Raw genomic sequence first — 134604 nt, 5'->3', positions numbered from 1 at the left:
CTGTCCCTTCATGCCCCATCTGCCTAATTGGTTTGCTAATAACCACTTTGTCTACCTTAGGGAATCACTATGATGCTCAGGGTGGCAATAATTTTCTATTGTTTTCTGACTGTAATTTCAAATCCATTGTCACAGAGTTCATGGTGTGGGGCCCATGAGGAAGGCTAGGCTTCCCCCCTGTGGTTGATTGTCCACTGTTGTCCCACAGAGGAGTATCCCCTGTTTGGGCCAAGCAGCACCACCTGCCTCAGACATTTATCCAGACTATACCAGCATACACTCTCTATAAAGATGGGGGCAGGCTTCAAGGGTCAAGCAACATGATTCAGCACAGTAAGGATCTTCATTCTGGGAAGGCTTCATCAATTCTTGGCCTACCACCTGCTCTTACCCCATGATGTAAACTGGGCCCAGCCATGGCACCATGGGACTCTGTACCCTAGGTCTAGCCAGAATGCTTTTTGCATTTTGATTTGGAGCTGCCTAGAGTTTGTAAGCACTGGACTGAGGTCCCTGAACACATTTCTTCAGACCAGGACATGACATTTTTTTTGCATCTTCCAAATGAGTGCTGGTCACAGGCTCCCTTCCTCTGGATGTACTCTCAAAATCCTTTTGCCTATAATCAGGCTTTCTTCTGGCCTGCTCTGAGCCTTGAATGACCCTAAGGGTGAACCCATGGTTGCCTGAGATGAGCCAGGGCATGACCCTGAGTACCAGCATGGTCATCTGACTTCCCCTTCTAGTGTCCTATGGGCCTCTTTTCCAATTTGCTGTATCCAGGAGCGGTATCTAGCATCTTTAATGCTCTCCAACATCTCTCCCATCACCATAATACTTACCACACTGGAAACTGTGTCATTTACTCTTTCTAGGGCAAGATTCCAGACTCAAAGTTGCAGCACCCTTCACTGGGGACATCTCATCTCTTTGCCTGCTTGGCTTTGGAGGAGAGGGAAGGGGTTTTAGTTATCTATGGAAGGAAGCTGGTTTGGTACATCAAGAGAGGAGGGAGAGGCATCTTCACTGCTGCCATGTGTATGGGAGAATTCCAGGGAATGACTCTAGGCCCTGTCCACCCCACAGGTAGCAGTGCTTGCCAGGTTTGGAGGCTGGAAGGAAGACTTGAGTTCCTGGAAAGTACATGGACCTTCCTCTGGGCTTAGTCTCCCACAAAAGTCATAGGATAGGTCTGGAGCTGGCAGTGAGGTATCTATAGTGTGCAAATGCCTACAGGCTCCAGGATAGAGCACAGAAATGGAGTTCTGTTCTCTCTTCTAAAATGCTTGGCCTGGGGACAGGTCTTGGCCTTCCTGGGCCCTTCTCCAGGGAAGCTTCCACCTCCCAGGCCATTTCTGTTTAAGCTTGCTGAGGCAATCGATAATCCTGTGTATTATCAGCCTGTGTGGAGGCGACTTGGAGCCTTCCAGGTTGAGATTGCTGCCGCAGGCTGGGAAGTCAAACCATCAGTGGCGGAGGGCGGCGGCTCGGTTCCCAAACCGATGGGCCCAGAATGCTTCAGCACCGCGGGCTGGACAGCGCCTTAGGGGCTGCACTGTCTACACCTCAGCCAGAATTTCTTACTGAGAGGACGAGGCAGAGGTGATAGGTCTGGCCCTGAGCCTGGGGAGATGGCTGGTCGGGTGCCTTGCCTGGGAGCTGGCGGGACCAAGAGGGGGAGACTTTGATGACAGCAGTGCGGCTCAGGGAGGGCTAGCGCACGTCGCCCAGGAACGCTTAACAGGTTGGGGCTGCCTTCGGGATCGGGAAGGAGCCCAGGGCTCCGGCTAGAGCATCGGTCTTTACAGGTCTCCCATCTCCGAACCTGACATGTCTAGGCCAGGTGCATCCCGCCTGCCCAGACTCATTCCGGGCGGTTCCACGCCCCAAGGCTCCTGTTTTCCAAATCTCCTGGACTTGCTCTGCTTGACTGGGAGTTCCTCGTCCTGCGCTACTGTCCTTTGGTGCAGAGGCCCTGCTCAGTCTTTCCACTCCCACTGCACGGCCCCAGAGCCTGCTCAGGGCTGGGCACACAGTAAAAGGAGATCCATGGTTATCCGTCTGAGGACGAGTCTCATCTTTCTTTCCTCCAATGAGGATGACTTGAGTGGAAAGCAGGGCGGAAGGGCGGATACTTGAGCAAAGCAAGGCCTGCTTCGCTGCGAAGCCCAAATCCTTATCCGTGGTGCGGATCTGGGTTTGTAAACGCAGCACAGGGTTGTGCAGCTTGGTGTTATGCAAATGACGTGGGCGGGGAGATCCCCACTCCGCCCAGAGGCCACACCGCTACTGCAGAGCCAGCCTTTCTTCCCTAGCAATGCCGTAGAGGGGGCCGCAGACCCAGAGTCGGGCTGTGAATCGCCTCACGCTGTCCAGCGAAGTAGGGGAGGGTCCGCGCGAGATGGGGCCTGAAGCTTTGGGGAAAACCTCAAGGAAACATGGGCGAAACTGCACATCAGCTTAGCTGAGTGCATGGCCTCAGATTGTCCTCCCGCTACTGTCATATGGACCCTAAATCAGTGGTCTCTCTCCCCTTCCTGCCTTTGGTCACAAGAATCTCCAAACAAACAAACCATATATATATATATATATATATATATATATATATATATAATTTTTTTTTGGTACTGGGGATTGAAGGCAGGGGCACCCCAGCCTTTTTGTTTATTTTATTTTATTGTTTGTTTATTTATTTTATTTAGAGACAGGGTCTCGTTGAGTTGCTCAGGGCATCGCTAAATTGCTGAGGCTGGCTTTGAACTTGAGATCTTCTTGCCTCAGCCTCCTGAGCCACTGGGATTACAGGCTGCGCCACCTGCCCAGCTCCAAACAAACTCTTAAGGTTGTAAAACAAAAACAAACTCAAATCACCACAAACTTAGAGATCTAATTGACTTTTATTAGCGATTCATAAAGTGGGTAGAACCTCATCTAAAGATTTAGAGAAGATGTTCAGATTAGTTGAACAGAGGAGATTGGCTTTATAGATAGGAAAGGGCAGAAGCAGAAATAAGGAACAAAAGGCAGATTTTCAAAGTTACTTGCCTTAAAGGATTATAACAGGATTTCCTTATCATGCCAAACTGATTGGTTACTATGAATCTCTTGTTTTTTTCCCCCCCTGGGGGTTCAGGGAGGATGTCAGGGACAGGGTGGGAATTAGTCCTTTTCAAAGTTCATTTTGAATATATGGCAGTTAGCAAGAGTTTGGTCTCATTTCCTCTGGAATGGTGAGACCTACTTCAGGGGCTCAGTCTGAAACAGTGGCTTCCCAAAATTTTTTTTTTTTTGAGGGGAGAGGGGTACCAGGGATTGAACTCAGTCAGGAGCACTCAGCCACTGAGCCACATCCCCACGCCTATTTTGTATTTTATTTAGAGACAGGGTATCATGAGTTGTTTAGTGCCTCACTTTTTGCTGAGTCTGGCTTTGAACTTGGGATCCTTCTGTCTCAGCCTCCAGAGCTGCTGGGATTACAGGTGTCTGCCACTGTGGCCAGCTTCCCAAAATTTTCTATCTGTGGTTGTTTGGATCCATGGATGTAGAATCCATAGATATGTAGGAATAACTTTATTTCTCTAAGCTCTGAATTGTTGGAGGATTGTTCTTAAACATAATTTCTCTCTTTTATGCTGACTGTAGAATTTGTTTAACATTGAGAAAGCATAGACTATTTCAAGCCTTTTCAAGTTATTGATTCCTTTAGTAACACTTTTATTTTCCTCCTTTTCCTGTTTGAGACTGAAATGATTAGAATTAATTCCTAGTTAACTTGGAAACATACCTAGGGGTTTTCAGGAGACCACCACCTTGACAGAGGAAAGTATGGGACTGTTAGGCTAGAGGAGGCGGAGAGGGCAGCGAGAGACTGGTACCAGCAGACCTGGGTCAGAGCGCTGGCTCCACCACTGCTAGCTGGGTCACTTTAGGTAACTCATTCAACTTCTCTGAGTCAGACACTACCAATAGTGTAGTGTCTTCTTTTCAGTTCTCCTCTATTAGTTATCTTCAGATCCTGAGGCTTCTAGGACTTAGACTTAGTGTGGTGTTAGCCATTAACATAGACCAAACACATTTGTGCCTTTCCATAATATCAGAATTTATTGAATAACAATCAATTCACAAACTACACCACTGTCAGTAGGAGCAGTTCACTGAATGCTTGTAGGTCACCTGATACTAATAAGCCGGGCAATCACAAGTCCTTTTATTCCATTACAATTTTAATTTCTAATGTCTGTGACATAGCATACACCCCACAATGATTGTGTGTGTGTGCGCGCATATATATAGTTCACAGAAAGATTAAGAAAGGGTTAAGGTGGCAGCAGTATTATAGGATGCTATGCCAAAAGCACAAGCAGAGAGAAATGAATGCAAAGAGTCAAGAGTCACTGTAGTTGGTCATATAAGGTCATATAGGGATTTTGTTTTGTTGTTTGTTTTCTTTTTTTTTAATTTTTATTGTTGGTTGTTCGAAACATTACATAGTTCTTGATATATCATATTTCACACTTTGATTCAAGTGGGTTATGAACTCCCATTTTTACCCCGTATACAGATTGCAGAATCACATCAGTTACACATCCATTGATTTACATATTGCCATACTAGTGTCTGTTGTATTCTGCTGCCTTTCCTATCCTCTACTATCCCCCCTCCGGATTTTTAAAAAATATATATATTTTTTTATTTTTTAGTTGGACACAATACCTTTATTTTGTTTGTTTATTTTTTATGTGGTGTTGAGGATTGAACCCAGGGCCTCACACGTGCTAGGCAAGCGCTCTACCGCTGAGCCACAACCCAGCCCATATAGGGATTTTAATGAGCCAGCTTCATAGAGTTGTCAAGGCAGAGGGTCTGGACAGACTGCAGTTTCAGTTTTAGAGAAGTGTCAGCTTGGAATGGACTTTGTGTCCTCATTACAGGCTAGAGGAATTGGCTGTGCTGAATCCCCAAGGAACAGGAATGGAGTTTTGCCACTGTGGAGATTTTTCTGGGCAAGGCTCATGAGGAATGACCAGGTGATGGGGTCAGGGTGCTGCTTTGTCCAATCTTGGGGTGTTCTTCCTTTTATGGGCCTCTGGTGAGGGGGTAGCTTCATTTGATGGTCTGGTATGTTGGATAAGCTCATGGGCCTGGTTTTTCCAATATCAGTTTGATACGCCCATGCATCCATGTGCTTCTGATTAATTTGTTAAGTTTACAGGTTGTCATTTTTACTAGTATAATTAATCTATTTATCAGTTTGTTCCTTATGGTTGGACTAGGCTGATGGTGGTTGTTTACTTGTAGAAAGTTTAGAGTCACTCTGCCTTAGCACTTAGACTCAAAATGGAGTAACTCATGGCAAACTACTGCTTCGTAAAATGGAGTAACTCAGGGTTCGGCACAACCTGAAAACTACTGTTCTCTACCTCGTGGAGCAGGGCACAGTGTGCTTACCACACTTAGGCTGCATCCTTTTCTTCCTGGGCCTCTGTCCACAGAGCTCTGATTGAATCATCCCAAAATCTGAGGCCTAAAGTGTGACTAGACTTAATCCAGAGTAAGAAACACAGGCCCATTCAATGGCGATGGTGCTTCCTAGTCAAAGACTTTTTATGGGAACTTTTTTCTCCCCGGCAGTGATGGCAATCTAACATAGCCTTGTGAACTCTAGGCATGCCCTGCCACTGAGCTACACATGGGGACATTTTAAAGTTTCAGACAAACTGGAGGATAGTTAACATTTTATAGTATGAATGACTGTTGTTCCATACCTCTTTAAAGTTTTTCAATTATTATATAATTTCCTTGACAAAATTTTGGAATAGTATTTCTAGATTCCCCCTCAGGAGTACTTTGGAAGGGAACTGTGTAGCCTCTTGGACAAAGCCAGAATGGATGGGAGAGGAAGTAGAGATTAGGCATATTGTTACCTTTTTTTTTTTTTTTAAAGAGGTACCAGGGATTGGATCCAGGACTTGGCTCATGCTAGATAAATGTTCTACCACTGAGCCACATCCCCAGAACTCCCCAACTTTGCTCTATAAAAAATTTTATTTTGAAGCCAGGTGCAGTGGTGCACACCTGTAATCCCAGTTGCTTGGGAAGCTGAGGCAGGAGGATCACGAATTCAGTGACAGCCTCAGCAACACTGAGGCCCTAACAGTGAGACCCTGTCTTTGAATAAAACACAAAATAGGGCTGGGATGTGGCTCAGTGTTTGAGTGCCCTGAGTCCAATCCCTGGTACCCCCCAAAAAATTTATTTTGAGACAGGGTTTCACTAAATTGTCCAGGCTGGCCTCAAACTTGCGACCCTCCTGCATCAGCCTCCCTAGTAGCTGGGATTACAGGTGTGCACCTCCATTTCCATGTAGTTACTTTGGAAGCAGAATCAAACCTTAGTATTTTATAAATAAAAGTTTGCCAAGTGATATAATCTTTTATGATGTTTATCTTAACCCTATCTAAAAACCAAACATTTTTAAATGATCACTTGACAATAAATGCATGTCAAGTTTTCCTTCCACGAGGTATTTGTCACCATGAGTACCCAATGCATCAGAGACATTATCTGTGCAGAGAGAGTGAATGCCTGAATTCCCTGAGTCAGCCTGTCTACACCTCTGCAAAGCAGTCCACCTTGCTTAGGGCTCTAGTAAGCCTCTCCTGGTATACCTGGGCCCTGGGAAAAAGAGGCATTCAGGTGGCAGGAGTCAAGCAGAGGCTGAGCAGGCCTCAGGAATTCATTTTCAGAAGCCTCATCCTGGGGTGAGTCAACACTCCTCACTGCAGCGTGCAGGTGCAGGGTCCAGACTCCTGATGGTGTGCTCTCATGAACTTTGTTCTATTCTCACCTGACCAAGGCTGAACATCTCCTGTCACCATGCAGATTGAGCAGTAAACTTCTCAATCTTGTAGATTCCTCTTAAAAACAATTAACAGCAAACAATAAACTGATCTGAATCAACACAGGAACAGGGAGAGCTAGGTGATAGGTCACTATTTTATCACCTGTAAACAGTTTTCAAGAATGTTATGGCCCCTGAACATTTTTAATGCACCCTTCACCTACTGCTTCAGTCAACAACAGGCAGTGGCTGCCTGAGGCAATTTCCATGTTAAATGCAGTTCCAGGCCCAGGTTCTGTTCTTTTCTTTCTTTCTCTCTTTCTTTCTTTCTTTCTTTCTTTCTTCTTCTTCTTTTTTTTCCCAGCACTGGGGTTTGAGCTTAGGAGTGTGCTACCACTGAGCTACATCTTTGGTCTTTTTTATTTTATTTTGAGATAGAATTTGGCTAAGTTGCCAGGACTGGTCTTGAACTTGTGATCCTCCTGCTTCAACCTCCCAAATAACTGGGATTACCAGCGTGCAGATCCTATTCTTCATGTTATTCTAATTATTGTGCCATTGTAGCTGAGGATAACTATTTAATGTATTCATCCCTTATAATTATCCTGAGAATAGCCAGCTATGGTAGATGGTAGTACATGCAAGTGGGGAGGCGGAGGCAGGCGTATTACAAATGTGAGAATTCAAGGCCAGCCTCAGCATCTTAGTGAGATCCTGTCTCAAAAATAAAAGGGGGTGGTAGTGCTGGAGAGGTAGCTAGTGTAGAGTGCTCATGTGTTCAATCCCCAGTACTGTGAAAATAGATAGATAAATAAACTCAGAATGAAAAGCATTTGATTTTTGGCATGCTGTATTTCCTTTCTTTATATAATAAATTAAAGTCCTCTGTGCTGAGGACAATAGTATCCTAAGTGGTATAAACAGTAATCTGGCTGGGCAGATATATGTGGTATATGCCTATAATATAGTGGTAAATACCTATAATCCCAGCAAACGGGGAGGCTGAGGCAAGAGTATTGCAAGTTTGAAGCCAGCCTCAGAGACTTAGTAAAGCCTTAAGTAACTTATCAAGACCTTACTTCAAAATAAAAAAATAAAAAAATAAAAAGGGCTGGGGATGTGGCTCAGGTAAAGTGCCTCTGGGTTCAATCCCTAGTATAAAAAATAGTAATCAAGCTTCAGGCAGAACTAGTAGCAATGAACTAATAGTAATATTTGTAACTGCTTCATAGTTTATAAAAATGTTCACACTATTTGCTATGTGTCTCAAACTAAAAATATCTTCTGCTCATCTCCATCCTTAGTCTTTAAATAGTCACTAACAGGACCCGGGGCAAAGCTCCATGGTTCAGCCTGTCTCAAAGAAAATACTGTGTTTACCAACCTCAGCTGATAGCCAATTGAGATGAGCACTGGGGATGTGGGAATAGATGGAGGTCTCTTCCCTATAGCTACTGGGGGAGACAGATACCTAAGTTACTATGAATTGTAGGGAGTTGTGAAATAGTAATAAGCATGCAGAATCCAGAAAATGTGCCTAATTTTGCCCAAGAGGACAAATTATAGGATGTTTCCCTGAAGACATGAAGCTTGTACTAAGACTTAAGGAGGAGCAGGAATTTTTCAACCCAATAAGGAAATAAGAGAATTCCAGGAAGAGGGAATAGAGTATAGGGAGGTAAAAGGATTGTAGAAGACTGGCATGTGAAAAAAGGGTTTGACTGGAGAGAAGGGCAGCCCAGGATGGCCTCTGTGTGATATGCCAAGGTATTTGAGACCTTTAAAAACTCATAGTCTAGGGCTGGCAATGTGGCTCAGTGACAGAGTGCTTGCCTGGCATGTGTGAGGCCCTGGTTTCGATCCCTAGTACTGAGGGGGGAGGGAAGAAAAGCTTAGCTTAGGATAAAAAATTGTAATGCATCTAGACAATGATATATTGTTCAGCACTAAAAAGAAATGAGCCATTAAGCCATAAAGAAGACAGGCTTGGTGGCAGGTACTTGTAATCTCACCTATTTGAGAGGCTAAGGCTGGAGGATTACAAGTTTAAAGCCAGTGTGGGCAACATAGTGAGACCCTGTCTCAAAATAAAAACTAGAAGGGGCTGGGGATGTGGCTCAGTGTACAGCACCCCTAGGTTCAATCCCCAGTACTGCCACATTTTTTTTCCTCATGAAGAACTGTGGAGGAAACTTCAACACCCCCAGACCACAGCCATGACCTTTCTCCCCTCTTCCTCCTGCCCCCATGTTTCCTCCCCTGCAGGAAGTGTCAGGCTGAACCCTCAACACCACCCTTGGTGATTCATGCCTTACTCCTGGGGTCAGGGTTGAGGGGGCTGCTGCTCCCTAACAAGCCTTCTCCACTCCCTACCCAACCAGCCTGTGTCCTTTCTTCTTTCCATTCCTTTTATTCTTTTTGAACCACTCCTCTTCAGGTTTGTGACTTTTGTCTTCAAAGTCTTTGTCTCTTCTTTCTTTCTCCCCCCCACCAAAGTACTGGGTTTGAACCCATGGGCTTGTGCATGCTAGGCAAGTGCTCTACCACTGAGCTACATCCCCAGCCCTTCTTATTTTATTTTGAAGCAGAATCTTGCCATGTTGCCCAGCTGACCTCAAATTGCAGTCCTTCTGCCTTAGTCTCCTGAGTTTCTGGGATTATAGGCATGTACACTTCTTTTTTTTTTAATATATATTTTTTAGTTGTAGATGGACACAATACCTTTGTTTCATTTGTATGTGGTGCTGAGGATCCAACCTAGCACTTTCCATATGCGAAGCCAGCGCTCTACCACTGAGCCACAACCCCAGCCCAACATGTGCACTTCTTTGTCTTCATTTTTAAAAGAAGTGGAAAGGAAGCTTAGGCTGTCGGTTCCCCTTTCTTAGCAAAATTTCTGTGGATCTCCACCATGTGGAGGTAGAGCTGTGTTAAGTTTTCAGGAAAGCCTGGGGCTCCACTCCCAGTCCACCTGGGACCCTTAGTCTCTTTGGAGACGTGTTGGGACATTCCTGATTCCTTTGACCCCTATGTGGCCTAGGGAATGTAGGTGGGAGATCTATATAAATTTGTAAGACAGATAAAGTGTGAAAATTTCAGGAACCAATGGTGACCTCTATTATCTCTGGAGTGGTAGAGAATGCAATTATTTTCCATTTCTTTCATCTTTTGGAAATTCCCTCTCAAGTCTAACTGTAGGTTATGCTGTCATTGTCTAGAGTTGGAGGATGGCTATAACTTCATGATTATGAAAAAACACACAAGGAGCTGGAAATCAATTACTTGAGTCCACCTTACCAGAAGTTCAGGTCCCTCAACAACATCCTTACTCACTTTAATCTCTCTTATTTACCAGATGAGAACACGTCAGCAGTCACTAAGAACCCATCACAGACACTTCTAGTGCTGATCCTGGGCTCCCCCATATCCTGGGAGGGATTGAGGTGTTGTAACTGCAGAAAGGAACTGAAATTTAACAGGGCTCAGCCTTATCGATCCCTGGCCTCCAATCAGGGCAACACTTGTGACATATGTAGGGAGATTAGAACCATCTGCTCTCCCCATCAGGGCGACAGTGAAGGTACCAGTCACTGGTACCTTCTGACTGTGCCCTAGTTATTAACCCAAAGGCTCCTGAAGTGCATTCAACTGTTATTAGGCTAATGTGGGGGGGCCAGTTTCCAGTTGAACCTCTGCCCTCCTGGGACTGTACGGTAACTCAAGGTGATAGGGTGGGGCACCGTGGGAACCTGCTCCTGGACAGCCATTTGCTTTGGGAGCCCTAGGTTGGGGCACTGCCTGCTTTCTCTCAGGAGGCATCCCTGCCCATCAGGTCACCAGCATTGCCCTCATACTCTCGATGCTCTTTCTCACCACCTGGTGATGTTCGAGGTGCCAGCCAGCACCCACAGTTGTGGGTCAGACAACCTAGTCACCTGCACAAGGGGGTGTGTCACCTGGGCTACATTCCAGCAGTCTCTCTACCAGAGCCAGTTGACCTGCAGTGCCCTCTGGTGGTGCTGGGAATGGGCCTGGGACCCATGGCCATTTCCAGGAATTGGTATTGGCTCTGGGTTTGGCTCCCTAGAATCCTCTGTTGGCCAGGCCAGGGAGCTCTGAAAAACCTCATCTCTCTTCAGATGCCATATTACATCTCAGGTTGATGCCAAGGACTACCTAGGCAGCAGGTAATTGCTGGGCCTAGAGTCATACTTGTCTTTCTTTTCTGAACTGGTTGTCACCCAGGGGAGTTGTACTGGGCTTTTGGCATCCCCCAACCTCAAAGCCATCACAGCTGAGCCCACCTCCTCTTCTGGACATTGGAGGAATAGGAGGGGTACAGAGGTCAATGCAAACTGGGGACACCCAGAGTAGAAGGAGGGATATCTTCACAGTAGGGGATAAGTATGGGAGGAATTCCAGGAATTTTCTCTTTTTCTGCACCATCTGTAGACTGACACATAGAGGAGTCATGATTTGTATGTGGGTTGCGGGGTGTGGTCAAGCCTTTGAAAATTATGGAGATTCTCCCTGGCCTCAGTCTTTGCACATAAATCATAGGAAAAATCTGAAGGCATCAATAAGAAGAAGCAATATCTTCTTAGCAGGTAAATTTCAACAAGTGCCTATAGGACACAGGATTCAAGTGTGGCCCTGGACAAGTCACTGGGCTTCTCTGACCCAGATAAACTTGGATCTTCTGGGATGCTGCAGGTTCAAACCAGCAGTTGTTCAACTGTTGAGGGACATGAGGAACTGTGAGTTATTGGGTCAGCGTGGAAGCATCTTGGATTCCCAGTGGTTCTTGGGTGGGGGTTGGAGGCAGGGAACCCTGGGCTGCCAGAGGGGTCATGCTACTTCAGCACTGAAGACTGGACAGCGTCCACAGCAAGTCCATGATGCTGAAGATCATCACTCCCCACTCAGAGGTAGAAGGCAGATTGGAGCTTCAGGACCTGGGCTGTGAGTGAGTTGGGCCCTGTCACCTGTGCTCATAGGGTTTGGTCTGGAGATCCAGGGGAGTTAGACTCTTTCCAGGTATCACATAAATAACACTTTAGAGTGCTTCAAATTACAAGACTTTTTACACACGATCTCTTTACCTTACATAGTTCAAGAAAGTAAGCCTGAACATCCTCTTTAATAGAAGAGGGAGCACAGAGGGAATAACCAATCCATCTAAGTCACACAGCCAAGGACAAGTTTGAACCAAGAAAACTTCAGCACCTGCTGAAGTTGTACCAGATCCATCCCCACACATGCAAACTATGGTGAGAATTCCTTATTAAGGGGGGCACCAGAAGCTGAACAGCCAACATAGAAGAAAAGTCCCTTGGTGGGGATGAGTGTGACTTAAAGCCCTAGGAGGGCCAATCTGAAATTAAGGTGAGAGCCATGGTTAGGCTGGGGCTCACACTGGCTTTGAGGAAGAGGACCCAGGCTCTTAAAACAAAACAAAAGAACCCCATGACTGTCTCTACCTGAAGTCTGTGATGGCATTCAAGACCCATCATAGTCCATCCATCCAGACTAAACTTCCCAGCATCCACTCCTTTGGGCCAGAGGTCATCTGCTTTCTGGTCAATCTACACTGGGACTGGGGTGAGGCAAGAGAGGAGTCGAGGGGCAAATTTCAGAAACACTAATTCTCAGGTTCATGCAAATGCAGATCAGAGGAGGCAGGAACCCAAGAATGAGTCTCTTCTCTCCTTCCCCCAGTTTTGCCTTCATTATAGGCCTTAAGCTCCTAGGGAACAGAGACCGTCTTCTAACCTCTGAAGGTCCTCAGTGCCTCCGCAGAGAAGGTCTCACAGTTAGAGCCCTAATAAGCATTTTTCAGGGCCAAGCCTCAAGAAATGTCTTTTATTCCTTTAGGAAGAGTGGCCTAGGATGGGAAGGGCAGTTTCCTGTGTGCTACATGAACCAGTCGATTCCGGTTTGATTCCCAGAGATGAGATGGACAGGAGAACCCAATGTTTGTGTAGGAGGTTTAGTTCTATTTCTTTTTATACGCGTGCAACAATCCTATAGAGTGATGGTGACTTGATCCAAGCCACACAGCCTCGTAAGGATAGGGATAGGGCTAGATAATAAGTTCTTTGACGACGAGACCTAATCAAGACAAGACCTGGTGATAGCTACTTGATGCACATCGAGTATATCGACGCTCTACTAATGAGGACTGGACGAGTGAGCAGGATCCATCCATTGCTTTTGACTGCCAATAAGTGCCGAACGCTGATTGGCTCTGGTTTAGAAAACGAGCGGAAGGGCGTGCGCTAGGAGCTGCTGCGTGAGAGGGGCGTGAGCCAGTTGGTCTGGCGCCATGGCGTCGTTCAAATGCAGCACCGTGGTGTGCGTGATCTGCTCCGAGAAGCCCAAGTACCGCTGCCCGGCCTGCTGCGTGCCCTAGTGAGTGGGGAATTCGTGGGGGTCGGGGAGCGCGAGTGTCCGGCCGGGTCTGGGCCGGGCTTTGCGGGAGGGGCCGTCGCCTTCTGGGCTGACTCGGGCTGTGGTCTCTGTCGTTGCAGCTGCTCGGTGACCTGCTTCCAGAAGCACAAAGGTAAGGCCCGGGTGTCCCCGCTTTAGCACCTGGCCTCCTCGTGTGTGGCACCCCCTCCCCACCCCAGTGCCTTCAGGGGGACGTGGGCCTCAGGCTGCGCCTCCTCCAGGCCTTGCAGCGCCGGATCCGCCCGGAGCTCCTCAGACCTCCCAGGCAATTCTGTCTCACTCGGGTCACCATTTGTTCTGTGAGAGCCTTGCGTCCTCAGTCTGTCTCTAGTGTCCTGTACCTCTCCTTGTGTGGGGGGACCCCTGTAAATGCTTTCTCGGTTTTTAACAGTCAACCTACTTCTATCCTGGCTTTATTCCTACGTGCCCACTGTCGTTTTCTTTTTAAAAGAGTCGACTGCTTTAAATCTCCAAAATTGTGATCTAAATAAACCTAAGTAAAAATCAAACAAAACCCCCTAGACTGCTTTCGTAGCAAAATCCTACCTAGCTGTTCTTAGCATGCTAGCGTGGCCTCTCACCGTTTGGCAGAAGCTTCTCTGCTGAGGTTAACTAGAATGTTTCACTCTCGCTCTTTTTTTGTGGTTCCGGGGAGGCGAGCATGCAAGGCAAGCACTCTACCAACTGAGCTTTATCCCTAGCCCCAGTTTCTCTCTTTTAAATAGTGAGACATTGGTGGGGGAAGACAGACTTCCTATGGGGGGCATTCTTTTGCTCTGGCTTCCTCTTGTGCTCCAAGTACCTGCCAGGCTGCCCTATCAATCAGCTGGCAATTGCTTATCACTATCTCCTAATTCCTGACTCTGCTCTTTTCTGCCTAGGCATAGACATTTTCCTCTGCCAATAATGCTCTTCTTTCCTCCTAACGCTTCTCTAAGAGTCATCTTGGTGATGTCTGTTGGTTTTCTCAGGTGGACTTAGACCAGACCCTTGTTCTCTGTGTCTAGCTATCTCCCATGACTAAAGCCTTCAAAGGTGGGAGTGGTGACTTTCATCTGTGTATTCTCAGTGGCACTGGTACATATAAATTTAACATCTGAAATTGCTGAGAAAATCATGATGCTTATTGAGGACACTGAGCCACTTATCATGGTGAAAACCCTGTAGATTAGGGAAGGAGAATGAGAACATGTTCTTGAAATGTGTGAACACAGCATCCTTAAGCCCTTCTGTTAGGCTTAGGGTTTTTCTCATCCTGTCCCTCTGATGTCTCCCTTCTTCCACATCCATTTCCACCCAGTACACATGCTTCTCCCTTGGCTTGGTGAGGAGGTGCAGCCTTATCACTGAAATGGAAGGTGTGTATGTCTGAGATTTGTCTTTTTCAGAGCAGTGCAACCCTGAAACTCGTCCCATTAAGAATAAAAGATCAGCTGCTCCTGTGAAAACTACACAGCCTAAGGAAAACAAAGGTGTGTTGTTTGGATGATTGATTTCAAACAAACCTAGAGGAGTTTTCAAAGACAACTAATGGAAAGAAATGAATCTAAGACATGGGCTGCAGAATGACTTTGTTAGGGAGCAGCAGTCTTCTCATCCCTGACCCCAGGAGTGGGTCATGAGTTGTCATGGGTGGTGAGAGCAGCCTGACACTTCCTTCATGGGAGGAAACCCAGGAGCAGGAGTCAGTGGGGAGAAAGGCCATGACTGTGGTATAGTAATGTGAGGTGGGTTCTGCTGGTAGAGGCCTTTTCTTGTCACAGCTTTGGGTTTCCCTGCCTGAGCCGTCAGTTAACCTGAGCTAGGCTGAGGCAGGTGGTTTCCTTTGGTTTGGGTCACTTCACTGCTGCTTGGGACTCCTCCTGCTGTGGTAATGGGCTGTCATTCCATCTATCCTATCCATCCATGTAGAATTTCCTTCATATGTCCTGGGTTATGCATTGTTCCAGGCCTCTGGTTCCACTAAAGAGGTATTGAAGATCATAGCATAGGGATGGGCCATCTCTGCCCTTTGGGAAACTTCTAGTTGGGTTTAGGAAGGGCCGGTAATTTCTGCCTACGTGGAAGCTCAGGGACTTATGTTTGGCAGGTTTTTACACATCAGCTAGTTCACTGGCCCATGGAGGTGGGGTGTTAAGAATTAAAACACCAGGTTCCAAGCTCAAAGACCAGAGGGAAACATAGTTTAAGTGCTAGGATACATTTAAGTAAAACCACCAATTTTTCTTTCACCTGCTTTTCCTTTTTTATACAAGGAGTATAATTGTGAATTCCAGAGATATTTTTATTTATAACTACTTGTATACCCCATCACTATTGGGTATGCACTTTTTTTTTTTCCTTTGGGAGTATGTGTTAACGTCTGATGAACTGGCTTCGACTGTTAAACAGATTATGCTGTGTGTTTCTTAGATGATGACTCCTCTATAGCCGATTTTCTTGATAGTGATGAGGAAGAAGACAGAGTTTCTTTGCAGAATTTGAAGAATTTAGGTAAGTCTGTTCTGTATTTATTTCCTTGTTAATCATTGAGATAATTTTACTGTATAGAATTTTTTTGTTTTTGGTTGTGCTGGGGATCTAACCCAGGGCTTGTGCATGCAAGGCAAGCACCCTCCCAACTGAGCTGTATCCCCAACCATCTACCCCCCTTTTTAAAAACGCATTGGAGATCAAACTCAGAGTGCCTACCTGCATGAGTGAGTCCCTATCACTGTGCTACACCTCCTGCCCTAATTTCCTTATTATTTTTTGAAATATGACTTAAGCTATTAAAAATGGTGTGGCATACAGGGCCTTTCCTTTCCTTTCCAGCTGTACAGTTCTGTAAACCTGAATGATTTCACATTTCCTGGCCTGTCCACAATGCCCATTGTTTCTTTTGTCTAGAATCTGGTATTGCAGGTTGGCAAAATTCTGTCCTTCCTTCAAAGTACAGTTTAAGTTTTCTTGGCTCAACTAAGCTTTTCTTGACCCATGTCTCTCAGAATTAGGCACTTGTCTTTGCATATTGCCTTGAACTTATCAGTTAATGTACCACTCATATTTTATCTTATACATCAATTTGTAGGGCAGGGACCAGTATTTCCCTGTGCTGGATTTATAATCCATTCCTTAGTGCAGGCTAGTAATCACAAGATTAAATTTTCAGGGGGGAAACAGGTGTTAATAATGTACATTTTGGGGGGCTGGAGATACAGCTCAGCAGAACACTTGTCTAGCATGTGTGAGGCCCTGTGTTCATCAGGACTATACACATGCAAAAAGCGTGTAAAAATAGCACATTTTTGTAGTACTTCTTAGTCTACTATTTGTATGAGTTCTATGTATAATTAATTTCATTCTTTCCAGTCAGTCAGGCTAATGGGTTGGCCTTAGCACTTGATACCACTGTAGTGATGAGACAGTTGTAGGGCAGGGTTTGGTTCCAGCAGAAATCATCTCTAGGCTAAATACAATAAGTATACATCTCTAGATTACCTAATACAATGTAAATGCTGGATAAAGTTGTTATGCCGAATTGTTTAAGGACAAGGAAAGTCTATATATATTTGTATAGGCAAAATTTTGTAACTGAAAAATTTTAACATTTTCAACCTGATTAGTTATATCCATGGATGAGAAACCTGTGGAGCTTGGGGTATGACATAATGGTTTACAGGGATGCAAGAGTTTATTACATTTAAAACATTTAGCTTTCAGCCATCTCTACATGTTCCTACTTGAACTTAGGCTTTTTTTTTGTTCTTTTTTTAAAGGGGAATCTGCAACATTAAAAAACTTATTGCTCAATCCACACCTTAGACAGTTGGTGATCAACCTCGATCAGGGTGACAACAAAGCAAAGCTCATGAGAGCCTACATGCAGGAGCCCTTGTTTGTGGAGTTTGCGGACTGCTGTTTAAGAATCGTGGAACCACCACAGAATGAGGATTCTTAAAATGCATTATTGTGCTCCTTAGTCAAGCACATGCCTGACTCCCACAACTACCTAGTCTTTGCAGGGGGGTGGGTCAGGAAGCGGCTAACGTTGTTGGCCTCCGAACATGGAAGGTGGCTTCCCAGATGCAAGCTGACTGCTGAGGTTGTGCAGGTATCTGTTTCTTGACAGGTGTGTATGTTTCAGGCCATGGGGAGTACTCAATGTAGCAAATCCTTTATGAAGAGAGCTTGACATTCATAGGGTTGTTTTCAAATGTTTTATTTTTGGTACATAACTTATTTGTCATGTTTCATACTTATTTCAGTTGAAAACTGATCAGTGTTACTAAGTAAAATCAAGATATGGTGGTTCTCTTGTACATTGCATTGTTCATTGTCCTTGGTCCCTGCTTTGATTGTTTGAAATTAAATAAGTCAACAACTTATTAAATAAGGTTGTTCCTTTGAGGAACTAAATGCAGTTTTTCCCAGCCAAAGTTCTAAAGCCCATGTTCGTTTGCCTGTTTTCTAAAGTGCTTGTGGGTGATTGGGTGCCCCACTGTAGTGACAGATCAAACTCCAAAACAGCCTCATCTGCTACCGAGTTTGATCCATGAAGTAGTGAGTGAAATGGTAAGTTCTCTGTGGCCTGAATCCTGGAGTTGTTTCACGTGCGTACATTTACAGTTGCTGTGGGATAGTTTGGCAGTTGTGTGCTGATTAAATGTCTTTGGCAAGGCATCTGGCAGGAAAAGGCCTCATGGAAACAAAGGCACTACAGATCACTCAGCCAGGTAAAAGCAGAGGGTGAGAAAAGGTCACACATGGATTGGCCTGTGTTTTTCTAGCAGAATCTGATTAAAGCCAGTAATACTAAAGGGTGAAGGTTCAGGGCAGGTGTCGGCGTAGCGCAGTGGAGACTTTCTGCAGTGAAACCTTATCGAGCCCTGGGGAGAAAGAGATTTAGCTTAGCCCCAGCTCCCAGGAGTGCCGGGGCTTAAAGGTACCTCACAGAGCCAATGTTAGAAATGTGAGGTGTGGACAAGTACTGGTCTGAGGGCCATACCAGTGGCAGGACTTCGTTAATGTATTTTTTTTTTTAAATTCTGAAATAGAGTCCAATATCATATTTCACATCCATTCAGTATGGGACAGATGAGGAAACCCTAGGAAGGGGTAGAAGTTATCACTTGTCACATTCCTATGACTGCTTCCAGCTGGAAGATCAAAACATTTACACTTCTGTTTACATTTATGCTGGCCTGTGAGTTTTCATGGGAGTGAAACTCAGGCATTCAACCAGTGAGCCACATCCCCAGCCCTTTCTTGTATTTTATTTAGAGATGGAGTCTCACTGATTTATTCAGTGCCTCTCTTGCTGAGGCTGGCCTCCTGAGCCACTGGGATTATAGGCATGTGCCACCATGCCCAGCTTCATGGGAGATTTTATTCAGATTATGGCCTATAGTAATTCCTCTGCTTTGGAAATTGACAAAGCAGAAGGAAGGAAACAATTTCGCTTACTCCTTGCTGTGGCCCATTCAACAGAGTATTAACCATTTATAGATGAAGAAATGGAGGCTCTCAGATTCACCCAGGTCATCCAGTGAAAGGGGCAGAAGAGCCAAGACCCAGATCCTGAGGTTCTGCTTCTGAGCGCTAACACACCTATCAGCTTTCCTCAGCTGATTTATGAGGCTAGGCTTGCTAGGGTGTACTAAAAAGCTGTGTGTGACATGGGCTTCCTGAATGCTGGCTCACCCTCTTCTCTAGCTGCTCATATTATAAAAGCAGAGGACTTGGACCATTAATACCCATTTCTCATTTCCTCAGCTGGAAAAGGAGAGATGAACCAAGTAATGAGGAAAACATGGTGCCAAATCCAGTGTTTTGTGAAGTGACAAGTCAGTCCACTTGGGATTAAGTAAAAGGACATTCAAGCTGTGTATGGTGGCACATGCCTATAGTCCCAATGACTTGGGAAGTTGAGGCAGGAGAATCAAAATTTCAAGGCCAACCTGGGCAACTTAGTAAGACCCTGTCTCAAAAACTAAAAAAGGCTAGGGGTACGTAGCTTAGTGGTAGAGGACTTGGCCTAGCAGTAGCAAGGTCCTGAATTCAATTTCTAGTACCATAAGGGGTGGGGACTAGTGAAGGTTCTGGAAGATAGATTCCCAGTTTCAATAACGGAAATAATCAGAACTTGCAGCTGGTTGGGAAGCTCAGGCTTCGGGGTTTACCCAGTAGGGTTAGGGAAGGGTCTCCTCCCAGGCTTAGTCTCCCTGCATTCCCTAGACAGGTGTGAGGAGCTGGACCTGTGGTAGAGTAGGACTGCTATCCCATCACACATCTTACCTGAGGTAGTGCTCGGATGGACCTGACACCAGCCTGGTCTTGTTGTGCTGTCTGGACACTGGAGCTGCTGGAGCTGCCTGAGGGAAGCTGGAGGCAGGCATGGACTACCAGTTTTCTCTGAAAGCTGTGTGTACCCACAGCTGCATTGGCCAGGACTAGTCCTAGAGGCCAAAGCCGGATTATTGCCCCTAGGAGCCTGGTCTGCATTGGGGGCAGTGGAGAGGAGTTCGGGGAACCATGAGCTTGGGAAAAGTGTTTTTCTTCCAAACCATCCAGTTCTTTAGAAGCAAGGAAGGCCATTCTGATCTTAAAAAGAAAAAAAAAAAAAAAAAACTTTTTTAAACTTTAGATTTCTCTAGTCCTTTTTTTTTGGGGGGGGGGAAGACAGCGGTGGGGGGGGTACCAAGGATTAAACCCAGGGGTGCTTAACCACTGACCCTAGCCCTCTTTATACTTTATTTTGAGACAGGGTCTTGCTAAGCTGCTGAGGCTGGCTTTGAACTTGGGATCCTCTTGCCTCAGGACCTACTGAGCCACCGGGATTACAGGCGTGCACCACTATGGCTGGCTTTCTAGTTCTTTTAATGGAAAATAGAAACCAAACTATTTTTAATAAATCAGTTTAACAAGATGAATTGAAGGTACCTGATGTGAACAGCTGGATGCCAAGAACTAGAAGGGGTCCATGTGGCAGAAAGTAAGGCAGTTGCATAAGCAACAGCCTTTCTGATAGGCCATAGAAGTTATGCATTTAAAGTACACAAATCCATGGTTTAGTATGTTCCAGGAGTTAAACTCATGCCACTGTTTATCATCACTACCACCACGGGAGGAGCTGCCTCTGCCTGTCTTGCACAGGAGGAACACAAGGCTGAGAGGCTGAACATCCTTTCCGACACTGGCCCCCACCCCCATTCCCACCCACTTGGGTCAGGTGCCAGAATCTGTGAGCTGCCCACCCTGACTTCTCAAGTCGTACTCACTCTCCACTTCTGCCATGCGTGCTTGATGACTGTGGCTGCTGTGTGCAGCCTCTGGATGTGTTTCCGAGTTAACCAGGAACGAACGGCTAAGAGGTTTGCCCAGAAACAGCAGAGAGACAACAATGGTCATTAGAGCACTTGGCAACCTGGCTGTGCCAAAACATCAGAAATGCGTTTTATCTGAAGTATTGGTTACCGTGTATTATAGAATATATGAAAGTCAACACATGAAGCATTTTGCTTGTTTTTGGGCTTGTTTTTCCCTGCTAGTACTGGGAATTAAACTCAGGGGTACTTTACTACTGAGCTGTATCCCCAACCCCATTTTATTTTTATTAAAAAAATTTTTTTGTAGTTGTTGATGGACAGAATGCCTTTGTTTACTTTTATGCGGTGGTGAGGATCAAACCCAGTGCCTCACACTTGCTAGGCAAGTGCTCTGCCACTGAGTTACAGCTCCAGCCCCCAGCCCAATTTTAAATGTTGAGACATGATCTTGCTAAATTGCCCAGCTGGTTTAGAGTTTCAATCCTCCTGTGTGGCTGGGATTATAGGCACATGCCACTGCACCTGGCTCAAAATGGGTTTTTAAAAACATTTCACACAATGGTGGAATGAGATGGACAAATATCATTACTTAGACTGCACATATGGTGTGATGCTACATCATGTACAACCAGTGAAATGAAAAGTTGTGCTACAATCGTGTACAATAAATCAAAATGCATTCTGCTGTCATATATACCTAATTAAAATAAATTAATTTGAATTAAAAAAACAAAAACTTTATACTTAGAGCCTACACACTCAGTGATACTTGGGAGGCTTTGACTGGCCAGGCCCAGAAGGATCACCTCCATCTCATACTCAATCCCTGGCAATGCCAGGAATGGGAGGGTTTTGGATCATTTGTACCTTTTAAAATATTTGTTTTGGGCTAGGGTAGAGCACTTAGCCTAGCATACACGATGCCCTGGGTTCCATCCCTGGTGCTGCAAACAGGAAAAAAAGTCTCTTTAAAAAAAAAAAAAATGAGAATGGTACTACATGCCTGTAATCCCAGTGATCTGGGAGGCTGAGGCAGGAGGATTACAAGTTTGAGGCCAGCCTTGGCAACTTAGACTGTCTCAAAACAAAAAAATAAAAATGGATGGGGATGTAGCTTAGTAATAAACTGCCCCAGGTTCAATCAGTATTTACTTATTTATACTAAATAAATGGATAAATTTTTTAAAAAAATAAAGTCCTCAAATTTTCTTGCTTGCTTTGAGTGTAAGATACAACATCATCATATGCCCAAATGCTGATAAAATTAATTACTGGCTGGTTTCAGCATATTCTAATTTCTTTTGGTATGATTATATAGAGAACAAAGGATACTCCATTAAATAGCATTAAAAAAAACTTTAAAGACAAATATAAAAATCACCTGTTATCTCCCCAATCCAGAGAGTTCTACAGTATTTATTTACCTTTACAGTTCTTTTTATGCCTCTATACATAAACACACCTTACAAGGGATCATCCTTAATCTATAGTTTAATATCCAGGAAGTGGTGTTCCAATAAGTGTATAATAGTCCTCAAAAACATTTGCTGTGTCATAGGGATGATCCATAATTTAGCCATTTGGGCTATTTCTACCATTTTTTCAAAATAAGACTGGTATGAATCTTTTCTTTTGATGAATCAAATGCTGTCACTTTTACCTTCTTCCAAGCCCTGCAGCCTAGCAGGTATTGATTTACGAAAAAGGAGCGAAAAAGACAGTGGCATAAACAGCTATGTTGGCTGAGAAAAGGGAACTGAAGGCAAACGTTTAGCCTAGGTAGGAACGATTTGGTTTCCATTAACCTGCGGACTCTGGGCGAGGTGCACAGGGGGTTCAAATCCTAGGGCACCCAGGGTTTGCCATCCACCTACCTGCCTGAATGAGGGTGGCAGCTCGCCTCTGCCTCTTCTGCTTTCTATGCTGGTGTTGTCTCCAGCCACACTGGATGCAGCGGGCACACTGCTCCAGCACCTGCGTACGTCCATTTTCCAGAAGCTCTAGCTGGAAGGAATTACGTCCACTGAGGTCCTCAGCCTCTCCTCCCACTGTCCCCAGGAGGGCCCAGACTGTCCTGCTGTGGACAGCCTGAAGCTGGCAGGCATAATCTCATCCCTCAGCCAGCTTACCATGAAGTCAGTCATGAACACCTTGGTCCTGCCACACTGCAGTGGAGCTGGTGTGCACTCAGCTGAATCAACAGGTGTGGCTGCTGTCCCAGTTAGTGCTGGCAGAATGTGGAGAAGGTCCTGGAGGAGAGTCTGCAGTGTGGCCGCCTCACCCTGTGGTGGCTGTTCTGGGGGATGGAATAGAGAGTCCATCAGTGCATGGTCCACTCCGCATGCTTTGGTAGCCCTAAAAAACTGGCTTTGGTCTCTTCAGCATCTTCCAAGCCTCTTTTCTGCTCTTCTTACCTCCAGCCTTTCCTCCCTCCTCCCATTTTTTGGGGGAGACCAGAAGCAGTGGCTCTGTTGTCTCTCAGGGACCTGCTGTTCTGAGGAGTCTTGGAGTCCCCACTGTGGCTATGCCCTAGAGTATCCTGCAGCCTCCATGACCACAGGTCTCTTTGGACAGGCTAGCAAAGGGGGTGATGCCAGTAGAGCAACTCCTTCCAACCTGGCACCCCAGGCCACTCAGCCTGCATTTATTTACATGGTCCCAACATCCTGAGAGGCAGAAAGGGCAGCTGGGCCACTACTGCAGCTCCTGACCCCTTACTGCTTGCCATTTTTATGGAAAAAGATAGAACAAATTCCAGTTCCACGAAGGCCCAACAGGTCCCACTGTTGCCCTCCCATGTCTTATGGGGCTAACTCCTGTGCAGGAGGATTTACCTGAGGGCTCTGAACACCTTTAGCTGCTCAGGGCCTCCCTGGAGACACAGGCTACCAAAGCAGATGCCAGCGATCAGAGACAGCCGCAAAATCAAACGGCCCACAGGGGCTTGGGCAAGAAACATGAAACAGGAGAGCTAACCAGACAGAGGAGTAAGAAATGAGAGAGTGAAAAGAAAGTGATGAAACTGCCCAAGAGGGGAGAAAAACAAAGCAGAAATGTCTTATGAAGTACCATGGGCACTAGGGGAGTAGCTGTGGCTGGGGACCTTGGGTCCCATTCCTGGCCTCCTTATTCCTGCAGCCTTGGTTCTGTCTACATGCCAGATACCTACAATCAGCCATGGGCCAGACTTCCCCTGAGGTTAAAGCTTGCCCAAGTGCCTTCTGACAACTCCTGGGACCTGGAGCTCGTCAGTCTTGGAGGGCTTTTGAGCTTCCCCAGACCTCTCTGGCTCTTCCTGTCTGTATACCGGTCAACGCCTACCAAGGCTGACCAGTTTCTTCCACACATCTCTCACCTCTCTGGCTTCTCTCCCCTTGGCAGCTTTGCAGCCTCACTCCCGAGACCTCCACAAGGCCCCCCGGCTGATGGAGCTGCTGGCTTTCTTCCCTGCAGTGCCACCTCTTCTGTCCAGAGAATAAAAGTCTAGGTTCCCTGAGTAGATCACCTGTCACCACTGTCCTGATGAGCCAGCAAAACTGCAATGGCCTGAAGTTCCTCACACCCACACTGCTGTCTCACGCCTCTGTTCAGATTAGCCTATTCACCTGGCTACCCAACTTACCCTCACCTACCACCTGCTTTAGGAAGCTTTCCCCAGTTCACACCTGCCCAGCACTTCCCACAGCATCCTGCTCACAGCTCTGCCTTCCTGCATTCCACAGCTGTCTTTGAATTTGTTCCCTGTATTGAACGAGGAGCCATAAGGGCAGGGCTATGTTGTATTCAGTGACCTGTGTTTGAACAAAGGGCCCTCACTCACCAGAGTGCTCTTTGGCAGAATATGGGTTATGGAAGCTTGAGGATGCGCGAGGACAGAGCCTTCTCAGTAACTCATATCGTTCCATAAAGTTCTGGTGAGAGACCCTGCAAGCCAAAGCAGGTGAAAGAGAATGAGTTCATCCGTGAGCCAGGTACATCACTCAGGGCTCAGTTCCCTTCAGCATCTCTCAATTCCTGACCCTTCACTTCTCATAGGCCTGAGCTGCTTAGAAGGGCCCTTCCCCGTTGGGTTATCTAATTAGCATTTTTCTGTTTCTTTCCTAGCATCAGTGGCACTTATTTTTCCTGACTCCATAGGAATGTATACCCCAAGAGGGAGAGACTCACCTTCCTTATTCACTGATACATTACCAGAAACAATGCTGGTAATTTTTATTGTTCAAAACAGTGTACAGTAAATGAATGGATAAATTAATTAAGTGCTGCTCCTTGAGTTCCAGGTGGACTTCTATAGACCTGCCTCTTTTTCTTCATCTCTACCTCCAGCTCTGTCTTGGGCAGGCTCCTGTCTGGGCCAAGTCCTGTAATTCACCCCAGCAATGCCCTGTTCCCTGTGGTGGTGTGACTCACTCACCGAATGGGGAAGCCAGCAGCACTGATATGAATGGTCTCTACAAGGCCACAGGCCTCCAGTTGGCTCAGGACCTACAGGGTGGGAAGATAGGGTAGGTACTTGTGGGACCAGAAATGCCATTCCTTCTGGCTTTTTCTTGGGCCCTAGCCTGTGTGGTGCTGGAGGCTCTCCTGAGCCTTGGCTGATGAGGGTATCTCCTTGGGGTGGCAAATCAAGGAACCCTGAAAAAATTTCCTCTGTAGAAAGAGGGCCCTGGTAGTTCCAAGTCTCCCCAGATGCCTGAGTTTTGATACAGTTTAGGGCTTTGATGGTCCTGGCTGTCTCATCCCTTCCTTTGGGGAAGACTCACTATCTCAGAATGCAGCCCAACCAGATTTCTAGTTCTAATTGTTTTTGCAGGTAGCAGAGTGGTTCACAGCTGAGGGGCTGGAGGTCATACTGTAAAGATTCTCCCACAGTCTGAATTCCAGTCTTTACCACACAGCCAAGTAGTCCTGGCTACCAACTCCAAGGCCACATCTATCAGATGACCCTGTGTTCCTTTTTAGGTCTGTCCAGCACTCACACCTCATCCATAGCCCTCAGAGCCTGGTACCCTGAGCAAAAAGGGCACCTGCTGGCCAAAGTGCTTTTGCGTAGATTAGACAAAAAAAAAAAGATACTCCAGTCAGAAATGGCTACATTGTACATGGACTAAAATGACACAGAGTTTCAACTAGTCACAAAAGATACCTACCAATCCTTCAATCCCTCCTCAAGGCACCTAACTTGATGAGCAGAGAGCAAGAGACACTGGAGTCCCTACTTGCCTCCTCGCCTAAGCCACTGCACAGTACATGCCACACAGCCACAAAATTGCACATGACTGCCCTGCCCCAGCAGAGAAGAGCAGCCCTCCCTAATGTTAGGCCCAGCCTGAGACTCCCAGACACTCTGTTTGGAGATGTCTTGCCCTGCATCCTCCCAGGGCTTGCCAGATGGGGATCAGTGCAAAGCAGCTTTGGTCCAGTGTTTTTACCTCCTCTTGGAGGAAGCTCTGCGGCTGGCCCTGGCTGTTGGGCTTAATACATCGAATGTAGTGGGGTGTGGTGTTCTGCAGGATCTGCAGGAGCTGCTCCAGAGAAGCCTGAAGATGGGAGAGATGTAGGGTTAGACAGGGACTGGGGCTGCTCAGGGCCATAAGCCAAGCCCTGGTTAATAACTGTAGCCAATGCCTCCAGCAGCCTTCTCAGCCTTGAGACCAAGATCCTCATGTGCCCTGGTGACAACTACCGGAGGATCTTACTGAATGGGGAAGACAGCAGCACTGATATGAATGGTCTCTACAAGGCCATTCTCAAAGCACACCCCCTTCGTACCTACTATTGCTCCTCACCCTCGTCTCCAAGGAACTTTTGGAACTATGACCTTCATCTGATCAGTTTGCCTACATCTGATCTCAGCTTCCTCTCTTGCCCCATCTCCCCAGAGCAATCTTCTGGAAGAGAACAGTTTCAACCCCCCCCCCCCCAACCCCCGCTGCCATTCTTTCAGGCAATAGTTGCCATTATTAAGCTTGCCCTGTGTGATGGAGGCTTGCAGGGACCAGGACCTAGGCAGTCTGCTGCTGTCTCAGAGCTTAGTCTCAGGGGCCACACACATATAGGACACCCTCTGTGGTGTCTGAAGCTGGGGTAGAAAAATGCTAATCAAACTGGGTACTACAGGGTGCCTCCTCAAGGAGGAGCTCTCTCCTCAATGACAGAGCAGAGGTTTGATGGATGAGTAGAAACAAACTAAGAAAATTGGTGTGGGAGCTGAAGGGCAGTGGTCAAGAGATCCCAGGTGTCAGGTGTGGTGGTGTATGCCTATAATCCCAGCAATTTGGGAAGTTGAGGCAGGCGGATTGCAAGCTCAAAGCCAGTCTCAGCAATTTAATGAGGCCCTAAACAACTTAGCAAGACCCTATCTCAAAACAGAAAGTAAAAAGGCTGGGATGTGGGTCAGTGGTTAAGCACCTTTGGGTTCAATCCCTGATACAAAAAAAAAAAAAAAAATCCCAGGAAGGTACATGCAAGGGCAATAGCAGAAAACTGACAATACTGAGAAAAATGACAAGCCTGTGCCTGCTGAGGACAGGTTTGAGCAGGACCCACTCAGAGAGGTTCACGTAACTACTGTTCTCCTATTAGCATCCTATCATCAGTGAGCAAGAGTCCTTCCACTCCCCCAAGATGTCATATCATTACATCTGATGGCCTGTGTGTCCCGTCTTTGTTTCTACCCTGAAGTATAAAGCCCATGGGAACAGAGACCACATCTGTTTGACATATAGCAAATCACTGCACCACTGCTCCAAGCAGATAGCTCCAGTCTTGGGAGGGGCTCAATAAACATTTGAGATTATCATGTCAGAACCACCAGACCCACCTTGAACTTGGACACCACAGTCAATGCAGGGGTCCTGTTCTGGCCAGAGGGTTTTTCCTGGGTCTTCTCTTTGGGGTCAGTAGGAAACAGCACAGTGAGTAAGGAGTGCTGGGATTGCTGCAAGAGCCCAGTCAGTTCAGGGGGGACGGGGTCCTGTAGAGAAAGGGCAAGGGTTGCAGGTGAGAACAGGTGGACGGCTTCGTAGAGCTGTCCATATGCCCCCCTGGATGCCCAAGACAAGGCAGGGCTTCCGGGAGGGCAGGGCCTGAGTCCAGGCCAACCAAAGACCCAGACCCAGGGCAACAGGTCATTTCCAGGCAGGTCAGGCTGGATTTGCAGAGACCCAGATAGTGATCCTGGATTCTGGGTGGACATTTGAGAGAAAAAGGATGCCTAATGGGAAACCACATGCATGAAGCACAGTGTCCTGCTTCATGCACCATCTCTTCCAGACTCTGGTCCAGGCTGAGCTCACCTTGTTCTTCTCCACCAGGCCTGCTGTGTGGTACCGCACAGGCCCTGCAAAATGCACCACCACAAAACTGGGCTCCCGGCTGAGCTTATTGTGGCCCAAGCAGGGGCTGCCTGCCAGGGCACTCTCAATGCGTGTCTGGAGCTGGGCTGCACTGCTTGGCCGATTTAGGCGGCACTCCTGTGGGGTTGGGAGTGGGCAGTCAGTCACAAAAACAAGAGGATTTCATAACCCTCATAGTCCCTACTGTCTGGCTTCCATGACAGCAGGGTTGTCACACAGGAATTATAGTGACCCCAAGAGGGAGAATAGAAGAATCAGCAAACCCATTTGGCAGATGGAGAGATAGAGGCAGAAAGAGAACACAGAATAGTTAAAACCACAGAAAAGCCCAAAGACCAATTCTGGTGCTCAGTTCTAGTGGACCCTCTCCACCTCGTTTATGAGGGAGCAGATGCTGATAGGGCTTCCCTCGATGAGATCCAAGCAGGTCTGGTTGTCCTGGTAATTGACAAATGACCACTCCAGGCCTTCCACTGCGTATTCCTCCTAGGGGACAGACAGGGAGTAGGATAGAAGGCGGCCTCCCACAGTTGGCCTTGGTACCTCAGCATGTTCCAAAACAGCACCAAAGAAGGAACATGAGTCTATCAAAACATTACATTGGCCTGGGAGTGTAGTTTAGTGCTATAGCACTTGCCTAACACGCATGAGCTCCTGAGTTCCAAAAACAAAACCCACCACATCCTACTTCATATATATAACTTTTACTTGTCAAAAACAAAATGAGGAATAAAAGGCTCCCAGTCAGAGCTGGGCTGAAGGACCAGGTGAAGTGAAGGACCCAGAAGAAGTACCGCCCACCTTGCCCTGCCGCACCTGCTGAGCCCTGAGGTAGTGAGCCACAAAGTGTTGCTGAAGCTTCTCATTGGCATAGTTGATGCACAACTGCTCCAGACTGTTGTCAGGAAATGACTCAAATCCATACACATCCAGCAGACCTGGGAGGAGGGAACTCATGCGGTCACTGCAGGAGTAGTGGGATTCCAAGACCCCAAGGTGATTGGGTCCTTGATAAGGCCTCTTACTTGGTAGCCTGGGGATGAGGTAAGTGAGCCTGACACCTTCTTGGTGAGCTAAGAACACCACTTTTACTCTCTGCACCCCACCCAGGGTGGTCCCAGCTCTACTCCATGTGCTCTCAGAGCAGGCAAAGAGCCAAGTGAAATATGAGGAGCAGTAGAGGGCATCAGGCCCATTTTTGAGTCTGAATCCTCTGGTTCTGAAAGGCACCTTCTGTGAGGAAACCAGGTACCAGGGAACATTTTCAGTGTCAAATTTAATTCAGAAGGCCTCAGTCTCACCAACCTAGTTGGTGCCTAGAACACCACTATTCCACAAGCAAAGTGCACTGGCACCTCTAGGCTTTACTTCCTCCATTCCCTGACTATCCACCCAGGGTTAGAATGATGTTGACCTGTCAGGTCCCCTGGTCTAGCTTTCACCCATCCCCCACTTCTCTTCTGGGATTAGAGCTGGGTGTCTGGAAGAAAAGGGGCCCTTACAGCCAAGACACCAACCAAGTCTGTTTGGAAAGACATGAATGGTTAGATGTGAGCATCAGAAAGTACAGATCTCACCCAAACGCTGGATGAATGAAAGAAGAGATGGGAGTATGGAGAAGGGATGGGCTGCTCAGAGCCTCACAGGGGACCCAAGCCTCTCTGTTCATGGCTCTACTGCTTTTTTCTGGAGGGTTCCTGACAGGGTAAGCTGCTGCTACCTATGAAAGTGGTCCATGAGTCGGGGTCTGCATAGATGCTACTGTTGATCACCAACACCAGCCAGTCAAACAGCCTGTAGGGGAGAAGAGTTGGACTGTGATGAGGGGCTGAGGCTGAGCCTGGGGATGACAAAATTGCTCTTCCAGCCAGGGAGCCAACCCTCAGGGGGCCTTGTATTCTGAGCCCAATAGACCAAAGGCTAAAAATCATCTTCCTGCATATCCTGTCTTGACCTACTATAGATAGAGACTCTGGACATGCATGTTCCCAGGTACACACAGACCTGGCCTGTCTTCCCAGTAGACAGAGCACAGGACAAGCTAGGTTCCAGGACAGAGAGGGCACAAGTCTGCATCAGTCACATGTCTTGACACCAGTTGGTGTCATGACTAGAAGGGGCCATTGGGCAGGCCAAGGTGGGCTTCCTTAAGAACTGAGTTCATAGAATTCCAAGTCTACCTGCAGAGCCAAGAGCTCAACACCCCGCCACATCCTTCAGCTCAGTCCTGCACAAGCAGACCCCGAGCGACTTAAGGCCAACAATGGCATCTTCCTTCTGGAACCATCACCAACCCAGAGAAGGTGAGGTTACTGTAGAAGATGGTGGCATGTACAACACTGTTCAGGGTTTCTTCTTTACAGTTTTTCTTAAAAGTTGCTCTGCAACTTTTCCCCCCAATTCAGTAAACAGATCCTCTTTTACAACAGGGCTTTAAACACCCATTTGAACTGCTAGAAATGAATAACCTAGTGTTGCAATGACTGATGGTTTCTATGTGTAAAATGTTCTATGGTTAGGAGCTCACTTTGTGACCTTCATATTTTAACTGCTCATTTTGCAGTAAAGCAAAGGTTTTCAAAATCACTGACCTGAAATTCTCTTAGAGGCAGTGGTATCTGAGTCTCTTGTTGAAATGGTTTTAGTCTAGGCCCAGCTACTGGGGACCATTTTCAATTCAGAGGATCTTTTCCCTCAATAGTGCTTCTCAGGCTCTTGGCTCTTTGAGAAGTTCATGGAAAGCACAGGGACCCTCTCTCCAGAAGACAGCCTGAGGTCCCAAATGCATGTGTGTGCATATATATATATATATATATATATACACATATATATATATTCATTCCATAATCTCAGAGGATTCTGGGTCCCTGGAAGAACTTACAAGGCACCCTGAAGCTTCTCAGAGCCTAAGGTGAGACCGTTCTTGACCACATGGCCCAGGACTGGGGATGCTCATGTAACACACTGGGAAAGGCCAGGAGCCCACCTTCCCCATTGTGCTGCCCACACCTGTGGGCTGAGCCTCTGGCTCTACCACCATCTATCAAGCTCCCCAGATAAGTAACACAAGGTCTTAAGTGTCAGGGTCCAAGAAGAGAGTGGAACCTATCCACCCAACGTTCTAAACCTAGAACTGTGAAGATGCCAGTTCACCTCTGAGGCCCGCTTTGCCAGCAGACAGCTAAGCAGGCTTTCCTTGCCTGTTGCCCATGACAAAGCAAGCTCCTGTAGCTGAATTGAGGTCAGGAATATGGCAAACTCTCCTTCAACCCTCAGAAACAGAAGTGAAAAAACATGGGAGGCATTCCCTGCTGAGAAACCAGTCTGCTTTATCTGACACCCCCCAACCTTGTGCCTGCATCTACTGCCTATCACCAGTGTCTGGTCCAACATTTGTAACTGCTCACCGTGCATAGACCAGTTTGGCCAGACAGTCTCTGCGGGTGTCACACTCAGCTCGGGAGCAGGCCTTCCGGAACACCTGCTGCTGCCTGCCCGCCCTGATGGTTCTAATCCGCAATGTCTCCAGCAGCATGTCCTCTGGGAGCTGCAGTAACGAGGCTGATGTCCTGACAGAGCCTGGGAGAGGCAAATCCTCCTTAGGCAAACCACTCTTCAAACTACGAAGCACTGTGAAGTCCTCGCAGTGGAACCATGACTCACCCAACTGGACAGAGGAGACCTAGGCTTTGACAGGCAAAGAGACTTGCCAAAGGCCTCCATAAGTGGCAGAGACAGGACATGAACCCAGGACTTCTATATCCCCACCCACACTGCCATCTGTGGAACAATGACTTTATTAGACCCTTTTACTCTCGTTTTCTCATCCGTAAGATGGATATGATCATGTCCACCTCCCCAGAGACAGGGTGAGGAGTAGATTACAGCAGACAGTTTCCATCCTCTAGTTTCCCTCCTAACCCCCAATGTTGTAGTTTCTAGCCAGGGCCCACCCTACTCTCCTGTTCCCTCGCCCCTCACACTTGGCCTCTTCCGTCAGTTGGCAGGGCTGGGCTTCATCCTCTGAGTCTGCAAATTGGACATTGCCAAGGTGCAGCAGTCCAGCTAGGACCTGAGGGGGCAAAAAGGGTTGGTCAGAAACAGGAGAGGACTGAAGTGAGCCCTCCTTCTGAATATAATCAGGACAAGACTGAAGAATAGCTCTCGACTACACCCAACCATGATCTGTACAAGGTATATGCATCACCTCCATTTTTCCAGTGCCCTAGAAGGCATGTGCTATGATGATGCATGTGCTGGAGATGGGAGAGATGGACTGGGAGAGGCTGACTCCTAAGCCCAAGGATACTCTGAGGGGGAAAGGCAAGATTAGAACCCAGGGGGGCGTCTGTCTTCAGATGCTTCACAGAGCAGCCAGTGGGCCCCCATGTGTACCAACCACCTGTCCCTCTGTCCTCCACTCTCTAAACCAGACTGTGTGGGAAAACTGATTGTCAGTTATAGGCCAGGATTACTTCTGTGTCTGCTGGGGGCTTGGCTCTGGCTTCCTGGGGCTCTTTCTCAGCCCTGTTGGGTTTAGGATTCCCATGCTGGAGAGCAGCTGAGATCTTGGTCTCCATAGCGTGTGCCACCCTTCTGCCTTTGAACACAAATACATGGACAAACCCACAGGAGCTATGGAAAGAAAACCCCTCCAGGCCCAGCAACTTTAAAACCCTCGGACTAGAAGAAAAGGGCCCTTTCTGCCGTTCCTAGGCAAGTCACCTCCTTTTACTACTGGCCACAACCTATCCAGGTGAGAACTGTTATGCCCAGTGGGCAGTATGGCTGTGGTAGAGGGTGATATGATACACCCCCAAACCAGCAGCACTCCTGCCTGGACTCCTAGTGTTGTCCACTCCTGGTCTTGTTCCCATATGATGTCTTTCTCTCCAGCCTCTTACCTGGCAGTGTCCATACTGGGTATAATACCTTCCCTGTCTGAGCAGCCCCCATCTGGAGGTAGTCAATTTCCATTGCACTGTCATCTCCCTGAAGTAGCTTTTCTGTCCCTGCTGTCCCCCTATCCTATTTAGCCTGTCCTCTTGCTTTGGGGGCTGAGGATGTGAGGGGGAGGGAGGCAGTCAGTCTTGTCAGCAAAGGTGAACGTAGGAGGAAGCCACTGTGGGGATACGCATGGGGTTAGCACATGACCAAGAGGGAGGAGCAGAGATGGGAGTGGAGAGAGGAGAGGAAAACAAAGGCTGGACTTTGGAATTACTATGTCTGAATAAATTTATGACAGGTAGGGCACGCCTATAATCCCAGTAGCTCAGAAGGCTGAGGCAGGAGGATCGCAAGTTCATAACCAGCCTCAGCAAAAGCGCAGTGCTAAGCAACTCAGTGAGACCCTGTCTCTAAATAAAATACAAAATAGGACTGGGGATGTGGCTCGGTGGTCGAGTGCCCCCCGAGTTCAATCCCCAGTACAAAAAACAACAAAAAAACAAATTTACTCTATTACAGAGTGATATTGACTTTAGGTAGGTCATTTTACCTCTCTGGTTTTCTTAAGAGTAAAATGAAAATAATCTCCACACACAAGGCACTGTTGAAAAAAAACAAGTGAGCTAAGAAGTATGATTATGATTTTTAAATTTTAAATTGTTAAGACAAACATGTGGTAGGATTATTTCTCTATTCTCATAACTGCAGTAATAACTGACCCAAGCCATCTTAGGTCACATAGGTCACTGTACTATGTTCTGTACTCAAGCACTATGTACTATCCTGTCCTCTATGGCCATCTAGCCCCACTACTCATCTCCCTGGAGAGGTGACCGACTGGCTCCTTGCAGACTGTGTGGTAGGGCCCAAAGCCCTAGATGTTCAGGGAAAGGCAAGAGTTTCAAGTCCAGGGAAGGATGCTATGGAAGGGGCTGCTTGGCACCTCTGCCAATATGAGCAGCATGGCTCTCTTCTGACCTTAAAGATGTTGTTCTGGGTGCAGGTATCGATGCCCAAATGGAGCATGGCCTCTCTGGTCACCTCAAAACAATCCTCTGAAAAAGAAACCCAGTGATGAGCAGGAGCAGCAGGAGGGCAAGGGAAGCAGACCCTGTGCAGAGTGGGCATGTGCTGTTGGGCTAATCCAGGGTGTGGAGTGAAGCTCCACTTACCTTCCAAAGTCCTCTCTGGGTTGGGCAGCCAGGAGAAGGTGGATCCCTTGGGGAGGTGCCACTGGACCCTCTCCTCCTCACTGGCTCCTTTGCATATCTGTGGAAGGGTGGGTAGGTGAACTGGGAGTGCAAGGGTAGCCCAGGCTCCACAGGCCTGGGGTTGGGATAATAGGAGAAATGGATATAATGTCACAAAACTGAGAGAGCCCAGGGTAGGAATGAGAACAAAAGAAGAAGCAAATGTCATCCTGGATATCTCCCATCTGATGCACACACACAAAAAATCCTGCTCTGGGAAAGCCTTTAGTTCAGTGAAGAACTACAGCTCCTGCCTGGTGAACCCCTATCTTGACTGGAGTGGTACTTCTCTACCTAAGGATGCTCCCTTTCTTAAAACAAGGAGACTTCCAATCCATACCTTGGGGTCTAGTAAAGGGGCACAAGTCTAGGGAAGCCTCATTCTAGTAAAGGACACAGTTCCCTAAAAACAGACTACCTTGAAATCTTCTAGTCTGACAAAGAGGCAGAACATACTCTTCAGCCAAAACTGTGCTGGAAGCCCAGGTCTCATATGAAGCAGAAGTGTTCCATATTAGTTTATGGGAATAAGCTGGGCACAGTAGCACTTGCTTATAATCTCAGCTACTCAGGAGGATTGTAAATTTGAGGCCAGCTTCAGCAACTAAGCAAGACTGTCTCAAAAAACAAAACAAAACAAAACAAAACAACAAAACACAAAAAACAAACAAACAAAAAAACAAAAGGGGTGGGCATGTAGTTCAGTATTAGGGTACCCCTGAGTTTAATCCCTAGTACATTAAAAAAAAAAAAAAAAAAAAAAAAAAAAAAAAAAAAAAGAAAAAGAAAAAGTTGAGGAATAAGCAGCACTACTAAAAATCAGATGAAGGAGCCAGGCATGGAACATTATGGAGACCTGGAGACAGACCCAGCCCTGCCCTGCAGGTGGGCACTATAGGTCCCTCTTGGCACAGACCTGATAGAAGATGTGGAAGTTCCTCTCACTGGAAGCCTGGCAGGCCACACGAGTTTTCTCTAGGAGGTAGGTCTGGACTGCAGCTCCTGTCATCTGCTGGGCCCTGGCACAAAAAGGTAGGAGCCCATTAGTTGTCTATTTATTCAATAGCCATCTATTCAGCACTTAATGTGTACCAGACTGCCACCTAGCAACTCCCTGCCAACCTATTCTTCTTAGTAGGCTGAGAACCACTTAGAATGTCCTTAGGTATTCTGGGAACTTCCCCTGCATCTAGCTTAGGTGGGCAGGGCCATGGCTTTTGTATATGGCTTTTGTCCCATCCCAAGGCATGAGCAGAAGCTGTAGCTTAAAGCTCAGGGTTATGGCCCAAAGAGGTAGCAATTTATTTAGAAGTCCCTGAGCAAGGGTATAAGCTGAGGAATACAAAGGCCATGTCAAGAACACCACTCCAGTTCCTAAGGTGAGAGCAATTATGATTCTCAAGGTTCAAAGATCACTATAGAGTTTATTGATCCTAAATATTCTCATACACATACATGACAAATTCTGCCCAGAGAGGTGGCCAAGGCTGGTGATAGCCCCAGCAGTTTCCAAACCCTGGCCAGTCCCCTCAACCCCCCCCCCCCCACCAGGGCCAAGGAGGCAACAGTAATTACCTGTTCAGCTGGAGCTGGATGAACTTCCCAAAGCGACTGCTGTTGTCATTCCTCAGTGTACATGCATTCCCTACAAATAACACCTATGTTTGCATAACTCCCCTAGGTTTTAGAGTTCCCAAAGGGACAAAAGGATGGGCATGGCTGCCCATCCTCAAGTCACCTAAAAGCCCTTTTGTTGGTTTCTACATCATGGGGGACAGGACTAGGGAAAGGGCACTCAGGCCTTGGCAAGCAAAATGCAGAAGAGTTAGAACTTCCTGGCAAGGAGGTGGAATGAGCAAGCCTACGCATCAGGAACTTTTTTTGTTTGAAGGGAGGTCAAAAACAACACACTGTCATTATTGGCTTCAGACAGCAAGATATATCATCTGGGCTTCAGTCTCATCAAGGACACCAATAGCTATGCTTCCTTAGACAAATCTCCTTTAAACCATCTGGAGACTGAATGGAAAGATAGGATTTGGACTAGATGAGTCACCAGGTCTTCTTCAACACTGTTACATGTGTCTAGGATGAAGGCAAGATGACCAAATGACATCCCCTTTATTGGAAGGAGGTTGGGGGGAACTGGGAGAAGGCTGGGGGTCCAAGGCAGTGAAGAATACACTCATCCTCCAACCCCCAGAGAGGGTCTTAGAGCAGTGTTCCTCTTCATGCCAGGTGGCAAACCCTAGAGAGGAAATGGGACTGAAGTATAGTACAGAGGTTGCTGAACTCACCAAAAGCTTCCATGACAGGGTTGGAATTCAGGATCCGCTGTTCGATCCTCTCGGCAATCTTGTGGTTCTCCCAGGAAGTGGGTGAGGTAGCTACGACAGCATAGAATTTCATCAGGCAGCGGGACGTCCATGTCTGCAGGAAAAAACAGCCTCATGGGAGCTGTGTCCATGTTCTTTCCTATTACCAAGCCTGCCTGAGGAAGTGGTGTCCACCAGAATGCTCTTCTAAGAACCACTATGTGTGTTGCTGACCAAATGAATGACTACTGAATTCAGCTCTGGCCTTGGCAATGCATTATTATAATTGTGAAATGGGAGGGTGCATCTCAGTTCCAGAGAATGCACTAAGAATGAGGGGACCTGGGCAGTGTCACAGCTAATATTGAATACTCCATGGAGGCCCTGAACTACAGCGGTTTTCTGTGTTTTCTTACAAACCCTAAAGAGGCAGATATAATTATGCACATGTTTTTAAAATGATAAAACTGCAGAATTAAAAAAAATTTAATTTATTAAAGATCAGTAAATGACAGAGCTCTGATTAAATGCAGGCAGCCCAAGTATAAAAATTCTTTAGTTTCAATCAGTTGAATGAGGTAAATTTTCACTTTAAATTTCCAATTATTTGTTGCTAGGACATAGAAATATAATTGATTTTTATATATTGACCTCATGTCCTATCATTTCACTAAACTCTCTATAATTTTTTAGCTGTAGTAGTGATTTTTGTTTTTTGCAAATTCTTTAGATCTTTCTATGAGGCTGGAGATGTTCCCTCTTTTCTATTTTCTGAAAGACTTTGGGTAGATTTAGTAACATTTCTTCCTTAGATGTTTGGTGAATACAAGTAAAGCTGCCTGGGCCTGAAGCTTTCTTTGTAGAAAGTTTTTTTTTTTTTAAACTGTGACTTAAGGGGCTGGGGATGTGGCTCAAGCGGTAGCGCGCTCGTCTGGCATGCGTGCGGCCAGGGTTTGATCCTCAGCACCACATACAAACAAAGATGTTGTGTCCGCCGAAAACTAAAAAATAAATACTAAAATTCTCTCTCTCTCTTTCTCTCTCTCTCTCTCTCTCCCTCTCTTTAAAAAAAAACTGTGACTTAAATTTCTTTCATAGATATGTGCTATTCAGGTTACATTATTTCTTCTTATGTGAGCTTTAGTAGTCAGGTGGGGGGTCTTCAAGTAAATTTCTCCATTTTATCTTAAGTTGCATAATTTATTGGCATAAAACCAGTCATAATTTCTCTTATCAATCTAGGATTTATAGTGACAGAAAGACAGAGAAGCTTTCTTTTTGGTACTGGGGATTAAACCCAGGGACACTGAGTCACATCCCCAGCCCTTTTTAGTGAGACAGGGTCTCATTAAATTGCTTAGGGCCATGATAAATGGCTGAGGCTGGCCTCAAATTTGTGATCCTCTTGCCTCAGTCTCCCAAATAGCTAGAATTATAGGCATGTACCACCATGCCTGGCTTAAAGCCCCCCTACCTTTTTGTTTGATACTGGGGATTTAATCTAGGGTACTTTATCACTAAGCTACACCCTTGCCCTTTTTATATTTTGAGGCAGGATCTCACTAAGTTGCTCAGGGCCTTGCTAAATTGCTGAGAAGACTGGCTTTGAACTTGCTATCCTCCTGCCTCAGCCTCCCAAATTGCTAGGATTACAAGCAAGCGCCAGCATGCCAGTTTGGCTTAAGAACCTTTCTGATGTGCCCATAACCATTATACTGGAATTCCCATCAGCTTACTTTATTTTCAGTGCTGGCACAGAACTTCAAGAAGAAGGGGAAAGTATTTTACCCCAGGTGACAGCAGAGCTAGTAGGAGAGCCTGCATTGGAACCTGTCTCTGGAATTCTGGCCCAATGCTTACCCACTATGGTATACTGACTCTGTGTTGGCCAGCCTATCTGTGAATGACAAGGCAGCAAATGACTCCACAAGGAAAGACCACTGCCTCTCTACAGTTATGAGTTGACAAGGTAGAAAAGTGGTCCTCCTACCTTTCCAGCACCACTCTCTCCACTGACCACAATGGACTGGTTAACTGGCTCAATCAGGCTCTTGACATTCCTGTAGGTCTGTTCACCCACAGTGAAGATGTGGGGTTTCAGTTTCTGAAACATCAAAAAGGGAATGGTCATGTGAGAAAATTTCTGTTTTCAAGAAGTAGTTGAGCCAATGATGGCTGAGATGGGGAGGCTGCCAACAGAAATGCCAGGATACTTTCTCCAGAAAAACTTCCTGGATTTAACAGTGTTAAGTCCAACTGTGGAACTTCTATAGTGACTTCATTCACATTCTCTCTGCCTGGAAGCAGTGCTGGTCTCAAGCAGTTAGCAGTCAGTGACATTGACACTTTATGTTCCCATCTTATTATTATTATTTTTTTTTTTGGGGGGGTACTAGAGATTGAACTCAGGGACACTTGATCACTGAGCCACATCCCAGTCCTATTTTGTATTTTATTTAGAGACAGGGTCTCACCAAGTTGTTTAGCAACTCACTGTTGCTGAGGCTGGCTTTGAACTTATGATCTTCCTGCCTCAGCCGCCCAAAGATGCTGAGATTACAAGTGTGCACCACTTCACCCGGCCCTTATGTTGTTTTATTGTCTTATTCTGTTGCTTATTATGTTATTGTACTTTGTAATCTATAAAAAAAAAAAAAACTTTCTTACAAGTTACTAAGAAATCTGTACATAAGTAAGATTGAATAGCTAATATTTCATAGATGTGGCATCTGAGGTTCAGAGGAATTAAATAACGTTCCAAGGCCATTCAGTAAGTAAGTATTTCCATGTGATTTGAATTCCAAAACCATTGTTCTCCTTTCCTTCAACAACTATTAATTTTCCTCAGTGTGCTGGGTACTGGGGAAACAGAACAGACCATGACCTGACTTTTCCCTTTGAGACAACGATGACAGTATTTAATATCAGGACAGACTTCCCTGGATTCTACCTGGATGACTCCCCATGCATGAACTTCTGGAGAGCCTGGCCATCTACATGATGCCTGGCCAGTCCAGCCAGCAATGGTCACTTACAGCCTCCTGAAGGAGCACTGAGGATGCTTTCAGAATTATCATCAGCCACCAGTCTTTGTCCCAGCCACCTCTCATCTGGACTATTACAAAGCCTCCAACTGTTTTCTCTGCCTCCTGTCACCTTCCTGAACTCAATTCCCAGAGTAATTGCTTCCCCAGTGGGCTCTGTTTGCAGTCTTACCTCCACCCAGATGAAGCAGCCATGTGGACTCTGCCTGCTGTGGGCTTCAGACTCTTCACAAACAGTCCCCACTTTCTCCTAGTCCTACTCTCATCTACTGCCTCTCTCCCACAGCCTCCCTCCTGCCAGTAAGTTTGTTCTTGCCTCTCCCTGAACATATTAAATACTTCAACAACAAGGAGCCCATTCTCTGTTTACACACCCACCCCCCCATTCCCCAAATAATTTATTATTATAAACATGGGCTGAATTTTCTAGGGCAATCTTTTTGTGTATGATTTTATTCTTTTCTAAAAAGATGGTTAGTTAAATATATGTCTTTGAAAATCCTTTCCTATGAATAAACCCAAAATTAAGGGAAAAAACATCCTTCAATCTATATGCCTATTTTAGGTTCCAAATTTAGCTAAATATTTATTCCCCAACTCATACCTTCTTTCAATAGTCATTTCTTTTGTGTCCAAATTTCTGAGAGTGCCTGTTGGGCAGAGCCATGGCACCCAGTTTTGAATGACGATATGGCTGGTAAATAGATAGATAAGGATGGGGAATCTGCAGATAGGTCTAAGAGCCTATCTGCAGATAGGCTCATAGGAGCCCTGAGGCCATAGGAAACAGCTGAGCCTTACCTGGGGTTGAGATGCAGCATGGTACTCTCTCATCATTTCTGGAGAGTAGAGCCCAGGGACAGGCTTGAAGGGATTCAAAGCTACCAAGGTGCAGCCAGCATTGGTGTAGAATGTGTCCACCATGTACCGGGCCTGCAGGCACCTTAGAACTGAGGTGGAGATACTTTTAGCAAAGTCTGCCTCAAATACAGATAATTCCACACACATAGACAGACCCACATCTGCTTATCAGCCCTCCCTCTGTGATTAATCAAGTTCTATTAGATCCTAGTAACTCCCTGATGAATAGGTACAAGATCTAATTAAGACGAGCCCCAAATCTGGACCAAGCCTGCCCTGGGGAGCCCAGGTGTAGCTGCCAGGCTCCCCTGGGCAGAAGTCTGGAGTGGCCTGCCTGGCTCCAGGTCAGAAGCCTTGCTTGTTTTGGTCTGAACTGGGGAAGCTGTGCTGGATACTCTCACTGCACCTCTGCCCATTGGAGACTGCACTCTACAGGAGAGGGAGGCCCATACCTGTCTCCAGTGTCACAGGATTCACCTTGGTGAGGTCATCTAACTGGTGCAGTGGGGCCTCCCCACTCAGGAACTCCTGTATGTCTTCTCTGAGGGACACTCTGCTTTGGTCATGAGAGCTGGAACTGTGGCCATTCAACTGGAAAAGAACAATGTAAGGACCATGAGAGCTGGGACTCAGACCAGCTAGCAGCTAATATGTTGAGAGCTTCCGGAGTAGAAAAATAACAGGACTCTACAATCAGAGTCTAGCAGGGTTCAGATTTCAATTATGCCACTTACTGGTCCTATGAAACTAGGTAATTTACTTAACCTTGCCAAACCTTTATTTGTAGATAATGTAAAACAAACTCAGGGCTCTGGGGAAGAAGAGACATACATTTAGTCAGGGCCTTGCACACAGTAAATGTTCAATAACTACTATGCTATCTCCCCTGCTAAAAGCTTTAGCCAAGTCAGCTTCTATGGTATCAGACTTACTGAGTCTGTTTGGAGAAGCCAGAGAGGGGCTGCTGTAGGAGTATGGAAAGAGAAATGAACATGGATGGACCTTGTTTTAAAGAGACCATTCAAAAAAGTAGCCTCATGCCTTTGTCACCTGCCTCTTGAGACTAAATCTGGCCTAGTCAATGAATTGGTTCCCTCCAACCTGGGTCTGCTTGAGCAGATGCCTGGCTCAGAAGGCTGCAACAGGTCAAGAACCTACACCAAGGGGAACAGGCTCTATCTTTGCCTATCTTTGATGCCAACACTTTCCACATGTTTCATCTCCCTACTTTCCTCCCTTGTCATTCCTGTCTGTCACCTGGCGGAGGGTGGTGGTAAGAATGGAATAGAAAGGATGGAGTGGCAGGAGAAGACAGACCCTTGGCTGAAATCTGCTTCTGAAGGACAAGGTCTGTGACATGACACGTGTGGGTTTCCAATGAGACTGGTGAACCCCAGAAGTTCAAATCCCTCAGGGAGTCAAGCCATGGTGGCAAGTTTCATCTGAGAAGCCCAGCAATGAGTTTCTTCCAAAGATGCTGCCAGTTCTCTGAACTTTGGGCCCACCATAATCTGCAAGGCAGTTTCATTCCCTCTAGGGTAACATAGTCAGCACAGCTGAATCTATGCAAACCCCTCTCTCTAGTGAAAAACAAAAAACCTCACTCACAAACATAGCTATAAGTTATGAGAAGCTCTGATCCAACCAGAGGCAGTGGAGTAAAATGATCAAGAGCCTGCATTTGAAAGCTAGATCACCTGGGTCTGAATCCTGATTCTACTTAGTAGTTATACAATCTTATGTTTCTTAAACTTTTTCCATTTTGATTTTCCTTATCTGTAAAATGGAATGGGGACTGAACCTACCTCATAGATACTGATAAACATAGAAAAGTGTTTAGAAAGGCATCTGAAATATGACACATTTGTTATTGTTATAAAGGTTGGTCTTCTAATTAGGCAATAGAGCAAGGGCCCTAAAACTATACATGTCTTTTTTTTTTTTTCTTTTTTTTGTACTGAGGATTGAATACATGGGCACTTTACCACTGAGCTGAATCTCCAGTCCTTTAATTTTGAGACAGGGTCTTTCTGAGTTGCTGAGGTTAGGTTAGCCTCAAACTTGCAATTCTTTTGCCGTAGTGAAGGAAAGGGATTTGCTGAGTTAATAGGCGTGTACCACCATTCCTAGTTAGAATTTATGATTGTAAAAAATGGACAGTAATCACAACATCAAGAGGGTAGACTGCTTAAATTTTGGAACACCATACAATGAAATAAAGCAGGTTACAAGAAAACACAATACCTTATAAGTTTTAAAATATATATATACTTGAGGGGGAAATCTAGAACAGTCTCTAAATGTTAATTATCTCTAAGCTTATGGACAATTTTAATGTTCTTTTTCCTTATCTTTATTTTCCAAATTTCTGATAAAGACATTTAACTTCTTGGAGTCTTAGTACCAGAATTGGGATATAATACCATTGTATAGTATATAATACTATATCTTTCTCATGGAGATGTTATTAAGAATTAAACAAAATTGCATGTAGCACAGTGCCTACAAGTGTTGAGCACACAACAACGGCTCAACACAGGGCAGATGCTAGAATGGTTACAGTGAACATTACTCCTTTTTTTTTGGCGGGGGGTACTGGGTATTGAACCCAGAGGCACTTAACCACTGAACCACATCCCTGGCCATTTTTATTTTGAGACAGAGTCTCCCTAAGTTGCTTAGTGCCTTGCAGTTGCTCAGGGTGGCTTTGAACTGCCTCAGCCTCTTGAGCTGCTGGGATTATAGGTATGCAGCACTGTGCCTGGCCCATTACTACTTTTTAATAATGGAAAAAAAAAAATTAAAAACCCAGAGCAGACAACGGTCCTGCCTGCTTCTTTCAAACTTCAAGCCTGTCTCATGAGCCAAACAGCAGAAAGGTCAAATGGCAGTATCTACTATAGCTTCTTTGGCTGGCCTGCCCCACACTTGGTTATATTGCTGAGTCTCAGGCATTTATCTACCTAGACCACCACTAGACCATAAATTCCTGAACAGGTACCATTTTAAACATCTGCCTCAGTCTAGTGCTGTGCAACACTTAATAAAACAAAATTTCAGCAAATATATTCTGTCATTCTCTCTGATCAGGAACTATATATGAAGAATGATACTAGTATGAGAAGACGCTTCACAGTGAAGGGTGATTTGGAATCCTATAGGCCAGAGGTGACAGTAGCTTTTTCAGAGAAGCAGAGGCCTGGAGTAAGAGGTTTCATGCACCCCATGATCCAGTAATCAGAATCCTTCTGGGGCTGGGGATGTGGCTCAAGCGGTAGCGCGCTCGCCTGGCATGCGTGCGGCCCGGGTTCGATCCTCAGCACCACATACAAACAAAGATGTTGTGTCCACCGAAAACTAAAAAATAAGTATTCAAATTCTCTCTCTCTCTCTCAAAAAAAAAAAAAAAAAAAAGAATCCTTCTGTATATCCACAGTCATTGCCCACATTTTTCACACATGCTAATCCCTTTGCCTGGACTGCTTCTTTTCCTTTTCCACTTACCTAATTCCTTCTTATTAAGACTCAGTCTCAAAGAACACTCCCAGAAAGCCTAAGGCTTCCACTGTTCTTCAACAATACATGCTGGTAGAGGCATCTCTCAGGATTCCCTCTCTGTTCACCAAAATGCCTAAGGAGTCCCTAAAGAAAAGAACTAAAAACTATAACAGAACTGATTCAAATGAGTTATCAGGAAAAGCATTAGAATACTATCTGAAGACAGAAAAGAAAAAAGGCCTTCAAGGGATCTTTCCTGTTTTTCCAGGTTAGGCCAGTGGAAGCTTCATTTGGGCAAACAAAAGATGGGAAGGTGTCTTAAGTGTGCAAAGGCCTGGGTTACAAAAGATTGAGGTTTTACCTGCTGGAGCATCCTGCTTCACTGTGGTGAGCCAGGGTCCTGGGTCGCAGGCACACGGAGTGCTAATCACCTGGTCACTGGGCCACCAGCATGGCTCTAGCAAAGGGCTCAGGTCTGGAGGGATCTCAGAGAAGTCATCCCAAAGTCTGTGGCATGAGAGAGAAGACAAGGGCCACGCACAGATGAGAGCTTCTCCAGGGTGACTCATTCCTTCTCTTCCCTCTGAGGAGGAGGAATCAAATGAGAACCAGGGCAGGTCTGGGCAGAGAGTGAGAGTCTGTCCTTTCCTTTTGCCAATTAGGGAACAGGAGAAACTTTGATGAGAGCCTCCAGAGATTCCCCAGGCTAACTGCTGATGCTTCCTTTCTAGTAAAATGTCAGGGCCAGTTTTATTACAGCTTTAGGGTTAGAGTTGTGGTGGGGATGTAAATCTTCTGGGTAAGTATGCCACAGAGGATGAAGATACGTGGGTGTCAGAAAGCCTCATGCCCTATTTTCTTCACTCTACATGGAAACATCCAATTTCAGCTGGTACGGAGGAGAGAGACTGGAGTCAACACCTGAAGCTCCAGAAAAGCTGCTATGTGAAAGGGAAATCACAGTTCAGCCATTTTCATTGGGTGTGTGACCTTGGGTAAACTATAATACCTACCTGGAACCCCCAACTTGAAAATGGGGATACATCACAAGTGGTTGTGAAGGTCAATAAAATCATGGTTTGAAAGCACCATTCAAAGTGCAAATCTGAACACACACAGAGGATAAATATTGTTAGCACTGCAAATGAGGGTTGATAATGTTAATTGGGTAGAATTCAGGTGGAATCAGTGTCAACTTCAAGGTGAGAGGAGTGTTATAAGGCTAGGCCTATGTCAGTCTCTGAAGAAAGGTAAATTATCTTCAGATTTGGAATTTCCCAGGCCTCAATACCTCGGACAAGAATAGATGAGGATAAGGGGCACCTGGAAAGGATTAATCCTGGTAGAGAGTTCTGAAGGCTCTGGATACATCTAAATTTCAAAGAACCTAGAGATAGAGACTTCCTTGGAAACTGGAAAAAGGGGTAGAAAGGGGCAGCATGATTATGTTGGACACCTTTACTCTGAACACTGACAGTACCCCTCCAAGAGACAGCCACGCACAGGTCTCTAGAGGCTCAAGGAGAACAAAGCTCCCTAAACTGAAAGCTCATCTTGAGAGAGCTCCATTGGGGGAGCATACCAGGGTGTGGGGTTGGAATCCAAAGCTCACAACCCCACTACTGCAGATCACAAGAGCTACCTTATTATTTTCATTTGCAAAATGAAATAATAATAATATCCAGACCTCACAGTGCTAACTTAAGGCTCAAATAAGCTACTACCTATGAGAGCACTTAGCAAATGTTGGTTATTACCATGTAGCGTCAGCTTTTAGCTGGAGTCGTCAGATTAGAGCGGTTTTCTCCAGTTCTGCGGGCTGCTTCAGCTTGCTTGCTCAGTTCGTGGTTACCACGAATTTCTGAAAAGGGCGTGACCACAGTGGGCAGAAGGGAGTAATGAATAGGTGAAACACCAAGTCAAGGCAAGTGGCAACTTGATCACCAGCTCCTCCTCCTATCCAGCCTCAGTTTCTTTCTTGGCTCCAAGAGTAGTGGGAGGGCAGCCGCGGAGAACAGCTGAGTAAGGGTCTTGAGAGACCAGTTGGCTCCGCCCCAGGTTCCTGGCGGGAACTGGGCAATATGCCCAAGGTGCCACGGCTAAGATGCCGCGCCGAAAGCACCTGGCACCGGCAGAGTGTGTCCTTCCCACGAAGGTGGACGCAACCTCGGCCAGGGCGTGGCTCCCTTGACCCCTCCCGGGACCAAACGCCCCTCCCCAGTGCTTGGATAGGGCTGGGAGAGGAGCAGGCGCCGGGACCCAGTGCTGGGACTCCTCCCCCGCCCCGCGCAGGCAAGGTGGAAAGTGACCGTGAAAGGTCCTTGTTTTGGGCAAGGACCGGGAGAATTGGGCTGCCTCCTCCTGGGACACGAGAATGTCAAAAAGAAAAGGGAAGATGGAAAGAAAACGGCGATTTAGAGAAGAGAGGGGAAGATGCCCCCTCTACCATGGCCCTGTAGGAAAAACTGGCCTCCCTGACCTTTCAGGGCCGCTAGAGATTTCGGATCTGGGCTGGGGGTGGCACTCACCGATCCCACGGCCCGACTGGCGAGCGTGCAGACCCCGCCCGGGCCGACTGGAAGGACGGGCGGGCTGGCGGGAAGATCCCGGGGAGGGGAGGGGAGGGAGGGAAGGAAGGAGGGGGAGGGAGGAAAGCCGGGAGCAAAAGCCCGGGAGAGAAAGTCCGCACCGCCGGATCGCAGCTGGCCCGCGGCTCTTCTGGTTAAGTGGCCGGGAGCCCGCCGGCTCCTCCCCTGGGGCGGGGCGCGCACACGCGACGCGGGGCGCACGTGGCCTGGGGGGTCCCGCCTGCGGGCTCCACCAGGGACTACTCGAAACCCTAGGGTAGAAGCGGGTGTTACGGCAGCCTCCGTTCCGGGGGTCTGGGCATGGGGAACACGTGTGCCTGGGCCCGTTTGGTGGAGGTCGCCGTAGCCAAGCGTCACGCGGTTTCCTGGAACCCGATTTCCCTGACAGGGCTTCGCTGTGGGGTCTGAGGGGCCGGGATGAGGCGCATCACGCGCCTTTCCCGCTCCTCTCACTGACCCGCCCATGGCCACGACTCGAGTGTCTGGGCTGCAGAAGCCCTACAGAGGACAGGCGTAAGGAGCCGGCGGGGCGGGGAAACATGCGACATCCGGCTGGGCCGCGCGGAATTTGCCGCTCGGAAGAGTAGGCCCCGGCCGGAAGCGCCGCTCGGAAGGCGGAAGCAGCGGGCTCCATGGGAGCCTGCTTCTCTGGCGGCGCGGACGACCCTCCTGCAGGGACGCCTGCAGCACCTGGAGCAGGTGAGGTAAAAGGGCAGGGCATGGCGGTGGCGGGCGTCTCTCAGGAAAAGGACTTGTGCAGGCTGACCGATTCGGACCGGTTAAGGTGATACTGTTGCAGGACCCGACAGGCCTTAATGCGCGCATATACCCATTTAATTAATATGGTTCTTGTTTGGCGAACAAAAGTGTTCTTCCAGTGTGCCACCTTTGAGACGTTGATAAGTGGCAGAGAGGTGTTCTTTATGCCTTTAAAAAGAAGCCGCTAGGGCTGGGGTTGTGGCTCAGTGGTAGAGCGCTCGCCTAGCATGTGTGGGGCCCTGGGTTCGATCCTCAGCACTACAGAAAAATCAAATAAAGGTATTGTGTCCACCTGCAACTAAAAAATATATATTTTTTTAAAGCAGCAGCTAGCCCTTGTATATGCAGCGTGATGCATCTTAACCTGAAAATATGGCTGCCCGTTAAATGAGGGAAGGAGCAACCTGGGGCTCAGGAAGTCTCGCCCTTTGTTCCAGAGGCTGTAGGTACAGAGGTTCTCAACAGAAACTAGTGACCTCAACTACAAAGTGTACTTACAGCTTCTCTCCCTCTTCCTGTGGTTTAAAGTGATTAGTCATGTGTATACAATGTTCATTAAACAGTGTAGAGTACTATGCGCTGTCCTAGAAATTTCTGCCTTTGATGCCAGTCTTACAGTTTGATCCCCAGTTCACCTTTGTGAGTGTATACTGAGAAGAGCTTTCCACCAATAATTTCTCTCTTGTATGACATGCCTATCCTACTGCATCCATGTTGGCAACTTACCACAGTCCTTGGAAGGGGAATCATCACAAGTCTTAGGTTCTGCACCTGATTTGAAATCACTAGGGCCTAAAGTTTGGCTCTGAAATCTGGAAATGAGTAAAATTAAATTGGGTACATATGTATGCCGATTTCTGAAGAATGTTGCTTTCCACAATTCTATATCTTTGCTCTTGTTTTCACAGGAAGGGAAAAATGTCTCAAAAACAGATGAAAGAAGCTTTTGTCAGTAACCTCAATGGAACCAGCGTGTTGGAAATCAACCAGGGCTTGTGCTTTCCTGCATTCTGTATCCTGTGCAGAGGGCTCCTGCTCATTTTCTCACAGCACTTGTGTTCCTTTTCACATACCTGGAGAACTCGATTCTTCATTGACTTTGTTGTCTTAATAGTTCCCCTGGTGTACACTTTGACCATTTTGCCTTCAATTATCCTTCCTGAGCATATCACTATATTGATCTGTTGCGGAGGGCTGCTGCTCTATCAAATTTACCAAAGGAGAACTTGCTATGCCAGAATGCCTGCCCAGAAAATCCTTGAAAAATTCATGAAAATCAGTCTAGAATCAGAATACAATCCAGCCATTACCTATTACCGTGTAATTAACAGTATATTTACAGCTATTGCCATTTTGGCTGTGGACTTCCCACTTTTTCCCAGAAGATTTGCCAAAACTGAGCTCTATGGAACAGGGGCAATGGATTTGGGAGTAGGCAGCTTTGTTTTTGGGACTGCAATGGTTTGTCCAGAGGTCAGGAGAAAATATACCAAAGGGTCCAGATTTTATTATCTTACAAAATCATTGTACTCTTCTTGGCCATTATTCTTCCTGGGACTAGGACGGTTAATTGTTATAAAATCCATAGGCTATCAGGAACATTTAACTGAGTATGGAGTTCACTGGAACTTTTTCTTTACCATAATAGTTGTGAAACTGATAACATCATTGCTTTTAATGATTATTCCCCTAAGTAAATCCTGGATGGTGGCAGTCAGCATTGCCATGTTATACCAGCTAGCCCTTGACTTTACCCCCCTGAGGAGGTTAATTTTATATGGCACTGATGGCAGTGACTCAAGGGTTGGTTTCTTAAATGCCAACCGAGAAGGAATAATCTCTAATTTGGGGTATGTGGCGATATATATGGCTGGCGTACAAACAGGGTTACATATTCTTAAGAATAGAACACATATCAAAGACTGGTTCAAAGTAGCATGTTGTCTTCTACTAGCAGCTATTAGCCTCTTCATCTCTCTCTACATACTTCAAGTAAATGTAGAAGCAGTGTCCCGAAGAATGGCCAATTTAGCCTTTTGTGTGTGGATAGTTGCTTCTAGCCTGATCCTTCTTAGTTCTTTAGTATTGAGTGATATAATTTTGAGTTTTGCCAAATTTCTAGTTAAAGGGGCTCTAGTACCATGTTCTTGGAAACTTACCCAAGCATCTTCTACAAATAAAAAGCATTCAGACTCTCTAGTCCCAGAAGCTGAAAGAAAAGAATCCAGTCTTTGTTTAATCACAGCTCTGAACAGAAACCAGCTGATTTTTTTCTTGCTGTCAAATATAACAACTGGTCTGATCAACCTAACAGTAGATACATTACACAGCAGTACCTCATGGGCCTTATTTTTACTCAAACTCTATATGTTTACTAACTGTTTAATTATATATTTACTTAATTTGCAAGGTAAAACTATAAAATTTTGGTAATCAGTAGTGACAGGATGATATTTGAGCAACATGATTTTAATAGGGAAGAATAAGTGTGGAGAAAATCTGCTGTTAGCAACCCAGTCTTAATCATACTTTGTTATAAAGAATTCCAATCCTCTATGAAAGTATTTTTTTTTTCTTGTATTGGGGATTGAACCCAGGACATTTTTACCACCGAGCTACATCCTTAGTGCTTTTTAAAATTTTGAGACGGGGTCTTGCTAGGTTGCTAAAGCTGAACTTGAACTTGTGATCCTCCTGCTTCATCCTCCCAAGTTGGGATCATAGGCATGTGCCACCATGCCTGGCTTATATTTTTTTTATTTGTACTTTTTAGAGATGGGGTTTCTATGTTGCTTAGGCTGGGCTCCAATTTGAGATCCTTCTGCCTCAGCCTCCTGAGTAGCTGGGTTTATAAGCATGTACCATTGCACCTGGCTGCTTCATTAATGCATCTCAAAATTACATAAAACACCAATGAGGAAGAAATACAGACTTCTGATTTGTTAGAGTTTATTTATTAAATGCCAGTATTTTAAAGAAACTTCACAGTTTTGACGCTTGGAAGATTGGACAGTGAGAACTTATTTTCCAAAAACTTCGCATTTGCCAGTCTATTTTTGATTGTACTACTTTTTATAGTGTTTGTTAATTGAAATGTTTATATTAAAATATTTCAGTATGAGCTGTGGACTGTCAATACTCCTTTACTGCTTAACTTTAGTCTTTTAATAAAGCCTAGGAATAAGAAGTTTAAATCAAATACTTATGAAATCAGAAAATAAATGCTCCAAAGAATAGACTATATTGTATGATGTAGCTTGCACCATAATTATGAAACAATTTTTGCTTTCAAATATTTTAGCCTAGTTTGTGCTTGGGAGACAATGATAAAACATTTCCTGGTGTCTTGGGGCTTGCAATGTAGTTGGGGAAAACACATTAAACAACTGAACTGTTAAGTGATTTTAAAAAAAAGTATAGGTGGCCTTGAGTATCAAACCAAGACCCCATTTAGTACGGAATCAAAGTTGATGTGTGGGATAAATTTATCTGTGTCTGAGGGATGGGGGTGGTGTGGGGGACAGTAAAACAGCAGAGAGTATTCCAGATAGGATGAATCTTTCAGCAAAAGTCCATGAGGAGGAGGGAATCCAGCATATCAATAGAAAGAAGGCTGGAACTCAAGAAAAGGGAAGATGTGGGCAGTGAGCTGGAGAAGGTAGCAAGGAAGATCACTGACTATGTTAAAGGGAAAAGAACCAGTGGGAAAAGCGAAAGTCATCAACTGCCTGGTTTACTTTAGTAAAACTACGGTTATACTGTTCTAATGTCTGAGATTTGGAGTCATGTTCATAAGTCTACTCCAAGTAGACCTATGCTCAAAATCTAAAATTTTAAGAATCCTAAAAATCCTTAGTTTCCAGTTCTAATGTTCTATGCATATCATTTAGAGGGGGCAAAAAATCAATTACAATTTGCCTATAATTCCATTTTCAAGTAGAAATCTGACTACTACAAAAATAGCTAAGGGATGGTCAGAAAGAAGTTTATATTTGGTAAGCAATTTGGATTATTTATATAGTGTAGAACAGCTGGAACTTCCCCTAACATTAAATTTTAGATCACTGTTTTAATTTGTTGCTTCTGGAATTAGTTAAAAAATGTTTTACAGTGCTTGGGATTGGACTCAGGTCCTCTTGAATGCTAGGAAAGTTCTCTTACTGAGGTATAGCCCCAGTCCCCAAATTTATTTTAATATATGTTTTAAATGTGACTATCATACTATTAGTTCATTTCAAATTGTTACATGTATGGCTAATTTAACATTAAGGTGGCACTTTATATTTGCTAATTACAACCGATTACATTTGGAGTTAATGTATTATTGAGATGAATTTTCCCCAAAAGAAATCAGTATGTGGAATAGTTATAGAGCTATTAAAATAAAAACCAGATTTTATTTTCAATTAAAAAGTAAGACTTTTGAAGTTCAATCAACAATATTACAGTATGTAAATTAAGCAGGACTAGGAAAGGGGACTGGTTTTCCTGCTAACTATGTCACAGAGCCAATACTCCACAATTTATCTGCTCAAGCAATCAGAGGAGGGGAGAAATGCTCAACCATATTATTTGCTCATTTAGAAAAAGTAATTTAAAGTAAGTTGTAACTTTATGAGTATGTTTTATAATTGGTCTGTTTCTTTTTCTCACTAATTGGTCCTTCATACTTTTCTAGGTCTTACATGTCTCTAGGTTTAGGTCTCCCCCCTCCCCTTTGGTACTGGGGATTGAACTCAGGGTCCCTTAACCATTGAGCCACATCCCCAGTCCTTTTTTTATATTTTATTTAGAGACAGGGTATCGCTGAGTTGCTTAGGCTGGCTTTGAACTTGCATTCCTCCTGTCTCAGTCTCTGGCTTCAGTTTACATCTTGGTTGTTACATATACTGAATCATACAAGAACAAAGTGTACTGTTTTTTTCCACCACACTTTCAGTTCTGAAAGTCATGTAAGAAAAAGCTAATGAAATAGCATTTATAAAAATGAGAATTGGTATGCAAAGCCACATACCTGATTCTAGTTTACAGAAGAAAAAGATCAGCAATGATTTACTGGGTTCTAATGTATCAGGATAGATGCTTATGATACAAACAGAAAATAAGACAAAGACCCTGCCTTCAAGGAGCTTACATTCTAACTTGTGAATATTATTTTCCTTAAAAATTATTTAAGGGAAATTGTTTCTTTTCTTTCTTTCCTTTTTGCAGTACCAGGGATTCAATCAGGGGTGCTCTACCACTAGCATATGAACTATATCCCCAACCCTTTTGTAAAATTTGAGAAAGGGTCTCACTAATTTGCTGAGGCTGGCCTCAAATTTGTGATTCTCCTGCCTTTGCCTCCTGTGTAGCTGGGATTACACATATTTGCCACTGCACCCTGCATGTGTTTCTATTTTTGACAGGACATCCTCCTAATGTCAGCGCATGAAAAAGAAAATTTATAAATCCTCAGATTTGGACAACTAGTAATTTAAATGTATTTGACATTTACTACCACATCAAACAATGTAGATATCAGTGAAAACAATACAAAGTATTCTAATCAACTATCATTTTTTTTGCTAGTATCTGGTGTGTGTTTAGTAATGAACATAATTAAAATTGGCTACTACATCTTCAGCTTTTCATTCTCAAACATAATCCAAATGAAGTTTAACATTAATTGGTAGTGTCTAAAGGAGCACTTCTAGAAAAGCCACAATATTTTTCTTGAATGTTTTTACATAAAACACGATTCTCTAAAAATGTCCAAATTTTGACTATGTTCTCTGAACTGTCTGAAGCCACACTCACATCCTATATGCTTAATGGATTTAAGCTAATGATCCACTGTTCTTTCCTAACATGGTGAAGGTATAAAATACCTTTGGGACTTAACAATGGTTCTTCCAGTTTATTATGTCACCTACCTTAACAGTGACCACACAATGTCATTAAGTCAACATGGCTAAGGATGCATTATGGGGTATTTTTATTGTTGTGAATTTCTTAGACTTCGTGTGATGACCAAAATACTTTTTAAAGGTCAGTAACAGCTCTAGCTCATTCTACCAGGACGCATAGATCTGTCCTAAAGATTAATCAGTTGTAATTGTAGCAAATGGCTCTATCCTTAAAAATCATCAAGACTTTCATAGGCAAGATACTTCCCAACAACTATTCTGGCTTTACAACAAGCATTAATGACTGCAAGGTAGGAACTGAGTACATGGCAGTGGGCTGCTTCTGGAAGATGGTAAGGGAAGGGCCTTTGGCCATCACCGGTACTTTGCCCAAGGGAATCCCTAAGTTAACATTAACTCAGCTTAATTAGTTCCTTTGGCCAGGCCACCTACAAAAGCCACTGTGCAGTCTAATATGCTTCTAGTGCAACAACAAAAAACCTGTCAGCACATGAGTATTTTTCGTTACTCCTCACCCCCTGGCAGGATTTCGATGAGTCCGTGAAATAGTAATGCGGCTGCCCGGGATGAATCAGGGTTGGCAGGGCCCTTTCCTCCTCCGATCTTCCTGTCGTGGAAGGCGACCTAGTGGTCAAGAGCCTGGAAACCAAGGCCAGAGTTTGTCTCTGAGCGCCCATTTGCTTTCCCTCACTGTCGTTGTCCGCTTTTGCTGGCCAAGGAAGCCTCAGTTTACCACTTACCCAAGTCCTCACTGGGTCTCGACCCGTGGGTCGGCCTGGAGTCTGCTACATTTGGCTCCCTTTACTCCAGGCCCCGGGGAGAGCTGTTCCCAGTACCGCGCAGAAGGGGACTGAGGTTTAGATCTACATAATCCTCGTACCAGCACTATTTTGGGTTTATTTAAGTATCTAAACTCGGGGAGCACCCACCGTCTCTCATATCGTCTCCTCTGCGAGGATTTCGAAGTCAGCGACCAGAGAACAGCGGCCTGTAGTCTCGCGATAAGAGGCGGGGCCCCGCCCGGAGTTCTGGGTCCCTCCCTGCTCCACTCTCCCCACGTCCCCCTCCTTCCTCCCCCACTCCCCGTGGCGCGAGCGGCTGACTGAGCCTGGAGAGGAAACGGCATTCGGAGCCGCACTCCCTCCCCGGCCGGCCCTGACGCGGGCCTCGTCAGCCGGTAACGGGGAGCAGTGGGGGTCAGGGAGGCGACCGCGAAAACGGTGAAGGTCAGAACCGGGAACCTTCCTCCGCGAAGGGTGAGGAAAGGGTCTGGGCCTGCCCCCACCCCGTCTCCGCAGAGCTGAGGCGGGGTCGACCCCTCCCAGGGGCGGGGTCGCGCTGGGCAACTGCAGCCTGGGGACTGACTGGGCGGGGCGCAGCGAGAGGGGAGAAAGGGTCAGCTGTGGGCTGAGGGCATCCCTGCGGCGGGAAGCGGGGAGTGGGCTGTGGAGCCGAAGCCGGGTGTTAAGAGTCCTGGAGCCTGGACTCCAGTGACGGGCAGGGAAGCCCCCTGGCCAGCGGATCCTTTCCGCCTCTCCTTTGGACCCTGACTGGAGGCCGGCGGGCGGGGGGGGGGAGGGAGGCAGAGCGGCGCGAGGGGGCGGGTCCCGGTGCTACTTGGCGCTGATTGGCTGAGCACGTGTGGAATCGGGTGATGGGAAACGCAGCGCGGCTCTCCGGTCCCCTCCAGCTCCGCGCCCTCCCCCCCGTGGCGAATGTGCTGCGCGGCGGCGGGTGCTTACGCTCGCGGGGTTTGGCTGTTGCAGGCAGGAGCTGGGAGGAGGCGGAGGCGGCAGCGGCAGCGGCAGGAGCAGCAGCGGCGGCAGCTGGGAGGAGGTGGTGACGGTGGCAACGGCAGCGTCGGGGACGATGGCGCGACTGGTGGCAGTGTGCAGGGACGGGGAGGAGGAGTTCCCCTTCGAGAGGAGGCAGATTCCCCTCTACATAGACGACACACTCACGGTGAGCGGGCCGGGCCGGGCTGGGCCCGCTGCTCCCCTGGCAGCTGTTTCCCCTCCTTCCCCTCCCCCAGGCCGAGCGCTGCGCACTGGAGAAAGAGTGTGTTGCAACTCCTAGGCGAGGCCTTCTCTCCGGCAGGCCCCGTAAACTCGCCTTTGCAGTGGGTCTCTTGGCACCCTTTGCCTGCCCCAAGCCTAGTGTTCCGAACGCATTTGGAGCCCCTCTTCCAAGGTTTTCCTTCCTTTTTGAACCTTCTCGCGTTACCCTTTCCTTTCAGGAGACGCTGCTTTTGGCAACGCACGCTCCTTACAGAGGGTTTGAAGGATCTTAGGTGTTTAGGGCCTATCCCTTACAGAAACCACCTACCCTCAGGGAGACTTAATTATCTGGAAATGTCGCAGCTGCATTGCTACCTGTATTTTTTTAATTTTAATACCATAGCTCTCACTATATGAGCATAATTACCGAGGGCAGACTGACATGCTCTTACTCAGTGTAGATTCCACTAGAATGATTCGATGTCGTTGTAAGTAGTCTCGTTGCCTGATACATGAAAACTCCTGAAATGATTGTGTTGCTAGGCCATGACTCTTCAAAATGGGTTTTCTTGGCATTAGTTCTTTAGTTTACAGGTAGATTAAAAAAAAATTTTTTTTTAAAGCATAAGACTAATATAAAAAAGCTGATTGCTTATCTGGAGTATAAAGACTCGGTCCTGGGTAGGTGTTTTTTTTTTTTTCTTCCCCTCCTCTTTCTTTTTTTAATAGGAGTTGTTGGTGGTATAGCTTTGCCCACCCTCTGCCCTCTATTTCTATACTATTTCCTTTAAAAGGAAATGGCAGAAATTTGAATTGAATCTGAACAGGAAATGAGTGCAGTTGCTTGTCACTATTAAGAAATGAAATGAACCTTTTCTGAATAGCTCTTGAAATCTGCACTTTGATGATGCTGAAGCCTTGAATTAAACATTTGCCTATTTTGATAAGACTCCTTATTTTAGCACCTTTGACTTTTTTGCCATTCAAGGGCAATTGATCAGTTTTCTTCCTGGAAAAATATTTTTTTTCTTTTGCACTTATCTACTGAAGGTTTTCACATTTTATATAAAATGCAAGTCATTGTAGAGATGCCAGTCTATGCCTTTCTTTTTGCCAATATCAATTAAGACTTGTTAGAGCTGCAGTACTTTTAAAAGAGCTATTGAATGACTTTAATTTGTTAGAACTTTTCAAGCAAAAGCATCTATAATTATCCAAGTCCTTTTTTTCCCCCTCCCTTCATGGAGAAAGCATGATTTGGCCTGACATAAAGTAAATAGAATTTGTGTTGATGCTTTAGAAATTACTTGTATGTCCTGGTTATGATGGTTTCTGCATTTTTTGCATTAGGAGTGTAATGGACTTTTATTTTATTCTTTTTTTTTTATTTTTATTTTTTTGAGCTGGATGTCTCATTGTGTTGCCTAGGATGGTCTCAAACTCATAGGCTAAAGAAATCCTCCTGAGTAACTGGGACTACAGGCACATTCACCCCTGCCAGCTCTGGACTTGTATTTTAAATAGTTAAAAAAGAAAAATAGCACTTTTGATCAAATTAAATGATGCCTTTCTCAGTGTGAAAACTCTTGACATCAAGAGTTTATTTGTTGATAATTTTTTTTTCCTAATCGCCCTCTTCAACATAAACACTTCAGAGGCACAGTTTGAACCTTGTAGGTTTATTTCCCAGAATGGCTTTTTTAAAAAAAAACAAAACTTTTTTTTAAATCCTATGGACTTAAATATAAGATACTCTTTTGGTATCTTGAGTATATAATGTTAAAACATGGGGAAAAATATTGTAAATTTTGAGTATTTATAAAATTCTAAGATACTGTTCTCTCCTTATGATCACTCTTAATGTGAGTGCAGCACATTAATACACCTGTCATCTAGCACTTTAAAGTAACCAATATATATGATGCATTTTCCATAATGATATGAATTTCAAAATTTTCCGTAGAAAAAAGATGTAACCTTGCACTGTGGTTTAGTATGATGATTACTTCACATTGCACTGGATGGTTGAGTTTTGCTTTTATTGTTCTGTGTACTTGTAGCCAAGACAAATAAATTTTAAGCTTTTTATAAAAATGATATTTTATTTTGGGCAATTATTTTTTGAATAGGTTTTTATCCCTAGGGAATGAGTTAAATTTTATTTGTCTTGGACAATTCTACAGTCTTTGAGTGCTGTTGGTAAATGAATTTTAGGGAACATTTTTGTCAAGGACATGGTATTTAGGAAAACAAGTTCCTTTCAGGACCATTCTACCAAATATCACATAAAGAGTGAATGCAGGGCAAAACACCTGTTGGTAGAGAACTGTGAAGAGGAAGTGAAGACGTCTTGCCTGAGGTTTATGCTCTGCATTGGCCCGTTGATAGTTTGAAGGCAGTGTGTGCCTGAATTTAATGTTTGGTTTGATCTTTGTTCCTAGGGTCTAGAGGTAATGCACTGAGGAAACATTGTGTTTATTTCAAGCACAGTAGTCTTAGACTCTTGTTAACAGCTAGATGTTATTCTAGTTACAATGTTTACAGATTACAGGCAGTTACAAATTTTATCATTTTAGTAACCAGCATGCTGAAAATTCTAGCCTTAATAAACTGGTGATTTTAACTTGTATTTATAAAATGAAATTAAGAAACTTGTGTATGAAGAAGTCTCCTCTTTTATGTTATATCCACATTAAAAAGATTCCTGTGGTAGTTTAGTGGTTTTGAACACTTGAGTATAGTACTGATATAAATGTATTGGAGAAAAATCCCAAGTAAGTAAACTGGTGGAATGCTTAGGAAAGTGTTGACGTAGGTAGCCAAATGCTGTTCAGTGTTACTAGCTGATTAGAGATACCTTTGAAGAATTATAGTTTCTTAAGCAAATAGTTTTAAAAGAACTAGTGTAGTCAAAAGGCACTCTCCTTATAAAATCTTGAAAAATAACCACAAATTACCCTTAATCCTACTCCCCAGAGATTAGCAGCATTTGATAGAATTTCACTTTTATGAAATATAGATACAGAGTTATCTTTTGTAACATTCTGTAACTTTCTTTCACTAAATGTAATAATGAGAGCACTGTAGTTTCTCATTCTTTTTTTGTTTTGAGATGGAGGTCTTGCTGTGTTACCCAGGCTGATCTCAGACTCCTGGATTCAAGTGATACTTCTGCCCCCCAAATACTGGGACTATAGGCTGAGCCATCACACTAGGCTTTTTGTCATTTTTAAACTTTTTTTTTGAGACAGATTCTCACTAAATTGCTTAGAGCCTCACTAAGTTGCTGAGGCTGGCCAGGAACGTGTGATCCTTTTGCCTCAGCCTTCCAAGTTGCTGGGATTACAGGTGTTTGCCACATACCCAGCTTTCTTTAACATTTTTAATGATTGTGTAGTATGTTGTATGATATTCCATAATTTAATCATCATTCCATTATGGAACATAGAAGAGGTTCTAGTTTTTGCTATGAATAATACTGTAAGGATAGAAATAATGAGTTAAATCTTTGCATTAAAGTCCCCCCACCCCCTTAGGCTTTTGGAAGCAGAATTACTAGATTGGAGGATAAGAACACAAGGTCTGGGTGCATATTGTCCTGGTGCTATAATATTTTTGGAAAACAGTTTACCATTCCAATTCAAATCAGTCTAAATAGGCTAAAAACCATGATAAGAATTTTTTAACTGTCTGAGACTTTAAAAGAAGGGTAGCATATGGGGAGTCATGGGGATAAGGTGTTTGGCAATTGTTAAAAGTTTAGTAGTTAATTTTTTTCAACACTTGATTTAATATTTAATTTTACCAGAGGTATTGGATATTACAAATGTTTGTGAATGCAGAAGTAACAGTGAAATCAAAGTGACAATTTTGATAAATACAAACTTAAATACTATTGGTTAGAGCTTGTGAGAATGAGCTAAAAACGGATTTTTTTTTTTTTTTTTTTATGGTCAGGAAAAACCAGGACAGATACTTAAGAGTGAAAGTGGATAATGGATTCAATAAACTTTACAAAGTGGTAATTGCAGCCCAATGACTTGTTCTATTTTTGGCTAGCTAGGATAGGCAACCTCATCATGAAGCTGAATATTAGTGATTCCTCTGTGAAACCACACCTGAAATACTTTACAAGACACTTTTCCTTTAGGTAACCAAGAATCTTAGATTGAGTCAAGGAAGTAGTTTTAAATAGTGAAGAAAAATAGTGCTACTAGTCTCTTTGCCTTCCCTGTTTTCTTATTGTCATTTCTTAAGCCATTGAACAGCATATAGTGATTGACTACAAAATAGTAAGGTAAAAAGCCATTGTCCTAAACATTTGAAAGGCAAGGACAGATCAATTATTTAGGTCAGAGTCTCTAGCCAGCATGGTGTAGAGTAAGTTCAAGAACAAGAGAATATTTGGTATTATCCAAGCCAATGAAACCCAAGTGAGACACATAGTATTAGATAAGATTTGGATATTCATACTAGTTAGGTGAAAATAAAGTGATCTGAAATGAGTTTTTTTTAACTCTTACCTCTTAACAAAGGTAAGAGATATTATCCATATAATTGTAATTCTTTAAAGGTCAACTGATAAGTCTCAATATGTTAGATGTGTTCTTTGACCTATAATTTTTAAAATAATAAAAAAAAGTTGATCGGAATAGAAATAGTTCATTTATACTAAATCTAAAGTTAGAATTTCACTTAAAACAGGTTGGAGAGACTTTTGTGAGGTGGGTGCTAGAGATCAAATACTACTTCATGCATGGTAGGCAAACAAACACTCTACCAGTGAGTTATACCTACAACCCGGCCAGAGAAGTTTCAGTTTGGTTAAAAAAGTAATATTCTTTGTTTCTTAAATTGATGGGACTTTCATGTTAAAATAGTGTAGGTAATTGTCTTAAATTTTTTGTCATAGTTGCAATTGGTTTGTATTGAAATGGTATATATTTGGATTTAGTGAGTGAAAATGCAAAACAAGTGTTAGTTGCTTAAATGGTAGGTTTGGAGTGACTTGGTATGTTCTGTTGAGTTATATGGTTCTGTGAATTTAATCTCTTGCTCTTTTTTTTCTTTTAAGAACGTCTTGCTTGGGCTGGGTTTGTGGCTCAGCGGTAGAGCGCTTGCCTAGCACGGTTGAACCCGGGTTCGATCCTCAGCACCACATAAAAATAAAGGCATTGTGTTGTGTCCATCTACACCTAAAAAATAAATACTAAAAAAAATCTTTAAAAAAATTAAAGTTGCAGAGGCTGGTCTCAAACTTATGATCCTTCTGTCTCAGCCTCTCAAGTAGTTGGACCATACCTGGCTTATCCTACACCTTTTTATGACTTTATAGTTAGATTTCTTTTTTCTTTTCATGGTGCTGGAGATCAAACTAGGCGCTCACACATGCTGGGCAGGTGCTTTGCCACTTGCCTGACAGTGCATTTCTAAGTACAGTATTTGTTGTTTTGTTTTGCTTTTCCTGTACTGGGGATGGAACCCAGGACCTTGCACATGCTAGGCAAGCGATCTACTACTAAGCTATATCCCTAGTCCTTGGACCGGGATTTCTAATACCACTATTATTAATTTTTTAAAAAATTTGAGTAGGTTGTTACCTATAATAAATACATTGAACAATGTATTGTTTCGACCATTTATTTATTCAGTCTTCCTCTCCTGAATATTTAGAGCTAGAGGATTACACTAGTGACTTCAATTTTATTTGATAGTGTTGGTTTTGGTAAAACTAATACATGAAAGTGCTTGAACATACCTAGTGTGTATGAAGCTGTATTAAGTATTATTATTACTTTCATCCTTTGGAGGTGTTAATGAAGATTGAGAAAGAAATCTAGAAACAACATATTGGGATTGATAAGCCTGAAAATTGGATATTTGGTTCTTCAGATAGTGAGATTTGGACAGTTTATCTATATGTATTGAAGAAGAAACTTCCAGAACAGTAAAATCTGTTGAGATGGAAACATGTCTCTGAACATGGGATAACAATTACAGAATTGGAAGCATGGAACACTGATTTTTCCCCTAATAATAAATAGTACATGTGCATTGTAGTGAATTTAGAACACATAAAGAAAAAAGTCATGTATTGGCCTACTATCTAATCACATATATTTATTTTCTTTCTCTGTAAGATAAAATATACACATATAAAAAATGACTCATTATACATGCAGGTTTTGATCCTATGAATTATAGTATAATCTTTTGGATTGTTAAATTGATGTTTGTATTATTGTCCATTCTTTCAGGTGTGGTGTGCACCTTTAATCCCAGCAACTCAGGAGGAAGACCCTGTTAAAACAAAGAATAAAATGGTCGCTTGCCTAGCACGTGCAAGGTCCTGGGTTCCATCCCCTGTACAGGAAAAGCAAAACAAAACAAAATAAATACTGTACTTAGAAATGCACTGTCAGGCTAGTGCTCAATGGTGGAGTATCTGTTTAGCAAGTGCAAGCTTTGGGTTCAATTCTCAGGACTGGAGGGGTAAAAAAAGAATCCACTTATTTCAGTCTTCTTCATTCCTTAACAATTCAAGAAAAGATTTTGTATTTATTGCTTACATTTTCCTTTGTTGTTGATGAGGTCCTATTTATTGTTAGAACAGGTATATTTTAAATCTTTTATTTCTAATGTGGAAGGAAGAGAATGGTCTCATCCACTGAAGAAGCAGGTTTTCATGGTGTTGGATGGAGAAGGGAGAGAAGACCACATGCAGCCAAGTGGGATTTTTGTTTTTGTTGTTTTTATTTTTGATTTTGCCTTAAACAGGTCTCTCTGTCCTGATTTCACTCTTTGGGTATGTAGCAGTTTGAGGCCCTTGTCATCTGGAAATAGTTTGTTCTAGCACAGTATGTTCGATATCTTTAAAGTTGTTTTAGTTAAGATATACATGTGTTATTTTATTTCATTGTTATGAAGGTAGAAGTTTTATCCAGATTGTGTCTCTGGATTTGGGATGCTTCTGTAACTGATGACATCTTAACAGTTAAATGACTCTTGGTTGTACATTAACTGTGATTCTTCTTGAAATGTGTAGCATTACAGCACAGTGGAATTTACTAATTACTAATTCCCTTTATGTGACATACTGAAACATCCTTAAACTTTAAGCTTTATATCCTCCTTCCCCTGTTAGTGTTTTGATTTTTTTTCCCCCCCTGAGCACATCCCCAACACTTTTTATTTTTTATTTTGAGATAGGATCTCACCAAGTTGCTTGAATCTTGCAGTTGTCCCGCCTCAGCCTCCCATATCGCTGGGATTACAGGCCTGCACTGCCATGCCTTGCCAAATTTTGATATCTGAGTAACTACTTCAGTGTACGCTTTTAGTTCATGTTTAGAGCAGGCATTTACTATGCATCAGATACTGTTCTAAAATATGTAGGGTATTTTTTTAATATATATATTTTTTTAGTTGTAGATGGACACAATATGTTTATTTTATTTTTATGTACTGTTGAGGATTGAACCTAGTGCCTCATGCATGCTAGTCTGGTGCTCTACCAATGAACCATAACCCTAGCTCCACAATATCCTTATATATTTTTAAATATTTTTTTTAGTTGTAGTTGGATGTAATACCTTTATCTTATTTATTTTTATGTGCTGCTAAGGATCAAACCCAGCACCTTGCACTACTATGCGAAGTATTCTATCCCTGAGCCACAACCCCAGCCCCTATTTACTTATTTTTATGTGGTGCTGAGAATCAAACACAGGGCCTCACATATACTAGGCAAGCGCTGTACCCACTGAGCTACAACCCCAGCCCTATATAAGGTATTTTGTGGACAGGAGGCGGGCAGTTTTTCACTACTGGAAACTGAACCCAGAGCCTCTCATATGTGAGGCAAGCACTATACCACCGAGCTGTATCTGAATCCTGATATATATATATTTTTAAAGTATTTAAAAAGATTTATTTCATAATCATGAGGAGTTAACTAAAAACATCAGGTAATTTGACTTTTAAGTACTGTTATTGGCTACTGCAAAAACAACAATAATTTTTTGCAATACTGGGGATTGAACCCAGGGATGCTCTTCCACTGAGCTACACCTTCAGTCCATTTTATTTTATTATTTTATTTTTAAAAATATTTTTAGTTGTAGATGGACACAATATGCCATTATTTTATTTATTTATTTTTATTTGGTGCTGGGCATTGAACCACATGCGAGACAAGTGCTCTACAATTGAACTACAACCCCAGCCCCCATTTTATTTTTTAATTTTGAGACAGGGTCTTGGCTAAGTTTCTAAGGCTGGCCTTGAACTGAGTTGTTGGGTTTTACTGGCATGAACTATCTTATATGGCTACAAACACTTTAAAATATAACTTAACCTCACAACTATTCTGTGAGAGATAAATATTGGAAATTATTACTTAATTTTCTTTTGCAGATGAGGAAATTAAGAATCAGGTTAACTCATGAGTTATAAAATAAATGTTAAGTGACATAACTTGAATTTGAACTCATGTCTGTCTGACTTCATTGTCCATGCTTTTAATGGTATATACCATTCTGGGTTTAGAAGTTTGTATACTGCCTGGTGCCGTGGTACACGCCTGTAATCCCAGCAACTCTGTCTCAAAATAAAAAGTACTAGGCATATAGTTCCGTGGTTAAAAGTCTCTGGGTTCAATCTCTGGAACTGAGGGGTCGGGGAGGAGATTTATTTACTTATTTATTTTTGTGCATGGAATTGAACCATGGAGTGCTCTACTTTTTAAAATTTTGTTTTGAGATAGGGTCTTGCTAAGTTGCTGAGGCCGACCTTGAATTTGTGATCCTCCTGCCTTATTCTCCCAGTTGCTAGAATTACAGGCATGTGCCACCAAGCTGGTAGTATATTTAGATTTTTTAAAAAACCTCTTTGTGTGGGATGGGATTTTGAGGTCTTATTTCTGTCTAGGAGTTTATAAAAAAGGCTGTATAATGTGTTTGAAGAGAATAAAATATTTGATTCCTGTTCTTTTTGCATTTTAAGATGGTGATGGAGTTTCCTGACAATGTGTTAAATCTCGATGGGCATCAGAATAATGGTGCACAACTAAAGCAGTTCATTCAGGTAATAGTTTTTAAAATCGATGTTTTCAGTAGTGTGTGTATTTAAAGAATCATTTAGAATTTAGCTGTAATAAATAAAATTAAACTAAGTTTAATTGCTGTGGTGAATATGTTTACATAACTGATATATGTGCCTGTCATGTGAAAGAGACACTGTGGTGCTAACATTTTACATGTCTGTAAGGTTCTGCTTCACCTGGCCTTCTTTCCTGTTTTTTTTTTTTTTTTTTTTTTTTTAAAACTCAGGGGCACTAGACCACTATTTAGAGATAAGGTCTCACTTAGTTGCTTAGTGCCTCCCTCTTGCTGAGGCTGGTGATCCTCCTGCCTCAGCCTCCTCAGCTGCTGGGATTACAGGTGTGTGGCACTGTGCCCAGCTTTTCCTGGTTTTTAAAGATAGGGTACACAGCTTTTCATCAAGAACTTGTTGGGGGCTGGGGATATAGGTCAGTGGTGGAGAGCTTGCCTAGGATGTATGAGGGCCTGGGTTCAATCTCCAGCACTGCACACACACAAAAAAAGAATTTGTAGGGTTTCTTCAGTATGATTATTTTGTTCAAGTTCAAAAAATAATCCTATTATAATGAGCTTTCTGATTTTTATTCTTAGGAAATATGATATTTTATAAATGCATTTAAATATATAACATATAATTAAGATAATGGAAGATTACTTGTTAGTTTACTTCAGAACTCGATTTCTACCTTTAGAGAAAATTTTAAATGAAAAGTTAAAGGTAAATGTGAGAAAGTGCTTTTTGTTAATTGTCTTACCCCTCCATCTATTTTTGGTAAATCTGAAAGTGTTATTGTAGAGTAGCTCTTCACTCCATTTGGTAGAAGTTATTTACTAGCGTTTTGCCCATTTCTGAACAGCTGTGGTTTTTAATCGTTTTTCTACCTTGTCATAATCATCAGATAATATTCGTATGCACCAGCATATTACTGCAGGCTCCCTCATAAGTAAGATGGTCCTGTTCTCTCCCACTAATTCATAACACATGTGTCTATACCTCCAGGTTGTGAATTGCTGCTCTTCATGATCACCATGCTAATTTGACTCCTATAGCTAAACATAGTGTGTTGTTTAAAGTTGAAGAGAAGATATGGTAAAGCTGCATTGTCACCTTCTTCTTCTTATTATTATTTTTAATATTCACTGAACAAGTCCTCAATTTCCAGATGCAGCAGATGCAGGGCTTCTTTTTGTTATGTCAGGGTGCATACTCCTTAACCTTGGCATACTTGCTCAATGGTATTTTAGAAGTTTGTATACTACCGTTTTTATACTGTAGATTGAGTTCAGTTCTTTTCACTCTGGATTCTAGAGCAGAGTGGTTTGTGGAGCAAATTCTGTGCAGCACAGACAAGGCTGATCACTTTGCCTTTCTAACTCAGTTGTAGATAAAAGTGGTAAGCCCTTGGCAGGTTGTACTTACTGTACAAGGATAGGAACCCCAGTAGTGGTGAAACAGTACATTTTATGTCTTAAGGATTTTTCACTTTACTTTTTTTCTTTTTCTTAGCGACACAGTATGCTTAAGCAACAAGATCTAAGTATTGCCATGGTTGTAACATCACGTGAAGTCTTGAGTGCACTTTCTCAGCTTGTCCCATGTGTTGGTTGTCGTCGCAGTGTGGAGCGCCTCTTTTCCCAGCTTGTAGAGTCTGGAAATCCTGCCCTTGAACCCCTGACAGTAGGACCCAAGGGAGTCCTATCTGTAACTCGAAGCTGCATGACTGATGCAAAGAAGCTTTATACATTATTTTATGTACATGGGTAAGTATAATAAATTAAGAGAAATGATTTTGTTAACTTCTAAACAATTTGTTAACAGTGATGGTAGCTTTTTTCCTAAATTTGGTTGGGGCAGAAATTAAGAGAGGGATACAATAAACATATAATTTGCAATTTATAAGTTACGTAGTAGAACCAGTAGAGAGGGATAGAGAATGAGTATGTAGAATTATTATGAAAGGTGGTTAGGGAAGGCCCTTCTGCTAAAATGCATTGAGTATGGACTTGAATGAAGGAAGTGAGGGAACCATATAGATATCTAGGGGAAGGAAGTGAAGGAACAGCAAATAAAAAGGTTTAGAGGTTGGAGTTTTCTTGTCATGTCTGAGGAACAGCAAAGAAGCCACTGTGGCAGCAACCAGTCGAATGAAACGAACAGTAAAATAAAAGATGAGATCAGAAGAATAATAAAAGGTCCTATCATGTAGTACCTTGTAGATCATCCTAAGGTCTTTTTACTTTTAGTGAGGTGGAAAGCCTTGGAAGGTTTTGAACAGATGAACAACGTAGTCTGACTTGAAGTTTGGCCTGCTGTGACCTCCTTATTGAGAATACAGTGTATATGTCGGGGTATGGTACAAAGGTAGGAGTAGAAGTAGAGAAATGGTGGCTATTTAATAATTCATGAGAAAGATGATGGGTGACTTGGGCTACAGTAGTAATAATGGAGATTGTGAGAAATGGTAGGATCCTGGCAGTATTTTGAGGAAATAGTCAGCAGGATTTAAGATAGATTAATTGGAAGAGACCTTTGGGCATGTAAGGACTGACTGACTGTGTCCCTTACTGAGATGGGCAAGTCTGCAAGGAACAGTTTGATGAGAGCTCACTTTTGGATTTGTTAAGTGTGAAATACAATTGGATATCCACATACAGAGAGATGGTATAGAGCTATAATAGTGGGTCATTAGTGAGAAAAGAGGTCTGAAGGCCAAACCCTAAGGTTTTCCTGTTTGAAGATGGTGGTGGGTATTTCTTCTCCAAAGAAGCTTTGGAGAGTTTTTGAACAGATGAACAACATAATCTGATTTTATGTTTGAAAAGGATCACTGGCTTGCTAAGTGAAACCTAGAATGTAAAAGGCAAAAGGTGGTAGACCATTTAGGAGGCCAGCTATTTGCAGTTGATAAACTAGAGGTGGGTGGGTTAGACAAGGATAGGGGGAGTATTAGAATTCTAGATAGGTTTAAAAGTTAGTTGACAAGTTGGAGGTAGGGTATACACAATAGCGTTACCTGGCATTCTGTAAATTACATTAGAGATACATTCTGTATTTGCATAAAATTTTTGTTGATGGATCTTCATTTAGGTTATGTATTTAGACAACATTTGGACAGAGGAAGATAGCTGAGAGTCATGTTGTAGCAGTAATAAAATATTGGAGTGCCAAGCACATTGCTAGATAAGTAAAACAGGTATAGTCTGGGGGAAGCATTGAATAGAGCAGGTTTATTTCAACATTTTGACTGGCTGGGAATGGAAAGGGGAAAATGAGTGTACAGACTCTTTTTGGACTAGCATATGTTTGATGAGAAATTTTCAGAGTAAGTGAAAGTATCTCTCACATTGCCCTTATTATGAAACGGAAGTAAGTAGAGATTTCTAAAATTTGAAAGAAAAATGACTATTAACCTTTAAACATTTATTTTTCATTAGGTCCAAACTAAATGACATGATAGATGCTATTCCAAAAAGTAAGAAGAACAAGAGATGTCAGTTGCACTCCTTAGATACGCACAAACCAAAACCTTTGGGGTAAGTGGAATTAAATACCAAAGTGCTTCATCATTGTTAATATTATAAATGTAGATTATATTTAGTAGAAAGAGTAAATACCTTGCTAGTTTCAATTCATTAATTGGTTACACTCTAATATTTGTCAAAATAAGTATGTCCTCTGGTTCTGTAGGTCTTTCTGCATTGAAACCATATAGTGTCTCTGTAGTTTTGATTTTTAAAATTTTTTTCCTTACATTAAATATATTTTAGGAGAACGAGATTGAGATTTTTGAGGGATTTTCTGTAACTAATATTAAGATTCTCAACATAGTGGTATCATTCTTTGATCAACAGTCATAATGTATAAATTATTTTTCCTATCTTGTTTTTATATCTCCCTAATAAATGTGTCAAGAATTTAAAAATGTGCCTTGTTATGGCACATACGACAGTTATGGCAGTATATATCTATGTAACTGATGTGCACTTTTTTTCATGGTGTTGGATGCTACCTCATCCAATGGTGCTTTCACCCCCTATCTCCAGGCATATTAGCACAGTTGTCTCTCACTAAATTCTTTGGGGTGGGATTGTTAAGGAGGAGACACAGAATTTGAAGGGAGTTTCTAAGAAGTAACTTTTTGTTTTGGAGAGAATGGGATGATATAAAATTCTAATTCTGAGTTAGTTTTTGAAGTTAAGTTTTTAATATCTCAGTATCATTGGTACTACTGTATAGACATTTTCCTCTCTAATATAAAGACCTGGATGGTCAGGTGATGGTAATGTTTATATAGTATATTAGGAGTTTTTTTTTTAATTGATGCATTATAATAGTGGGATTTGTTATGCCACATTTGTACATGCATATGACATAATTTGATTAATTTTACTCCTCAGTAACTTTTCTCCCCTCCTTCCTCTTCCTGATCTGTATTAGGTTTTTTTTTTTTCTCTCTATACTTGGAAATGAAAAGTTTTAAAATTTTTATCATGAAATCCATCAAAAATTCAGAAGAGAAGACTATACAAGTAGTACCATATATTTTTTTTCTTTTTTGAAACATGGGCTCTCTGTGTAGTGTAGGTTGTTCTTACACTCTATATGTTCAAGTGGTCCTCCCACCTCAGTTTCCCCAGTATAAGTAGAGACTGTACAAAGACTCCCCAACCCTTGTACCTTTACCCAGATTTAATAGTTGCCAAACTCTACATTTGTTTCATTTATATACCTTTTCCTTTGCTGATGTATTTTAAAGGAAGTTCAAGGCATCATGGTACTCGGCTCTTACTATGTGCATTTCCAAATACATGGACATTTTCTTTTATAATCACAATGCCATTATAATACCCATAGAATTAACATTATGCAGTCAGTACTCAAGAGTTCCCTTAGTATTGTTAAGTGTCTTTTTGCTTTGGTTTGTTTGAATCAGTATCCATATAAGGACTACACATTGCATGTTATCTAAACATGGGAATATGCTAAAAGCAGCAAAGCTTTATATAGCCTAAAGTAGTTCCTAAGGATACTTGTTCTTTTACATATTTATCAATATCTTTAGAGAATTTCTGATTTTCTAAATGCAGAATTTTGTCAACGTTTTCTCATGTAGAGAGTGATCTTTTGACTGAAGGAACAGAGTAGTATAGGATAGTAAAAAGCCTGCTTTCTGCTTCTTTTTTTTTTAAATGCATATTATATTGGTTTTTGAACCTTAGGCTTTACACATGCTAGGCAAGTGCTGTACTGTTGAGCTACACTTTAGCCCCTTTATGCATATTCTTCATTGAGGAACTAAAAAGCAACAGGTACCCCATATCTTATACATCTGTACTCATTGCTGCCTTCCTTTAAAGACCAGTCTTTCCAGTTTTGCTTTGGATTTCATCTACTCTTTTGTTCTCCAGTGACTTTGCTTTGTCAGTTAATCTTTTATTTAATTGACATATAGCTGTTTTCCTATATTTTAGCTTATAAACAAAAAACCTCCACAGAATTCATATCCCCCTCTAGCTATATCCTCAATATATGGGAAGTCAGATGTTTTTGAAAGTTGTTTGCTAAGTATGGAATCAGTTGAATAGAATTAATTGATCTTAAGCAAAATCTCTCCACTCAGGTAGTTTTTTAGTTATTCTAACATGCTATGTGGATACCAGGCCATTGAGTGAGTATAGTCTCTTTAATCAAATCACCCTCTCTACTTTGGTTGGTCACCATCATTTTATGTATTTTCATCGTTATACCTCCCTGATTTTTTTAATGCTTTCTCCAGGGAAAGTATAATATGACTCATTAGGTTTTAGCGTAATAAATGGCAACAATCTATGTCATCTTTTCTGAGAGTGTTCTCATATCCATGCAAGTAACCAGGTTATTGTCTATCTGGGAGTAAGTTTGAGATCTTAAAGAAAGGTTTAGTCCAGAGTTCTTGTATGTCTGTAGCTGAGGATTATCTTAGAGAATGATATGTAAAATCACCTGGAGAAAGAGTAGGTTAAGAGAAAAGAATATCAGGGAATTTGATTTAATGGTAGAAAAGAAGAAGCTAGTAAAGAAACTAGAGAAAGAGTGGCCAGAGCCAGGTGGGTTGGTACATATCTATGTACATCCTGGCCACTTGGGAGGCTGAGGCACGAGGGGAGACTGAGGCAGGAGGATGTCAAGTTCAAGGCCAGTCCCAGAAATTTAGGAAGGCCCTGTCTCAAAATTAAATAAATAAATTAATTTAAAAGTGAAGGTATTGAGGATGTAGCTAAATGGTAGAGCATTCCAGGGTGGTCTGGTCAGCTGTGCTGAAATGATTCATTGAGGGCCCCAAAGTAGACACTGGATTTGGGAACTGATAAGAAGAGCAGTGGTTGAGTGAAAGCAGAGTCTATATTGGTGTAGGTGGAAAAGTGAATACACTGTGAGCTTGTGATGGATTAAGCTGTGAATGGAAAAGATAAGAATAGAACAAAGTAGAAAGAAGACTACTTTTTCTAAAAGTTTTATTTTATTTATTTATTTTTTTTACAGGGGATTGAATCCAGGGTTGCTTAACCAATGAGCCATATCCTCACCCTTTTTATTTTGAGATAGGGTCTCACTAAGTTGCTTAGGGCCTCACTAACTTGATGAGGCTGGCTTTGAACTCATGATTCTCCTGCTCTCAGTCTTTTGAGTTGCTGGGATTCCTGGCATGTGCCACTATGCCTGGCTTGAAAGTTTGATCTTGAAGAATTGAATTCATAGGACACAATAGAGAGATTATGGCTAATTTCCTGATTTGAGCTGTGGGTCACGAAAACATAATTAGAAAAAGAGGAAATATTAGGGCTGTGAGTAGAAGGATTTAACATAGAAAGTAGAGCAGGAGTTGAGGTTTTTGTTGAACCTTGGCCTGAGCCCTTGTGAGGGAGTAGGGAGCTGAATTATTTGTGTGAACTTAGTTGGGCTGGGGGTTGAGAAATACCTATTTAGCTATATAAAGTATTTTAAGTAAATACATATTCAGAGGTTTTTCTATCATAAGTATCTAGGCAATGAATTTCTAGAGCATTCCAAGGTGGTCTGGTCAGATGTGCTGAATGTGCTTCTGATTTAGGCTGGGGGTTGAGAAATAGGACTGTAACAAGTCCTGCAGAAGAGCTGCTAGTTGTTCAAGAAAAATCGATTCTCCTTAAGTGGAATATAAGACGTCCATTTCTCTTGGAATGCACACATGTGACAAAGCAAAGTTCATGACCAAATACTACATTGAAACCAGTGGGGGAGGGGGAGGGGAAGTTTTAAGTCGATTTTAAAATAATTATCATATAGTACTAATTTAGACTATGTAAAGTATTCATCTTAGTATACCATCTTTATTTTAATAAGTGTAAAGCTTATTTACTATAATAAAATTAATCTATGACTTTCTCTCTAATTGTAAATATGAAAGTAGATACAAGTTTTGTTGCCATGGACTAGCTTTTTTAAAAAAATTCAATCACATTAAGTAGATTAAAACTTATTAGAATTTTCAATTTGTGGAAGGTTGATCCATGTTTATAGGTAAAAATATAATTTTTTCAGCCCTTTCATCTTTAGAACATACCAAGTATATTTGCTCATAAAATGCTTAAGTTTATAAACCAACTGCTATCTTGATGACTGTAAATATTGTTGTTAACTTATATTAGGTAAACTATAGTCAAGCTCAAGTTTTTATATAAAGATGTGAGCACATATTTAAATAACATTTTAATATGATTAAGTATGTAATCATTATACAAATTTGTAAATGTACCCTACTAATACTTAAATATATTAATGAGTTCATGCTTTTAAGACTGTAGAAATTATTCCTTCAGATTATCTCAGTGTCACTAAGCTTTGTACTATACTGTACTACAGTGAAGGGAGCAGTAGCAGTGTCAGTTCAGAGAAGTTAAGTACAGATAAGAGAAGTAGTGAAGACCACAGGAAGGACAGCAAGTGTAGGATCATTTTCCATTATGGACCTTTCCAGGGAACAGCCAGGTAAAATCAAGCAATCCTTTATTCTGCCTTTTTTAACGTTTTACCCTTATGTATTCTTCCTTTTCACTAATATGTTTGTTCTTTCTGCAGAGGTTGTTGGATGGATGTATGGGAACTAATGTCCCAAGAATGCAGGGATGAAGTAGTTTTAATTGACTCTAGTTGTCTTTTAGAAACACTAGAAACATATCTGCGAAAACACAGGTAAGTCTAAAGGTCCTTGTGATATAGTGTGGAAGGTGCCTTAGCTGTCAGTCATCAAGAGTGGCCTGTCACTGCCCTCCTTTGTATGATAGCACTCCAGCCTTCCCTTTAATACCTAGCAGTAGGCGGAGCTTATTGTTAGGGTAGGCAGTTCTTTTATGAGATGACTTTAGTGTTAGCCTTGTTTGACCCAGTGTCTCCTTTTTTATACTTTTTATCTATTTGTTCTGGACCAGCCTTTCAAGAAACACAGATTGACTGAATCAAAGTATACTTAATCACTTGTTTTTATGATAAAATCATTTTATGATGGCATTTTCAAAATTAAAGTTAAGTTAGTACTTTTTACTTTGTAATATTTTGAAGTATTTCTCCTATAATTGTTTGCCAAGACCTTTAAGTAGAGTTGGAATTCATGTGCTTCATGTACTATAAAAGTAACTTCAGATTTTTCTTTTTAGAATACTACTTTTACAAAGGAATTTTCTAAGTGTCATTAACATTTGGAAATTCGTAGGGAGGGAGAGTGCAGTAGGAAAGGAAACTGGTAAGGGAGCCATCTAGAGGTGGCATTCTTGGGGGGAGTTCTACTGTTATGAATTTGTCACATGTTGGGTTTGTGGTTATGTGTTCTTTGACTTTGGGACAGATACACACAATTACTTTGGGGCTACTTCTAAAAAACATAGGTAAATGCTTTTAACAACTGGTGTTATCAAGATTGGTGTTTGATATGGCAATGAGCTAATGACTTAACCTACATACTAAAGTTCATTTCTTTTTTCAGTTACAAACTTCCTTGTTTATTTGCTTTTTTCTTTGGTTATATTCCAAAGAGTAAAGCATACGTCAATTATTTGGAGCTGGGGGAAACTATATAGAGACATAAAACATACATCCTTCCTCTTTATATATGATTTGGTTTACCCAAAAGATAGCTTTTTGGTGGGTTGTGATAAGTTACTATTCAGAACTAATGTTTTAGAGTTTCCTGTATTTTGGGGCAGTGTTTTATATTCATAAGAAAGTAGAGTCTATTTTATAAATATCTTCAGGATGGAGAGAAAGTATGGTAAGAGAGTAAGGGAGATTGATTTGATTCTGAGTTCTATCCATTTTAACTTTCTACAAGTTATTTTTCTTTGCCTGTTTTTTTTTTTCTTCCTTAAGATAAAAATTATGGTATTAATCTTATAGAATTTATTATAGGATTAAGTTGAATTTGTCAGGATAGATGATACATAGTAAGGTTTACTTGGAATGGTATCTGACAATGTAGGAAGAATTATCAGTGAACGCTTGCATGCTGGATTTGCAGATCTTTATCATTCCTATTTCTAGTTCCTGTTTCAGGTACAGTTTGAGTTTTTGAGGTATAATCAGATATAATCATCACCATCATCATTTAGACATTTCAGAATGTCTAATATACTTTGTTGGCAGTATGTACTTTTTTTTAGAGCTTTATAATAAAGATTTAACAACACCATTTAGCTAGTTAAGTATTATGATAGTACATCATTAGAAATGAGGTGTTAGGAAACTGAACCCTCTGCTTTAAAAGTTTTAAAATTCATGGGCAATATTTCTTTTGCATATGGGAAAAATCACTTTCATTTCTGCTTCCATAATTTTTTTCTTTCTTTTTTTTTTGGGGGGGGGGGGCGGGATGTGTGTGTGTGAGGGATTAAACCCAGGGCCTCATGCATGCTAAGCACTCACTCTACCACTGAACTATGCCCCAAGTCCCATATAAACCCAGGGCCTTTTGATGTTGGATAAACACTTGCTGCATACTTAATTATAGTTGTATAATCAAACCTATTAAACTATTCTGAGGATTTAAGGCAATAAGATAGGGGAGAAATATTTCAAGTTTTATTCTATTTGTTTACTTGACTAAAGTTACCATTTCTAACCTGAAAAATGTAGAAGTATTATTTTTTCTGTGTTCATTTTTCCTCACCGAAAGGAAAAATTTCCTTTTCTTTCTTTATAAAAGAACAAAAAGCATAAATTTACCCTCCTAACAAATTTTGTTGTTGTTGTGTTTTGTTGTTGGTACCTGGGATTGAACCCAGGGATGCTTAACCACTGAGCCATATCTCCAGCCCTTTTTTTTAAAACTTTGAGATAGGATCCAAATCTCTATTGTGAATACTGCTGCATATATTTCTTATGCCCAGGAGTGGGATTGCTGGATCATAGGGTAGTTTTATTTTTGAGGAACCTCCATAGTGGTTTCCATGGTGCTCTACCATTTTGTATTCCCACCAATATTGTGCAGAGATTCTAATTTCTCAACATCCTTGCCAACACTTGTTATTTTTTGTTTTTTAATAGAACCCATTCTAATAGGTATGAGGTCTTTTCTAATTGTGGTTGACCATTTGTATATCATCTTTGGAGAAATGTCTGTTCAGTTCATTTATCTTTTTTTTCCCCCCTCATTGCTGAGGATTAAACCCCAAAACTAGGACTTCTAGTACTATAGGGTTGCTAGAGCAGTGCTCTGCCATTATGATTTATCAGGTTATTTGATTTTTGTTGTTTTTACTGAATTGTGAGAGTTATATATTAACCCCTTATCCAATATATGGTTTGCAAATATTTCTCCCATTCCGTGGTTGTCTTTTCACACTGCTGATTGGTTCCTTTCAAAAGTCTTTTTTTGTTGTTGAAGTGGTTTTGGGGATTGAACCCAGGAATTCCTGCATGTTAGGCAATTACTCTGCCAATAAGCTATATTCCTAACAATAAGCTATATTCCTAACCTTTATTTATTATTTGTGGCACTGGGGATTGAATCCAGGGCCTTGTGCATGCTGTGCAAAAACACTACCACTGAGCTATATTCCCAGCCCTTTTTATTTTTGAGACAGGGTTTCTTTAAGTTGCCCAGGCTGACCTGAAACTTGCAATACTCTTTCTTTAGCATTTAGGAGTAGCTTGGATTACTGACCATATGCCTGCCACCACTCCCAGCTGTGCAAAAGTTTTAAAGTTTGAGGAAATCCCTATTGTCTTGTGTCAATTACCTCTGCTTTTGGTGTCATATACAAGAAATCATTGCCCTATGTAATATGCTAAGACTGGCCTTGAACTTGCAATCCTCCTGCCTCTATCACTGGTATTATAGGTGTGTGCCACTGCACCTATATTCATTTTTAAAGTGTTAGGTAAATAAAATGATTTAATGTTGCTTGTCAGCATTATTGCCTCTGTTTATCCAGGGGGGGGCTCTAATTTAACCTGTATACATTTAAAGAAGCACAGTTATCCACTGTCAGGTCAGAAAGACATATGCACCAAAGTAATGTGTGGCAATTATAAGACTAAATACTGTAGTAAGAAGCATAAATCAGAAATAATAGCAGACTGGCAAGGTAGTGTGTACCTGTACTCTTAGCTATTCCTCGCTACTCAGGAGGCTGAGGCAGAAGGATCACTTTGAGTTCAGGTGTTTGGCGACAGCCTGGGCAATGTAACAAAACCCTGTTTCCTTCTTAAAAAATCCTGGGCATGTGGCACATGCCTCTAATCCCATCAATTCAGTAGGGTGAGGCAAGAGGATCACAAGTTCCCAGCCTCAGCAACTTAGTAAAGACCCTGTCTCAAAATAAAAATTGAAAAGGACTGGGGATGTAGCTCAGTGGTAAATACCTCTGGGTTCAACCCCCATTACCTACACCCTTCCCACAAAAGAAAAGAACAAAACAGAAATAATAGGAATTCAGAGCAAAACGGATAATTCATTTTCAAACGGAGAAACAACACTTTAATAAACAACAAAATAATATTTAGAAATATTATTTTGGTGTGAGAAATGCATTAGCACCAGGAAGAGTGGAATCAAGGAAGCCAGTTAAGCTTTTTATTTTTATTTTATTGTTTTCTTTCTTCTTGTTCAACTTTTAAAACCAGGGCTGAGGGAATCGAAAAGAAGGGACTTACAAGAGATGTAGAAAAGACAGAATGAATGTTAATTGACTCCACCCTTAATTGGCGGACTTGGGGGAGAATTTAGAATTAACTGAGGTTTTTCTAGACTGGTTGACTTTTAAGAGGGATCAAGAGAGAACACAGAACGGTATTTCCTATCTCTGCTGTCTCACTATTTTCAATATGGGTTTGGCCTTCAGGCAAGAACAGAGACTTGAACACAGCTATAGTGTCATGAGTCATTATAGACATGTTGGCTAAAGTCATGGGAGTTGTTGAGTTCACTTGGAAGATGAATTTAAGTCAAAAAGATCAAAATTTCCTAGTTCTATCACAGCTGTTCTTAGAGACCCAGTTAGTAATATTGTGAACCTGATTTCTTTTTTTTTTTTTAATTAAACCAAGTTCTTACTTGTTTCAGGAATTCAAAGATGAAGAAACCAGGCTCTATTGTTTTATTTCTGATTGATAAATGTGAAAACATTCTTTCTCCTCTAAATTGACATAATTCTTCTGTACTTTTGACACATTATATACACTTAAGTTTAAACACGTTTCTGTGTATATGTTCTCTATATTATGTCTGTGTATGGAGATATATACATTTTTGGAAGAAATAATTTGACATTTTGGAAATTATAAGTAATATTTGAAATGCCTGTAACACTTTGTCATTCTTCTCTCCATCCCTAGCCTCACCTCCAAATGCTTAACTAGTGATGTGCTTAAATGTTGTAATAAAAATTTATATCAAAGTTTATTGGCAGAAGATAACTAATTATTTTAAGAGATGGGAAGAAGAGAGAACTTGGCTAAGAGTCATTGGTTTGTTGCCTCTGTTGTTTTATTTCTGATCTGTACAAATAGCCCTTGAAAGAGAGATATGCTAGCCCTTGGTAACTAATACATTTTGGGCATGTATTTTATGAAATAATAAGTAAATATCTGCCTCATTCTTTTAGGCGATGTGCTTCTTTACTTTAAAAAAAAATCACTTCCAAATGACAATCTAGCTATATTCATGTAATCCCAAATTTGTGTTTATCTTACATGTATATGTTTTTGTTTTGTTTTGTTTGTTTGGTTTTTGGGATGGGATCTTGCTATGTTGCCCAGGCTGGCCTAGAATTCCTGGACTCAAACGATCTTCCTGCTTAGCCTCCTGGGTAGTTGGGACTACAGGCATGTGCCAGTGTGCTCAGCCGTGTGTATGTTTTTAATGTGTGTATGGAGGCTTTTTTATATCTGGGAGGGGAGTGCCATCATCTAGTATACTGTTATATGCTGCATGAAATAATTACATAGCCAATTCTTAATTTCGAGGTTTTTATTTTCAACAGGTTTTGCACTGATTGCAAAAATAAAGTCCTTCGCGCATACAATATCCTTATTGGTGAGCTTGATTGCAGCAAAGAAAAGGGCTACTGTGCTGCACTTTATGAAGGCTTGCGGTGCTGTCCACATGAGCGACACATACATGTTTGCTGTGAAACAGACTTCATTGCTCATCTTTTGGGTCGTGCCGAGCCAGAGTTCGCAGGAGGGTATGAGTATGTAGTTTGCTAGAATGGGTTATCTAGCGCTTTGCTTCATTTTATTACTAAGTTTATTTCCCTCATCTTCTGCCTCAGTACATATATGTATGAAGTATGCCTATATTGATTGTGCTTTCTTAATTGATTGAGTGAAAATATGGAAAAACTGTGGTGTGTGGTTTAGTCCTCTGCTCCTTGCTTGAAGGGAAGGGAGGCAGCCCCCCCCCCCCCCCGCTTCTTTTGGCTATCATTATTATAAATTATCATTTTCACTTGAAAATGATTAGAAGGATTTTTTTCTTCATGCATTATCATGTTTAGATTTTATTCACTTGTTTAGGTTTTATTCACTATGGTGTTTGCATAGAAGTAAGATCTTTTCAGCAGGGGGTTAAGAAATGCTTTATTGAATGTAATTCATGAACTGTGTACTTTATATTATTGTTAAATTATATAAGGTTCTTATATGTTAGGTTCTAACATGTCATATCTGACTTTGTTGTGAAAATAAAATCAGAAGAACTTGTTCATAGCATAAATCAAATCCTTTGTGTGGTTTATATCTGTGGTCTAGGAAACCTCATTTGAGTGCCTACTTTCAACTAGGCATTTTAGAATTCAGAGACCTCTTTTATCACTGTAGTACTGTGAACACTCTATTGAGACTAGCCTAGAGGGGTTTTTTTTTTTTTTTTTGCCCTTGATTAAATCACCTTGGCATTGCCTTTCTCTATTCTACAAAACCAACTAACCAACCAAACAACAAATAGGCATTTTTACTACAATTGGAACGTGAAAGGAACTGTCATGTCTACTGTGAAGTAGACACTCACATGACTTCTCTGTGCCCTAAAACTCATCTCTTTAGAGCCAGTTCCTGAATTACTATTTTTAGCAATATTATGATTGTGTTCTACTTGTATATATATTTCTTGTTGGTTACATTCTTGCGTGCTTGTGTATTTATGTTTATATTGAATTTAAACATGTAACTGTCTTGTTATTTGGTAGATTTTGTTTAAATCTAAACTTGAAGATGTGTTATTCATCTCTTATTATTTTAGTTAAGGGTGTTAGGAATTAATGTGTGATTTATTCTCCTTTATAGGCGAAGAGAAAGGCACGCTAAGACAATAGATATAGCTCAAGAAGAAGTTCTAACTTGCTTGGGAATTCATCTTTATGAAAGATTGCATCGAATCTGGCAAAAATTACGGGCAGAAGAACAGACATGGCAGATGCTTTTCTATCTTGGTGTTGATGCTTTACGCAAAAGCTTTGAGGTAAAAACAGTAGACTGCCAGGTGTGCCTTCCTATAATCCCAGCAACTTATGAGGCTGAGACAGGAAAACTGCAAGTTTAAAATCAGCCTCAGTGGCTGAGGTTGTGGCTCAGCGGTAGAGTGCTCGCCTCGCATGTGGGGAGGCCCTGGGTTCGATCCTCAGTACCACATAAAAATAAATAAGTATATTGTGTCCAACTACAACTAAAAAATTAATATTAAAAAAAAAAAAGCCCAGCTTCAGCAATTTAATGCAGCCCTAAGCAACTTAGTGAGACCCTGTTGCTAAATAAAATATTAAAAAGGCCTGGGATGTGGCTCAGTGGTTAAGAGCTCCTGGGTTTAATCCCTTGTACCAATTAAATAAAATAAAGGAATAGTAGGCTGCTTCCATGTCCAAGAGTGCTCAGTCAAGTTACTGGATTGAATCTTAATTAATTAATTGAATCTTAATTAATCTTAAATCACTTGTGCCTCAGAGCTTTGATCCACTTCTGAAGTTTCTTGGCGTTGAATAGAGAGGGGCCCTAGGGAACTGCAATTTAGAAGTTTGTAGATTTTTCTTTATTTTTTTAATCCAGTTATTTCACCAGCCTTGGTTTTTGGACTTTCTTAGAGTTAGAAACTGAAGTGGCTGATTAAAAAGATGCTACTATGAAAAATAACTAATGAAAAGTTAAGAACAACAAATAGTAAGCAACAAAATTAGAAACCTTTAATGAGTTCCAGTTTGTCTGATGTCCAGTTGTTTGAAATAAATGGAATATGCATGCCATGATGCAACTTTTAGGGACTGAAGGTATAGTTCATATAGTTCACTGGTGGACTGTTTGCCTGGCATGCACAAGGCCCTGGGTTTGATCTCCAGTACCACACACAAAATAAATATTTTTGGAAGCATACTGAAGGCTTTTTATAATGCTACTCTTGAATTTAGTACTTGTGTTTGGTAATGTTTTTTTTCATACAACATACGTATTTGGCTAGCAAATAATTTGTATATGCCAAAGCATAGTTGTAGCGTTTTAACTGGCTCACTAGTTCCTTTTGAGAATGGATGGAAACAATTCCACAAGCCCATGAACTTTGAAGCACCCTGTTCTGGAGAGTTTGAGATTCATACTAATTTTCGTGCAACAGATTTTTAGTTCTTTTTGTCTCTGAATGTTTGGTGTCTTAAGAGATTAGATCATCTAATTAGGTTAAATACTCTTTGTGTAAAGAAATGAACTATTATTCATTCTATATCATTGAAATTCTGAAATTTAAAAGTAAGAGATTGCTGGTTTGGAATAGGAGTTTATGTTAAGTATAACTTCCCAAGAGGGATTAGTCGTACATTGACTTTCTGAATGGTTTTTTAAGACTGTCATTATTTAAAATATTAAAACAAGGCCAAGGCCCTGGGTTTGATCCCTACCACTGCAAAAGGGAAAAACAATGGTACTAAAGTTTAAAATTCTTTATGGAAACTGGTAAAATTGCAGCATGAAATATTATTTGTATGTGTGTGATATTGAAATTTAACAAATGGGAATTCCCATGGAAAAATGAAGTTATGATCAATATTTACTCTCAAATTATTTTTATAATAGATGACTGTGGAAAAAGTACAGGGTATTAGCCGCTTGGAACAACTCTGTGAGGAATTTTCAGAAGAGGAACGAGTAAGAGAACTCAAGCAAGAAAAGAAACGCCAAAAACGGAAGAATAGACGAAAAAATAAGTGTGTATGTGATATTCCTACTCCTTTACAAACAGCAGATGAAAAGGAAGTAAGCCCAGAGAAGGTAGTATTCTTTAGTACCAATTCATATGTGTATAGATATTGCTTTGGATAGAAGTATTGTTTTTTTTGCTAGATTTGGGCATTTTTAAATTTTTTAATACTGGGCATTGAATCCAGGAGCACTTTACCACTGACTATGTCCCCAGTCCTTTGTATTTTTTATTTTGAGACAGGGTATTGATAAATTGCTGAGGCTGGCTTCGAACTTGTGATCCTCCTGCCTCAGCCTCCCAACTCACAGGGATTACAGATGTACGCCACCATCCCTGGCTAGATTTGGACATTTTTTACTGTGCTTTTCCAGATGTGAGCTCCTGCAGATGGTGTGTTGGCTTTTCTGTGTAAGCCAAATTTTTAATGTGTTGCATTTGTTTTATACAATGTTGAATAGTTATCTCTTTACCTGACTTTACTGTGCTGTTAGATCAAAGTCAAAATGTGGAATGTTAGCTCTGTGTATGATCTAGAGCAGTTCTCAACTTTTTGGTCACAAGATCCCTTTATAGTCTTAAAAATTAAGTTACTCAAAGAGCTTTTTAAAAAATACTTAATAATACTTACTGAATTAGAAAGTAAAACAGAAATTTTAAGTTATTTATTAATTTAAAAACCATAATCCTTGCTAGGGTAGTAGCACTTGCCTCTAATCCCAGTGACTAGGGAGACTGAGGCAGGAGGGCCACAAGTTTGAGGCCAGCCTGGGCAACTTATTAAGTCATTGTCTGTAATTAAATTAAAAATTTGAAAAAGATGCTGGGAATGTAGCCCGGTGGTAGAGTGCCCCTGGGTTCAATCCCTAGTACAACAAAAAACCATAAGCTCATTATATGTTAATCAATTGACTTTTTTTTTTTAATAGCTATTTGGGGGGGAAAAAGAATATTCTTATATTTTTGCAAATATCTTCAAATATCTTTAATGCAAATATCTTTAGAAGGATCAGTTAAGTTGTTTTATCTGCCTCTGCATTCACTTGGTTTGTGTTGTTAGCCTGGTTGGAAGAATGTGAATCAAGTCTGGTCTCACACAGACATATGTGTATGATAGGAAATAGGAGGATTATTTTACTATAGCTTTTTCATATAGTTGAATATATTCTTTGATACTTCAACTCAAGAAGTATTCGTTTCTGAAAGATTAGTTGTAATGTGGATTGGACATTTTATAAATGCCCTTTAAAACATATTCTTTTATTTTTTTGTGTGGTTCTAGGTATTGAACCTTGTGCATGCTCAGCAAGTCCTTTACCACTGAGTTACATCCCCAGCCTTCATAATCTGTTAAATTAAAATCTTTTGGACTGTGTTACACTTTGAATAGGTCTTTTACTCATGCATGTAATGTGCATTGGAATTCATTTGAAAGATACTGGTTCATTGAGTTATACAGACCATCCAGATACTGACATTTCATTACATAATGTTGGATAATCACATATATTAAAAATCACTACTTACCTCATTAGATAAGTGTTTAAGTAGTAGAGCTGTGTGGGGTGCACATCTGTAGCCTTAGCTGCTTGGAGGCTGAATTGAGATCATGGGAGCCCACAAATTTGAGACTATCCTATAGGAAACATGCTAAGACCCCATCTCAAAAGAGAAAAATAGACCTGTAATCCCAGTGGCTCAGGAGGCTGAGACAGGAGGATTGCGAGTACAAAACCAGCTTCAGCAAAAGCAAGGCGCTAAGCAACTCGGATTCTAAATAAAATACAAAGTAGGGCTGAGTCTCAATGGTCGAGTGCTCCTGAGTTCAATCACCAGTACTCCTCCCCACACCCCCCACCACACACACACACACAAAAAGAGAAATCTTTGTATTAGGAAGCTTCAAGTTTACAACATTATATGCAGATTTTTAAATGTCTGACAATTATTTCAAAGGCTAAAATTTATCATTGACAATAATAGACCCTTCATTGTTTTCCTTGAAGTAACAGACTTCATTCATTTTCAAGGAAATACCTGCTAAATATCCAAGTCTGAATAACCATAGTTCTCTCAGTCATTCTTTCAAGTGAAACTGAGGTTCCAGGAAAGAAGCAACTAGTTTAGCTTGCAGCTCAGTTGCACAAATATCTTTCCTTGAGGTAGCCATTGTACTTTGGTATGCAACGTAAGTGCTTTAAGCATACTTTTCATCGGTCATGTAGAGTGTATAAAAGACCTCTGTTCATAGTTGATATCTAATAAAATGAATATTTTTACTGCTTCATCAAAGACATTCATAAGGTGGTGTAGTGGCACATGCCTGTAACCCCAGCTACTCAGAAGGTTGATGCATGAGGATTAAAAATTCAAGGCCTATCTTAGCAACTTAGTGAGATCCTGTCTCAGAATTTAAAAAATGACTTTGGGATTTAGCTTAGTGGTTGGGTCCTTGCCTAGCATGTGGTAGGTCCTGGGCTCAATCCCCAGTGATGGGGGGAGAAAAAAAAAACCATAAATGAAATATCTTTTATTTATTTTTGCTGCAAGTACATGACAAGTGAAGAATATGATGACTTTTAGTGTACTTTTTAGTACACCACTGCTTTGGTGTACTGACACCAAAAGTATAAGTGTTAATATGTCAGTATAAGTGTTAATATAGTGAAAATGCAAATAGTATCTAAGTATTAATAATAAAAATAGTTTTGACCTAGGGAACCGCCCTCAGGTCAGTAGACCACATTTTGAGATAGCTGCTATCCTAAATTTGCTTGGTACTATTAACTCTTAACTTATTCTCTGATAGTTTACTGTCTTGAAGTGGCTTGATTATTTTTCATGAGAAGAATATTTTCAATTGGTAACTTTGTAACTCCTAATTAGTAAAAGAAATTGAAATGTAGCCATTATGGAGATTAATCTTTTTACCGTCTCTTAATGTTCATACTTAAAGGAAGCAGACTTCATAGAAAATAGCTGCAAAGCCTGTGGCAGCACTGAAGATGGTAATAGTTGTGTAGAAGTAATTGTTACCAACGAAAATACATCATGTACCTGTCCTAGCAGTGGCAATCTTTTGGGGTCCCCTAAAATAAAAAAAGGTAAGTAAATAATTTATTTTTAAAATTTAACTCTTGCTGGGCACAGTGGCACATGTCTGTAATCCTGGTGACTCACGAGGCTGAAGCAGGAGGATCGAAAATTCAAGGCCAGCCTAGGCAATTTACTGAGGCCCTAAACAACTCAGTGAGATCCTGTCTCAAAATAAAATACAAAAAAAAAGGGGCTAGGGGTGTGGCTCAATGGCTGAGTGCCCCTTGATTCAACCTTGATTCAATCCTGGTAGTGCCCCCTTCTCCCCCCGCCCCAAGAAAAAATCTACCGAGTTTGTTCTTTCTTTTAAATATAAGAGTTTGCTGGATGTGGTGTTGCACATGCTTGTACTCTCACCTACTTGGGAGGCCTAGGCAGGAGGATCACAAGTTCAAGAACAGCCTGGGCAACTTAGCAAGACCTATTTCAAAATAAAAATAAAAAGGACTAGGGATGTAGCTCAGTATAGAGCACTCCTGGGTTCAACCCCTAATACCACCAAAAAATATTTTTAAATGTAAGAATTTTTTAAAAGAAATATTTTTAAATTATAGATGGACACAGTACCTTTATTTATTTTTATGTGGTGTTGAGGATGGAACCCAGTGCCTTACATGCGCTAGGCTAGCTTCCTACCACTGAGCTACAACCCCGACCCTAAATATAAGAACTTTTTAGAGATTTTGGAATCCAGAATTTAAAAATTGCTTTATAGCCATGGATAGTGGTGCATGCCTATAATCCCAGGTGCTCAGGAGGCTGAGGTAGGAGGATTGCAAGTTCGAGGCTAGCCTCAGCAGTTTATTTTTTTTTTTTAATTTTTTTATTTTTTTAAGATAGAGTGAGAGAGGGAGGGAGAGAGAGAGAGAGAATTTTTAATATTTATTTTTTAGTTCTCGGCGGACACAACATCTTTGTTTGTATGTGGTGCTGAGGATCGAACCCGGGCTGCACGCATGCCAGGCGAGCGCGCTACCGCTTGAGCCCTGCCTCATCCCCAGCCCCTGCCTCAGCAGTTTAGAGAGGCCCTAAGCAACTTAATAAGACCTGTCTCAAAATTTAAAACAACAAGAAAAAAATTGCTTTATATTCTTGCTGAAAGCGTATACTTTATTCAGATGCTTAATATTTCTTTTCTCTTTGTTCTTTAATTTGTTATTGTTTGACACAAGCACAAAGCTGTAAATCCCTAATCACATTTTCATTTATTCACTCATTTTCAATATACCACCAACTTTGAAGATCTTCTGTGGCTCCCAGTTGGTTCTTTCCTTGTCCTAATATAAATCCTGGTATATTAATTTTAACTCTCATTTTTTTCTCAGGCATATCTCCACACTGTAATGGTAGTGATTGTGGATATTCATCTAGCATGGAGGGGAGTGAAACAGGTTCCCGGGAGGGTTCAGATGTTGCCTGCACTGAAGGCATTTGTAATCATGATGAACATGGTAGGTTCAGATTAATCTTCCCAATTATTTCTACATGGCTGACTTAAGAACATAAATAAGATTATTGATTTTTGCAGGTGATGACTCCTGTGTTCATCACTGTGAAGACAAAGAAGATGATGGTGATAGTTGCGTTGAATGTTGGGCAAATTCTGAAGAGAACAACACAAAAGGAAAAAATAAAAAGAAGAAAAAGAAAAGCAAGTTGTTGAAATGTGATGAACATGTAAGTGTCATAAATTGCAATTTTAAACCTTTGCTGTTGAACGATCTGTTTTCCTTGAAGTAAATGTACACCTTAGCTGCTAGGATTTGTTTTGTTTTTGTTGCTTTTAAAAATTTTTAAATTTTTTTTTTTTTTAGTTATATATGACAGTAGAATGTATTTTGACATGTTATACATATATGGAGTATAACTTCCCATTCTTGTGGTTGTACATGATATGGAGTTTCACTGGTGGTGTTTTCACATATGTCTGATTCATTTTGCTTTTTCCTATTCCCCTCCCACTTCCCTTCCCTTTATTCCTTTTTGTCTAATCCAAAGAACTTCTGTTCTTCTCTACTCCCCTCCTTATTGTGTGTTAGCATCCATATTATCAGAGAGAACATTCAGCCTTTGGTTTGGGGGATTGGCTTATTTCACTTAGCATGATAATCTTCAATTCCTTCCATTTACTGACAAATGCCATAATTTCATTTTTCTTTATGGCTGAGTATAGAATTGTATTTTTTTTTTAAGAATGAGTATTTCATGCACTTCCATTGGTTGCTCATCTTGTGGTTGTCTGTGTGTGTATGAAAGGGTTATGGGCCAAGCGGGGGATGAGGGTATTTGTCCACAAGTCTACAAATTATAAATCTAGTTCATTCTCTTCATAATACTTTTTCACTTATTAGCTATGTAGTCTTGAGAAATTTGTTTAGTTTTTTCTAATTTGTAAAATTGGGTAATAGTTTCTATTTTCTATCATTCTAGGGTCTATGAAGAGGAAATGAGATTATATGGCAGATTAGCATAGCATCTAAGATATGTTGTATTTAGTAATTGGCAGCTGTTGCTGTTATTGAGTTTTCCTTCTAAAGATTTAACACCGGGGCTGGGGTTGTAGCTCAGCAGTAGAGTGCTTGTCTAGCACATGCGAGGTCCTGGGTTCGATTTTTTGAGTTGTAGGTGGACATAATATCTTTATTTCATTTTTTTTTTTTTTTTTAATGTGGTTCTGAGGATCGAACCCAGAGCCTCACGTGTGCTAGGCAAGTACTCTACCACTGAGCCACAACCCTAGCCTCTATTCTCTGCCTTTTTACTTGGGAAATCTTTTGTTGTGGTTTCAGATCCAAAAGCTTGGAAGCTGTATTACAGATCCAGGTAATCGAGAGACCTCAGGAAATACCGTGCACACAGTGTTTCACCGCGACAAGACCAAAGATGCACATCCTGAAAGCTGTTGCAGTGCTGAAAAGGGTGGGCAGCCACTGCCTTGGTTTGAGCATAGGAAAAATGTACCACAGTTTGCAGAACCCACAGAAATGTTGTTTGGTCCTGATTCCGGAAAAGGTGCCAAGAGCTTAGTTGAACTCCTTGTAAGTAGTACATTATGCCTTATTGTGGATAAGGGGATAGTATTTCAGGGTTTCAGGTGGGGCATAGAGAGACACTTTTTAAAAAATGTAGGGTAATATTCCATTATTTTGTGACTATTTCTCCCATTGGTGTTTTACATAACTGCTGTAGAGCACACTTTCTTCTTCATCTCAAAGTTATGAGAGACTACTTGGGAGGAGAACAGGATAGAGGTAACATTTAATCTAGGAAACTGCCTCCGTAAAGTGTTCTATAAGCAAATTCCACCTGAGTGGTAATTTTTAGTAGCTACCCTTCGAGATCAGAAAAGAAAATATAGAATCTGAACTAGAGCTTGCATTCTAGTTTACTTCCTTTAGGTGTCATGTGATATAAAAGCAGAACTGAGCTTGGAAAACTCTTTATAATTGACATCAACTCCTGATATTTTAATTATACCAGATCCATAAGTGATGGGGGTGGAGGCGGTGAGGGGGTCCCACATGCATGGCAAGTTTGGTTCAGATTTGCTTAACTAGTTGTTGCAGCCATCTCTAATTAATCATTTTTTTCAAAGGCAGATACCTATGGTGATACTCTGATGGACTCAGAGGCATCTAGGATAAATTGTAGATTTGGGGTTTCAAACCAAATAGAATTTAGGTTTTATTCTAAATAGATTTTATTCTCACTTATTACTTTCTAAGACAGAAGGATATGATGCTTATTAAACACTCCAACTAAAGACTTAGTGTGACTGAACTGAAACTGAAAAGCTTTAATTTTTAGCTGTCCTTCTAGTCTGTCAGCATAGCATTTTGCATTCTTAAAGTCATGATCTTAACTACTGCTTTAATTTGCAGGATGAGTCTGAATGTACTTCAGATGAGGAAATCTTTATCTCACAAGACGAAATACAGTCATTTATGGCTAATAATCAGTCTTTCTACAGCAATAGAGAACAATACCGACAGCATCTGAAGGAGAAATTTAACAAATACTGCCGCTTAAATGACCACAAGAGGCCCATTTGTAGTGGCTGGTTGACAACGGCTGGAGCAAATTAAATAAATAAAATAGATCTGTCTTTCAATGAAACACTCAAGATGACTACTGCGCCTTCTCTTTCAAAAAAACTTAATTTAGTGACTTATGGCAAAATTTTATCTTAAATCAATGTGATTCTTTCTTGTTTTGGGAGACGGTGGAGGTAACTTCATTAGTTTGTTCTTTCTTCAGGCTTGTGTCCTTAGTTTTGTGGCTGCGCAGGCCTGCCATATGATTTAAGCCATCTCTTTTCATTAAATGTTTCTCTTCCTGTGAGACTTACTAAAGCAACTTAGTGGCAAAAAGTAATGTTGTACTTATACTTCTGTACAGAAATGACAATGAGCTGAATATATGGTTTTACAAAGTAGACATCCACTTGCGAAATGTTTGGATGTAATGTTAAAGCGCGATGTGCAAAATTTAAAATAAAGAATATTTATTAATACGCATAGTAGAATGTGGTGTACATGTTTCTACTTCATGTGTGGCAGTACTTTAATATTTGCTGCCTGTACTTGGTACTTGGCCAGTGTTTATGTAAGGATGAAATGCATATGAGGATAGAGATATATGGATTGTTGAAGACAAAATTTTCCCTTGATCAGAGTTGGCAATTGAGAAAAGCAGTTTCTAGTCTTTTGCTCTGAAAGAATAAATTTGCTGCAATACCTTTAAATACTGGCTAGCATCTTTTTCATAAAACTTTGTTATTATTTAAAATCCCCTAAGTGGTAACAGAAAACACCTCTTAGATTCAGAGGTTCTTACTGACCCAAAAGTAAGAAAACAACACTTGACAGAATTTCAGTTAAGGCTTATATAATAAGTAATTACTCAACATGTGTGACTGGGATCAGAAGGCTGCACTTGGCTCTGAGGCCTATCCCCTCTCCACCACCATTATAATTAGGTGTCCTTTTGAGATCTCTAAAAGCAATGGCTGGTTTTGCTTTAATATTTGTCCTTGGAGCAAAACACAGGATAGGCAAATGAATGTTCCTTGAATTAATATTCAAAGATCTTTTTTCTTTATCTCTTTCTGTTGCAGTGCTGGGGATCATCTTGGGGCCTTGTGCATGCTTGGCAATCCACTGAGCAACATCCTGGGCCCCAGAGACCCTTTTTCTTTGGAAGGATATAAAGAATGCAGAAATGAGGCAGTTTTCAGAACTTTGGTGGAATACCCTGAGTGAGCAGATAGCAAAGTGAGCTCTACTCTGAATAAAACCAGCAACTCGAGAAGGTTTAGGAGTACACTGGCCTGAGATTACAGTGCTGTGGTCTATATCATGCTTTACCCCTTTTTCTATCCATATACTTATCTTTAAAATAATGGATAACGCATGGGTACAGTGGTGCATGCCTGTAATCCCAGTGACTCAGGAGGCTGAGGCAGGGGTATCCAAGTTTGAGGCCACCGTCAGCAATTTAGTGAGACCTTCTCTGAAAAAAAGAAGAAAAAAAAAAAAAGGACTGGGGATGTGGCTCAGCAATAATGCACTTGAATTCAATCCCCAGTACCACTAACCCTGCCACCCCCCAAAAAAGGAGACATGGGAAACAGGTGTGTGCACCTGTAACCCCAGCCACTACGGAAGGCTGAGCAACATAGGGACACCCTGGTTAAAAACTGCATTTACTGGGGCTGGGGTTGTGGCTCAGTGGAAGAGCGCTTGCCTGGCACATGTGAGGCACTGGGTTCTTTCAATACTCAGCACCACATAAAAAAACGTGTCCATACACAAACTAAAAAAAAAAAAAAAAAAAAAAAAAATTTAAAGCATTTACTAACTGGTGATGTAGCTCTGGTGGAATGCTTCCATAGCATGCATGAAGTTCTAGGTTTGATGATCTTCAGCACTGCGCCCCCCCACCCCCCCAAAAAAAGATTTTTAAATGAGGATATTGGATGCAAATGTATGTAGCTCAGTGGTCCAGGGCATGCATGAGGCCCTGGCTTTGAGTAGTGTGTGTACTATCTCAGAGTGGTTGTGCAGATTAGTTAATATATTTAAAGTGCTTTAAAAATTTGCCACAGTAAGCATTCAGTACAGTTGTTATCTCTTGCTGTAATCTGTGGTATGCATCTTGACGACTGCTACAATGTGGGGAAGGCAGTTCCAGGACAGTTGGAGACAGTAGGGCCACTTGGGAGCAAAATCCCCCAAGTGGCCCTTGCGGTTATTTCAATTTTTAATCATTTAGTTCTCCCTGGCTATAAAGCCAAGGTATCGGGTAGCGGGGGACACTTGACCTTTCCGGGACTCCATCATCTCCATCAGTCATAGACTGTTGGTAAGGGTGCTGGAGTCACCTCAAGCGCTCTTATAGCCTCATTTTGGCTTTCCCAGGATCAGGAACAGGGAAAGAAGACTGAACAAGAGGCCATGTATGTATGTGTCCTCTGGTCTAGAGAAATTCCCCGTTTGGCTTAAGTTTTCTTGACGCAAGCGGGTAAAGCTCACACTGGAAGCAGGACCCTACCGCGCCCGCCCGCACCGCGGAACGTACAGTTTCCGGAGGCCGCGGAGGGGGCGGGACAGGAAGGGCGGGGCGACCAGGCCTCGGCCGACCTCCGGCAGGATGTGGCCGGGAGCTGAGGACTGGAGGGCGGAGTCCTGGCTCGCGGCCGGCCCGCTTGGGGGTGGGTCGAAGTGCGGCGCCGACGCCCGCAGCTTGGAGGCGGCTACCGCCGCAATAACGGAAGAGCGGCAGAGCCTTGGCGACGCGGGACTAAGCTCAGAGATTCTAGTGCCCTGTTCCCCGAGCGAGGTGGGCGGGAAGCTAGGGATTATGGCCAGAGCCGGCATGGAGCGGTGGCGCGGCCGGCTGGCCCTGGTGACCGGAGCCTCTGGGGGCATCGGCGCAGCGGTAGCCCGGGCCTTGGTCCAGCAGGGATTGAAGGTGGTGGGTTGTGCCCGCACCGTGGGCAACATTGAGGTAAGGCCCGCCGGAGAGCGGAGACTCTGGAGGACATCGTTTCCGCGGGGTAGGACTCCGGGTTGGTGAGGAGGAGTAGCCGGAGCCTGGCTATGACCCTATCCTCACTTGCCTGAAATCAAGGGACCTTTTGCAACAGGCTTGGGAGCAGGAGTTGCCTGGTAGAAGAGGTCTCTCAGATGCCTAATGGGAGGCTTCTACCTTCTAAGTCCGGTCTTTAAAGGGGCCAGTTACTCCTAACAACCCCCTGCTCCATTGTACCAAGTCTGAGCCACCCGTGGTATTCTCTTCTGCTATCCCCTCCTGGGCACCCTCCGGCCCAGAATATTGGCCTGAGGGAAGGGGAAGCCTGAGGTCAGGGGCTAGGTAGGCAGGCAGAAAAATAGCAAGCTTTCTAACCTTAGTGGCTGGTTGGCTTCTGGTCTCCAGACCTCACCCGTCGCACCAGGCAAAGTGCTGGCCTGAAGAAGAACAGGAGCTGGAGATTTTGAAAGTTTGATCCAGGACTGAGGAGGATTAGGGTGGGGTCTCTTCTGAAGAACGCCCTACCTCCCCCAAGTCTGAAAGTTAACCCATGCCCCACAGGCAAGAGGGATGAATGCAATATTTACTGGTACACTTTTCTCCAGTTAAGTTCCCCAGGTGGGACTGAGTAGATGAAACAGGGTGTCAAATATGTAAACTCTGAGGGGATAAAACAATGTAGATCCAGCAGAACTTCTGGTTTTTCTCTTAACATGGGGTTGGAAACCCCCAGAGTTATGAGTGACAAGGGCTCAGAAAGGAAATGAACTTGGCTATTTGGGGCAGGGAGGAAGGAGACGAGAAATTTCCATTACAGGTTATCTGGATTTGCCCTGGCAAGACCACTCTCAAGGCGTGGACTAGTGCTTAGTTGTAGGACACTATCTCCACCATCGCTCAAAGTCTCCAGGTAGAAAGAAGATCAGGAGGCCTTGGGTGGGGACAGAGGGAGAAGGTATACAGGAAGGAAGGTTCCCCTCCCCTGCTGCTGATCAAAGGTACTTTTTATAACCTCCCAGATAATCCTAAGGTCACCTGGCTCCATCATTGCCCCACTCTGCCTCTCCCTTTCTTTTCTTAGAATAAGCTCAGGGCCCAGCCCTAGCTTTGGAACCTAGAGATCAGGGATTGAACAGAATCCCCTAATTCTGAAGCCACTCTTGCTTTCCTATATACCCCAAGCTAGCAGGAAAGGGGAACCCTGAATCCCAAGAGGATCCCCAGGTTGATCATGCAGCTCCAAGAATGACTCTCTATCATGACTGGAGAATGCTCCTGCTGTGAGGGGTTTCAGTTTGGTTTTGAGAGTAGGTGAAGGAGGCGCAGTGAGAAGACAGCAATAGAGAAATCAGTTCTCAGCCCCTGAAAAAAGGGGGACGTTGTGTGCTGGGGCAGGTTGGCTTCCTTTGGTCCTCTGCTGAGCAGGAGCTAGAGGTTTTGAATGTTTGACCCAGGACTGAGGTTTGGGGTTGGTGTGGAAACTTTTCTAAAGAGGATCCCCAAATTCCAGGCTTTCTTACCCATAGTCTGCTTTTATTGATTGGTTAATTCATGGATATTAGAGCAGACTTTGGGTTTTGGCTTTCTTCAAAGAGAAACTCTATTTCCTGAGGTGGTTCTGAGCAATAAAATCAGGCAGAGAGGGTGTTTGAGTCCCAGAAGACTCACAGAAAGAGCAGAAATGAATTTCTCCAGTCACCTGATTCAACCCTTTATTCCTAGCTTGGTTTGGGAGGAGGAAGGGGCTCCAGGCTAAGGCAGCTGGCCAAGCTGGCCTTCCTCTAGGTACCCACTACCCCCACCACATATCACCTTCACAAATCTCAAATGCCTTCTAGGCTATGCAGCCTGTTTTCTTCTTTCTTCTGAATATCAACTCCCTCACAGCTGTCTTTCACTGGCTTTGCTTTCTCAGGTACATCCTCTGGAGTTGCGTAGAGGGTGCCCTGTGTCACCTGTCACCTACCACCTGCCACCTACTTGCCTCATAATCTCCAGGGAAACATGGGGGTAGAGGGAGGTGTACCAGGGGTTAGAGGAATAAACAATCTGTCCTGACATCCTTACCCCTTCTGGAGGTAGAGGGAAAGAGGAGGTGGGCAGCTGGGCTTCAATGGAAGGTGTAGGTGTGAGAACACACCTTTGAGTTTTGCCAAACTGACTGCAAGGGAGGGTAATGGTTTGGAGATGAGCCTTTCTGAGAGGGATCGATTGATATCAGTGGGGAGGAGAGAACTGACACCTTGGATAGCCAGCTCAGTGACTTGTGGAAGAAGCATGAAGTAGGGCAAAAGGTGCATCCTACTTGCGGGCAGAGGAGGTATTCTTGTGAAGAGGCTGAAAAGAGGATTCCCCACCCCATTCCTAGGATCCCTGCCTTGTTTCTTCCTCCTTAGAATTGAAAACTTGAGTTTATACGTGAGGTTCCTTCTTCTGATGATCCACTCAACTTTCCCCCTCCCTCACTCAGGGAGTGCCCTCACCCTCTGGACTTTGACCAAGGAGGACAAGCTTTGGGGGATGGGCAGCCCATCTATGTGGCCAAAAGTGGCTGCCAAAGGACAGAGTCCTATGAGTGGTGACAAGGAGGGAGGTACAACTCCAGGTGGGGGGGTATGGGAATGTGCAGCTCACCCCAGTGAGACCCCTGTTGGGTTTCATAGGAGCTGGCTGCTGAATGTAAGAGTGCAGGCTACCCCGGGACTTTGATCCCCTACAGATGTGACCTGTCAAATGAGGAGGACATCCTCTCCATGTTCTCAGCTGTGCGCTCTCAGCATGGTGGTGTGGACATCTGCATCAACAATGCTGGCCTGGCCCGGCCTGACACCCTGCTCTCAGGCAGCACCAGCGGTTGGAAGAACATGTTCAACGTAAGGGGTCCAGGCCTGGGGTCTGGGTAGGGAGGAGAGCCAGAGCCAGGGGCCTATGAGCTGGAGGGCTGTTGGGGATAGGATATCTATGTAGTAAGAGTGATGTTATGGGATGACATTAGAATATGACAGTGTTTGGAGAAGTTGAAAGCAATGTCTAAACAGGATGCTTCTTTCCCCCACAATCCTTTCCACGTCTGGTATCAATAGGTTTAGTATCTAGTAGATGCTTGGATCTGGAAATGAAGGAATGAACAATAAAAATGAAGCCCTGTTCTCAGAGTCTTCCGGGGAGATCATGGTCATGGCTCTTACCTGCAGCAAGTGGGTCTCTAAACCTTGACCTCAACTTGCCCATCTGTTAAAGAAGGGACTTATTAAGTCCCAAAGGTCCCTTTCAACTTGAAGATTGCCTAAGTTTACTAGGATCATCCTAAGAAAGCATCTTCTCTCCCCTGCCCCAAAACCCAAAGACCTGGGAGATTTCCTCACATGGTCCCAGGGAATCCATTTTTCCTCCTCCATCTAAACCACAACCCCACACTTATAAGAAGGGGAGAAACAAGGCTGATTTTCCTGCTTCCAACTCCTGCTGCTGCCCTAAGCACCAAGGGGGGTCCACACTAAGGGTGGTCTGTCCTGATTTTTGACTCAGACACCTGATAAAGAAATCTGTCAGCTGTTCCCTTTCTGTGCAAGAGGGGAGGTGTGAGGAGTTGCTGAAAACTCTGCTTGTCCTGGGGATGAAGCTAAAGGGTGGAGTCAGGCAGGCGCTCCACAGCAGACACTGCTTTAGACCTCTGCTCCATGAAAGTGGGGACTTGGGGTCACCTCTGCCATAGAGAGCAGGAGTGGCAGTGACCCCACCCTCTGAAGAGTCTCTGCACCTGGGCTCTGGGATGGGACCCAGGTTAAAGACAGGTATAAAGGCGGGCTTCCCCTTGACACTCATGGTCTCAAGGGAGGAAGATGGCTGTGGATGGCAGGAAAGGCTGGGGTGCCTTCTTGGAGAAAGAGAGTTTAAAGACATTTTAGGAAGGTTTTCAGTTGGTTGGGGAAGGAGCAGGGACAGGGACACTGTCCCTGAGAAGGTTGGCTATTTGGGGGAAGAAAAGGAAATGATTATTAAGGCAGGTTCTTTCTTGTACAGCAGGGATAGCCAAAATGGTCTCCCAGGTCTGGATGGGTTTGAGGGATTTACATTTGGGGGTGATGAGGCCAACCAAGAGGAGCTACCTTTGCCATCGTCTGGTGGGAGGCAGCTTTTAGTGGAGGGGAACCTATGGAGAAGATAGGGTGCCCTTGGCCTGCCATTGGGCTCTGGTTCTGTCACCTGCTTTGTCAGGCCCAAGCTGGAGATACCCCACTGCCCTCCCTGGCCTACAGGTAAACGTGCTGGCTCTCAGCATCTGTACACGGGAAGCCTACCAGTCCATGAAGGAGCGGAATGTGGATGACGGGCACATCATTAACATCAACAGGTGAGGGCTGGTGGCCTACACAGAAAACTGAAGTCATCACTTGCCCTCCAGGGTGGGTGATCTGCTGCTGCTCACTTGACCTCTTTGGACTTCAGTTTCCTTGGTGGGAAAATATCCAGAAGGTGCAATTCCAATGAGAGAAAGTGCTAGTCCCTGCTTGGCCAGAATGGGCAGTCTAGCCCCTTCCCTCTGCAGCCAAACTCCGGAACTCTCCTGGGACTGCACACATCCTGTCTTCAGGTGCTAGGATGAATATCCTATACAGGTGGCAGGTGGCACAGAGAAAGACTACATAGGCTCAACCTTTGGGGAGACCCCATCCTGAGTGGTGACATGGCCTATTCCTGCTTCTGGAGATATTCCAGGATTCACCCAGGCATGGTGGCACACACCTGTAATCCCAGAGGCTCTGGAGGCTGAGGCAGGAGGATTGCAAGTTCAAAGCCAGCCTCAGCAATGGCGAGATGCTAAGCAACTCAGTGAGACCTTGTCTCTAAATAAAATACAAAAAAGGGCTGGGGATATGGCTCAGTGGCCAAGTGCCCCTGGGTTCAATCCCTAGTACCCCCTGCCAAAAAAAAAGTTAGATTCAGTGGGCTGTGGGGGTTACCACAGAATTCCACTTTAGATGTTTTCCCATTGGCCTCTGGGTATGGGGTTGACCAGGATGGCAGAGGGCATTCACTGCCTGTTTCTGTGGAGTTTCACTCCTCTTTCTCCTTCCCTCTTTCCACCCAGCATGTCTGGTCACCGAGTCCCACCCAACTCTGCGACCCATTTCTATAGTGCAACCAAATACACCGTCACTGCGCTGACTGAGGGATTGAGACAAGAGCTTCGGGAGGCCCAGACCCACATTCGAGCCACGGTGAGGCTGTGGCCTAGGCTTGGTGGGGATGGGGTGGGCAGAGGCCCTCCTGTCACATGCTGCCCAGAAGCTCATGGTCAGGGTGGGTGTTTCAAGTCTGTGGGAGTGGACTGGGTACAGAACCCCTGGGCTCTGTTGCTCCTTGCATGGCCTTGCTCAGCTCTTGAGATTCTTCATTTCACCAGTAACCAGTAGAGGGCTGACTTGGGAACATGCTTGAGTGAAACTAGGGGAAAGCCAGGGATTGTGGGAAACCAGGTACACAATGGCTGGATGCCACAACTCTAGGCTCTTTCCTTGAAGGCTACATTATCTTGGGCAAGTCACTGGATCTCTCCAAGCTTCAGTCTTATTTGTAAAATGTGGAGTTTCATTCCTCTTTCTCCTTCCCTCTTTCCACCTAATGTTTAGGAGCCTTTAAGAAATGCCATTTTGTCAGTCATTTAGCTGAGATATAGGAAGATGCTCTGTTCATGGTAGGGAACATGTGATCTTTGACAGTGGCACCTTTGGAGGGAGGGTGTGTTTGCTGGACACTGGGCTGCCATCACCATGGAAGTTGGGGCCCTGCGACCTCCATCCTTTCCTCCCAACCTCCCCAAGGCCTTGAAAAGCTCACCCTCTGATTAGGCCCTTCTGTTGGCCCAGTGCATTTCTCCAGGTGTGGTGGAGACCCAGTTTGCCTTCAGACTCCATGACAAGGACCCTGAAAAAGCAGCTGCTACCTATGAAGTCATGAAGGTGGGCTTCCCTCTGGGCCTGGTAAAGGCACCCAATCCCTAAGTTAAGACAGGGAACCCTGGCCTCAGTCTCCACCCTTCGGTCCAGTTTGTCACCCCTCCTGGAGGGTTGGGGTGGGAACGTGGACACTGGAGAGGACCTCAGTGGTGGGAAAGAACTTGGGTCCGTTCTCTCCTTGTCTCAACCTTTCCCCTGGTACTCTCAGTGTCTCAAACCTGAGGATGTGGCTGAGGCTGTCATCTATGTCCTCAGCAGCCCCCCACATGTCCAGGTGAGTTTGGCTTTGACTGTCCACCCCCTGGAAGAGCCCAACCATCCCCACAGGAGGGGAGCAGGGAGGCTTTAAGGGGTGGGGAGTGTCCTGGCTGCCTCAAGCCTTGTGCCTTCCACAGATTGGAGACATCCAGATGAGGCCCACAGAGCAGGTGGTCTAGTGTCCTGTGGGACCTCTTCCTTCCCTCCCTACTCCTGATGGCTTGGCTCCTGCGTCTGGATTTTAGGTGTTGATTTCTGTCTCTACCCCAAGGGCTAGAAATTTTGTTTGAAGTTTTAATATCTTGTCAAATCATTTCCACTGCAAATGTGAAAAATGGGCTGGGGAGAGGAGGTGGGGGCCCTCATTGCTTTTCCTGTTAACACGCTGTGAGTTTCCTCCTTGGTCTCCTTCACCTTTGCTCTCCTCAGGCTTCCCTTTGAACTGGCAAAGGGGATATGGCCAAAAGGGGGGCTCCCCCATCTTCTTGCATCCCAATCTCTGCCCTTCAAGGTTGGAGTGGCAGAGAGAGGCCCTCACCTTACATCTAAATGGTTACCCAGGGCTCCAGCTTTCCTTCTCTCCCTGCCCCACTGCTTCCCCTTCCCTTCCCCTTTCCAGCTCTCCAGCCCAATCTAGGTTTCTGTGCTTCGAGTGGGACCATCCCTCCACTCTGACTATAAGAGCAGAATCCCAGGGCCTGACTCCCAGTAGATTTCACTGTGATAATTAAAAAAGGAAAATCACAACCAACCTGAACTTCAGGAATGTCTTTCAATTCTTCCTCCTCTGTGATCCAAATGGTTTGTGTCTCAGAATTTCTTTCACATGGGTGGATGTGGGACATCACTTCTGGACTGTGGATTACCTTAGGGAGCAGGAGAAGTTTGGGTTGGGTTTTAAAAATGGAGAGGAGTTTGCTAAAGACAAAGAGAAGACAAACAGGGTGTGCAGTGCTGTGTGAATAGCACGCTAAAAACTAAGAACAGGACGGATGTAGTGGGAGCATCTGTGATCTCAGCAAGTCCAGAGGCTGAGGCAGGAGATGGCAAATTGGTGGCCAGCCTCAGCAATTTTGCAAGGCCCTGAGCAACTCAATGAGACCCTGTCTCAAAAAATAAAAGGGGCTGAGGATGTGGCTCAGTGGTAAAGCTCCCCTGGGTTCAATCCCTGGTATCAAAAACGAAACAACAAACAGTGTAGGAGCAAGATGGGACTGAATGAATATATGGAAGGTTGAGGCAGGAGGAGATGAGTTCGAGGCTAGCCGGGGCAACACAGCAAGACTAAAATTAATGAGAAAAAAAGGTCCTGTGTGCGTGCGTGTGTGTGTGTGTGTGAGAGAGAGAAGAGGTGTGTCCTGGGTCACTAGGGATCTGAGCATTGAGCAAAGGAGTCCAGCCATTACCTGTAGTAATGCATCAGTTGGGCTAGTCATCAGGGACATGAGAGGCCGAGAGATGACTTGGGAAGAGAATGAGCGGCCAAGGTTTGGGAAGTATGGTTGGGGTCCTATTAATTGGTGATGAGGTCTGACAAGGAGAAGCCTCTGGGAAAAGTCCCCAAATGGGACGCGCCTGGATGTGGGGAGAGAGGCATCAAGACTGACTTGGTTGAACAGGAGGAAGGCCAACCTGTTCCGTGAATTCTCATTTGCTAGTGTGTGGCCGAACGCGCCCGGCCCCCGCGCTCTTGGGAGTTATCCGGGGACAGCCGCAAAGCCCGCTCAGCCTCACTGCGGGTCCGCCAGCTCTCCGCTGTGGGTGGCGCTCTCGGCTCATCCAGCCCTGCAGAGAGCGCTGTGGGCACGTCCTGGCGATCCGGCATGCGCAGTGCGTCGTGGGGCAGGGGGTGGGGCTGCCGGAACCCGGAAGCGCAGGACCCACGTGGAAATCGCGGAGGGGTGGAGGGTGGGCGGGGACTGTGTGGCTCAGCTGTCGGGTTCAGGGAGTCCCCGAGCTGGTAGTGGGGTCTGTTCGTCCCTGAGAGCAGCCGTTGTGTCCTCTTCACCTGCACGTGGCGGTGACTCCTCGCCAGGACGCAGCTGGGGGCTTCCCGGCACGGCCCGCACAATGGGGCTGCTCTCGACCCTCACGGTCGCTACCTGTTACTGCTCTGGTCGTCTGGTGGCCCGTCATTTCTCCCGTGGGGTGCGGCCTGGCGGGGAGGAACTAAGCCGCCTGAGGCTGGATGACTTGGCGCCGACCCCGCGGCTAGAGCTTCTGTTTGGCTTGTCCCCGTGTCTCCTGGCTCTGCGAGCCGCCCGCCGCCGAGTGGCCCGGCTCCTGCTCCAAGCCGGCAGGGCTGGACTACAGGGAGAGCGGGCCGAGCTGCTCCGGGAAGCGGAGGCTCGGGACATCCCAGTTCTGCGGCCCAGGCGGCAGAAACTGGACGCCCTGTGCCGCCACCAGGTGCACCAGGGCGTCTGCATGGAGGTGAGCCCGCTGCGGCCCCGGCCTTGCAGGGAAGCGGAGGAAGTAAGCCCAGGCGACAACCACCAGCAACTGTGCCTCGTCCTTGAGGGGCTCCAGGATCCCCGGAATCTTGGTGCTGTCCTGCGCTCCGCTCACTTCCTCGGAGTGGACAAAGTCATTATAAGCCAGAGAAACAGGCACGGGCACTCCTTATTCCCCATGTACCCAACTTGGAGGTGCAGTCGAGTTCCTAAGCACCTTGGCCTTCGGGTGGTTCCTCCCCTTTGCCAGAACTTGCACCCCTAGCCCTTGGGAGCCCGGGGGTGGGTGGGGCGCCAGGTTTGAGATTGACCAACCTAATGCTGGGGCCGGGAATCTTTACAGCTGCCCGCTCACTCCAGTAGTCAGCAAGGCCAGTGCGGGGGCTATGGAGGTGATGGATGTGTTCTCTACTGACGACCTGGCAGGTTTTTTACAGGTAAATGGAGAGGGGGAAGGAACGGGAAAGAAAGAGATGAGCTTAGCTCAGCCACCGTTTTTAAGCAGTGAATGGTGGAAGGAGAGAGAAGGGTGCGTGTGCGCATTGATTCCTACGGCCTTCTAAATCCCATTGGGAAGGGAAGGGTCCTGGAGTTTTCAAAACCACCAAAAGAAAAGTTCTGAAGTTAGGGTCTTTCTGGCATCGTTCCCTTTGCTGCACTCCTGGACTAGAGATGTGGCTCAGTGGTCGAGCACTTGCTTAGCAAGCACAAGGCCCCGGGTTCAATCTCCAGCACGCTTCCCCAGGCAGTCTTCTTTCCCGCTTCTTTAAGGGTACTTCAGTGTCTCATTGCTATGTAGGTCTTAAGCGATGCTTGCTGTTTAGCCCTGGGGAGCTGGGGAACAGGAGATTTGTGGTCCTTGAGTAGGGGCACAGCTTGAAAGGATCATTGAACAAGGGGACCTGTATGCCTTTGATTTCTAGGAAGGGGTAAACTTGAGGGAGGAACTTCTGTGGTCCCTCTATCCGTCCGTTTTCAGTTGTTCCCCCTGCTGGCCACAAGAGGGCAGTATTGCACTGCATTTGGCAGCCCCTCTGACGGTCGTCCTGTGAGAAATTCCCTCTTGAAAAGGAGAGCTCTGAAACAAAGTTGCACAATAAAAAGACAATGCCAGCCACGTAGTAACTTCATATTTTCTACTAGCCACGTTGAAAGGTGAAATTAATTTTAGTAACTTACCCTATTATATCCAAAATATTATCATTTTAAATATCATTAATATTTTACATCTCATTTAACAGTTTTCACATACAGCACATATCTACCTGGAGTAGTCACATTTCCATTGCTTAGTAGTCACATGTGGCTCATGGCTACTACATTGAACAGCACATCCCCAGAAGTGTTTTCTGGCTATTCCTTCTTACAGGGAGTCCCCTTCAGAGGAACTCTGGCCAAGCCTAGTAGGAGATGAAGTTTCCCTTCCTCACCCCCAGCCTCTCAACAAGTAGCTCTTGAAAAAACACAAACACTCTGATTCCGTAAGCTCCATTCAGGACATCTGCCTCCTCCCACCAGCAGCTTGGCCCATAGGGCTGTCTTGCCTTCTGTCACCATGGAAGAACTGGAGGTGCCTCAAGCAAAGGCCGTGCTGGGCCCCGGACCTTCCTGCCCACTTAAAAGACACTGCTCCAGCAAGTTCTTTTTTCTCCATTTTCTCACTTTCATTCTCGTCACATTCACAGATGTTCTCATTCTCTCCTGACCTCAATCCCATGCTGAATTGAAGCCTTTGACAAGGTCACCGGTATCCTCCATGTTGCTATAGTCAAGGGTCTGTTTCAGTCCTTATCTGACATGAGCCATCTGCAACATCTGGCACAGATGACCACTCTTTCCTCCATGTGATATTCCTCCCCTTATTCACCTAGGCTTTTAAAATGCTCAGTGGTGCTGAGGACTGAACCTAGCGCCTCACCATGTGAGGCAGGTGCTGTACCATTGAGCCGTACCACCAGCCCATTCTATTTCATTTTTCTCCTGTTCTGTGTTCTTTGTTTCTTTTTAATTTGTTGTTATTTGTCAATGGATCTTTATAATTTATTTACTTATGTATTTATACGTGGTACTGAGAATCAAACCCAGTGCCTCACACATGCCAGGTAAGTGCTTTACCATTGAGCTACAACCCCAGCCCCATCACTGTGTTCTTTCTTTTTTTTTTGGTACTGGAGATTGAACCCAGGAGTGATTACCCACTGACCCACATCCCCAGCCCTTTTTTTATATTTTATTAAAGACAGGGCCTCACTGAGTTGCTTAGGGCCTCTCTAAGTTGCTGAGGCTGGCTTTGACCTTGCGGTCCTTCTTCCTCAGCCTCCCCAGCTGCTGAGATTACAGGTGTGCACCACTGCATTTGGCTACTGTGCTCTTTCTTGAAGTTGACTTTGGTGATTCCTTCTCAACTCCCTCATGCCCAAACGTTAAATTTTCCCAGATCTCAGTCCCTGGATCTCTTTTCTGAATATTCACTTTGTTGATCTCATCTTGTCTCATGGCTTTAAATACCATCTATATTCACATGCCTCCTAGATGTGTACCCTAGCCCAGCTCTCACCCCTGAACTCCAGATTCACTCATCTACCTGTCTCCTCTGAAGCTCTTTTTTATTCCTAGTGGGCATTTCAAACAACATGTTCAAAACTGAGTATCTTTCCTTCTGAAGCTTACCCAGTCCAACTGTGGCAACTCTATCCCTTTGGCTAGAAACCATGGTGCCATCCTTGACTTCCTGCTCTCATACCATGCCCCCATTCCACCTGTGGCCAAATCCTACTGGCTTTATCTTGGAGTTATTGCCAGTGAAAGTTTCACTGCTCAAACTCTCCATTGCTACCATAGTCCAGGCCACGATCGTCTCTGTCTCTTGTTTTTGTACCAGGGATTGTACTCGGGCACTCAGCCATTGAGCCACATCCCCAGTTCCATTTTGTATGTTATTTAGAGACAGGGTCTCACTGAGTTGCTTAGCGCCTCACTTTTGCTGAGTCTGGCTTTGAACTCATGATCCTCCTGCCTCAGCCTCCCAAGCCTCCACCACTGCCGGCTGCACCATTGTCTCTTGACTCGTTGCAGAAGCCTCACTGGTCTTCCGTCTGTTCTGATTCTCAGCATGGCAGGCAGAGTGATTCTGTTGAAATGTAAGTCAGACCATATTACTTTTCTATCCAAACCTTTCAAAGCTTTTGCATCTCAGAGTAAAAGCCCAAATCCTTTCAGTGGCTTTCAAGGTCCTCCCTTACGTAAGCCTTGTTCTGTGGCCTCCTTACTGTTCCTCACATGTGCAGGTAAGCAAGGCCTCTGGGCCTTTGCATTCCTAGAATGCTCAGAGCATTCTTCCCCCAGATGTCCACGTGGCGCCCCTCATCCTCTCCATGTCTACACTCACGTGTCATTTCAACAAGGCCTTCCACAGGCTGGGATTCTGTTCTGTTTCTTTTGTTCACAGCCTCATTCTCGGTGCCTACAATAGCCTGAACAGATCGAGGTGTTTAATAACTTGACAGAACTGAATGCATCTTTAAGCAAGGGCACATGTGGTGAAGACTGGGCTCCATTTCCCCAGGGCTCTGATGGAGATTTGTGAGCTAAAACATAGTGTTTTCTCTTTCAGGCCAAAGCCCGGCAAGGCTGGCTTGTGGCAGGCACCGTGGGCTGCCTGGGGCCTGAGGTTTCGCAGTCCTCCCAAACCCCCATCATGAGTTGCTTAGAGTTCCTCTGGGACCAGCCTACTCTCCTCGTGCTGGGTAGGTAGATGTCCCTGCTCTTCTTGCTCCAATGCATGTTTCCTGAGCACTTTGTGTCTAGCTGGGTTGCCTAACCCTCTGCCCTGTGCCCTGCAGGGAACGAGGGTTCTGGTCTGTCCCAGGAGGTACAGGCCTCCTGTCAGCTCCTCCTTACCATTCTGCCAGGGCGCCAGCTGCCTCCCGGACTCGAGTCCTTGAATGTGTCCGTGGCTGCAGGTGAGTCAGCTTCTTCCCTTTCCTGATGGCCTCTAACCACACAAGTGCTGCTTTTCTCCCATCCCATTTTCTGACTGAATTCTAAATAAGCTACCTGGTCCTTCTGTGTCAGTTGCTTCGTGTGCAAAATGGGGAGAATACGTCCTTTAGGGATGAAGTGAGGGAGAGCCTGGCATGGGTCAAGGCTCCCCGTACATATACCTTCCTCCCTCAGTCTCTTTCCCTCGTCTGTCGGTGCAGGAATTCTTCTTCACTCCATTTGCAGCCAGAGGAAAGGTTTCCATGCAGTGGAGAAGACAGAGAAGACCCACAAGAACCACCAGCTATGTCCAAAGGACTCTGAGTCGCTCAGCACCCAGAATCGTCTTCAGGATCAGAAAAAGAGAGGCAAATGGGGGCTTAGGGGGCTGTCCACGAAGTGCACGTGATGGTGCCAGGACAGTTGCACACACATCCCCAGGTCTGGCCTGCTGGCACCCCTTCTGGAGTGTACACCCAAGCCCCTGTTCCTTGATGTCAGTCATTAACTGTATGGCCGGGGACCCTGCAGTAAAGACCGGAGGAGTTCAGTCTCCTATTTTGCTGTGGACCTGCAGTTGAAGATGTAGTTTGGTGATTTCCAGGATGGGCTACAGCAAAAGTCGAGTGGAAGTTGAGGCTTCAGAAGGGAATCAGGCAGCCCAGTCCAGGGTCCAACTGCTCCTGACCAGGTGTTGCCTGTGGCGAATGTTGAGTGTGAGGATGTGGAGGGAGGCCGAGGCCTTCCTGTGGGATAGACGAAGTACAAATCAAGGACTGTCCCCATGTGGGCCTTAAGTACATGTCTTCATCTTGTGGTGCCCAGGACCTTGGTCTGCACCTACCTACCTCACAGGGTTGTTGTGAGGAGCAAATAAAACATCACCTGGTATCATCCATTAAGCACTCCATGAATGGGCTGATTTGTCCCAATTCGTCCATTAGGTGGCAGCCTCGCTCTTTGGTCCACAGTTCTGGAAAGCTTTTGCAGCCACCTGGAGAGACTTCCGGCTGCAGTTCCATTAGAATCAAAAAATTAGCAGTGACACCCCCTCCCCCATACACATACACACCACTCATAGAAGCAATGCCCCTGCCCTGAGTGTGGGGTGGTGGGGACGGGATTGCTACTTATTGTGCAAGCCAGACAGATTTGGTGTGCCTTCACCGAGGCCCCACAAGTGGTGCAGAAGCCACAGCCTGAGTAATGCAGAATGCGATTCTCAGCACCACATAAAAACAACAACAGATAAATAAAGGTTAAATTCTTTAAAAAGGAAGAAAGAAACAAGCCCAACACTGCTGCCAGAGTGCCCTTTCAGAGGTCTAGGTGCATCCTGATCATCAGGCTTTCTAAACTGTCCCCCTGCCCCTAGATGAGTCTAACCTGCAGCCATGGCTAAGGGCCACCAGAGCAGTGCCTCTCAACCTTGGCACTACTGCCACTTGGGACCAGATAATTAATTCTTTGCCGTGAGAACTGTCCCGAGCGTTATAGGACGTTTAGCAGCATTCCTGGCTTCTAGGCACTAGATACCAGTAGCACTGCCCTCCAGTAGCACTGCCCTCCTGTCCCCTGTTATGAAAACGGAGCTGTCTCAACATCTCCACATCATCTCTGGTTGAGAACCACTGCACTGGAGCACAGGTTGGCAGAGCAGCAATCCCTAAGTTGTAATCCTGGTCACTGTGATTTGAGGCAAGTTCCCTACACACCTGAGCAACAGTCAACTCCTCCATGATGGAAATAATACTACTTGCTGGATTCCTGAGAGGATATGGAGAGCAACAGGAATTCAGTATTTCATATGTAGTAGATGCTCAATAAATAGTTCCATCTTTTTCTTCTGGACTCCCATCTGCTGTGGATTTAGCTTGCAATTGTGAGGGCAATGCCAATTTAGAACAAGATTTGAATTTCCTTAAAAAGTTCCCAAGATCATTTTAAAGTCATAGTTTTTCTTTTTTAATTTTTTTTTTTGAGAGGAGAGAGAAGAGAGAGAATTTTTTTTAATATTTATTTTTCAATGGACACAATATCTTTATGGGGTGCTGAGGATTGAACCCAGCGCCCCATGCATGCCAGGCAAGCACGTCACTGCTTGAGCCACATCCCCAGCCCATAGTTTTTCATCTCAAGAAAGAGGACAAAGCCCCTTCATAAGCTCGACTCTTCCCTACTAGCATCTGTCCCCTCTGGAACTTTCTGATCCTAACTGCCACACAGGTTCTGACCTCTGCTGAGCTTGAGCGCAGCAGATACTAGGATGCCTCTGCCACCCCTGCACCCTTGACCAAGAGCCAGGTGTAGTGATTTTTAACTTTTTAAGTTACTATTTTTACTTATTTAAAATTTTTTAACTTTGGTGGAACCTTGCAGCCATGGGGCCAGAGAGAGAGAGAACTCTTAGCATTCTAAATACCCAGAAGGACCAGCCCCTAAGAAACGATCTCTGGGGAAGGAACCAGGTTTCAGTATTTCTTAAAGCTCCCAGTTGATAGTGTACCACTGGGGTCTGAGACTCCCTTGCGCTTTGCACCACGCTTCATGTCCAAGCAATGCTCCATGTTCACGCCTGTGTCTTTGAGCTCATGCTTGAAAGTTTGGGCCAGGATGATGCTTCATCTGTCCCTTAGGGTCTTTGGAAGATGTGCTTTCCGGTCTCGGCTCCATGACATACTACTTAGCTTCCCAGACTCCTCATCTGTAGATTAGGGATGGTGCCATTCCGACCAGCTCTCTCTACCCCTTTCCCAGGAGGGAAATTAGAAATAAAAGTTATCAGTAAAAATGTCCTATTGTTCTGGGGTGTAGAGCGCTTGACTAGAGTGTTCTAGGCCCTGGGTTTGATCCCAGCACCAGGGGGGACAAAGATGATCTGTAAGCTAAAGGACTGGGCACCCCAGGACTAACCCAGGACTAACACATTAGTACAAACTCTGATGTGATGGTTGATTTTGTGTCAATTCGACTGGAGCATGGGTTACCCAGGTTTGGGTCAAACATTATTCTGGGTGTTTCTATGAGGGCGTTTGTGGAAGAAATTAAGATTTGAATCAGCAGTGTAAAGCAGACTACCCTCCCTAATGTGGTGGGCCACATCTAGTCAGTTGAGAGCCTGAATAAAACAAAAGGCTGACCATTCCCCAGGCAAAAGAATTCCTGCCTTCAGACTCAGGGGGAAAAACTCCTCCTGATTTTTCAGCCTACTGACCTTTGGATGGGAGCTATGCCATCGACCTCTTGGGTTTCCAGCTGGCTGACTCACCCTGCAGATCTTGGGACTTGCCCTCCTCCATAATTGCATGAGCCAGTTCCATATAATCTCTTTAAACACAGGTACACATGCACCCTGTTGGTTTCTCTGCAGAACCCTGCCATACACGTGACAAAAAACACAGATATCCCAGTGCTCCCTCCCTGTGGGGTACAAAGTCCGCTCTGCTCTCTTGACCAAGCCCCACACGGAACCTAGAAGTTGGCTGAGATAAAATCAGAGAGAACAGCATTGGTTCAGAGCAGGGCCATGGCTGTTCAACAGGGCTTTGTTGGAGTTCCAGCTCTGACTCGCAGTCATGGAGATATGGACAGTCCCCTCAGTTGGCAGCCTTTGTTTTCATCATCTACAAACATGGAGATCACAACAGTATCCACTTCAAATTGGTCTGGATTCAAAGAGGTCATTACAGAAAGCCCTCCACCCCAAGCCTGGAGGAGGATGGCAACTCTTCCTTGGGACACCTAAATGCAGACTCTGAGGTCAGGGAGCAGCTGTGCTTTTCTTCCAGGCGGTGGGGCCCATTTCAGCCAAAATGCACCATCACTTCCCCACCCCCAAGAGAAGAGCCTCTGGTATCCTCAGAGCAGCTGAAGAGGGGCCAGCACCTTGAGCCCCCTCCAGAGCTGGCATCTTTTGCCAGAAGGCTAAACTAGACCCTCTCACACACACATCATTCCCGCAGGGTCAGGCGCCAGGGAGCCCCACAGTTTGTAAATGTAATCAACCTTGAGGTCTCTCACTTGCACAGGTGCAATTAGCACGCCCATCTGCTAATCCCTGATTAATGATGTTTACAAACATGGCGCTCCACTCACAGAGAGGCCTGGCTCCTTCCTGCAGCTGGGAGGCATGCATCTGCCCAGCAGCCCCTGCCCTCTTCCTCAGCCCTCCCCAGTCAAAACCCTTCTCTCTTTGCTTTCCCGGAAGTGGGCAGAACTGGAGTCCCCCGCCCCACCCCAATTCTCACTGCACACATGTGGAAAAGAAACTTGAGAGCACAGATGGGGGACACACAGTGGACATGCTGCCTTTCCCCACCACTCCAGCTCCAGCTACGGAGCCACACAGATGTGCCTTCCGTGTGGGGTCCGTGTGGGCGTGTGTCAGGGGCTTTACCAAAAGCACAAAGAACACAGACTTCTGAGTCAGTCCCGGGTCCCAGTGTCTGTTCTGCTTTAGTCGAGAGTCACTTAACCTGATGGAGCCTCAGTTTCTTCATCCATAAAATGGAGATAAGAATACTATTTACCATAGAGGTTTAAGGTTTATAGGTGAGGATTAATAATAGGATTATAAAAAAGATCAGCAGTGCCTGGGACACATTAGTAGGTGCTCAATAAATGTGAGCTATTTACTGCAGTGCAAGTAGTAATAATGAAGATGATGGTGATGTGTGGGGGAGGGGTCAGTGCTTCTGAATCTACAGAGATGGACTTCTTCCCTCACCCCTCTCTGGGGAGAAGGGCAGGTCCCAGCTCATTACTGATGGGGGCTGGGGTAGAGGTGTCAGATTGGAATCACTCCTGGGTCTGTTCACAGCTTCCCTGTTTCATTAACACCTCCCTAGTGGTCTTGGCTCATCCTGCTAGGAGAGGCGTCCAGAAAGTTCTAACTGCCTCCCGCCCAGCCCTGAGCTCAGTGTCCCTCACTTTCTGGGGTCTATGCTCCAGATGTGCATGGAGGGGTTTTTATGCCAGGAGAGGCAGCTATTGACCAGGAAGCCATCATTGTCCCTTCTTCTGAGGGTCCTAGAGGCCTGGTCAGGGACCGTGCCTCCGCACGTGGCCCATCCTTTACCAGTCCTCATCGAGTTCTGTCCATGGGTCCTATCATCCCAACCCGGCCACGGGCCTCATCTCCTTCCTTGGGAAGGCTGCATGACATAGTGCGAATGTGCCTGTCTTGGGTTCCAATCCCCTCTCACCTCTTGCTTGCTACCTAGATGGCAAGTTGCTTATCCTCTAGGACATTAATTTGCCTTTTCTGTAAAATGCTGATGCTGTACCTCAGGGGTTAGCTGAGTGCCCTACAAATTGTAAATCCTCAATAACTGATAACAATTATTTTACTATGGCAAACTGCAATCAGAAACATCTTTTAAAATGCAGAAACTTGTTTAGACGCCTGGGGTGGTAGAGGGGAGGCAGGGTTAGAGAGGAGGACCATTAGCAAGTCCCCGAGAAGCAGGGAAGGCATGAGCTCTGATCCCAGTGATCAGCCCAGCTTCTTTCCCATATTGAGAAGAGGGGCCAGGAGCTGAATGGGACCAGGAGATTTATACCTGGGGCTCTGCAGGGGCTGCTTCTAAACAAGGTTTCTCTGAACTACACTCCCCTACCCTTGCCCAGCTGTCATGATATTACTTTCAGAGGACACACTTCCCCAGCTGTTGGGGAGGGAGGACAGGTGGTACCTGGGCCTTCTGCACCTCTGACCCCTCAGGCTTCTAGCTTTTCTGCTATGGTTTGTGGGTGTCAGAAGGGAGTCTCCAGGAAAAAGAGTACCTTTTGTGGTTTATCTGAGACCTCAAATAAAGTCCATGAACTGTTTCCCTTAGAAAGCAAAAATGGAAGCCAGGTGCAGTGGTGCATGCCTGTAATCCCAGTGGCTCAGGAGGCTGAGGCAGGAGGATCATGAGTTCAAAGCCAGCCTCAGCAAAAGTGAGGCCCTAAGCAACTTAGTGAGACTCTGTCTCTAAATAAAATATAAAATAGGGTTGGGGATGTGGCTCAGTGGTCAAGTGCCTCTGAGTTCAATACCCAGTACCCAATAAAAGAAATAAAAAATAAATAAATAAAAAGCATTTGGGATGTAGTTTAGTGGTGAAGTGCCCTTCATTCAATCCCAGTATTAAAAAACCAAACTTATGGGCTGGAGTTGTGACTCAGTGATCAAGTGCCCCTCAGTTTAATCCCCAGTACTCCACCGCCGCCCCCCCCCCCGAAAAAAAAAATAAAAGAGAGAAAGAAAAGAAAAAAAAGCAAAAATGGAAAGACAGTGAACTTGGTCCCTCCATATAACTAGTCTAAAAGGCCCCCTACCGCCTCAGGCCCTGCAGACACATAAGCCACGCCCACACACACCAGCCCCATTATCAAGGTGGGAATCAGTTTCCCAGGTCCCAGCACATGGCTGGGCTCACATCCCGTGTTTAAAAATGACACTTGGACACAGGAGTGAATCCTGAGGTTAGGACTAATGGAATCGCCCTCCTCCTCTCTATATCGGGTTGAAGGGGGAAGTCTCTCAGCCCATTTCCAGCTGGCCTTGACCTTCCACTTCCAGACAGCATCAGAGGAGGCACGTCAAATTACCCAGCAGCCGCAGCTGCTCTTGATTCTCCTGAACAAGGGAGCTAATTGGGGGCTGAGGGGATGCTCTGTAGACCCCCCTCAGCCCCTGGGCTCTGCTGAGACCATCTGCACCCAGACCTTGTGGGGCTCCTCCCACAGATGGGGCTACACACACAGGGCTGGATTGTCTAAACCTGACCCCCCAGGCTGACACACATGCTTAAGACAATGTCACCTTGGTGGGTATGAGTCCGGGAAGCCATTTGGTGATGGCCATGATGATGGCGATGATGGGACATGCATTTATTATGTACTGGCCACATGCCCACGGTATCTCACTTAATCCTTGGGATGCTTGGAGTTGGCGCTCTCACCAACTTACCTCAGCAGGGATGTGTGACTTGCCCAGGGGAGCAGGGAGTGGAGTGGGGGGAGAGAATCGCCCCAGCTAGTAGGCTGCTGCTGAGACCAAGCAGATCTGCATCCCCACCCATTCCACTCCTCCCTATGCAGGCCCTCTGCATCCCCCACCCAGCCCTCCTCCCCAGAGCCATCTTGACAAGCTCTAAGTGGGGCATGGGGGCGTGCTGGGCTTCCTGCTAGGCTGCATGGGGGTGAGGGGGGCCAGGCTGGGAGAATGGCCATGACCGCTCAGGGCTCCTGTGGGATGCTGCCAAGAGTCTCGACTCCTGACACCAGACCTGGGTTCAAATCCTGGCTCTGCTACTAACCCTCCAGGTGCAGGCTTTGCATGAGTTTTCTTAACCTCTGAGCTTAGTGTCCCCCCTGTAAGGAGGAGCCAGGAACTGCTTTCTCCCAGGGTGGCCCTGGAGCTTGCCCAAGGTGTCCCTGGTCTGAGGTAGGCCTTCACCAACCCTCCCTTGGTCCCTCCTTCCTCCTTCTCAGGAGCCCTCCTCCAAGGCGAGGCTGCTGCTCTGCCCTTCTCGTCTCATGCCTGGGGTCTCCTCATTCATTCATCTCTGCCTCTGAGTTTTGCTGCCTGGCTGGGTCACAGGGGCTCCCTGTGGCTGCCCCTTCTCTGGGCCCTGTCTGCACTTCCTGCCTGTCCCTTTCCTTGCCTCTTCCCCAGCTCCCATTGCCCTGGGGGCTGATCGATGGCAGCTGCTGGTTATTGATTGGGGTGGGCGTCCAAGTGTGGCTGCCAGAGGCTGGTATTGATGGACAGAATTGGTGCTGAGGCCGGGGGTGGAGTGACAGCTGGGGACCCTGGGGCTGCAGGGAAAGTGGGGCTCCCCCTCCCCTACCAGGACCTGGGAGTGGGGATCCTTAAAGTGGCAGACCCCATCAGGATAGGAGTAGGGTTGAGGATAGAGGGCCTCTGAGGACAGAAGGGCAAGGCTTAGCTCATATTGTCAATTAATAAGTATTTACTGAGCACCTACTATGTGTTGCAGATACAGCAGGAAGTCAGCAAAAAAAAAAGGGGTGGGGGAGGGTAGAACAGTGGGAGGAAATGGGGCAGAGAGGTAGTGGGAATACAGAGTGGCAGGGGGCTGGTCAGTCAGCCTAGGGTGGGCAGCTGCCCCAACTCTGGGCTCCAACCTGGGTAGCCCCTACACATGTTGTTTTTATTTTTTTTTCCAGAACATGATAGAATTTCATAAAACTGCTGTCTATGTCCTAGGCAGGTCACCTGCTTTTTTAAGCGACATTATGATCACAACAACCCTATGAGTTGGGGAGACTTGGAGATGTGTGTCAACTAGTCCCAGGTCACATAGCTAGGAAACCACAGAGCTACAGTACAAACCAAAGTCTGTCTGACCCCAAAGTCTTTGCTGTTGTTACCACTCAGTATAACCATTTTTAAGTGTCTAGTCGACTAGAGTTAAGATCTGTAATCTTTTTCACCTTAAAAAACTTATATTATATAACTTTATTATATCTTATTTTTGAGACAGGGACTTGCTAAGTTGCTGAGGCTGACCTCCAACTTGCCATCCTCCTGCCTCAGCCTCCTGAGTCAGAGATTACAGGCGTGTGCAATGATGCCGGGCCTCACCTTTAAATAGCAGCTCCCCTCCACCCCAGCATCTAACAAACATCACTCTATTTCCTGTTTGTATGAGTTCGACAACTTTATTATCATTATTATTGTTATTGATGCTGAGGGTTAAATGTGGTGGGCACATGTCTTAGCCCTGAGCTATGCCCCCAGCCCTGAGTGTGGCAACTTTAAATACCTCCTGCCGGTGGAGTCGTAAGTATTTATCTTTTTATGATTTTTCTCATTTAGTATAATGTCCTTAAAGTCCATCCATGTTGTCATATGTGTCAGAATTTCCTTCTTTTTTAAGATTGAGTAACACCCTGTTGGATGTCCACATCACATTTCATTTATCCATTCATCCATTGCTGAGCACTTGGGTTGCTTCCTCTGCTTGGCTATTGTGAATAATGCTGCTGTGAACAGGGTGTGCAAATCTCTTCAAGATCTTGCTTTAAAATCAAGCGCTGTGGCACATGCCTGTAATCCCAGCAGCTCAGGAGGCTGAGGCAAGAGGCTCGTGAGTTCAAAGCCAGCCTCAGCAACAGTGAGCATTGAGGTGCCAAGCAACACGGTGAGACCCTGTCTCTAAATATAATACAGAACAGCGCTGGGGATGTGGCTCAGTGGTCAAGTGCTCCTGAGTTCAATCCCCAGTACAAAAAAAAAAAAGACCCGGCTTCCAATTATTTTGGCTATATACCCGAAGTGGGAATGTCTAATCATATGGGAATTTGAGTTTTAATTTTTTGAGGAATTTCCACAGCAGTGACACTATTTGACATTCCCACCAACTGTGCACAAGAGTTCCAATTTCTCCACATCCTTACTATAATACTTGTTATTTTCTATTTTTTTTTTTAAATAGTAGCTATCCTAATGGGTGTGAGATGATCTCTCAGTAAATGTTCTTTGGGTTTTTGTTTTGTTTTGTATTTTGGTGCTAGAGATTGAACCCCGGGCCTCTCTAGCACTAAGCTGCACCCCTAGACCTTCATTCTGGTTTCAAGTTGAAGAATTTTTAAATTTTTCCCTGATTTCTTCTATCATCCATTCAGTATTCAAAAGTGTATTGTTCAATCTCCGTGTATTTGTATAGTTTCTGTAGGGTTTTGTCATGTTGATTTCCAATTTCATTCCATTATGATCTGATAAGATGCAAGGAATTATATCAATTTGTTTTTTTGTATTTGCTAAGAATTGCTTTGTGGCCTAGAACATGATCTGTTTTGGAGAAGATTTCCATGAGCAGCCGAGAAGAATCATCCTGGTTCTGATTTGCATTTCCCTGATGATCAGTGGCAATGAGCTTTTCTGATGGCCATTTGTATATCGTCTGTGGAAGAAGGTCCATCCAGCACCTTTGCCCACTCTTGAGTTTGGTTATTATGTTTTGCCATTGAGTTACTAGGGACTTCTTATATTCTGGGCATTAACTCCTTATCAGAGGCATGCTGTGCTAATATTTTCTCCCACTCTGTAGACTGCCTTTTTGCCCTGTGGATGGTATCCCTTGATGCACTGTGGTGCTGAATTTTGGTGGAATCCCATTTGTCTATTATTGTCGTTACCTATATGTTTGGTGTCATAGCCAAGAAATCATTTCCAAATCCATACAAACCCATTGCCATTACCTACTCCTCTATGCAGATAATAATTCTGCCAACACATTTAGGGGAGTGAGAGGAAATTGGGGGGGTATTGCAAAGGTTAAGGGAATAAAGGTGTTTGGCCAGGAGACTGGAGGCTCCCAGTGGTGGTGGGGGTTGTGGGGGACAGAGATCATGGTACTCAAATTACAGAATGGTTTTCATGGGATGAAGCAGTGACCCAGGGGGAGGATGTCCCTCTGTCTCCACCTATCCTTGAATCTGCTACCTATGCGCCTCACTCATTTTCTTGAACGTTGCACCCTAAGATCTCCCACATAGCTACCAGCCCAACCCATCACGGGGAAAAATCAAATCTCATTAAACTCCATTGATTTTCTTCCAAATTTGCAGCAAGTATACTTTGAGGCTCCTCAGTGTACTGCTGCCCACTGCCAGCTCCCCTGCCCCTGCCAACTGTCACAGCAGTGTCGCTGGGGATACTGTGCACTGCCAGGGCTGGGGAGTGGTGTGGAGGGCCTGGGGCTGGGGGTCTGCTGGAGCTCCCAGCTCCCCTTGCCCCCTGGTGACAAGACCTTGGATATGTCTTGGATTTCTGGGGACTGAGTCCCTGTCTGGCTTTCCCCTCCCTGCAGGACTTGGGCGGAGGTGTGGGCATTCCTGGGTGTATCTGTATGTGTGTCCGTGTGTGTGTGTGAGTGTGTGTGTGTGTGTGTGTGTGTGTGGTCTCTGTCTGTCTCTGGACACCTGTCTGTGTGTGAGTGCAGGGCTTGGCTAGCCGTGGACTCTGGCGCTCTGATGCCCCGAGAGAGCGAGCCTGGCGCTCGGCTTGGGATGAACCCAGGCTCTGTTTCCCTCCCAGGGGCCAAAGACTGGGTAGTGCTCTTAAAGGGGCTCAGGCTTCTGTGTCCCCTCCCACTCATCCCTGTCCCTGTGTCATCTTGGAAACGAGACAACAAGCATTATATTTGGCGTTCTGAGGTCTGATGGAAAAGGTTCCAATCTGGAGGGGGAGAGGTTAGGAATTCCTTCCCTGTGCCTCACCGGACCAGGAGAGGCCCAGGAGAAAGAAGGCTGTGGAGGGGCTGGTGTGGGGGGTGTGGTGATATTCCTGGGGTAGTGTCAAACATCAAGGTCAGCCTTAATAGAGAGAAAATCACAGTCAGGCCTTTGTGGGGGTGGGGAGGCTTGCTGCCTGGCTATAGGCTGAACCACTTGTCTCTAGACCCCTGTGAGGGCAGGAGGGCAGCTGTGGTGCTGGACTGGTCTCAGCCCTGGACACTGCTGAGAGGCTCCACACCCACCTGAGTATCTTGATGGAACCTTCTATAAGTCTGGGGGATGGGATATGTCTCCAGGTCTGTGCTGTCGATGGAGCCAAGCCCGCCTCCTGCCCAGCCTGCACAGGTGCGTCATGCAACTTCACGGATGTGCATGTGTGTTCTCCCAGCAGCCTCTGCCTGGGAGCTGGAAGCAGCTCTCTGGGTTCCAGGGACAGGCCAGATTTATGGTGCTGGGAGAAATATTTAGGCCTGAGACAGTTTGGTTGTGTTAATTATGGAAATCTAAAGATAATCTATATTTAATGCTGAATTTTGTCAAATTTGCTAAAGAATTAGGGGAGCGTGTGCAAACAGTGACACTTCAATGAAGAACAAGGTGCAATTAAACTCTGAAATTTACAGTGGAATAATTGGAGAGCATGACAAATATAGTTATCAGCAGCAACTAATTAGGGGTCTGCTCGAGGTTTCTGGGCTTGATTAATCTTGCCTGGGTGCTAATAAGTTATATGGGGCTGAAGATACCCGGTTCGCCTCCTGCCTTCTTCCCACCCTTTCTCCAGAGCTCTTGGGGGGTGAGGATGTGACCCATTCAGTTCTTCCCTCAGGACAGCTGGGCCTCAAGGGAAGAATGGGGCCTCTCCTGTTCCTCAGCTGAGACCCCTCTCCAGCAAAGGGTGGTGTGAACACCTTGAGCTGCCATTGCTCAGGCCTCTTGCTGGTTGGTAAGTTCTTCTTGGTGTCTCACCTTGAGACTTGTTGGGACTGAGGCAGAGAGGGTTGGGAAGGGGTGCTGAATCTCACCCTACCTGCCAACCATGCATCCCATGCACACCCTCTGTGCCCCGGGGCCTCCCTCCCAAGCCCCTTCCAGGCTCTGCTAATCTTTGTTGCTGTCATTCGTGGTCATGCCTGAGATTCGGGGATCAAGTTTAGACAGAGCTGGGCTCTTTGCCTGGCTGCAGTGTGGCCGGCACCTGGGAACCAGTGCCAAGCCCCGCTGTGAACATTCTCCTTCCGCACTGTCCTTCATCCTGTCCTGGAAACCTCTCTCAGACCTCCTGTCCTTGTCACCCTTCAAGAGCCCTCTCTGAGAGGGGTCTCTATTTGACCTGCTGCGGGGAGGGAGGGACCCCAAGAACTCTCCCCTCCTCCACCCATCCTTGCCTCTGAGGTTCTCCTGACTCTGGGATCCCTACAGGGTCCCTTAAGCCAATCCTAAGATGCCTTCATGCCACCTCCTGTTTTTGCTCAATGTCATCTGCCACAGGACAGGGACTCTGACTGGCAGCATCAGATGAAGTTGATGAATCCAAAATGGGAAGTCAGAGGTACCCAGAGCTCTCAACTCGGAGCGAGTGTGAGTGAGCGGGTGGGTGTGCCAGTGTGTGTGTCACTGGAGGCTAGGACCCTGCTGTGGCCAGTCAAGAGAACTGCAGGGAGGGGGTGCAGGAGGAGGACAGGGCCTCCAGGATGTCTCCTGAGGCGTCTGGGCCAGAGTGGTCCTCCCTCTGACAGGAGGTGGAGGCTTCTTTGAGGCCTCAGTTTCTTCCTGCTTTCAGTATGAAGCACCTTGGGATCTTGGGCTATTCTTCTTCTTCTTCTTCTTTTTTTCAATATCAGGAATCGAATATATATATATATATATATATATATATATATATGGGATTGAATCCAGAGGCATTTAACCACTGAGCCACATCCCCAGCCCTTTTTTAACATTTTATTTAGAAACAGGGTCTTGCTAAGTTCTTAGAGCTTCACTAAGTTGCTGAGTCTGGCTTTGAACCTGAGATCCTCCTGCTTCAATCTTCCAAGCCACTGGGATTATAGGTATGTGCCACTGTGCCTGGCTCTTGTGCTCCCCCGCCTCCTCTTCTTCTTCTTGTAAATGTTTTTAGTTATAGATGGACACAATGCCTTTATTTTACTTGTTTATCTTTTTATGTGGTGCTGAGGATCGAGCTCAGTGCCTCACACTTGTTTGGCAAACACTCTACCACTGAGCCACAACCCCAGCCCTCTTGGGCTATTCTTAACCATGTCAAGTCTTGGTTCCTTCTTGTGGAACAGGGATAATTACTGCAGAGTTACTGCCCTTTCACCCCCATAGACCTCTAGAGAAGGGCTGGGAGTTGAAGAGGCCCTCACTATGAGGCCCCTCTCCCTCCACTCCCTGTTCCTGTCCAGCTCCCCAGTCCTATGCCTTGCAGGTGGACTTGCATATTTTTTTTCTTTTTTGGATATTGGGGACTGAACTCAGGGGTACTTGACCACTGAGCCACACCCCCAGCCCTATTTTGTATTTTATTTGGAGACAGGGTCTCACTGAATTGCTTAGCACCTTGCTTTTGCTGAGGCTGGCTTTGAGCTCCTGATCCTCTTGTCTCAGCCTCCCAAGCTGCTGGGATTACAAGTGTGTGCCACCATGCCGGATCTGCATAACTTTTTAATCAAAACTTGGGCCCTGGCAGGAAGGATGCCATGGTTGGACTCAGAGTTGGGAGATGTACCCACTGCTCTCCTTCCTTCTGCACTCAGGCAGGGAACCCATCTGCTGGAGGCCTGGTATGCAGAGGTAAGAAGGGGGTCTAGTAAAGGTCATCTTTGAGGCCAGAGGGCTGCTATCGTTAATGAATAACAATAACATGCAGGAAGGAGGTGGCTCCCAGTCACCTCTACTCTGCTGTCTTTCCCCACAGGTCCAAATGTAAATCGGATCCTCTCCTGTCCCTGCTCAGAAACCTTCAGTGGGTCCCCAGTGCCTCCAGGATAAAGCACAGACTTCTTAGCTTCATGGTCAAAGCTGTCTGCAGTCGGCCCCAGTCTGCTTCCCATTTCCTCTTGGACCTCTTGAAGTCCCTTTGCTCTAACCCTCAAATGTCATTCCAGCTCTTGTAGCATCCAAGAGCTTTTATTAGAGCTGTTTCCATGACCTGAAATGCCTTCCCTCCTGCTCCTAGCTCCACATCCGCCTTCCTGCACAATCTGATCCCTTCCCCAAACTTCCCTGATGTTCCTAGTTGTGTCACCCCCACCCCCATTTTGCTTTCCCTGGTTGCACAGCAGTCCCTTGCACTGTCTGACTCTTCCACCAGAGGGCGATAGACACCGCAGGCAAAAGTCAAATGGACCCAGGATTGGCTGCAACCCTTCTTGGGCCTCCTGCCTTTGCTCTATTTTTTTTTTTTTTTTAAACCAGTGATTGATTGAACCCAGGTGGGGCTAACCACTGAGCAACACCCCCAGCCCTTTTTAATTTTTATTTTGAGACAGGGTGTCACTAAGTTGCTTAGGCTCTTACTAAATTGCTGAGGCTATCCTTGAACTGGTGATCCTCCTGCTTCAGCCTCCCAAGTCGCGGGAATTACAGGCATATGCCACTGTGCCCATCCTGTCCCCTGGGGTCCTCACTGCTGGACTTCGAGGTGAGAGGATGTGGGGACAGGGGATGCTGTGTCCCATTAACAGGGAGGACACATGTTTGAGATTTGGATGAAAATGGTGGAACTAGCTTCTGACGTTGGCGCGGTGCAGTGAACTTGCCAGTCATCCCCGAGGTCCTTGCTCCCCAGGGCAAGGCTGAGCTGGCCCGGGTTATGGATGGAAGACTCACCTTGGTCATGGTTGTATCTCACAGAGATGGGCGAGTCATGGGTACTGAATGCAGTGGGTATACTGAGGCTCAGAGCAATTGCTGTAGGTACTGTGGCCTGATAGGGAGAGGACTTTAACCCAGGCCTCTCTGATTTCCAGGTTGGTGTATTTTCTTCCATGCCAGTTTTTCTGATCATTGGAGATTCTGGTCTAATCCTTTCTTGTCACTGTCACATCCCCTGGCTTCAAGGCAACTACAAATGATACCTTAGACTTCAGACCTCAGCTCCCAAATCCTCATGTGCTGTGCATCTATGGACAGGTCCCGGGGCCCTCTGAGCCGCAGCTTTCTGTAAAATGGTCAGGTAAGGCTTAGTCTCTTCTTGACAGAGTCATTGTGGGATGAATTAGATGATGGCAGCAGAGACCCCTGTATCCTGGGATGGATGGACCCCCTGTGAAACTGGGCTCGAACATTCCCTCAGGTGCTCTTGGTCTGCCTCTTTGGAGGCTGGGAGCGGGAATACAAATGCCCCCGGCTTTTACTCAGCCCTCTCTGGGGGAGGAAAGGCAATCTGGGGGTCTCCTTCTTCAGGAGCCTCCAGCCCTAAAAGCTGCTGGAAGTGATTGGGCTCCATTGCCATGGCTACGTGGGCCAGCTGCCTGCAGGGCCGATCCCGTGCCAGCCGCGTTGACCTCACTTAGGATGATTACCTTTTGGCAAATAAAATAATTGTGTTAATAAAGAGGCTGTTCGCCCCTCGTCCCCCACCCCGCTTGGCCTGCTTCCCTTCCCCACCCGGGGCAAGAGCAGCTTCTCCCAGCCTCTTACCCTGGCCGGTGGCATCTGCACTCTTCAATAAGTTGTGGGCTGCGATCTTTCCTGGGTTTTACGCTTCGCCAGTTTTGACCATGCCCCCACTCGCCCTCTGGTCTTCTGCCTCCTTACCTAAGCAATGTCTTTGTTGAGGTTGCGCAGTTGAGAGGTTCTACTCATTTTGTCTTCCTTATGCATATTTTTGAGCCCCAATTAGGCCTCCAAGCTATCATCATGCTAAATCTATTTATTGAGGATCTACTATGCTTTCCAATCTTATAAAGGCCTTTGCAAACGTCCTCTATCTATTCCCTGGACCAACTGTGCAAGCCAGAAGCTTCAATACCATTTTACAGGTGAGAAAACAGAGGATCCACCCCCAAAATGTATTTTTTAACAGGATTAGAGGCCTGAGTCTGTCCTACCACTGGACGGCAGAATGGGCTGTCCTAGTGGACACACACCTGCTGTGGCCTCAGCCCTAGGCAGGGCTTCCAGAGGAGAAGACAGGGACAGGACCTCTGGGAGGCTCCAAGTCAGGGGTGGAGTGGGGCAGGAGCCGAGGGACATATCTACAGGAAATGGAGCTGCAAGAGGTAGGCTGATCGGTGCTGAGACCAAGAGAGCAAAGGTGAGCCTGGTGAGGAGGACGAGGCTGGCAGTTATTGAACCTCTGGCCAGTGGCTGAGACTTTCCAGCTGAGAGGGTCACATGTATCTCCTGCGATGCTGCTCCATTTTACAGATGGGGAAGGGAAGGCTTAGAAACTTGAAGTGATTTTCTCAAGGTCACACAACGGATGTGGCATCAGGATGCAAACCTAGATCTGTCTGATTTTCCTGTCTGTGCTCAGTGCGCATCTGACTTCCTCAGCTGGTGGGACAATCAAGGAGAGAGGGAGAGAGAGGGAGGGGGTGGGAAGAGCAGGAGTGGTGTCTCTCTGGGGTCGGAGCCATCCCTATTTGAGGCTCTAGTTAAGAGGAAGACTTGCCAAAAGGGGTTACCCAAATTGTGGCCAATTTAGAAAGTTTACTTTTTCACCAATGAACACTAATACAATGTGATGGGGCTATTTGAAAGGTCGTTTTTAAGCCTTACTGTTACGTCAGGCCCCTGCTTGTGACAGAGCAAACCTTTCATCAAATTGTGAGGGAACTGTCCTCACTGGAGTCTGGAGTCTGTCTGTGATTGGAGGGATGGTGTCACCCTGACATTATGCCAGAAGTCTAGACTTGAATGTCTTCATAGAAGACGAGTCCCAGACTAGGCATCCCTCTATTCTACTCCATTCTTCAGTTAAGAGGTCCCATCCCTGGATGGAATGAACAGGCCGGCAATGGGGGGTCTCCTCTAGGCCCACTAGGTGGCGCTCTGGTATTGGTCAATCTTCATGTCCCTGGGACTGCACTATGGCCAGAGGGCAGGGTGGCTTTGAAGGGAGGCTGTTGTCACTGGACCTGATACTCAGGGGTAGGGCTGGATGAAGGGCATCAGGATGTCCCATGCCAGGCTAGGGATCAGAGGCTGTGCACCTCCCACCCATGGCTGCTGGTCACTTCTGGGGTCCCTACTGGCTGGGGCTGAAACAGCAGTGGGAGCGACAGGGAGATCAGAGCCGGAGGTGGGAGGGAGGGCCACGTCTGCAGGACTGGCTGAGCAGCCTGATCTGAGCGAGGGCATGGGAACTGTCCTTTTACTGGCCACCAAGGCCCAGGCTTGTGAACCCAGGGTCCACTGGAGGGATACCTGCCCTTGGAGCCTGAGCAAAGAGGCTGGGGGGGTGGTTCCTTTATAACTTCTCAGCTATTATTAAAGGAAGTCTTGGTGAGGAGCCTGCTTTGCCCCAAGGATAGGACACAGGCCTAGGACCCCAAGGCCTAGGCTTTTCTGTCCCTATTTAGCTGCATCCCCGCCATATGATCTTGGCCAAGTCCCTTAGCCCTCTGCTTCGTTCTTGGTGAAGTGAGGATGATGACATCAGGTTTCAGTAGTTGGGAAGCTTGAGTAAGATCATGCCCTGCAGGGTACTCAGTATGCCAAACAGGAGGCGTCCCTCCTGCTTGGTGAGTTTGTGGCAGCGGCATCTCGGGTCTCTTCTGCCTGCAGGCCCCATCAGTACTCAAACACTCTCTGTTGTTGACTGATGAACGCCCAGGGCTGGAGGCAGCTGGGGTTGGCAGCATTCCAAAAGGGCCTCCTGACACCTCACCCTGCAGGGCCCCTGCTGGAGAGAACCCTGCCTTAGATTTTAGCATTTTTCCTATTTAGAAGTGCACATCTGGGAGCGGGGCCTGGCTGCTCCAGCATCTCATCCCCTGCAGGCCCCTCTCTGTGTGTCTGGGACTCGGTGGGATCAGGAGAGAAAGGAATTCTCAGCAGCCCCCTGGGGACAGAGGGAAGGACTGGGTAGACTTGCCCCAGAGCCTCTTTTTCAGAAGTCTGTGGGCCTACTTCCCTCATATCTAGTGCAGGTGGGGACATTGGGGCACGGGGAAGCATGGGACTGCTGTCATTTGGACCTTGAATGTGCCCTGTAAGTCCATGTGTTAAAGGTTGATCCCCAGGGTGGATGCTGGGAAGCAGTAGAAACTGAGAGGCGGGGCCTAATGTAAGGTCTTTAGGTCACTGGTGATCTCGCAAGAGGGGTAGTGGAACCCTGGCCCCGTCCTCTTCCTCTCTGTCTGTCTCTCTCTGTCTCTTTTTTTCCCTGGCCTTGAGGTAAAGAGTTTGCTCCAGCACTAACTCCCTGCCATTGCTATCTGGAACCCCACCAGAGGTCTAAAAGCAATTGGTTCACCTGATCATGAACTAGAACCTCTAAAACTGTGAGCCAAAATAAACCAGCCTGCCCACCTCCCTCCCTTCCTTCCTTCCTTCCTCTCTCCGTCTTTTTTCTTTTTTCTTTCCTTCCTTTCTTCCTTCTTTCTTTTTTCTTTCCTTCCTCTCTCCCTCCCTTCCTTCCTTTCTCTCTCTCTCTCTCTTTCCTTTCTTCTTTCGATGTTGGATGTATCCTGGGCCTCACACATGCTAGAAAAGCATTCTACTGCCGAGTTATATCCCCAAACCAACCTTTTCTCTTTATAAGTTGGTTCTCTCAGGCATTTATTATAGCAACAGCAAGCTGACTGACACAGGGACAAAGCACAGATCTCTGAATGCTGCTGGGAATGGGGAATGGAGTGGTGGATTGACTCCCCAGTTCCCTTGGAGGGAACCTGTTACTCTGAACTCCCAGCGGAGAGGCCTCAAGTGGCTGGCTGGAGAGGTGTGAAGAATCGGGAGAGAGTTGGGCAGGAAAGGTCTGGGAGGGGTAAGTGGAGGAGGAAGGCAGGGGGACAGACTTATTCAGTTAACAAATATTCCACAAATATTTAGCCAGCACCTCACATGGCCAGGCCCCAGTCTGGCTGCTGGGACTTGGGGGGCCTAGATAAACAAGATACCTCCCTTACAGAAGTTTCCAGAGTCAGTTTGGGAGGCTTGGGGAAGTGGCCTCCCAATTCTTCTACCATCTCTAAGTCCCTGTTTTATCATCTGTAAGATGGAGATAACAATGCCCCCCTTGTGGGATTATTGTGAATGTTAGGTACATGGAAGGCACTTAGCTGGGGGCCAGGCTTTAAATAATTGTTGAACTTCTATGAATTTTGCAGTATTATTATTATCACTATGTCTGGTGCATGTGACCTTGAGCAGATCTCTCACCTTCCCTGAACCTTGGGTTCCTCATTCTGACAAATAGGTTCATGACATCTGCCCTGTGCCCCTGAGACCCAGTTGTGGGGTTCAGTAATGCCAAAGGGGGGGCTTTATGAGCTGCAAATACAGAGGGGAAGTGCCTGTTTAAATCGGGGTACACATGCCAGTGTCAACGCTCCCAGCAACTGTGCTCCATCTTTCTCACGGGCTGCCTGGGCTCAGGTGAATATCACACATATGTGCTGCACCCTGGCAGGTCACATCGGGAATCTCTTCCTGGAGGCCTATGAGGCTGGAACTCAGGTGCTGGTGGAGGTGTGGAGATGAAGGCCAGCCAGAGGCCTTAGGGAAGTCAAGAAATAAAGCTTTCTCAGAGCTGAGAGGGGATCCACCCTTTCTCCCTGCTTGACTCTGGGCTGGGGGCTGAGCAAGTTAGGGGGTCTCATTCCCCTTTGGGGGTACACTCTTCCACACGTTGCCTTCCAATCCCTCCCTCACCAGAATTAATTCCTGCTGTCAAATTACAGAACAACCCGGGGAAAAATAACAATACAGCTGGATTCTATCCCAGAGGTTGCGTGTTTTGTTTGTTTATTTATTTATTTATTTATTTTGTGGCACTGGGAATGGAACCCAGGGGTGCTCTACCACTGAGCTACAGCCTATACAAGATAAGTTTTATTGTGTATACTTAAGGTACACAATTTGATGTTAGAGGTACACATGGGTAGTAAAATGGTGCTTATGCTAAAGTAAATTAACATGTCTATTGCCTCACATAGTTATATTTTTGTTTTTGTGGCAAAAGCAGCTAAAGTTTTACTCATTTAGGAAGAATCCCAAATATAGTACAAGTTCATTACCTATAACACTCATGTTGCATATTAAATCTCTAGGTTTGATTACCCCACGTAATCTGCTACTTCGTTTCCTCTGACCATTTTCTCCCCTCATCCTGAGAACCACTGTTTGATTCTCTATCTCTACACACGTGTGTGTGTGTGTGTGTGTGTGTCTGTGTGTGTGTATTTTTGGTACCAGGGATTGAACCCAGGGGCACTCAGTTATTGAGCCACATCCCCAGCCTTTTATGTTTACAATTAAAAGAATGTTTTTAAATTGTTGATGGACACAATATCTTTATTTATATATTTTTAATGTGGTGCTGAGAATCAAACCCAGTGCTTCACACAAGTGCGCTACCACTGAGTCACACCCATAGGCCATATTTTTTATCCTGAGACAGAGTTTTGCTAAGTTGCTTAGGGCCTCGCTAAGTTGCTGAGGCTGGTCTTGAACTTGCAATCCTCCTGCCTCAGCCTCCTGAGTTGCTGGGATTACAGGTGTGCACCACTGTTTTTTTTTTTATTTTAAGATTCTACATGTGAGATCATGCAATATTTTTCTTTCTATATCTGGCTTATTTTATTATTATAATGTTCTCCGGGTTCATCTATGTTGTGGTACAAGGTGGTATTTCCTTCTTTTTTAAGGCTGATAATACTCCATTGTGTGTGTGTGTGTGTGTGCGTGTGCATGTGTGTGTGTGTGCATGTGTGCGTGTATTCCAGTTTTATATTCATTTACTTGTGGTTGGGCACTTGGGTTGTCTCCATGTCTTGAATAAGGTTGCAGTGGACATAGGCATGCAGTTGTCTTTATGAACTGATGATGTCATTTCCTCTGAGTCTGTGCCCAGAGGGATTGCTACCCTAGAGGTTGTTTTTTTTTTTTCCGTGTGTGTGTGTGTGTGTGTGTGTGTGTGTGGATGTGGGATTATCTTAAATGTTTCTTTTTACAGTTACAGGGATTGAACCCAGGACCTTGCACAGGCTAGGCAAGTGCTCTATCACTGAGCTACATCCCAGCCCTTTTTATTTTTTTATTTGAGACAGGGTTCCACTGAGTTGCTCAGGATGGCCTTGAACCTCTGATCGTTTTGCTTCAGCCTCCTGAGTCCTTGGGATTACAGGTGTGTGCCCCAGAGGTTACTGATGTGTGCAACTCCTGGCTGCTGGTGTGGGGAGGAGAAGGTATCTGGTCACTCCCGGCAGTCTCTTTGGGACCTGGGGCCCCGATCCCAGCCCTCCCTGCCCACTCAACCAGCCAGGTGAGCGGGTTCAGCTTGCAACCAGGGCTGAAAAAGGAAGGACCGTGAAGGCGGTCTCCCATCCGGGAGCTCTAGGAGTGTGTGTATGGGTGCCATATATCCATTTCTGACCCTCTGTCTCAGGAACAGTGGTAGGTGGCAGTGGGATTCCCCTGAGCAGGGCAAGATGGGATGCTGAAAGGACCTCCTGCATGGGTGGACAGGCAGCCTCCAGGGGTCATGGTGTCAGAACTGTGAATTCAAGCCTCGTTTGGAGGGTCAATTAACTGGAACTTGGGCAATTTTGTGGCCTCCCAACTCCCCACTCCTTCTGCTTTTCTCAGCTCATCGATTGATTCATCAGGTAAAAAGTGTCCTAGGGGACAAGTCGGGGGCAAAGGCCGGTTGGGAGGACAGCGGGGGACACACCTACTAAGCCGCACAGTGGCTGCTTTCCTGGAGCAGAGGGTGAGTGGGCTCAGAGCGGAAGGGAGCTGTCCCGAATTCCTGAATTAGTAAAGCCAGAGTGGACAGTGGTGGGCAGAGGGTAGGTAGGCTCAATGATGTGGACAGTTGCTCAAATTTTTTTTTTCCCCAAATCTCTGGATTTGCTTTGTTCCCTCACAATGGCTGCCTCCTCCATCTCTCCTCTCCAGAATGAGCTGCTTAAGGAGGACAGTGATGGTTAATGTCCCCTCGAAAAGATTCCTTCCCTTCTTCCTCAGCTTATCTTAACCCATTCCCACTCCTCAGAGGGGAAAAAATGTGGTGTTGGAGGAAGGGGGGGATGGGAAGCTGTGGTCCCACAGGGTCCTCAGGTAATGAGGAGGGGCACCTTCGTTGGGTGTTAGGGCCACTCAGGTTTCATCCTTGGGTCTAGAAGAGCAGATTCACTGGGAGGCTTCTGTTCCCTGCCAGAAATAGCCCTGAAAGATATTTACATTACACTGCATGCACAGCCCTCTCTTCTCTTGGAGGGAATACTGGGAGATGGTGGTGGGAGGGAGGGAGGAGTGGAGGAGGGAGAGGAGGAGGGGAAGGAAGAAAAGAGGAAGAGGGAAGAGTGAAGGAAGAGAAGGGAGGGGGAGGAGGGAGGAGGAGGCGCAGGCAGCCAGCCGGTGGAGCGGGAGCTAATTATTTTATTTTTCTTGTTCCTGGATCGGACTGGCAAAGCCCGAAGTCCCTGACCCACCTCAGCAGGCAGGAGGTGACAACAGGACCCAAAAGAGGAGTGAGCTGGGTGTGTGCCCCCCCCCTGCTTCTGACTCTATCTCTCTCTGTCTCTGTCTCTGATTCTCTGCCTTCTTTCCCTCTTTCTGGAGAGACAAAGCCCAGGTACCTCCTGGGTTCCAATCTGCTTACCAGGGACTGTGCTGGGTGGGGGTGACGTTTCTTCCTTCTCATGTTAGACTGAGCTTGGGATTTCTCATGTCCATTGACTGAGGTCTGGGTTTGGTCCTCTTTGAGGGACTGGAGTGGAAAGGTTGGGGAATTATGTTTCCCTCTCCCCCCAATCTTCCAGAGCCCAGCTGGCTTCAAAGGGCCACCAACTTATCCTCTATGGAGAATCCAGAGTATCTCTTTCCAAACCATTTCCTGTCTTTTTTTTTTTTTTTTTGAGGGAGGGAGGGAGGTGGAGAGGATCTTTATTATATAAATTGTAAAAAAAAAAAAAAAAATTCCATCAATGCAAAAGGATTGACAGGTACAAATGCGTTCCCAAGTTCCCCTTCCCCTCCAGACCCCCTGCACCCCATCCTCCTGAGACCACTTGCTGGATCTAATTGCCACTGACAATTTCTTGTAGATCTGTGTTAGTTTTCTATTGCTGCTACAACAAATTACTACAAATATAACAACACACGTTTATTATGTTATGTTTCTGCAGCCCAGAGCCCTGAGTGGATATCATTGGGCTATAACTGAGGTGTGTCCTTGTGGACCCTGGAGGGAAGAATCGGTTCCCCTTGCCTTTTCTAGCTTCTAGGGGCTGCCTGCTTCTGTGGTTTGGGGCTGTCCTCCTTCATCTTCAAAACCAGTCCCTGCAGGTGGAGTCCCTCCCACATTACCTCATCCTGCCTTCCGCTTCCCTCTTCAGCTGTTAAGGACCTTCGTGGTTACATTGGGCACACCAGGCTGGCTCAGCTTTGCTCCATTTTTACGTTCAGCTGATTAGCAACCTCAATTCCATTTGCAGCCTTAACGTCCCTTCACCATGTAACACATGATCCCAGAGTTTGGGACTAGGATATAGGTGAGGACATTATCCTGTTACCATGATATCTTTCAAATAAATAACATTTATACACAGACTGATTCTCTTTCTTCCTAAACACACACAAATGTGAACACACTGTACTCTTCTTTCTCTTCCTTTCTTCTTCCCTCTCTCCCTACTTCTTTTATTTCCTTCCTTCCCTCTTCAAAAAGGATCCCAAAAAACTTAGATTTCAAAACATTCACATTCCTAGCCAAAATATCCAGATTTTCACCAAAATAGACTGGTAGATCAATGGTATAGAATAGAGGATACAGAGACTAACCCACATGATTACAGTTATCTTATATTAGACAAAGGCACCAAAAACATACATTGGAGAAAAGATAGTCTCTTCAAGAAATGGTGCTGGGAAAACTGGAAATCCATATGCAACAAAATGAAATTAAACCCCTATCTCTCACCATGCACAAAACTCAACTCAAAATGAATCAAGGACCTAGGAATTAAACCAGAGACCCTGAGTCTAATAGAAGAAAAAGTAAGCCCAAATCTTCATCATATTGGATTAGGTCCCTACTTCCTTAATAAGACCCCTATAGCACAAGAATTAGAATCAAGAATTAATAAATAGGGTGGATTCAAACTAAAAAACTTCTTCTCTGCAAAAGAAACAATCAGTGAGGTGAATAGAGAGCCTATAGCTTGGGAGCAAATTTTTGCCACTTGCACATCAGATAGAGCACTAATCTCTAGGGTATATAAAGAACTTAAAAAGCTGAACACCAACAAAACAAATAACCCAATCAATAAATGGGCCAAGGAACTGAACAGACTTTCCCTGCCTTCAGGGGGCATTTTCCTTACTAAGTATCTGGAAGTACTGAGCACTAAGTACTGGCTTTCACATCTGTGGCCTGGTTTAGCCTCCCACACCACTAGAATAGTGGTGCTGTTTCTCTCTCTCTCTCTCTCTCATAGTTGTAGAAGGACAGCATGCCTTTCTTTTATTTGTTCCATTTTTAAAAAATATATTTTTTTAGTTATAGATGGACACAATACCTTTATTTTGTTTGTTTATTTTGTATGTGGTACCAGGGATTGAACCCAGTACCTCACGCATGCCAGGCAACCAATCTACCACTGAGCTACAACCCCGGCCCTTGTTTCATTTTTTAAAAATATTTTTTTAGTTGTAGATGGACATAATGCCTTTATTTTATTTTTATGTGATGCTGAGGATCAAACCCAGTGCCTTCCACATGCAAGGTGAGCACTCCACCACTGAGCTACAACCCCCGCCCTATTTGTTTCATTTTTATGTGGTGCTAAGGATCGAACCCAGTGCCTCACACATGCTAGGTGAGTGCTCTGCCACTGAGCTACAGCCCCAGCCCTGTGCTGTTCTCTTTCTGAAAATGGGACAACTCAGGTTCATGAATGGACGAACCCAGATCTGAACCCAATTCTTTCTCTGGCTGAAGGTCGTGGGGGTGCTTGCCCTGCCTTTGAATGTCCTGCTTTCAGCTAGCCCAGGATCCACAGCTAGCACAAATCACAGGCATTTGCAGGGCAAAGCCCACTATCTTGTCATTTCAAGACCCTGTGGCATTCCATCATGTGGACGGATCCTCATTTTGTTTGGTCACTCCCTCATAGTGAAGTGTGCGAAAGGCGTCTAATTTCTTGTTATAATGAATGGGACCACCCTGAGTATTTTGTTCAAATGACTTTCATCATCTTCATCCTCTGTCTGTTCCATGGCAGGTTCAGGAATGGGACTGTGGCTCTGCATCCCATCTGGGGCTGGTGGTGGTCAGTGTCTGTTATCTTGACCCAAAGCCTGACCAGTGTACAGATGGATGGTGGCCATCTCTTGTGGCAGATTTGGATTCCCCTCCTGCCAGAAGAGGTTGCAGAGATCTCTTTGGGGGCCGGCACACACTGATGCACTATAAATTCTTTGTGCACACATGTGGCAAAGTTTCCAGGTCTGTTTCTCTGACACATGACATGTGCGACTCACCTCAATATTGCAGGGCTACCACCACCATGGAAACCGAGGGCTGAAATGACCCACACTGTAAATCTGCATCAAACATTAGCCAGGGGACTTAACAATAACCAAATGGCCAGGGATATGGCTAGCTGGCTTGACACAGACCTGCTTATGCACTTCCCCAAATATGCAACATGTTTGGAGACCAAACGTAGTTGAATGGTGTAACCACGCCGTTCAGCCTTTAGCTCTACATCTGGCATGGAGCATATCTTTATGAACAAAGTAGGTCATTTGAGAAAAGGAATCAACTGCATGAAGGGACCTTTGTTTCAGTTCCAGTGGAAGGGAACTTTGCGGCAGGTGGTGGGTGGAGTTGGGAACTTAGATGGCCCTCCAGGAGCGTGGGTCTCTGATGTACTGGTGCAGAAGGAAAGCAGTAGGCATTGGTCACCCTAGAGGGATGGGCTGGGGAAGGGGCAAATCCTCCTGATTGGGGAGGGGGTGTGAAGGCAGGGAGCAGGGAGGGACATGCCTGCGGTCAGGATTGGATTCCTGTGGAGTTCCGAGTATCTGAGCCAAGCTGCCTCCTGGTTTTGCAAAGCATGGATATTAATAAGGGTGATTAGTAATCATGACGTGTGAATAATAAGGGGATGGTTAATTGTCCTGGTTATGATGAACAGCAGTCACGGGAGAGGGTGGGGGAGTTGGGAACCCAACACACACACACACACACACACACACACACACACGTGTTCTTGGCTGCTGCTTTCAAGACTGCAAAACCAGCAAGCTAGAGGAGGATCGGTATTTTTTAAAAATAAAAACTAACAAGGCAGCATTTTCTTCTTTTTCTTCTTCTTTTTTAATAAGGTAGAATTTTGGTTTGTGGGCGCAGTTCAGCAGTAGAGCACTTGCTTTAGCATGTGCAAGGCTGAGTTTGATCCCAGCTCTGCAAAAAGAGAAAAAGAGATGGGCTGGGGTTGTGGCTCAGCGGTAGAGTGCTCGCCTGGCACCTGCAAGGCTCTGCGTTCGATCCTTGGCACCACATAAAAATAAATAAATAAATAAAATAAAGGTATTGTGTCAACTACAACTAAAAAATATTTAAAAAAAAAAGAAAAGAAAAAGAAAGCGAGCCTGATGATGAACGCCTATATTCCTAGCGACTGGGGAGAATGAGACAGGAGGATGGCAAGTTTGAGGCCAGCCTGGGCAACTTAGATTCTGCCTCAAAATAAAAAATGAAAAAAGCTGGAGATGTAGCTCAGTCATAGAGCATCCCTGGGTTCAATTTCCAGTACTGTAAAATCAAACAAAAATCTCCCAGAATTTTAAAATTCATTTCTAATTTCTTTTTATATACATGAAAGGACATATGTTCATAGCAAAAAAAAAAAAAAGGGAAAACAGAAATATATAAGAAAGAAAACAAAACCCACTGTAAATCTGAGTGTAGATCCTTCTAGTTTTCTGTGCATACATAAATATATACATAAACTCTATTTCAAATAAGATATGATTAGTATTATATTTGGTAGATATCTGATAATTTGTTCTTTGCTTTTTTTTAAAAACTTACAATTATGTTATGTGCACTCCTCCAGGGCATTTTGGGTTTTGAGAATATGATTTTGCTTGTTTGTTTTGCAATGTGGAGATAGAAACCAGGGCCTTGCACATGGCAGGCAAGTGCTCTACCACTGAGTTACATCCCCAGCCCCTGAAAATATGATTTATTAATGACAGGAACATTCTTTTGGGCAGTGGGGAGTCTGTTAAGAAGAAGTCTGTCCTTTCATGTGTCCCCCACTTGCAGAGGCTGGGGGTCTTCTGGTAGAGGATGGTGGGGTGGGGTGGGCCTGAGGGGGCCTGGGGATCAGGAAGTAGGACAAAGAGGGGCAGGACTGAGGTAGAGCCAGAGCTTGCTGCTGGAGGGAAGCATCTTCTGGAAATAGCTATTTTGTTCCTTAAATGTGGTTTAGGGTCAGCAGCAGCCAGATTCTCCTTTGGGCTCAACTGGGGCCCAACTCCAGGGTCAGTACCTGGTCCTGGAGACATCTCTAGGCTGTTCTGGGCCTGTTTCCTGCTCTGCATGTAGAAGACACAGCGTCTTCCTCTTGCCACCTCCTGGAGGGCTGCCATCAAGGGCTGCTACAAGCCTCTGTAGGAAGTGGAAAAGTACTGACTCCGGGTCTTCTGTTCAGTGGACAGCAAATGCGAGGGTCATAGGAGAGGAGCCAAGATACCTGGTTTTCCTGTTGACCATCTGTGTGACCCAAGGGAAGTCCTGTCCTCTCACTGAGCCTTACTTTCCTTGTGTGTAAATCCCCAGCTGCACTCAGCAACTGCAAAGCATCTGCAGAGCTTCCGGTTCTGAACTCCTCTGACAGGCCACAGGGAGCCCTGTTAGTGTCCTTCAGGACACCCAGCTAGTGCAGGGGGAGGGGGATCCATGGTGCTGCTGCCTGCAGGGCCTCATTCTTAAAAGGTTACTCTGTCCCAGGGCTGGGTCACTCTGGTGAGAACATCTGTTTTGCCAAAGATGAGAGATGGAGCATTATTTCATCCTCCCTAGAAACATGAAGGAAATCGCACAATGGGGAATGTTGGCTTTGCTCCAAAGGCTTTCCCACTGGCACCAGAAAGCCCCAGACTGCCTAGGAGGACTAGGTCCCCAACCTCTACTTCTGCACCCATAACATTCCGATGGGAGGTGGGGTACCTGCACTTGCTGGGGCTAGCAGCACTTGCAAACTTGTCACTTTATTGGTATTCTTAGGCAAGCATCATTCATTCATTTATTCATTCTCTCACTAAGAATTATCTATTATCTGCTTCATGACTAGCAGTCCTACCTACCAGCTCTGTGACCACAGGTAAGGTGCTTCACCTTTCTGCCCTCAAGGTCCTCATCTGTAAATTGGAGCTACTATATTGAAGCCTATCACCTAGTGTTAATGTGAAGAATAAACTGAAAGAGGAAATGTGGAGAGCTTCGAACCATTTCTGGAACATAGTAAGTGCTCAATAATCATTAGCTATCATCATCGGCATCACCATCCTCATTTCAGCTAGGTCTCCAGTCCTGCGCCAGGCACTGTGGATAAAGAGAGGACGAAGGCACAGTCCCTGCTCTCAGGTTGTGCAAAATCAGCCACAGTCAGCCCTCAAAACCCGGCAGTGGGTTCCGGAGCACAAAGAGAAGGTCTCCCCTGTGGGAGTGGCCTTTTCAGGGGCATCCCCTCCACCCCATGCCTGCTCCCAGTGGTGGCTCCCCCAAGATGTGTCCCCTCCCAAGACCAGGTCCAGCGGTGGGCAGCTTAGTCCAGTCCTTAAAAAGCCAGGCCCGCCCCTCCCCCTCCTCTGCCATCACGGCTGCGGCAGCACGCAGGCTGCTTGGAGAGGTGACAAAAAATTAAAATTAAAGCTAAATTAAAAAGAAGATTCCCATTTCCTCTCCCCATCACACTTTCCACCTTAATTTTATCGCATCTTCCTTCTCGTTTTATTGACTTTTAGAAGCATTGCCACAAGATTTAGTGTGGAGCAGGAGGGGAGGCAATAAATGTGCTCCTCTTGTCTCCAATTAATTCTGCTGGGATGGGGCAGGTGGAGAAGGAGGGGCCGCCCCGGGTGTGAGTCCCCAGGAGGTGGGATGCTCGAGACTGCACAGGTGGAGAAGATATCCCCAAGGTGGGGGTGGTGGTGGCTCTTGGTGTTTGTGTCCCCACACACCCCAGTTTCGCGGTGATGGAGAAAAAGAGATTCAGTCCCAACCACTAATCAGGCCAGAAAACAGAAAGCAGAATTTACACTCTCCCTGGTCTATCTGTAAAAAACAACTCCAGACCCCTCCCTTCCCCCAACTCCACCCCCATTTCCTGGGATGAAGATTCCCCACCCACCAAACAGATCTTTATTTAATTTTATTTTATTTCATGCTCTGTTGGTGCAAAGCATTTTGGCTCCTCCCCACCCCCTCCTTTCTTCCTCTATTTACTTTTTTTTTGCTGCCCCCCCCATCTCTAATATCATTTTCACCCACCCACAGCGACGCTGCGTGTTTGTAATTTTCTTCTGACCCTAATGGCTTCGGTTTCCCCTTAGTATTTAAGCGGAACAAGACAGAGGTAAGTGGCAAATAAACAGCGGTTCCTATTTATGCTGCCAATTTCAGTTGATGGTGGAGAGGCTGCCTGGAAATTAACTCTGCTGCTGTCTGATGCAGAGGAATGTTTGCCAGACCCGAGAGCAGGCAGCTCCCCACCGGCCTGTTATTTGCCCAGGTCTCCCAGGAGGAGTGGGTGGGGGGTGGGAGTGGAGAGCTGGCTGTTTTTGTTTTAGCTTTTTTTTTTTTTTTTTTTTTTTTTTTTTTTTTAAACAGGCCCCTCCCCTCTTCTTGTCTTTCATCTCTAGAGACTAGTGGTTCTCTAAGTGTGGTCCCCTGACCTTTAGCATCAGCATCACCAGGGAGTGAGTTAGAAATTTAAATTCTCCATTCACCTAGACCTACGAAATCAGAAACTCTGGGCATAGGATTCACAAATATGTGTTTTTTAAAAAAAACCTTGATTGAGGAATAATTTATTATAAAATGTACCTGTTTGAAGCATACTATTCAATGATTCTTAGTAAATGTTCCAAGTTCTCCAACCATCATCACAACCCAATTACAGAACATTTCTATCACGAAAATAAAATCCCTGCTTCCTGTTTACAGTTATCTCCTCTCAATCCCTAGCTCTAGGCAACCAACCAGGAATCTACTTTCTGTCGCTATAGATTTGTCTTTTCTGGATGATCTTTTGAGTCTAGCTTCTTTCATTTAGCATAATGTCATTTTGTTTTGTTAACAGCTTCATTGAGATATAACTCACATACCATACAATTCACCCATTAACAATGCACACCTCAATAGCTTTCAGTATATTTACAGTTGTGCAATCACCGTCACAATCAATTTTAGAACAATTTCATTATCCCCAAAAGAGAATCTAGACCCCTTAGCT

At 44.7% G+C, this 134604-nt stretch overlaps 6 protein-coding genes across 18 annotated transcripts; 5 read left to right on the top strand and 1 right to left on the bottom strand.

The window, feature by feature from the left end:
• Nucleotides 1–13095: 13095 nt before the first annotated feature.
• Nucleotides 13096–17592, top strand: Znhit3 (zinc finger HIT-type containing 3). Its single transcript, XM_046423177.2, has 5 exons — nucleotides 13096–13252; nucleotides 13372–13403; nucleotides 14680–14763; nucleotides 15704–15784; nucleotides 17050–17592. Exons 1-5 carry the CDS (start codon nucleotides 13167–13169, stop codon nucleotides 17229–17231), a joined length of 465 nt encoding a protein of 154 aa, XP_046279133.1. The 5' UTR covers nucleotides 13096–13166; the 3' UTR covers nucleotides 17232–17592.
• On the bottom strand, nucleotides 17477–46545 carry Myo19 (myosin XIX). Of its 7 annotated transcripts, XM_046423174.2 has the most exons (26): nucleotides 46400–46535; nucleotides 45629–45732; nucleotides 44233–44378; nucleotides 40826–40964; nucleotides 40314–40462; nucleotides 38459–38572; nucleotides 36451–36583; nucleotides 35729–35798; nucleotides 35070–35172; nucleotides 34076–34172; nucleotides 33882–33958; nucleotides 31938–32028; nucleotides 31364–31535; nucleotides 29677–29750; nucleotides 28773–28894; nucleotides 28329–28442; nucleotides 27897–28073; nucleotides 27422–27574; nucleotides 26031–26138; nucleotides 25013–25083; nucleotides 24419–24522; nucleotides 22728–22894; nucleotides 22473–22602; nucleotides 20551–20636; nucleotides 19568–19873; nucleotides 17477–18159 (listed from the first exon to the last, which is right to left on the bottom strand). In XM_046423174.2, exons 3-26 carry the CDS (start codon nucleotides 44242–44244, stop codon nucleotides 18031–18033), a joined length of 2898 nt encoding a protein of 965 aa, XP_046279130.1. In that variant the 5' UTR covers nucleotides 44245–44378; nucleotides 45629–45732; nucleotides 46400–46535; the 3' UTR covers nucleotides 17477–18030. The 7 variants fall into 7 exon arrangements, 3 of the variants coding, with proteins under 3 accessions (XP_046279130.1, XP_046279131.1, XP_058428308.1); XM_046423175.2 differs by lacking the exon at nucleotides 45629–45732 and having other exon boundaries at nucleotides 46400–46545; XR_006846895.2 differs by lacking the exons at nucleotides 17477–18159; nucleotides 19568–19873; nucleotides 20551–20636; nucleotides 22473–22602 and adding an exon at nucleotides 23433–23569 and having other exon boundaries at nucleotides 22773–22894.
• Nucleotides 46546–46645: 100 nt separating this feature from the next.
• On the top strand, nucleotides 46646–50339 carry Pigw (phosphatidylinositol glycan anchor biosynthesis class W). Its single transcript, XM_046423176.2, has 2 exons — nucleotides 46646–47158; nucleotides 48127–50339. The coding sequence occupies exon 2, from the start codon at nucleotides 48137–48139 to the stop codon at nucleotides 49649–49651; it is 1515 nt and encodes a 504-aa protein (XP_046279132.1). The 5' UTR covers nucleotides 46646–47158; nucleotides 48127–48136; the 3' UTR covers nucleotides 49652–50339.
• A 3852-nt stretch (nucleotides 50340–54191) lies between these two features.
• Ggnbp2 (gametogenetin binding protein 2) lies at nucleotides 54192–88529 on the top strand. Of its 5 annotated transcripts, none has more exons than XM_046423187.2 (15): nucleotides 54192–54383; nucleotides 54894–55089; nucleotides 64128–64208; nucleotides 65733–65986; nucleotides 67661–67759; nucleotides 72108–72233; nucleotides 72324–72437; nucleotides 77720–77923; nucleotides 79023–79197; nucleotides 80793–80987; nucleotides 83873–84020; nucleotides 85338–85463; nucleotides 85541–85689; nucleotides 86802–87050; nucleotides 87894–88529. In XM_046423187.2, exons 2-15 carry the CDS (start codon nucleotides 54997–54999, stop codon nucleotides 88095–88097), a joined length of 2217 nt encoding a protein of 738 aa, XP_046279143.1. In that variant the 5' UTR covers nucleotides 54192–54383; nucleotides 54894–54996; the 3' UTR covers nucleotides 88098–88529. The 5 variants fall into 5 exon arrangements, with proteins under 5 accessions (XP_046279143.1, XP_046279141.1, XP_046279142.1 ...); XM_046423185.2 differs by having other exon boundaries at nucleotides 77720–77929; XM_046423186.2 differs by having other exon boundaries at nucleotides 54193–54353; nucleotides 77720–77929.
• A 2169-nt stretch (nucleotides 88530–90698) lies between these two features.
• Dhrs11 (dehydrogenase/reductase 11) lies at nucleotides 90699–98019 on the top strand. Of its 2 annotated transcripts, XM_046423225.2 has the most exons (7): nucleotides 90700–91020; nucleotides 93708–93917; nucleotides 95304–95398; nucleotides 96137–96266; nucleotides 96915–97007; nucleotides 97213–97278; nucleotides 97400–98019. In XM_046423225.2, exons 1-7 carry the CDS (start codon nucleotides 90874–90876, stop codon nucleotides 97439–97441), a joined length of 783 nt encoding a protein of 260 aa, XP_046279181.1. In that variant the 5' UTR covers nucleotides 90700–90873; the 3' UTR covers nucleotides 97442–98019. The 2 variants fall into 2 exon arrangements, with proteins under 2 accessions (XP_046279182.1, XP_046279181.1); XM_046423226.2 differs by lacking the exon at nucleotides 97213–97278 and having other exon boundaries at nucleotides 90699–91020.
• Nucleotides 98020–99155: 1136 nt separating this feature from the next.
• On the top strand, nucleotides 99156–104594 carry Mrm1 (mitochondrial rRNA methyltransferase 1). 2 transcript variants are annotated; one of them, XM_046423224.2, is made up of 5 exons: nucleotides 99156–99871; nucleotides 100059–100152; nucleotides 103329–103461; nucleotides 103627–103677; nucleotides 103918–104594. In XM_046423224.2, exons 1-5 carry the CDS (start codon nucleotides 99333–99335, stop codon nucleotides 104103–104105), a joined length of 1005 nt encoding a protein of 334 aa, XP_046279180.1. In that variant the 5' UTR covers nucleotides 99156–99332; the 3' UTR covers nucleotides 104106–104594. The 2 variants fall into 2 exon arrangements, with proteins under 2 accessions (XP_046279180.1, XP_046279179.1); XM_046423223.2 differs by having other exon boundaries at nucleotides 99157–99871; nucleotides 103558–103677.
• Nucleotides 104595–134604: the final 30010 nt, after the last annotated feature.

Source organism: Marmota monax, unplaced genomic scaffold (assembly GCF_021218885.2).
Source record: "Marmota monax isolate L192 unplaced genomic scaffold, Marmota_monax_Labrador192_F-V1.1 WCK01_AAM20220418_F8-fsc00171, whole genome shotgun sequence".
Classification (NCBI taxonomy): domain Eukaryota; kingdom Metazoa; phylum Chordata; class Mammalia; order Rodentia; family Sciuridae; genus Marmota; species Marmota monax.
The sequence above is the reverse complement of the archived record's forward strand: the minus strand, read 5'-3'. Positions and strand labels throughout refer to the sequence as shown.

Bases quoted from the DNA above. Each gene is read 5' to 3' on its own strand.
- Znhit3 (XM_046423177.2), top strand. From the start codon at position 13,167: ATGGCGTCGTTCAAATGCAGCACCGTGGTGTGCGTGATCTGCTCCGAG. The intron at 14,764-15,703 runs GTGTGTTGTTTG...TGTGTTTCTTAG, and splicing joins ACAGCCTAAGGAAAACAAAG to ATGATGACTCCTCTATAGCC. The intron at 15,785-17,049 runs GTAAGTCTGTTC...CTTTTTTTAAAG, and splicing joins GCAGAATTTGAAGAATTTAG to GGGAATCTGCAACATTAAAA.
- Myo19 (XM_046423175.2), bottom strand. The intron at 27,575-27,896 runs GTGAGCTCAGCC...CTTTCTCTACAG, and splicing joins GCCTGGTGGAGAAGAACAAG to GACCCCGTCCCCCCTGAACT. The intron at 20,637-22,472 runs GTAGGTGGATGG...CAAACCTCTTAG, and splicing joins TGCCACCCTCATTCAGGCAG to CCGTTCGTTCCTGGTTAACT.
- Pigw (XM_046423176.2), top strand. From the start codon at position 48,137: ATGTCTCAAAAACAGATGAAAGAAGCTTTTGTCAGTAACCTCAATGGA.
- Ggnbp2 (XM_046423185.2), top strand. From the start codon at position 54,997: ATGGCGCGACTGGTGGCAGTGTGCAGGGACGGGGAGGAGGAGTTCCCC. The intron at 64,209-65,732 runs GTAATAGTTTTT...TCTTTTTCTTAG, and splicing joins AACTAAAGCAGTTCATTCAG to CGACACAGTATGCTTAAGCA. The intron at 77,930-79,022 runs GTATGTAGTTTG...TCTCCTTTATAG, and splicing joins GAGTTCGCAGGAGGGTATGA to GCGAAGAGAAAGGCACGCTA.
- Dhrs11 (XM_046423225.2), top strand. From the start codon at position 90,874: ATGGCCAGAGCCGGCATGGAGCGGTGGCGCGGCCGGCTGGCCCTGGTG. The intron at 95,399-96,136 runs GTGAGGGCTGGT...CTTTCCACCCAG, and splicing joins CACATCATTAACATCAACAG to CATGTCTGGTCACCGAGTCC. The intron at 97,279-97,399 runs GTGAGTTTGGCT...TGCCTTCCACAG, and splicing joins GCAGCCCCCCACATGTCCAG to ATTGGAGACATCCAGATGAG.
- Mrm1 (XM_046423223.2), top strand. From the start codon at position 99,333: ATGGGGCTGCTCTCGACCCTCACGGTCGCTACCTGTTACTGCTCTGGT. The intron at 99,872-100,058 runs GCACGGGCACTC...GAATCTTTACAG, and splicing joins ATTATAAGCCAGAGAAACAG to CTGCCCGCTCACTCCAGTAG. The intron at 100,153-103,328 runs GTAAATGGAGAG...TTTCTCTTTCAG, and splicing joins ACCTGGCAGGTTTTTTACAG to GCCAAAGCCCGGCAAGGCTG.